The sequence below is a fragment of the Lissotriton helveticus genome, chromosome 11 (assembly GCF_964261635.1).
Source record: "Lissotriton helveticus chromosome 11, aLisHel1.1, whole genome shotgun sequence".
In the NCBI taxonomy this organism is placed as follows: Eukaryota; Metazoa; Chordata; class Amphibia; order Caudata; family Salamandridae; genus Lissotriton; species Lissotriton helveticus.
The window spans coordinates 989605434-989749612 of NC_136072.1; the positions used below are offsets into that span (position 1 = coordinate 989605434).

Below are 144179 nucleotides of genomic sequence, written 5' to 3' on the forward strand. Positions count from 1 at the left end.
GGTAAGACTGCAACGGACCGGACAAGTTGCTTGACGAGGTGATCGATTGTTCCGAGCCATCGGCGTGGGATGTGTCGCTTTGGATGGGTGGAACAGTCTCTGAGTCCACTGTCCGCTCAGGTGATCGATACCACGGGGTTTTTCGTGAGCTTGAGTCCGTTGATCCGAGTGATCGTACCGACATGTCTTTTGACTCAGAGAAGTCTCTCGCTGATTTCCTTCGGGACCCTTCTTTCAAGTGTGGTTTGACTGATAGACTTCTTGAGCTGGTAGACTGTGACAAACTGCTTTTAGAGTCAGAAGTGTCTTTGGGACATTTCTTGACATATGTCTCTCGACATGTCTCCCACGCTGTGTCCGTGGAGAGACTGTCTGACAACCAGGCGTTTATTTCTTTTGTTCGATCCCAGGGCCTTTTGTCGCTGCCCCTCTCGTATGATGTCATTTGTCTCTTCCCAGTTTCCTCATTTTCACTGGTATCATGAGTGTGCTTGCCTATCATTTTCTGGTGCCGGAGTGAATCACCCAGCTTCGTGAGGTCTCTTTCTTCTTCTCGCTTGTTGAGGGCCCTGGTGTCTGTGTCCTGGGAGTGTTGTTTTCTTCGGCTACATGGTTCTTCTGTTGACCCGCGCGTTGCTCGGGCGTGCTTGTGTAGCGGCTCCCAGAGTTGACATGACTGGTCCGGCGTTCTGTGGCTTGTCTTTCCTTCATACTTGTTGAGCAGGCTGACCTCGGTTCTATCCATGTGATCCATCCCACTTGACACCTTTTTAGAATAGTTTGTATCATTTGTTGAGTGGCTCCTTGAAGTTGAATAACTCCCTGAGGTTATGTCGGTGGGGATGTCATAATCCTGGATCATCTCAGTCTTTTGTCTTCGCTTTGTTGACTCAGAGTACTTCATGTCACTTTGTCTTTCCCGCTGTCTTGTCGCTGGTCTACCTTCATCCTCCCTCTTTCGGGTTTCAGTTGCCTCTTGGATTTGATGCTCTGACACGAGGGATGTCTCCTTATACTTATCTTCTTTTCTTGCATTGACATGCAATTCTCTTGACAGCTCTCTTGTTTCGGCTCGCTCTCCAGCTTTAGCCCTCCTGATGATTTCCTTTAACGGGAATTGCCTTCGAAGTATCTTGCGCTGTGCGTCTGGTTTTAAACAGCTCTCAATCGCCCGGAGACGGACCGCTTCCTCATTTGTGAATGTATTGAATTGACAGTACCGTACTAATTTTTGTAATCTCGTTATGAAGTCTGATAGTGATTCCCTTGGTTCCCGCCGTGCTGCGTTGAAAACGATGCGTTCATGATCGACATCTTCCTTTGTGGTGAAATGAGCACGTATCGTTCTTTTGAGTTTTCTATATGTTCCTGTATCCTTTGCTGAAAAGGTTCTGATCAGGCGTCGGCCTTCGTGACCCACCAATTGGAGCAGTAGTAGTAGACGTTTGCTATCTCTTCGCTCTCCGGTAACGTCAAGAAATGCATCCAGTGATTCCAGCCACCGGTTCCATTCTGGAGCCAGACTCTGGTTGCCGGTCTGCGTCACTGGGGGTGGCACTCCAATGCAGGGGCTCGATGTATGTGTTTCTTCTCTCACCGACATGATGGTGGAATGTGCTGGCATGACAATGTCGCAGGACTGTTCCCTTATTCTTCTTCTCGCGCTTCCACTTCGTTGATGAGAGAAGGCTTCTTTGATATTTGTCCACTCACGCTTCTGGAACGTTTGTTTTATTAATCTCTGTTGCTCTTGAATTGTTGGTCTTCACATGGTGCTGAACATGCACCTTGGTACTTGCCTTTGCCTATGTTTGTTGCATTCTCAGTGCATGCATTTTCAGTCTATGTCTTCAGTGCATCCTTTGCACTTACCAGTGTCTGCAGTGTTCATTTACAATCGGGTTTACATTAAGTGCAATCTTCGCGATCTTCACTTGTTTCTGGCACTGCCTTCTGCTCTCTTCAGCTTGTGCCACTGTTGTATTTTGCATTTGCTTAGGCTTGCTCGTCACCTTTCGCTTGCCGGTGCTTGTTCTTCCACTCACTTGCATTTGCCAATGCTCGTTTTCATGTCGCGCCTCTTGCGTTTATTTGGGTTTGTTCTCTCGTTTCCTTTCTGCCTTTACGCGTGTTTGTTTGCTGTGCAGTTGTCAATGGTTGTTTGGCTATTGTCACTACTTCAATCTTGCATGTACCAATACTTGTTTCTGCAATTGTCAGTGCCTGTTTTGCAGTTTCCAATGTTGCCTGACTTCAAAATGGCCGCCCATTCACTTCACAGGGATGTCCTTGACTTCTGCCTGACTTCAAGATGGCCGCCACCAGTCATCCACGAGGGTTGAGCTCCTCTTCAGCTTCAGTCCCACTCGGGCTCTTTCTACACTCACCGAGGGTCCCCTCTTCCAGCAGCAGGGATTTGGCAGCTCCACATCCACTTCTGGGCCATTTTCCACCCTTCAGGTAGGCCAGGGCAGGCTCTAGCGTCTTCCGCTCGCCGCGTGCCGTTTCTCACGCATCGGGGGTGAGACCCGATGTCGGCGAAATCGGCGCTTTTGTTCTGGCGCCTCCGCAGGCTTCACTTGCCTTTCACTGCGCTCCTCACTTGAACAAGGCTTCTCAGGAAGGCTGGGGTGGGCTCCCAGTGGGCTCCTCTGGGTCCCGCGCTCACTCGGCAATACCTTGCCAACTCCCACGCATCGGGGGTGAGTCGCGTTTTGGCGCGATCGACCTCACCTCTCCTCAGCGCTCCAGCGCTTCTTATTTTCCTCTCCTTCTGGGCTCTACACAGTGGCTTGACTGTGGAGCAGGGGCATGTGCTGCTGGCCTCTCAATCTAGGCGGCAGCCTCGCTTCCCACGGCAGCGTTTCTTCTCTTTCTCACGCTGCTCAGGACAGGGCACTCCTTCAGGGTCCTGTGGGTGGCAGATGCACCCATCCCACCCTCGTGGCCAGTTGTCGTGTCTTCAATGCAATGATGACAGACACGACAGATACTTTTAATGTACAGCTTTATTAGCTACCTCTTGGTCGGTCCCTGTCCCTACTCTGACTACCCTTATCCTGTCTATCCTCCTCCTCTTCCCCTCATCCCCAGCTAGCTCCACCCACTCAACTACTAGACTGCTGACCACATAACACCACCCATGGACCTCAAGCAAGCCACCCAATCACTGGTGTTATCTATACTGGACTATGGGAACGCAGTTCTCTCCGGTACAGCTCTCTCCCACTTAGCGCCACTCAAAACAACTTTCAATGCTGCTGCCAGAATGGTCACCAGAGTCAAAAAATATGACCACTTATCTCCCGCACTTATAGAACTAAAATGACTCCCAGTGGAAATGCGTGCCAGCTTTAGAACTGCCTTCCTTTCACACAAAGCCCTGCACACAGGGAAACCGGAATACCTGGCCTCCAAGCTAAAAAAAAAGGTGGCCAGTCAAGAAACCTCAGGAGATCCAACACCCTCTTACTCATTCCTTTTAAAACAAGCAAGCAAAAAACTGTGGCACGTTCCTTCGCAGGAAACGCACCCAAAATCTGGAACTCCATCCCGGTTGATATCAGGACTATTCCCTCCTTCATAAAATTCAAAAGACTCCTAAAAGACCTATACCTCAACCGTGAATTCCCGAACTGAAATCCGAAACACCCAAGCCTGCACTCTGCAGCCACCAGGCAATGCTCCACCACTCCCTACCTCATCCCGTCCCCTAACCCCCTCCTCGTCCTTCACCTCTCGGTGGAAGACTTAGCCCAAGACTTTTTCTACGCATCGAGACTACCTCAGAACCTCTCTTCCTCAATGCGCACCTCGGACGCACAGCACACTGGAACTTTTGAACACTTATGTTTACTTTAGTCTCTTTTATGTGATTTTTCTCCTATATGCTGTAAAGCGCTCCGATACCCTCGGGTCTGGCTAGCGCTATATAAAACCTCTTAAATACATTTGTTTTTAAAAAAATAAGTAAATTGGTCTATAGGAAATGTTACATAAGTCAATGAGGATTACAAGCTGTAAGAATCACCTCATCCACACTGTATATTTCAAGATTGTTTGTTCTAGAGAAGCACAACGTCAGGATTTAATATGTACCACAATGGTTGGTGTTGGCTTTACTAATAAGAATGTATTTCTACCCATACAAACCTTTTTTTAGCAAAATTGCAATAATGAAACAATGGGAGAAAATCATAACGTTTCTAACCTATACCATGCAGTTTGTATACAACTCTTTGATGACAGTTCATGGGTTGTTGTGCTATATTAGGATGGTGATTTATAAACTGAAAGTAACAAAGGGATCTCTGTGACAAAAGAAGTAACCCACTGAGCTATCCACATAAAATACAGTAGTGTGATTTGCATGTTACACGTTCTTTGCAGCGGGCATATAACCCTCTGCGCTACTTTATGATGAGTCAAAACTGCTTCTAGACAAAACTTTGATCTCTCCAGCAGGTTCATTAATCACCAGAGTTATCTTGACATTTTTATTGTTGCCTGAAAACTGCTGGACATACAAGGAACTCTGCATCAGGTGCTTTGAAATCCCTACGTTAAATTTAAACACAGCACCCCATGAAATAAGCGCCAGGTGCGGCTTCACTGGTCGAACCGCCCTAAAGTCAGCCCTGCCTCTGATACACACTGTGGACATGCCACGTGCTCTGTTCTCAAATGCTTGCCTAAAAGTGGCACAAGCATTCTCCACCCTTAGAGAGCAACTATCCGAGACACAGGAGTGTTTAGGAACTACAAAACCCACAGAGGGATATGTTTGAACCACTTCAGCACATTCAACAGTAGATTTCAAAATACACTTTTACCTATCATGAGTTAGGCTCACCTGCTCCACTTACAATGAGCCCCCTGGGAAACACAGGTGCAAAGGCATCTTGTTTTTTCAAGAACAATAATGAGGTTTTGGTCAGACAGACTAAGATAAATAATAAAATGCTGTCCATGTCAAAACACAATGGCCACTGCCACCCCAACACATCCCCTCATTATCCACCTTGGTAAGTACCATGTGCCTCTGTTAGGGAGGGCACAAGCACAATTAAAGGTAGATTGTACTTGTACCTGTATTGATATAGATAGTACTTACTACCACCAACGAGGCGTCACAACGCATTTTGGGGAGTAGCACGCTACTCCGGAACCCAAAAGGATTAATGGTCGATTAGTATAGGGAAATATGAGTTAATGTGGACGGTGGACATGTGAGTCTGTTAGGTGGATTAAATAGGATAATGAAGGGATAGAAGAGTGAAGAGTCTAGAGAGTGTTATTAGGGAGATCATAGTAGTAAGATGAGGTTTGGGATGAGTAAAACAGGAGGGATGGAGGATGGAAGAGTCTCTAAAATAGGATGAAGGAGATCATAGTAAAAAGAGGTTTGGGATGAGTCAAGGGAGAGATACATGAGGGAACAATTTAGAAAGGGTTGTTTGGGATATCATAGTAGTGAAATGAGGATTGGGGTGAGCTGAGGAGGGAAGAGTCTTGAAAGGGTTATTTTGGAGATGATATTAGTAGAGTGGGGTTCGGGATGAGTCAGAATGAAGGTAGAGGACATATTAAGAGAGGTACAGGGTGAGAAAGAGTATTGTATTGGGGAGAGTGAAAGTTTTTTCCCTTTCTTTGCATTGGAGCATGCCTAGTGTATAAGCAAAGGGGCAGCAGAGCACAAGCGCCAGTAACACGAGCATCAGTTAGAGGTGGACAGAGATCAGACACACACACAGCCACACTGCAGGACTGCATTATGCAGAAAAATAAAACACAACTGCAGCACCAGCACGACACACATCTATTAGCACAGACTGCTAGGAAGATGCTGCCGGCTGCAATAACTGCACCACAGTCTCAGATAAACAGCACAACATACAATGACTGGCAAACATAACAACATGGAGTAAGAGACACCTAACAAAAATATACAGCAGCAGGTGTTGCGTTGTACCTCCCTTTACTAACACAATAATATACATTTTAGTATTAAATCTGTTTATTAATAATATACATTTTAACTGAAATGTTGTAGTAAGTGGTAAATTTTTAAGTACAGTGAAGCTAAAGCAAGTCGCATGGCACGAAGACCAGTGACCTGTGACCTGTAGCCTACACATTTATGGCTTCAGGCAGTATGTAAACCACTGAACTATTGCATGAGAGCTAGAGTTGGAGGGTGGTAGATTGCACCCGCTACTCTACATTAGGTGCATCACCCCCTGCTGTGCACAGAGGATAGTTGTAGCCACTATTAAACACCACGTGATGCAAGGCTTGAAACCTGTAGAATCAAAGAACACTCAACACTCCAGGTGAGGATTCCAGGATGAGTCTTACGCGAACATTTGTAACTAGAGTCAGGTCACCTCTGACTAATCCCTCCCAAGTGTTTGCATCACGTTTTGAAACCCGTTGATAACCTCAATCGTGAAAGAAGCCAAAGGGAACAACAGTAAAAATGTGTTCAGACACAAGACTTAAAGACAATCACAGGTAAGCCCATTTATTTTGAAAAATATCTTTAAACAATCATAATCATCAAGGTGTGTGTTTTAGGACAAATCATAGTTTTTGCCAAAACAATCACAGAGTAATAAAAATACAGAACGATTTTTTTTCACATTGTGAACAAATACATTTCAAGTCTAAGTATGTAGGATGGATGTATGACATTACAACGCATGCTTTTACCACGCATGCCATTACATCGCAGTTTTTACAACGCATGCTGTTACAACGCATAGTGCTCAGGGGTGCGGGATAGTGAATAGTTTAATTTACTATTCCAACTCCAGTCCCCGTGGATAGTAGGGAAGGTGTTGGATAATAAATTAAATCCATTCCCTATCCTAGAGCGCCCCCCAGTGCAATGCGTTGTAATGACATATGTTGTAATAGTTGCGTCGTAAAGGCACTGAGTGGTAAAAGTTGCGTTGTAAAGGATGTTTCCCATGTAGGATATGAGGCTTGGCATGAATAATTTTTACACTGTTATTTTGCTGAATAAAGATTGATATAGCAGGCTGGGAGCAAACCGACGGATTAGGTTTCCTCTTAAAAGAATGTGCGTAAACAGGTAAGCCTATAATGTTTGGCCTCAAATCTGTCTTTATTGTAGGAGACATGTACACCCACATTATGAGGAAGTAAACAAATAATTAAACACCACAGATAACAGCAATCAAACAAATCAGAAACTCAAAACAAGGCACTTCTTTCGGGAGGTGGAGCAATGCCTGAAACGTTGTGCATCTAGGGCAATAGCAAGTGCCAAAGTAAAAGTAAACATTTGCCTCTGGTCCACAGACTCAGGGATGTGGTAGGGTCCTTTTACATTAAATCTCTGCTTTAGCTGTCTGTTGTCGAAGATCTGTTGTCTACAATAAATTAAACACAATGTTAGTTTCAGACCAGCCCCTCGCTTATCCCGCTTTCTCATTTGATGGCTTTTCTCCTGTTCTTGTGCATATTGCGCCTTGAAAGCATTACCTCTCTATATTGTTTCTGAATGAACCACTTGTCTTCTTTTACTACAGCTATGAGGACACTATTGTTTACGCTGAGTTCAACAGTTTTTTGGAGTTTATTTTAATACATTTTGGGCGGGCTGAGCAGCAGCATACCACTACCAGGCTGCTCACTTGTTCTTATTTCGGACCATCCCGCACACACTATTTCTTAATTTACCTTTCTAAAATGACCATACCTTTCTTAGAATGGTAACTTAAAAAATAATTGCAAAGATTGAGCCACCTTCTAATGACTGTCTTATACTTTGACTAAAGCTTGCATGCACATGCATGGACGGCCATTTTGGAATGTTCCTGGCAAACTAGTAGACCAAAGTAAGTGTCTGCAAATTAAAAGACCTATTTGATTTGTTAATGCTGGTTTTTATTTGGGCCATCTATACGTCTAAATCTAATTTTCATAAAAAACAAGTATAGATGTTTCGGATCGCACTAGTCTAAGTCAAGTTACTTTTATTATAAAACCATGTTTCCTTGGAAAGTTACAGGTGATTTTGCATTCCAGCCATTAACCATCGTCAAAAACACAGAAATTATGCTCAAAGAGCTACAAGGTATTTAACATGAAACAAATTTAGGAAGGAGCGTACTAATAACAAACACTTTTCATATAATAAATTCAAATCAGAATAACAATAATTCCAGAGCTTCTTCTGTATTTGAATATTCAATTTATTTCTTTTGATAAGCCACGAAAGATCACAATGTATTCAACAGCGACGCGTTTTGTCCCGAGCAGGGACGTCATCAGGGCTGTGAAAAAAGTACAAAACTGAAAAATCACTCAAATAGTCATAATCAAGTAAAGTACATAAGTAATCTAATACAAATTGAACTACCTAATGTGTCTACTACCGTTTAGCAGACTATGGGCCCCGATGTAGGTAGGCAAATACCGGTCGGAAACGGCCGAAAATACCGATTTTTGGCCGTTTCCGACTGGTATTTGGATATTGAGATGTAGTGGCATGTCAAATTACAGAATCGGTAATTTTACCGAATCTGTAATTTTTCCGATTCGGTAAAATACCGAATCGGTGAAATAACCGATTCTGTAATTTAACATGTAGGTAGCACTGTAATCAGTGCTACAAGGGTTTAAGAATTCCTTATTTACCACCAACTAGAAGTTGGTGGTAAATAATGAAAACCCTTCAAAAAGCCCTTTTTTTGCTTTAAAAATGTGCCATGTTGCAGACATACATGCCCTAAGGGCATGTATGTCAGCAACATGTGCACCCATGCACAATTGAGGGGGGCAACAGGGTGTCAAAGTGACACCCTGTCCCCCTTGCAAATTCAGTAAATTTACCGAATCGGTATTTACCGATTCGGTAATTGCCATTGATTCCTATGGGCCTCAAGGCCCATAGGAATCAATGGCAATTACCGAATCGGTAAATACCGATTCGGTAATTACCGAATCATTCCGATTCGGTAATTTCAAAAGGGAAATTACCTACATCCCATTTACCTACTTTTAAATACCGAATCGGTATGATTCGGTATTTAAGAGTAGGTAAATCGAGATTACCTACATCTGGCCCTAAGTACCTAATACATCATCCCTGATTAACAAATCTGCATGCCTACTAAATCACAACAGATTACCACTACCTATTGAACATTCTAAACACAGTGCAAGGTCTATAAAAATTCTACATTACATAGAGCTTCGTTTTTTTGTGGCAACAACATCACTTAACATGATATAATGGCTCACCTTGAACAACCTTTATTTCGTCCAACCTTTATATTGCGCAGAAAATCCTGTCCTGATAAGATTATTCAGAAGGCGACCCAAAATTCAGATTTGTGGAATCTAAAGTGACAATAAATAAATTCTCAATCAATCAATTGATCTTAACAAGAATATTTTCTGGTATCAGAAGCCCTAGGTTTGACTAGATTTAGGTAATGAACTTGTAGATTGTTTTCGGGACTATTATTTACATCCTGGGATGATGGGTACAATAGAGAAAGTTGTCTTTTAGCGGCCTTTACTCGGCATTCAGAAGCCGAGATTGGTCAAGTCGGAACTAATGGGATAGTTAGTTCCCGTGTATGAGCCTATTAGAAGGCAGTATGAATTAACAGGAAATTAATAGGGTAGAGTGGAACAGGGATGTGTACAACGGAAGGAATAGGACTGGTGGACCAGAGAGGAACCCCAGTTGTATATACAGGTACTTGATTGATATTCACGAAGTAGATTGAATGACTTCACGGATTGTTGAAATGGAGTAGAATTGGTAACTACGCAGGGGATGGTCTTATATTGGACAGCACAGTGCGGAATTGTAGAAGCGTAGGCGACTAAGAGAAATACGTAAGGCAAGAAGCAGAATAGAAGTTACAGATTGTTTTGGGGGCTATCATTTGTATTTCGGGAGCATAATGGGTGCATAACAGAAAGCTGGCTTTGAGCGGCCATTTACTCGGCACTCAGAAGCCGAGACTGGATAATTCGGAACCAATGAGGTAGTTAGTTTCCGCGTATTAGCCTATTAGAAGATAGTATGATTTAACAGGAAATGAATGGGGCATAGCGGAACAGGGATGTTTACAACGGAAGGAATAGGACTGGTGGACCAGAGAGGAACCCTAAAGACATATACAGGTGTTTGATATTCACGAAGTTGATTGAATGCGTTCACTGATTGGTGTAACGCAGTATAAAGGGTAACTACACAGGGGATGTTTTCACATTGAACGGTTCAGTGCGGAGATGTAGAAGCGGAGGCGAGTAAGAGAAATACGTAAGGTAAGAAGCGGAATAGAAGTATTTCGTTTGGAATACAGATTATACGAGTTGTTTTGGGGTAATAGATCGCTCTCTGTTGTTTTTTTATTTTAGCAAAAGAATAAAGATATGGAGACACTAAAGATATTTGAATATGAGGGGAACCAGAAAGGAGTCCGCACTATAAAATTGAACAAGGTGAGGAGCTTTACCAGTTGATTTGGACAGCTCTTGCAGGGCAATTTAGACATAGTTTCATGGTCTTTGGATAATTATGGATTGTGTTTATTTTTCTGTTTTTGTTCAGCGCTCCACTGAGGGATTATCAGGTTGTTTTCGATTGTGCATTGGCACGGTGATATTGGAGGATTACAAGGAATACTCACAGAGGGATATGTAGGTAAATATAGCTAACTGAGTTGTGAGATCCTTTTGGGAACTTAGAGGGATGATTTTGACATAGAGGGGTGACATGAGGAGACTATAATTAGGGGCCAGCATAATAGAAATTGTGCAATAAGTTTGCATTAAATATTGAGAATTTATTTATTGTCACTTTAGATTCCACAAATCTGAATTTTGGGTCGCCTTCTGAATAATCTTATCAGGACAGGATTTTCTGTGCAATACAAAGGTTGGACAAAATAAAAAGTTGTTCAAGGTGAGCCATTATATCATGTTAAGTGATGTTGTTGCCGCAAAAAAATGAAGCTCCATGTAATGTAGAATTTTTATAGACCTTGCGCGGTGTTTAGAATGTTCAATAGGTAGTGGTAATCTGTTGTGATTTAGTAGGCATGCAGATTTGTTAATCAGGGATGATGTATTAGATACATAGTCTGCTAAACGGCAGTAGACACGTTAGGTAGTTCAAATTGTATTAGATTACTTATGTACTTTACTTGATTATGACTATTTGAGTGATTTTTCAGTTTTGTACTTTTTTCACAGCCCTGATGACGTCCCTGCTCGGGACGAAACGCGTCGGCTGTTGAATACATTGTGATCTTTCGTGGCTTATCAAAAGAAACAAATTGAATATTCAAATACAGGAGAAGCTCTGGAATAATTGTTAATATGATTTGAATTTATTATATGAAAAGTGTGTGTTATTAGTACGCTCCTTCCTAAATTTGTTTCATTCATTATGCACGTGGAGGTAGGACAGTGCCTCTGAGGGTGGTAGAGCGTAACACTATTAATTTTTTGAATTGCTCTCTAGTGGCCCATTAGTTGACCCTTAATCGCCAAGTTCTGAGTTTTACAGTTTTTCCATAGGGTTGTGGTGCACGAGGACGAAGTTATGGATGACGACAGGGATAAGATAGCGGCAGAGGTTTTTCAGATGAACAAAACAAGCAGTACCGTAAGCAGCAATGTAAATAAAAAGATTAGTTTGTGTGATAAATTCCTAAAACTTGAAAGGTTACGCAAAGCCGAATTGTCTAAGTGATGGGAAGGCATAACCCTCAAAAACTATATGGATCAGAAGAGAATACCCAGAGGATTACGTATTCTTATATTCCCCACCTTTGACGATCTGGAGGAGGATCACCTCAAAGAATGGGAGGAAAACCTATATGCATCATCATTTAATATGATGAACTAGCAGCCTGTCCCGACCTTGTCCGGGAGCAATCAGGCTTCCCCGACCCCCGCCCCGTTCCCCGCCTGCCCCGACCCCCGCCTGCCCGAAGCCTTACCTCAGCCGCCTCTCCTCCCCCGCTATCCTCATTTCACCGCACATTGTGCAGCAGCCCGGCCCCCCGCCCGCCCCGACATTGTCAAGCAGCCCGGGCCCCTGCCCGCCCCGTCCCCCGCCTGCCCCGACCCCCACCTGCCCGGACCCTTACCTCAGCCGCCGCTCCTCCCCCGTGCTCCTCATTTCACTGCTCTGCCGCTCCTCGCCGCTTACCGCTCCTCCCGCCGGTCCTCACCGCCGTTCCGCCGTTCGTCATCGCTCCTCCCCGGCGCCATGTCCGCCGCTCCTCCTCGCGTTCCTGGACGCCGCTCCTCCCCGCGCTCCTGACGTCAGCACGCAGGTCGCGGCCAGCGCTACTTCGAAGGGACTACTTTTTTTTAATGTTAATTTTTTAAATAACGCATATTTTTATACTTTATATAGCCTATGTCCATCTGCACACCCTGACGATTACAATGATGTATCGGGTGTGTGGATTGGCGCTGTGGTTCCCGAGTTTACCCGCCTCAAAGGTGCAAGGTTCTTCCTTTATAATAGTACTATAGATATAGATAGATTTTGAAATTTTTAAACTTAATAGCACTGTCTGTGCATTAGTTGTACCTCCATTACTACGAGTTTAACACCCAAATATAGCAATAAGTTATAGAAAGGTGACCAGTCAATGTTTGCGAAGGTCTTTCCACCGCGCGGCAACATGTCGCTATGTTTTTTTCTAACTTTCAACTGAGCTAGAAACTTTTTTTGGTAAACTATGCAGAATATGAGGCAGATGATGGATGGATTATGTGGCAAATGCGGCAAATGTACAATTATGCGAAAAGCCCTGCAGCCCCACAGTCACATAACTCCAGTGGACCTTCCTATAAATTCATGAAAGGCAAAGGGGTGTAAGAAGGGGACTGCTCAGTGACCATGATTCCCAGAGAGCGAGGCCACCTTGAATCTCCACACTGCTTTGCAGATTGCAACTACCTGCACTGTAGCATGCTTCTGATAAATGTGCGCACACTACTGTGGGTGCCTGGGGATGAATGTTGTCTGTTTGTTTGAGAGAAAATGAGGTACTGGGTTTTTCAGAACCGGTACCGAACCGGTAACCCAGCGGTGTCAGGGTACACCCAAAGACCAAGTACTTTCCTGATTCAGACCACAGAAACTCAGAGTCTTCTAGGTGAAGTCAAAGATCGAATTTATTGGCTGCAACCAAGTAACAGGTCCTAGAAGTACAACAACACGGGATGTATATTCTCAGGAGACTGCTCCAATTTACAAAGTCAGGCTTATCTTTTTATACGAAATATTGTGCTTTGGGCAAACATTCTTCGAATTTTAGTATACTATTCAATGTTTCCACTACAAAGGAAAAGCAGAGTCATGATGACAAGCCCACATTGCAGTTCACCCAGCCCACAACAAATTACCCGGCAAGGCCCAACATTCTCATCAGATATCGGTGGACCCCCAATAAAAACGGGCACCTCCCCATCATAAAGCAAGTGAGAGAGAAAAGAGCAGGGACAGGTGTGAGCAAGATTCGGCAGGGTGTGTGTGCGATGAAAAGGGTTTATGGCATGTTGTGCCTTGATGCTATCTCGTTCGGCCACTGGGAGAGGAACTGACCAAACAGGTTTGGCCTGGGGCAATGGTTCCAACTTGCCCAGGTCACAGGAAAGTCAATTAAGGTGTACGTGTCCTTTGGAATCGAATTTGGCTTAATTCGCTTGCCTATGTTGAGGGCAACTCACAAAATGGCTGCCCTACACAAAATGGAAGCCGAGGGTTCAGGACGAAAATGACGATTTCGAGGTGAAATCGTCACTCGAATATGACGAAAATGCTTGTTCATAGTGTACTAGCCATTCTCGGTCTTTTGATATAAAAATCGTCATGCTGCGACAAAGTTTAATTCTCGAGTCCAGAATTATTTCACGAGTCCAGAATTTTCAGAACTACAAACCCTCCTTTTGCCCTTACATAGGCAATTTAACCTAATCTCATGCTAATCTGAGTCCAGGTCTATATTCCTAAAGTCATTGAGATGTTGCTGTAACATCATTCTATTACTTAGTTCGTCTCTTGATAGAGGCTTCCTTACACATGATGTAGCACAGAGGCCACATATTGCAGGAGCACACTGCACGCACAGACAGAACAGGAAAAGAATGGCTAAAACCATCCCAATGACCATCAGAATTTTCCATCCCCAGCCGGATATCAGTTCCCAGAACCACCCCATTAATGACCAATTTCCTTTATCCACATGAATAGATTCGAAAATCTTATGCAGTTTGGAGATGGCCTGGTACACTGTTGGAGCGTTATCTGGAATGAAAACACAGCAACTCGATTGGATCAATTTACATACCCCACCTCGGTCTGCAAGTATGACATCTAAAGCGACCCTGTTCTGAAGGGTCATAAGACGATCCGACTGGAGCTCAGCAGTCAAGTTACTAAGGGCACCAGCAGTTTCAATTACAGTGGACTCAACCGCCCTTGTCAATTGCCTTATGTTCCTGCTGTTAACCATGGGTCCCCAGAACGGCAGAAAACCCTTTGCGAAGTCCCCAAATTCTTGACCTGCAGTGTCTTCTTTACTCAAGACACCTCTAACTACCCTTGTCTTGTGGTAATCTGCCGCTGCTGTGTAGGTGGGAGGCAACAGGAACGAAACAAAACATGAGCCCGAAAAGTCAGGGGGCAACCATGTATAGGCTCTGTCATGGCAGATGAAATAGGTACCCTTAGCTGCTAAAAACGCAGGGGAAGTCTGAGACCCAAAAACATACGTTTCAGTACAGACACTCTTCCCTAACTGAGCTCTGGGATTCTTGCCAGTACCTTGCAGACATAGGTGACCCTGATGGGGTACAATCCAAATCGGGGACGATCTCTTAGCTTGCTGTTTCTCACTCAGAGTAGCTCCATATCCGGTCACGTTCCATCCTATATATGCAAGTGTCTCATCTTCGGGGGTAGTTTCATAAGAAATATCTTCCTTAATCATGTTGACTATACCCTTAACTAGAGCACTATTTTTAGGATTGTCTTTTACAGAACGTAGGGGGTGGACTTCACGAGCATATATGAACATTGTTCTGTATGCCCACACAGAACCATTATGGCTGAAAGGCAGGACCAGATAAGGGATACCTTTATCCGTTGTGTGAGGCATAAGACCACACACCCAACAGTTAGTCGTGTTCATTACAAGTTGGTGTTGATGCAAGAGCTGAACAAATCAATGAATGAATGAATGAATACTCATTTCTATAGCGCGTGGTTACCCGGAGGCATCCCAGCGCTGCAGTGAACCAATTCATCACCCGAGAGATTAAAGAAATAGGAAGGTTTTTAACATTTTTCTAAACCTAAGATGGTTCTCTTCCATCCGAATAGGGTCCGGCAGATTGTTCCAAAGTTTAGCTGCTTGGACAGAAAGACGTCTGCCGCCCATACGGGTTCTCCTTATTCTTGGGACTGCCAGAAAGTTCTTACTACTAGATCTCAGGGTCCTATTGGTTTGATAGGGGCAGAACAGAGGTTGAATTAGACCAGGACCTGTCTTGGTCAAGGCTTTGTGAACCATAGTCATCGCCTTAAATTCGATCCTTTGTTGTATTGGTAACCAATGGAGTTGTCGGAGTGCTGGTCTGGCGGACGTTCTACGTGGAATCTTTAGGAGCATCCGGGCAGCACAATTCTGTACCGTCTGAAGGACCCTGTGTCCCTACAGGTGCTCCCAAGTATACTGCATTAGCGTAGTGCAGGCGTGTTAGAATCAGGGCCTGGACTAAAATCCTCCTTGCCTCAAACGGAAGCAAATCCATGATTTTTCTGAAAGATCTCATCAAGGCAAAACAAGTCGCTGCGACCTTCTGCGCTTGTGCCAAAAAGTTGAGGGTCGGATCTAACCAGACCCCTAAACTTTTAATTTTCTTCTTGGGAGAAGGGGGGTGACCCAGGGAGGTAGGCCACCATCCGTCTACCGTGGATGGAGCATCATGCCCCAACATCATGATCTCCGTCTTTGTTCCGTTGAGTTTCAGGAAGGAGGCATCCATCCACTCACGAACCTTGCCAAGGCAAGAGGAAAGTTTATCATAGGATGACAACTGATCAGAAAGGGTGATAATGAGCTGTGTGTCGTCAGCATACGTCACTAGTTGCACCCCCCAGGGTAACACCACCTCAGCCAAAGGCCTCATGTAGATATTAAATAATGTAGGGCTGAGGGATGAACCCTGGGGGACGCCACAGCGAAGATGCGCAGGCGGGGAAGAGATGTCATCCTCAAACACAGAGAATGTGCGGTCAGAGAGGAAGGATTGCAGCCATTTCAGCGCGGTCCCAGTGACACCCACATCACCCATCCTTTGAATCAGAATAGGGTGATTAACGGTGTCAAAGGCCGCGTTGAGGTCTAATAATAATATGGCTGCACAACTACCTTCATCTACAATCCTTCTCGCTTCCTCAATGACTCCCACCAGAGCCGTTTCGGTTCCTTGTTTGCATCTGAAGCCAGTCTGGGTGGAATGCAATAAATTATGGCTTTCTAGATGGGTGGAAAGCAGAGAATTGACATACTTTTCAGTCAGTTTGCTAATTGTGGGCAGCAGAGAAATAGGGCGGTAGTTAGCCCACTCGTCCGGATTGAGGTTGGGTTTTTTCAGTAATGCTTTTACTCTTGCATGTTTCCAGTAGAGGGGGACTGCCCCAGCTGCGAGTGAAGTTATTAGTAATTAGTAAGGAGTTATTAATAAATTCTAATCTCCTAGCGGATTCATGTTCAGGAAGGGGTTGAAAAGAATGAGGGGAAACAGTAGACGGAGGAGGTATGGGCGATGTAGTGGGTGCAAATGTCACTTGAAAAGAGAATAAAACATATCCTAATAAAAATATCATCACACTGAATAACATAAAAATGCACAATATCAAAAAACTTTTCTTTGTCATCATTTTACATAATCTGTGTTTAAAGTTCATTTCCTTGGCAGGTCTCTCCATCTCGAAAAACTCCATCCTCTCTAAAGTGCTGCCCGCGATGGGAGGTTGTTTCTGCTAAGGAATGCTTCTGTCAGTCTAGGGCAACTCCCTTGGACCAACCAGAACTGTCGACCTAACGTCGTCAGCTGCATCCCAAAGACTTTGGGCAATCGCGGCCCTAGCAGCGGAACCCGGATGGCGGTTCGAAAAACAAAAATAAGCAAGTTTCTCAGATGGGAGAGCTGCACTTTCAAAAATAGTACTTGAAGGAAAAAAAAAGAATTTTATTTGTCCATAGGTCTCGGCCTCAAATTATAGCGCTTCTTTCCAGGTACTGTCTGATCCTGAAACAGGAGTTCGGGCTCTGTAGTGTCCAATCGAACTGATGATGATACAGCTGGTTGCAAAATGTTATCACTCTCTTGTTCAGTCAGTGTTCCTTTTACACGTGCATCACTTAACCACTTGGCTGCTAAGGCACATGATGCACTTCCATTGACTTTCCATTGAAATCAATGGAAAGTCCATGACGAGTTACCCTTGTCATTAGCACTGAAGGGGTTAAAGGCAGAAAACGTGGCACGGTTTCAGTCTCTGAGTCAGCGACACCCTTCTGGACCCACTGGTCATACGGCAGAGGCAGAGGGATCCGTTTGCAGTGGATCCCGTGGATCCAGTTTTTCTTCCCCTCCACTCGAACAGCTGATCTTGTGGAAAGAAGGACGAGGTGCGGTCCGGTCCACCTGGGCTGGTCGTTCTTGGTTCGCTGGAAATTTTTCACGAGAACCCAGGATCCAGGGTCGATGGGGTGACCCGGAGTTTCAGAGACCGGAGGCAGGGTGTCATGGACCTGTTGATGCAAAACACGCAATTTAGCCGTCAATTCGTACAGATAATCAAGCAAAACAGGGTGTTCGATTTCACTGAACTTTGTGGGCCTTGGCACTCCCCATATGTTGGCCGGGCGGCCAAAAACTATTTCATATGGACTAAGTCCCACTCGCGAATGCACAGTCATTCTGGTTGATAGGAGAGCATCAGGCCATTTAAGACCTGTGCTCGCTTGAATTTTGGCCAATTTTAACTTAAGCGTGCCATTGTAACATTCTACTAGTCCAGCTGATTGGGGGTGATTTGCAGCGTGGAACTTCTGCTGAATGCCTAGCCCTTCACATACTTTCTTCATCACAAGACCCACAAATTCACTCCCATTGTCACTCCAGACCATTCTAGGCATTCCAAATCTAGGGAAGAACTCTTTCACAAGGGCTTTCGCTGTGGATAAGGCAGTATTGTCCATTAGGGGATATGCTTCTACCCATCTTGAGAAGGCACCGTGGGAGGCGCAAAATGACCAGCTGGAGTTGGGGTTCCCCTACCAGGATTGTGTTTCAGACACACCATGCAATTCTTGACCACATTCTCTGCACACTTAGGAATTCCTGCATTTTGCCATACTGGAGCCAACAACTTGCAAATCCCTTTCACGCTGATGTGAGCCATTCCATGAGCCATTGTAACCACTGCAAGCACGTACGCATCGGGTAGCAACCATCTCTGATGCTCTGACAATTCAATCCAACAACCATTTGCATCCATTCTACCCGTACTTTCTCTCCACATGCTCAACTCTTTCTCTGTAGCCTCAGCTTGAATAGACTTCACACTCTCTATCGTGTCTTCACACATTCCAACATCACCAACCCATCTTGCAGGGCCTGCAACATACATTCGGCTCATCACATTCCTTGCAGTTTCTTTCGCGATTTCGTCAGCAAATGCATTTCCACGACCAACATCATCAGTCACCTTCTTGTGAGCACTACATTTCACAATCGCCACTTGCAGAGGCAAGGTCAGTGATTCTAGAAGCTCATTCACCAACTGACCATGCTGAATCTTAGCTCCATGCGAAGTCAGGAACCCACGTTCTTTCCACAATCGTCCAAAACTGTGAGCCACTCCAAACGCATACTGGCTGTCGGTGTAGATGGTCACTTTCATTCCTTTCGACAACACACATGCTCTTGTAAGTGCAATCAATTCTGCTGCTTGAGCTGAATTATGTGGGATACATGCAGCTTTAACAATTGTATGCAAAGTCGTGACAGCATTTGCTGCAGTCGTATCACCATTCGGGAGCTTGAAACATGAACCATCCACCCACAATGTACCATCACATTCAGCAAGAGGAGTGTCCCTAAGATCTATTCTCCCTTTCCTTTCTTCTTCTGTTCTAAGAAAACAATCATGCTGTTCTGAAGCGTCTAATTCCTCTACAATTGGCAACAACGTAGCTGGGTTTAGAGTGTTGCATCTTTTTATATGCACATGACTCGCTAACAATGTTAATTCGTAACCTGACAATCGAGCACTAGTTAAGTGCTGTGTCTTGGTTCTGTTTAACAACGTGTCTACTGCATGTGGGACCATCACGACTAGCATGTTATTCATTACTAGACCAGCAGACTGTCGAATAGAAACAGCTGCTGCCGCTGTTGCTCTTAAACAACTTGGCAATGCTTTAGCTACCGGATCCAAAGTCGACGAAAAATATGCACATGGATGCTGTTTCTCTCCAAACAACTGTGTCAGCACTGACAATGCACAACCTTCTTTCTCGTGAACATACAATGTAAAGGGCTTACTGTAGTTGGGGGTACCTAACACAGGAGCCGAACATAATGCTGTGCGCAATTCAGAAAAACTTTTCTGACACTCTTCAGACCAAGGAACGGGATTGGGTGTATCTTTACACGTTAATGCCACCAAAGGTTTGGCCAATAACGAAAAATTCGGTATCCACTGTCTGCAATATGATGTAATACCCAAGAAAGCACGCACTTCTCTCTGTGTTCTTGGCACACTCAATTTCGCTATTGCCTGAATTCTCTCTGGGGTCAGTTTCCTTCCCTCCTTCGATAAGAGATGACCTAAGTAGGTCACTTCTTGTCGACAATATTGCAATTTGGAAAGTGACACCTTGTGATGCAAATCACACAGATGACGCAACAATGACAACGTGGCTTTTTTACAGATTTCCTCAGTATCTGCAGCAATAAGCAAATCATCAACATACTGTACAAGAGTAGCACCTTCAGGTAAAACAATCGTATCAAGCTGTGTCTTTAAAGCTTGACTATATATTGATGGACTTTCACAGTAGCCCTGGGGAGCTCTTTTAAAGCGGAAGCTTCATCCTCCTAAACTGAAGCCAAAAATATCCCTGCTCTCCTCAGCAATCGGGATGCTGAAGAAAGCATTCTTCAAGTCAATCACCGAAAACCAGGTGGCAGAAGCTGGAATCATAGTCAATAGGGCAGTGATATCAGGAACAACCGGAAATTGTGGCACAACTATTTTATTCACCTCTCTAAGATCAATCACAAATCTGTAAACAGGTGGCTGGGAAGGGTCAGTTCGTTTCAAAACAGGCAGAACAGGGCTATTGCAAACGTTGCCTCTTGTCTCTTCAATCACATATTTTTCAATTGGATCGTAAACGATCGCTAGCAAAGCTTTTTCACCTTCACTAGAGATTTTGTATTGGGGAATTCGTGGCATTTTAACATTGGCTTTCAATGTTACAACATATGGTGGTATTTCCAATAGGCCCACATCATTAGGATCAGTAGCCCAAAGAATATCAGGAAGAAACGACAATTCTGTTGGAAGCTTGTCCCTTGAAAAATACATTGGGGAAACCACTTTCTTGCCTAAAGTAAGTTGTACTCCTGAAGGAGAACAGTACAAAGTCGCATACAATCTTTTTAACAGATCCAATCCTAACAAGTTTTCACCACAACCTGTTGTCAGAATAAGGGGTGCTTCTAATTCACAAGGACCAACAGAAAGAGACAAAGGGTCAGAAATCTGATTTCTAACCGGGGCGCCAGAAAAACCTACAGAAACATTCGTTTCGCCAGACAAAGGTGCGCCAGGGAGTTTGGAGTGCACAATAGAACTCAATAGAACTCTTTGTAGCACCAGTATCCAACAGAAAAGGTTCTGACACACCTGATGTAATCACCTCAACGTATGGTCCACTCTACTGGAACTGAAACAACTCCCTCTCTTTGTCTATGGCTGTCCTAGCAATCATTACCTTCCATATTCTCATCTTCTGCATAGAAATCATCAGCATAGTACTGAGCTGTCCTACCAGACGTGTTATTCTGCTGATCAAAACTATTCATAGAATTTTGAGGTGGAAGGGGACGTGCGTTCTGGGGGACGTTTCCACGTCCTCTACCTCTAGGCGCTTGCTGAACACCTCTACCTCTTGTGTTTGAAACGCCATTCGCGCGCTGTAACAGAATAGGGCAACTATACTTAAAATGACCCTCTTCCTTGCAATACGAACACTGGTTGGGACCTACAGGAACACGTGGCTGAGTATACTCTACGCCTTTGAAACTGTTGAGGTTCCTGATAATTACTCTGATAGTTATTCTGACCACCATTATTCTGGCCACCACCACCACGTGGCGGATATGCTTACTGTTACAGAACCTTCGTTTTTAACTCTTTAGTTTTCTTTTCTGCTCTATCTTTCTTGTCTTTGTCTCGATTTTCGTAGTACTGTGCAGTAGCCAATATCTGTGCTGAAGAGGAAACTGCCCAAGAACTCTCTAAATCCTTCAATTTCTTACACAACTCGGGAAGCAGATTGTGCACAAATTTATCGACGAACAGTCGCTGACCACCTTCTGTGCTCATATCTTGACCACTGTGGTCGACAAACGTTTCTTCAAACCTGGTGAAGAAATCTGAGACCTTTTCATCTTTCTTCTGCTTACATGCAGACAATTTGTCCCAATTCACACGCATCGCAGGCATTATCGTTTTCATGTAATTAATAATCCTACCAGGGAGGTCTGCTACTAAAGGCTCGGGTTTAGCACCACCAACTTGTCGGTCATCTGCAGCAGCAATATTAGCCCATGAGTCACCTAACTCCTAATCATGATCTGCATGACGAATCTTTCCCCATAAAGGCTGTGGAACAACATTCCCAAATAACATATCGATATCGGCTAAATTCATGATACATGACCCAGCGGTCTGTGACAACTCTTTGTAATACCCTGCAGGATTTTTACGGGGATCAGGCAATGTCTGTTTAAGGGCCAAAACGTCAGCTCGCTTCCAAGGAACATGTACCCACTCACGCTGAAAGTGTGCTGGAACGGCGTCAATATGAAGAGCGGCATCAGCCTGAATTGCTTCCTTCCATACCGGAGGAACTTCTCTCATTGGATATTGTCTTCCCTTCTTTTTACCAGAAGAATCAGACTCAAACAATGACTTAGAAACACCTTCAGTCCTAAGTGACAACGTCGCAACTGCTTTCCTTACATCTGAACCCACAATTGCGCCTTTTGAAAACTCAAACCGTACATGGCTCAACTCGGGCGGATTAGAATCCAAATCATTTTCCTCTAAATCTTCACACAGAAAAACACACATTTTCTCAAAAACGTATCTCTGCTTTGATGCTTCCCACTGATGGAAGACATCCATAACAGATTCTAGATCATATGTTGTCGGGTCAGTCACCCATCTATGTGCCAAATGATTTAACGTTTCTTTCTCCCTAGAATCAGGCTGTTGGCTACGCAACTGTTTATGCTCAGACAGGAGCCGGACTTGCCGCTCCAAAGAAAGGATATTAAATACTAGTAACAGTGCTAGCCACTCTCTGACGAACAGAAGGAGAAGTCGATGAAAAGACAAGAGGGAAAGCAGAGTTAGACAAGGCAGATGCAGAAGCAGTGTCAGGAGAAGTACCAGGAGTGGTAGTCGATATAGTAGTCAAAGTTGTAGGAGGTATAGGAAGAGCAGATGTAAAAGCCGGTGGCCCTTGAGGAGGCTGCACCGGAGGAGCAGGAGCCAGCTGAAGAATAGCTGGTGGGTGCTGTGGAGGCAATACAACCACGGGTTGCGCAACTAAAGGTTGCGGAGGTGCTGTAGCATTTTGCGCATAGGGGGGTGGCGAACTTAACAAATGTGCCATTAACGGATCTTTTTCAAGCTCTTTTGCTGCATCTTGCTGAAGAGGCGGCAAAACTGGATAGCATTTATCTATCACCATTTTACGTTGCCTGTGCAACTGCTCACTAATCTGTTCTTCTTCATTGTCTTTATACTGCATAGCAGCTTGCATTATCGAAATACCCCTTTCTCTCTTACTTTTCTTCGCTAATTTAATTTCCTTCTGTTTGGCCTCCTTACGCCATAGGCGGAAAGAGTCAAACATCGCCGGCCGGGCTTTCTTCTTAAAAAGTTTAACTTCAAGGTTATCTAGGATTTCGGTGTAAAAGCTACCATATTGGGGCCATTTTAAAACACCATCTTTTCTGGTGTATTTGATCCACACTTCATTATATGTGATGGGGCCTACTCCATGTTTCACATATAATTCATATGTTGGAGTTCCAATCGGAGGAACCGGACACGAGTCCTCCAATCGGGAATCCCTATTACTACAACCAAGACAAAACAAATTTCCAAGTCTGCTAAGACCAGGCATCTTCGCTCTCTAGTCTAGCTCCAAACTTCAAAGGATTATCGATTACGATGTTTCTCGTGAATACACGAGTCCTTCAGCTTTGGCACTTGCAAGTTCCAAATAAAGTGATCCCAAGGGGATACCCAAAACTAAAACCAACTAAGGACTGGGAGACGCTCCACTTATACTTAACTGAGATATCGATGACATCACCAGAAGACTCGTCTTAGCGTTTCGGTCTACCAAACTTCAAGGGTCCAAATCAGGGCGATAGCCAGGGCAGCAGTCCTTTGTAGCCGTCAGGAAGCGGGGAACCTCGCAGCAAAGACTTTCGGGCCACGTCGACATGCAGGGGTCGATGAAGTGGCGGCCTTCCTCCAGAATTTTCACACAAAGCTCCTCACGAACCTCTGGCTGGACCGGTACCGCTGGAATCGCCCCACGTGGGGCGCCAACTGAGGTACTGGGTTTTTCAGAACCGGTACCGAACCGGTAACCCAGCGGTGTCAGGGTACACCCAAAGACCTCGAGTACTTTCCTGATTCAGAGTCTTCTAGGTGAAGTCAAAGATCGAATTTATTGGCTGCAACCAAGTAACAGGTCCTAGAAGAACAACAACACGGGATGTATATTCTCAGGAGACTGCTCCAATTTACAAAGTCAGGCTTCTCTTTTTATACGAAATATTGTGCTTTAGGCAAACATTCTTCGAATTTTAGTATACTATTCAATGTTTCCACTACAAAGGAAAAGCAGAGTCATGATGACAAGCCCACATTACAGTTCGTCCAGCCCACAACAAATTACCCGGCAAGGCCCAACATTCTCATCAGATATCGGTGGACCCCCAATAAAAACGGGCACCTCCCCCATCATAAAGCAAGTGAGAGAAAAAGAGCAGGGACAGGTGTGAGCAAGATTCGGCAGGGTGTGTGTGCGATGAAAAGGGTTTATGGCATGTTGTGCCTTGATGCTATCTCGTTCGGCCACTGGGAGAGGAACTGACCAAACAGGTTCGGCCTGGGGCAATGGTTCCAACTTGCCCAGGTCACAGGAAAGTCAATTAAGGTGTACGTGTCCTTTGGAATCAAATTTGGCTTAATTCGCTTGCCTATGTTGAGGTCAACTCACAAAATGGCTGCCGTACACAAAATGGAAGCCTAGGGTTCAGGACGAAAATGACGATTTCGAGGTGAAATCGTCACTCGAATATGACGAAAATGCTTGTACATAGTGTACTAGCCATTCTCGGTCTTTTGATATAAAAATCGTCATGCTACGACAAAGTTTAATTCTCGAGTCCAGAATTATTTCACGAGTCCAGAATTTTCAGAACTACAAAAACAATTGCATGCTTCCAGTGATGCATCCCTTTTACGGGTAAAAAGCATTCTGCAGATTTATCATTAGCATCTAAATGCGAATGCTCCTAAATAATTCACTGCAAACACAACAATGATGGACAGAATGTGGATCAATGTCACACATTTACCCCAGTCCAAAGATCTGGGCCCAAATCCATCGTTTTTCCACTCCACACCACCCTGGGTTAGACAATGGCGATATGCAAATCAGCGCTGACCCTGTGCCCCATGGGAACAGTCCAGTCCGAACTACAAAAGCCATGTCCTTCCCAGAACGGAAACAAGTATCCGAGGACCGGCCCGGTTTCGAGGTAACACCTCTCTTCAGCCCGGCTAGCTTGATTCCAGTGGTGTGGACAGAATGTGGATCAATGTCACACATTCACCCCAGTCCAAAGATCTGGGCCCAAATCCATCGTTTTTCCACTCCACACCACCCTGGGTTAGACAATGGCGATATGCAAATCAGCACTGGGGTGAATGTGTGACATTGATCCACATTCTGTCCATCATTGTTGTGTTTGCAGTTACCGCTCTAAGTGTACTGGGGATGCTCATACGTGAGTCCCAGGCACTCCACACCACTGGAATCAAGCTAGCCGGGCTGAAGAGAGGTGTTACCTCGAAACCGGGCCGGTCCTCGGATGCTTGTTTCCGTTCTGGGAAGGACATGGCTTTTGTAGTTCGGACTGGACTGTTCCCATGGGGCACAGGGTCAGCGCTGATTTGCATATCGGCATTGTCTAACCCAGGGTGGTTTGGAGTGGAAAAACGATGGATTTGGGCCCAGATCTTTGGACTGGGGTGAATGTGTGACATTGATCCACATTCTGTCCATCATTGTTGTGTTTGCAGTTACCGCTCTAAGTGTACTGGTGACCCACTTGTGGGACACCCCCGCGCCGCACGGCCACCAGCTGCTGCGTGTGCCCCTTTGCTGTGCCCTCTGCCTCGCTGCCTGCCTCGCTGCCGGCTGACCCTGCTGTGGTTGCTCTGTCCTGTTTTTGCAATCATTTGTGCTTGTTTTTCTTCGTATTTTTTGCCCGTGTTATGCGTTTTTGACCCCATTTGTGCTTGTTTTTTGTAGTTTCTGCCCGTTCTCCTTCCTGTTTGCCGCCTTCCTCGCCGCCCCCCGCTTCCCGCCACCACCGCCGACCCCGCCCCTTTTCCTTCTGTTCCCTCCCCGCTCCCGCCTCCCAGCTGCTCCGCGCACTTCGCCTTAAATGGCGACCGTGCGAACGCGCAGCGGGCGCGCCGATTGTGCGCCGAAGGCGCGCCAAAGGTAAGCCCGTCTGCGCCCGTCCGCGACCGGATCGCGACCAGCGCCAGGACCCCTGGCCCCCACCGACGGAAGCCGACCCGACGAACCTACAACGCCGCCGATCTCATCGCACTCAACACCGGCCGCATCCCAGGATGTCATCGAGCCGCCCCGAAGCACACCCACGGACCCTTCAGCTGCCACGCCTGCAAGTTCACCTGCATCCGGACTCATCCTGCACCAGCACTCGCCAAGCCGAACATCAGCAGCAACCACCTCAAGTGCATCCTGCTCAACACCCGCTCCGTCCACAGACACGCCGTAGAACTCTGGAACCTCCTCGACACCACCGCCCCTGACGTTGCCTTCCTCACCGAGACCTGGATGAACGCCTCCTCAGCCCCAGACATCGCCATCGCCATCCCGGAGGGCTACAAGATCATCCGGAGGGACCGCACCGCCAACCTGACGGGAGGAGGCATTGCCATCATCCACAGAGACACCATCCGCATCACGACCAACACCGACGACACCCTAACCACCGCTGAACACCTGCACTTCCAGATCCACACCAACCCGAAGACCACCCTCAGAGGCACCCTGATCTACCGACCCCCGGGTCCACGCACACGATTCAGCGAGGACATCGCCGACTTCGTCAGCCCGCATGCCCTCCCCTCCGCCGACTACATCCTCCTGGGGGACCTGAACTTCCACCTGGAGAACAACAGCGACCGCAACACCATCAGCCTGCTCGACAACCTCGACAACCTCGGACTCAAGCAGCTGGTATCCACCCCCACCCACCTCGCCGGACACACACTCGACGCCGTCTTCTCATCCAGCAAAGACGTCACCTTCAGCCACGCAACAGGACTCCACTGGACGGACCACAGCTGCGTCCACTTCACCTTCAAAAGAACGACGATCCACCACCACCAGCAACAGGTTGCCCGAAGAAGCTGGAACAAGATCACAGCCGACCAGCTCACCGCTTCCCTGAGCCAGCACCCCCCCGCCAGCTCAGCGAACCCCAGCCAGGCCGCCGACAACCTCACGAAGTGGATCAACAACTGCGCGGACGAACTCGCTCCTCTGAGAACCCCACCCAACAGACCCTGCAGCAGAAAAACACCATGGTTCACCGACGAACTCAAGAGCTCCAAGAAGAACTGTCGAGCCCTCGAAAGTCTGGAGAAGGGAACCAACTACGGACAACATGACCACCCTCAAGCTCGCCACCCGGAAACACCACCAACTGATCCGCGCCACCAAGAAAAATACATACAAAGACCGGCTGGACAACAACGCACACAACTGCAAGGAACTCTTCAACATCGTGAAAGAGCTCTCCAACCCCAACGCCGGAAACAATGACATCACCCCGTCGCAAGACCTCTGCAACTCCCTCGCGTCCTACTTCCACAACAAGATCGCGGACATACACAACAGCTTCAGCAACCAACCAACGCAAGCCACAACCGCATCAACGCCACCCACCACCACCCTCCGCACCTGGACTCCGATCAGCACCGAAGACACCATCCGCACAATGAACTCCATCCACTCCGGATCTCCGACTGACCCCTGCCCTCACCACGTCTTCAACAAGGCCGACGCTGTCATCGCACCCCACCTGCGGGACATCAACACCTCCTTCGACACCGCCACCTTCCCTGAGAGCTGGAAGCACGCCGAACTCAGCGCTCTTCTCAAGAAACCCACAGCAGACCCCACCGACCTCAAGAACTACCGTCCCATCTCGCTCCTCCCGTTCCCGGCCAAAGTCATCGAGAAGACCGTCAACAAACAGCTGGCCGCCTTCCTCGAGACGAATGGATCCCTCGACCCCTCACAGTCTGGCTTCCGAGCGAACCACAGCACCGAGACCGCCCTCATCGCTGCCACCGATGACATACGAACTCTGATGGACAACGGAGAAACAGCGGCCCTCATCCTCCTGGACCTCTCCGCGGCTTTCGACACTGTCTGCCATCGCACCCTAGTACAGCGCCTCGGCAACATCGGAATCCAGGACAAGGCACTGGAATGGATTACTTCCTTCCTCGACGGAAGAACACAGAGAGTCCGCCTACCACCGTACAAGTCAGAGGCCACCAAAGTCATCTGCGGCGTCCCTCAAGGATCCTCACTGAGCCCCACCCTCTTCAACGTCTACATGAGCCCCCTCGCGGCCATCGCACGCCAACACAACCTCAACATAATCTCCTACGCCGACGACACCCAGCTGATCCTCTCCCTGACCAACGACCCCGCCACCGCCAGAGCCAACCTGCACGAAGGGATGAGAGATGTAGCCGAATGGATGACGACCAGCCGCTTGAAACTGAACTCGGACAAGACTGAGGTCCTCATCCTGGGCTCCTCGCCCTCCGCCTGGGACGACTCCTGGTGGCCCCCCGCCCTGGGCACCGCACCCAAACCGACGGACCACGCACGCAACCTGGGCTTCATCCTGGACTCCTCCCTCTCCATGACCAGACAAGTAAACGCCGTCTCCTCGTCTTGCTTCAACATCTTGCGCATGCTACGTAAGATCTTCCGGTGGATCCCCACCGAGACGAGGAAGACGGTCACCCAGGCCCTCGTCACCAGCCGACTGGACTACGGCAACGCCCTCTATGCCGGAACCACCGCCAAGCTCCAGAAGAGACTCCAGCGGATCCAGAACGCCTCGGCCAGACTCATCCTCGACATCCCCCGACGCAGCCACTTCTCCGGACACCTGAGAGATCTGCATTGGCTCCCGGTCAACAAGAGAATCACCTTCCGTCTCCTCACCCACGCGCACAAAGCCCTACACGACCAAGGCCCGAGCTACCTCAACAACCGGATCAACTTCTACACCCCCAAGCGCCTCCTCAGATCAACCAGCCACGCCCTCGCCGCCGTCCCCCGCATCCGAAGAGCGACAACAGGAGGAAGGTCCTTCTCCCAACTGGCCGCCAAGACCTGGAACTCACTCCCGACCGACCTGCGCCTGACCCAAGACCACCTCTCCTTCAGGAAGAAGCTGAAGACCTGGCTGTTCGAGCAGTAACGGCACCCCCCCCCACCCCAGCGCCTTGAGACCCTACGGGTGAGTAGTGCACTCTATAAATGACCTGATTGATTGATGCTCAGACGTGAGTCCCAGGCACTCCACACCACTGGAATCAAGCTAGCCGGGCTGAAGAGAGGTGTTACCTCGAAACCGGGCAGGTCCTCGGATGCTTGTTTCCGTTCTGGGAAGGACATGGCTTTTGTAGTTCGGACTGGACTGTTCCCATGGGGCACAGGGTCAGCGCTGATTTGCATATCGGCATTGTCTAACCCAGGGTGGTTTGGAGTGGAAAAACGATGGATTTGGGCCCAGATCTTTGGACTGGGGTGAATGTGTGACATTGATCCACATTCTGTCCATCATTGTTGTGTTTGCAGTTACCGCCCTAAATAATTCACAGCGGTATCCAGCTGGCAAGTCCTTGACCCTCCCTGTACATCCCAGCAGAGCCACAGAGGGATTATCTTTCTGCCACCTTTGCAGGGGGGCGGGAAACGTGCGCCTTAAAAGGCGCCTTAAAAGGCAGATGTGGGCAGAGAGCGAGGCACGGGAGACCTTCTTTTTTTTTTTTTTTTTTTTTTTTTTTTTTTAGCTTTTACTTTATGCAACTTCTAAATTTAGACCCGGGCTCCGGACCGTGTCATCATTCGCGCACAAATTCTTCTTTAATAATCCTAATGCACAGATTTCTCCAATCAAAGCTCGGCTGCTCTGATACCTGACGCGAACTTGCCTGCTAATGTAGCAAATCCAGAGAGATTGAGTCGGTCGCTGAGAGTAGCCCTGTCGATCTTGCTCGTCTCCCCTCTCTCCCTCTCTCCCGGTCTCTCTCTTTGTTTCACTGTTGTTTAAGAGGGAAGTCATATCAGGGATCATTAGCTGCGAGTATCCCAGCTGGGATCAGGGCTGAGAGCAATGGGTGGGGAAGGGGAGGCGGCATTTGGGGATGGAGCGCACCGGGTTAATGAAAGCATGAGGTGGCTTTTAGGCAGCAGCTGGTGGAAATTTGGACATGCTGGCAGGGGCACGTACGAGTGGTTAACCAGCGAGCCGGGCCTGCCGCTTCTGGAACCCCAACTGCAGGTCACTCACGTTCCTGGACGCCGCTCCTCCCCGCGCTCCTGACGTCAGCACGCAGGATGCGGCCAGCGCTACTTTCAAGGGACTACTTTTTTTTAAAATGTAAATTTTTTAAATAACGCATATTTTTATACTTTATATAGCCTATGTCCATCTGCACAACCTGACGATTACAATGATGTATCGGTGTGTGGATTGGCGCTGTGGTTCCCGAGTTTACCCGCCTCAAAGGTGCAAAGTTCTTCCTTTATAATAGTAGTATAGATATACTTATAAAAAACGCAGATAGGAAAGTTGAGTAGTTGAGACAACAGATTGCTGACCTTGAGAAAGAAATTAATGACACGAATCTACCAGATTTAACAGAGAAAAACAATGCAATATTGAAAGAGGTAATGACTCGTCATCAATTGCAAATTAAAGATAAAAAACGAAGTAAACTTAAACGTGATGAACGAGATTACGATCAGGGGAGACTATTTACTTTTGCCCGTGGTTACGATGAGTTAGCTAAATCAAAGCCACAACAATTGGGTGGGAAAGCACCAGCTGGAGAACTGAGCAGCACCACTAATTATAGCAGTTCTAGTATTTCTTCCATTGATGAAGCTACAGTATCGGCAACAGGGATTGCCCCCACAAAAAGCTCTTCTTTTTGCGAGGAGTTAAAGCAGATCAAGAAGGGGCGGAGAAAGGTCCCAGTAGAACTAGAAGGGGGAGGAAACACCACAAGTACAAGGATGGGCACAAGAAGCCAAGACAAGATCAGGAAATAGACCAGGGAATGGCTGTGAGGGGTGAATTAGAAGTGATCAATCTGTCCAACAAGGAATTAAATGTGCATGAATTGTCAGTTTTGAAGAAAGGACTGTCATATTGTCCGACAAATGAATGTAATTTTGTGGATCTTGAAATTGATTTGTTTAGGTTTGTTCGTAATTTGAAACTAAAAAGCTTTTTCTCAATGTTAGATGGTAATGTACAAAAGAAATTCCAGAATAAAAATTCAGATATGACAACGGCAGACTTGAAAACATTCATTTATCGGATGACGCGGATTTAGACATAGATGATGTGGCCAGTCTATGTAATATAGATACAGATTATACATGCACTAGTGGACTACAGTCCAAATCTAAATGTATCCTTCAGGGAAACCCGTTTGCAGCCATAGATATTTATTCACAGAAAACACTGGAAGAATTGTATAAATTAGAAGACATGGGTCGAAGGAAATTTCAACACACTATAAAAAAAACGTATCCCACTCAGAAAAAGTAGCCATACAAGATCTTAGGAAAGACACCTCTATAGTAATCCAGGAGGCAGACAAAGGGGGGAACATAGTTTTGTTAAACAAAACTCAATATATTGAGGAGATCAGAGGACAGTTGAGTGACCCCAACTGTTATGTTAAGATCAGTTCTAACCCTATGAAAGCAGTTTCACAACGTATTGCGGATAGACTGTATATTTGGAAGGAGGAAGGGTTGATAGACAACATGGAATACAAATATTTGAATGTAATCCATCCCACTTTTCCGTTTTTGTATACTTTGCCAAAAGTACACAAGAGCAAAACGAATCCCCCGGGAAGACCTATCATCTCCAGTATTGGGAGTGCAACGGAGCATCTATCAGAGTTCGTGGATGGTTTTTTGAAACCTTTAGTAATTAATTTGCCCTCCTATATACGCGACACTACTGATGTCCTTAATAAATTGCAGGACTTTCAATGGGAAGATGGAATGATACTGGTAACAATGGATGTAGTAGGGTTGTATACCTGTATCAACAATGACAAAGGACAGGAAGCACTAACTCATTTCTTGAATAGCCGAAGTACGAGTTTAAGACACCACTTCAAGATGCTAGTTGACATGAGTAACTTAATTCTCAACAACAATTATTTTTTATTTGAGGATACATGGTACCACCAGGTGAGAGGGACTGCGATGGGCTCCAGGTTTGCTCCTTCTTATGCCAACCTGTTCATGGGTTGGTATGAGAGGGAGCATGCCTGGTGCAGAAACGCCGCAGAGTGGTCAGATCTGGTCCTATTTTGGGCCAGGTTTATTGATGATATTCTACTAATTTGGAGAGGAACAATTTTAGAATTAGAAAGTTACTTAGACTTTCTGAATTCAAATGATTTTAATGTGAAATTAACTATGAATTATAGCTCTGAACAAATAGAGTTTCTAGATGTGACATTAGTAGTGGAGAATGACAGAGTTATTAGCAAGCTGTTTAGAAAGGTCACAACTACTAATTCCATATGGCTGACAGTTTTCACCCGGCTTCGGTAATTTCAGGAATTCCCTTCGGGGAAATGGTCCGTGTACGACGCAACTGCAGTCGGGACCAAGACTACAAGGAGGAATTAGAGAATTTGGAGAAGAGGCTAAGCAGGAGAGGTTATACCAATAAAAATCTTTCGAAGGCAATGAGAAGGGTGTCAAGTATTAGTAGAGAATCGACACTGGTTCAAAAAAAGAGAAAGGAAAATGATACAAAAAGTTGTTACAAAAGATATTTTTCTATCGAGGGAGACCGAATCAGGAAAGCATTGAATACAAATTGGAATTTATTGAAGGGGGTACCTGGGTTGGTTGGAGTTATAGGTGACAAACCCATGGTTACCTATAAGAAATGCCAAACAATCAAGGATAAATTATCCAGAAATTATATTGAAGCAGAAGGCCAGTGTACTGGAAATTGGTTGCCACCCCCGCCGAAAGGCTTTTTTGTATGTGGGTCATGCAATGTGTGTCCTCTGGGACTCAATAAAACTAAGAAGTTTGTATATAAGGACAATCAATGTTATGATATCAAGGAATTCATCAACTGCAACAGTATAGGGGTTGTTTACGCCATCATTTGTGATTGTACTAAGGTGTCTATAGGTAGCACGAAAAGACCATTAAAGATGAGGATCCAGGAGCACAGACGTGCAGTAATAAAAGGTGACATTAAGTCACCATTCTTTGTACCCATGGAAACAGAGCATAATACCCGAGAGTTTTCGTTTTCATGGAATTCAGAAGGTGTCTCAAAATGTAAGAGGCGGGGATTGGGATCTAAAAATTAGGCATACTGAGGCAAGGTGGATTAGCAAGTGTAGATCAGTGAGACGGGGACTTAATAAGGATTCGGAGCTACATTATTTTTTGAGTTAACCTCTCCAAGCATACTCAGAATCGGGTGGAGTTTCGCAATATGCAGCAAGAGATTAACGGGAAGTGTAGCGCTGTTCATATTGTGTGCAACTTTCAGGTTTTGATATTAATAAGAATACTTTCTGGTATCAGAAGTCTTAAATTTGAATATATTTAGGTAATGAAGTTGTAAATAGTTTTCGGGACTATTATTTACATTCCAGGAGTATGATGGGTACAATAAAGAAAGTTGTCTTTTAGCGGCCTTTACTCGGCATGCAGAAGCCGATATTGGTCAAGTCGGAACTAATGGGATAGTTAGTTCCCGTGTATGAGCCTATTAAAAGGCAGTATGAATTAACAGGAAATGAATAGGGTAGAGTGGAACAGGGATGTTTACAACGGAAGGAATGGGACTGGTGGACCAGAGAGGAACCCCAGTTGTATATACAGGTACTTGATATTCATGAAGTAGATTGACTTCACGGATTGTTGATATGGAGTAGAAATGGTAACAGATTAAACAAGAAAAATTCCTTTCTGTGCTATTAGACTTTGAAAGAGTGACCAAAGGGCCTACATAAGAATCATGATTAGCATTTTATACCATAATTGTGACACGAATATATAATTTTCCACAACACAAGTAATTACTGTTTGATTCTCAGTTTTTATTTTCTTTAAAAAACGTTTTCTTTTTCTGGGAAACTCTTATTTTTAAGATTAAGGTAGAAATGGTAACTACACAGGGGATGGTCTTATATTGGACAGCACAGTGCGGAATTGTAGAAGCGTAGGCGACTAAGAGAAATACGTAAGGCAAGAAGCAGAATAGAAGTTACAGATTGTTTTTGGGGCTATCATTTGTATTTCGGGAGCATGATGGGTGCATAACAGAAAGCTGGCTTTGAGCGGCCTTTTACTCGGCACTCAGAAGCCGAGATTGGATAATCGAGAACCAATGAGGTAGTTAGTTTCCGGGTATTAGCCTATTAGAAGATAGTATGATTTAACAGGAAATTAATGGGGCATAGCGGAACAGGGATGTTTACAACGGAAGGAATAGGACTGGCGGACCAGAGAGGAACCCTATAGACATATACAGGTGTTTGATATTCACGAAGTTGATTGAATGCATTCACTGATTGGTATAACGCAGTATAAAGGGTAACTACACAGGGGATGGTTTCACAACGGTTCAGTGCGGAGATGTAGAAGCGGATGCGACTTAGAGAAATACATAAGGTAAGAAGCGGAATAGAAGAATTTCGTTTGGAATACAGCTTATACGAGTTGCTTTGGGGTAATAGATCGCTCTCTGTTGGTTTTTTATTTTAGCAAAAGAATAAAGATATGGAGACACTAAAGATATTTGAATATGAGGGGAACCAGAAAGGAGTCCGCACCATAAAATTGAACAAGGTGAGGAGCTTTACCAGTTGATTTGGACAGCTCTTGCAGGGCAATTTAGACATAGTTTCGTGGTCTTTGGATAATTATGGATTGCGTTTATTTTTCTGTTTTTGTTCAGCGCTCCACTGAGGGATTATCAGGTTGTTTTTGATTTTGCATTGGCACGGTGATATTGGAGGATTACAAGGAATACTCACAGAGGGTTATATAGGTAAATATAGCTAACTGAGTTGTGAGATCCTTTTGGGAATTTAGACTGATGATTTTGACATAGAGGGGCGACATGAGGAGACTATAATTAGGGGCCAGCATAATAGAAATTGTGCAATAAGTTTGCATTAAATATTGAATTTATTTATTGTCACTTTAGATTCCACAAATCTGAATTTTGGGTTGCCTTCTGAATAATCTTATCAGGACAGGATTTTCTGTGCAATACAAAGGTTGGACGAAATAAAAGTTATTCAAGGTGAGCCATTAAATCATGTTGAGTGATGTTGTTGCCTCAAAAAAACTAAGCTCCATGTAATGTAGAATTTTTATAGACCTTGCACGGTGTTTAGAATGTTAAATATGTAGTGGTAATCTGTTGTGATTTAGTAGGATGCAGATTTGTTAATCAGGGATTATGTATTAGATACATAGTCTGCTAAACGGTAGTAGACACGTTAAGTAGTTCAATTTGTATTAGATTACTTATGCACTTTACTTGATTATGACTATTTGAGCGATTTTTCTGTTTTGTACTTTTTTCACAGCCCTGATGACTTCCCTGCTCGGGACAAAACGCGTCGCTGTTGAATACATTGTGATCTTTCGTGGCTTATCAAAAGAAATAAATTGAATATTCAAATACAGAAGACGCTCTGGAATAATTGTTATTGTGATTTGAATTTATTATATGAAAAGTGTGTTATTAGTACGCTCCTTCCTAAATTTGTTTCATTCATTATGCACATGGAGGTAGGGTGGTGCCTCTGAGGGTGGTAGAGCGTAACACTATTAACTTTTAAATTGCTCTCTAGTGGCCCATTAGTTGACCCTTAATCGCCAAGTTCTGAGTAGTAGGGTATTTAACCTATTTTCGAGAGGAGGAAAAAGTATGTGCGAAATGAAAGGGCCCTATGTGAGTAGTTCCGACAACTGGAGACAGCACATTTGTATGTATAAATCCACATACTTTTCTGGTTCAAAGCTGGCACATGCAGGTTATAAGGAGACATGGATAACATGATCTATCCTACCAGCGTTGGTTCCTTCGCTATAGCGGAGGAGCGTCAACCTACCCCCCCCCCCCCCTCCCCCCCCCCCCCCCCAAAACAAAACCATCAGGAAAGTGAAAAAAATTACACTCATGTTGTTTTATTTCTCCTTTCCTGTCAAGTCCTGGGGGCGGGTCCTGGGGGTTGATGGCACTGAGGGGAGTAGTAGTGCACTCCCTTCACTGCGCATGATGGTTTGGCTTGCCATCTCATCAGCTGCATTGCTCGGGATGGAGAGAGCTGGCACAGACTCCCAGTCTGCCCTGGAGTACCAATCGAGGGTGCCTTGGCCAATTCTGAAGCTTCTCTCATTTGAGAGCCTTATAAAACAATGGGGGAAACCGAAAATCCATCGGACCCGGGAAAGGTACAGTACAAAAATAATGGTTATAGTGGAAATTAGTTTTACAAAGAAATCAAAACATCACCGTAATAAGATTTATTCAGATTCATAATACGCTTGTATTCATATTCAGATGACAGCACAATTATCTGTACATTTCTAAAAAAGTGAGAGCAGCTTCAGGCTGGGCCGCAGGGCATTCTGGGAGCCTGTGCCTGTCTGAAGCAGTGGAGCAGAGGAGCCTGACGTGGGACGCGGCCGGCTGATGGTAAGTTTTTACATTTTTTTATTTTGCCCCCCCCCTTGTGACCCCCTATGACGCCTCTTCACCTTCTCCCGTCACTCGTCCCAAACATGGGCTGCTACTGTACCCTACCATCCTTTTTTTTATTAGGAACCAGGGGCGCAGCTTGCTCACTAAGATTGGGGTGGGGGTGAGTGGGGCGTTCAGATTTCCCAACTATCACTCTGGCATGAAATGTTAAAGTACATTACAGACAGGAAGGGCGCATGAGAGGGGCTCTAGGGGCAGTGGAAAGGGGGAAGAATACTGATGGGTGGGGTACTAAGTGAGAGAAAACATAATATTTGGTCAAATAACCAACACTTTTGAAGACTTTCAAAACAGAGAGGGAGAGAGTCTGTATGTTTTTGTCTGTGTGTACGTAAATATTCCTTGTGAAATTCGACAGACTCCTCACCTTACCCCACTGAAAGCATCTGTACCCAACTAATTACCAGACAATACATTTATCAGAGGGGGGTGTAACATCCCAAACCCCTCCCCCAGCTACGCCCCTGATGGGAACCTCTGCCAGAAGCAGTGATCTTCGCAACACATGAAAAAAAGTTTGTAATTAATTTGTCTTAACTCAATGTGCACTGGCTTTCAAATGTTTTTAAAGCTGCAGTGCATCTCCTTGTAACTCTTGCAAATTTCCATAAGTGGATTCATTGAAACCAGCTACCACCTATCACAGAATACATGGAAGTACATCTTTTTTTGTTAACAACACATGCCATTGCGGGTGGGGTGCGACTTATGGAAAGCGAGTATTTTAAATATGTACAAGCAATTTTTTTTTCAAAGGGGAAAAAAGCAAATTAAAGAAGAGTAACCTGCTGTATTTTCACTGGACCTCCTAAGGAAGGTGTTGGCTTGTTTATCTTTTTATACTTTTCCACAGGGCTCCTCTTGTGCCTATGTTCGTCTCACAATTTTGGAAATAACTGTAAGAAATACTGAGGCAAATCACTATTTGAAACAAGTCTCACACTCTTGCGTCGACCACAGCAGGTCCAAACTGTAGTAAAGCACGCTCGGATTGGCTTACTGAAGTAAGGGTGAGTTCAATGTGCTGTTATTTTGTATTGTGGACAGGGACCGCAGTCGTCCTTTTTTCAGAGAAAAAATTTCATGTGAACAAGGACTGTAGAATAAACAAATTTTTCTACAATTGCCACCTATGATTCAGCTAATTTGACCAGGTGTTTTAAAATTTTATTATTGGAATCAGAAGGGGCACACAGCAGTGAGAAGCATAGCAGAACCTTTCTGACGACAAGCCTTTTAAACTTTCAATTGTTATTCATTTGTGGAGTTTGCCATCAAAACATGTTTACTCCCAAAACCTAGAACCCGCTCTCCTCGAATCGTGAATCACTGAAGTGTGCAATAGTAAGTTTTTTGATTTCCTGATTACACTTTTCTTTGCACTGTTTCAAACTCACTTTTGGGCGGTTCTGTTAAGTTTAAAGATCAGTTTTCTTGACTGTCAATGATGCGGCTGGTCCCTCGAGAGTTAACAGTGCCGGTAGAGAGACAATTGGGTTTTATTTCTTTGGGTGAAAATTGCTCATGACACGTTCCTTGGTTTTGCATTAAAACAAGTAATAGCAAATATATTGTCGCTCAAACCCCACAACTTACAAAAGTGACTTTGTGCATAATTTTCACCCAGTTCTCGAAGGCAGGATACTTACAGCATAGGCACGAAGGGTTTGTTGATGAGGTTGATCAAATAGCCCAGGGGACAGATTGTGACATTTCGACCTGTGAAAAGTGGTCAGTATCAAGAGAGTCGCAGCATACAACATGTGGCGCCCCAGTCCGTGGTAATCAGCTGTAGTGCGGCGTTTGACACGAGCATCAACCGAATGCCAGGGCGGCCTCAGGGCCGGCTCTAGGCTCATGGTGGTCCTGTGCAGGGAGCGTAGGTTGGGGGCCCCGGAAGAGGGGGTCCGGGTGGGGCGGAGTACGTAGCAATCTTAAAATTAGTACCTTTATAATATTCTGGGCATAGTTTAACTTTGACGACTTTGTTAGAAGAGACCCTGCACATATACGATAATTGATTTCTCTCCCGCATTTTAAGCTGTTGCTGTATAATATTTGAAAGACACACCACCCTATATTATTGCGCCGGCCGCTATGAACACTGGAAGGCATTGGACATGATCTAATATGCACTAGCTACTTGTAGCAAGATATTGTGCCTTGAAAGCATTGGTATCTCCCACAAAGCCATCTAAGTGAAACATCTGTTGTATGTGCTGGCTAAATTCCACAGATAAACAGAGTAGAACACTCCTCTCAAGACTATCATCTTGTGTAATCATGCCATCCAACAAGAAAACATCTTTTGAGATAAAAACATTCTTAGTGTAGGTGGAAAAGCTCTGGAACACCTTGCGAAGTGAGATACAAATCATGAATGACCATCTGAAATTATTTCCAAAATAAGGATACAGAACTAGCCTTGCATCTTATCTCTGCAAACCCAAACAAATGTGAAGTCAAAACACACTGCTTAAAAACGATCCACGTAAAAAACAAGAATGAGGCCAGTTCCAGGAAAAGCTTCAGAAATTACCACCATTATGCACCACATTGGCCAACTCTAAGCGGTCTTGGAATAATACTTCTCTGAGAGGTCCTAGTGGGGGCTCCAGGGCGCCCGGCTGTCAGATGGAGTGGGAGTGCACGGAACACGGCGAGCACCGAGGCACTGGGGTGACACGCCGGTAATGTGTTTTCATCTCTTCATAGGGAAAGTCGCCACAGTCTGCCCGACATTTAACTTCGAGTTCATTGGTCAGCAGCCCTCTGTCCTGCAGTGCCTTTGAGAACTCACTTGGAAGATGTCCTTTATAGATTTTCTGCATATTAGGCACCTGGTGAAATGATTTTATTCGTCCGACCTATCGAAACATAAATATACACTAAACAGGAAGATGCCGATTGGCACTTCCTACATTGATGTTAGCCGCTTGTCCGTGGACATTTTAATGTTAGACAAACGTTCTTCCAGACCTGCACATGGGGCAATGGGGCTGCATTTTCACCTAGACACACTCTCTCTGTCGCACACGCCCTCCTACACAAACGCAAACACATCAAGAAAACATGGACATATCACAGACACCTATAGATATATAGCCACAAACGCGCACGGGACAAACAGGGGCACGCGCTCAAAGCAAACACGCAACACGCACAGATATAATTAAAAAACGCACTGAACATACACGAACGCACACACCAAGCAAGCACCCAGTTCACGCATACACACATACAACAATAAGCATGCAAAGGAAAGGAACACAAATGAGCTCTTGCACACACACACCCACATACAACATGCGGCCAGCCCCTGAAGCCCCTATTATTAATGATACGAGAGCAGGTGCCGAATACTTATACTGAGACAGCCTGTAACCTGAGCAAACCAACAACATCCCCTACCCAGATTGGACCAGCAGAAACAAGAATGCCAGGGCTTTCTGAGATCAGAAAAGCCACTGCAAAAACATCACCCTTCCAACCAAGCACTCTCTCGCGGTTTAGCGTGGTGCTCGAGAAGCAATTCGCCCTGGCTCCTCGCGAGAGATATGAAGCGCTATACAAAAACATTTTGTAACTGGACTACGTTACTGGTGTTAGACTATTGCAGAGTGATTGATTCCTATAATGTTACTGGCATGTGATGTTATTTTATTATTTTATTTCAGCTAACTGAGAGTAAGTGTATTTTTAGGAGATTGAATAGCCTTTATAAATGTATACTTTCTAATAGCGTTGTTTAAGGGTGTGCCGTATTGAAATAAACCTGTAATCGAACAACTATCATTATAAAAAAAAATAGCACCCCCTGGTTATACGTGTCTTATGGAGATAGAGCAGGGCTAAAACACAATCAGTAAAATAAAAATAGCGCGCCATCTTTTCATCCAGATGATGAACCAGCAGTACATCCTGCTCTCGCTCGACATCACAGCCCTCCGGCCTTCGGTCTCCTGCTCTCAAACAGCGACGCCTGTTTGAGGCCTTCGACGGTAACCTGCTGCAGTATAATATTTGACACACCACCCTATAGCGCCGCTATGAACACTGGAAGGCATAGGCATTGGACATGATCTATTATGCGGGTGGCCTTCCCTCGGCCTTCCATCAGACCCAGGGCAGGCATGCGCCGGGAAGGACAGTACTACTCCCACCCAGGGTCAGAGTGACACATTGTGTGACTACAGCAGAATCTACATTCAGATCTGCCTCTGCAACTGACGGCAGGTGCGTTCAGACTTTACCTTGTTTCTGAAGCAGGACAGCTCAGCTTAGTCCGACCACCACCACCAGAAATGCAGACTGACATAAGCCACCACACGCACACGGGAAGCAGTATGAGGAGGTTGAGTCTGCAGTGCGCAGATTACTCTATCCTTGGCTTCCGGCGTCTGCCAGCCGCAACCGCCGCCCTTGGTGACATTAATTGATTGAAACACCCCGGCGCCGCGCTGAATGCCAATCGGGAACGAGCAACACAGGTCGGTGCGGAGCCAGAGGCCAGGCAGTGAAAGAGGGGAGGGGAGGGGTGACTCAGGGCTTTGGAAGTTAGTAATAGTGGAAGCCGGGGAGGCTGCCAAATCCCTGCCAGGGGCCACCACGAATATGTATGTATCCGATTCCTCGTGGCGGCCCCTGGGGTTTGGCGGCCCTGTGCAGGTGCACACTTTGCACATGCCTAAAGCCGGCCCTGGCGGCCTCGACCATCTGATGAGTGCAGGGGTCTTTCAGGAAGCGCTGACCTGAGAACTTGAGGCAGCCAGGGGGCAGTCAGTCCTGGGGTTAGGGTGTGAACGGCTCCCTACCTCTGTAGGGCGGCTGATGCTAATAGGCTGGAGTAGTTGACCCACATTAGCACAGCCCTGCAAGTTGGTGAGCAGTCCTGCAGCTTTGGGGTGCATCCATCGTACTGTGGTACTGGTAGCCAGTGCTCGAGAATCCTACGGTACTGAGGGGTGACACTATGCCGACCGGTGACGTTAGATCAGACCTAGACATAATTATAGCAGACATGGAGCCTCACCTGCAGCTTGGAATAGTCCCTGCAGAAAACCACCTGCGGAACAGTGGGCACTTAGACAGAGGGAGACACTCTCTTTAACACAAGGCAAATGAGTGGGGGAAACGGCAATCGCCCCGTGTGAAGTACGATTTAAAGTTCCACGAAATACAGTGGGATCATAAGATAAGATGCATCCTTTCGAGACATAGGGTGTTGTATTTTTTTACCAAAACACCAATATTAGCGATTAGACGAGTCCATCCATCGGAGAACAGGTCATCGACAATCAGCACAAAAGGAGAAAGTTGATATGAGACAGGAAAAAGCCCTTGATTGAAGCTCTGTTCACAGCTTGGGGTTTCCTACCCCTAGCCCTGGAGAAAGTGTCGCTGATGTGACTAACCGGAGCCGGCCGGGGGAGGGGGCTCCTTGGCCGGCAGGGCCACGGCCTCTTCATTGGAGGGCGGGAGCAGCTCCTTCTCCGGCAGCTTGACGGTCAGAAACTGCACTTGCCTTTCTTGGGAGGGAGGAAAGGGGGGCAAGCAACACTGACACCCATATTTGTGTGTAAACGGCCGCTTCATTGAAACAGGTGCACATCACACTTTATTAAACTGGCAATTTTGCCTTACAAAACTAACACCTCTCTACACATCGAATTACCTCACCACCATTACATTTCCTCCCCCCACCCCTACGATCCCCGCATGATAAAAACCCGCCACCCTGCAACATCCAAACATAAATTGCAGTACATTAAATATTTCACCATCTTCCCACCTACCACTAACTGTTACCCTCCTAAGACCTACACACCTATTTGCCTTCCTGCAACCGTAACAAATGCCCTCTAATGTAACCCTTAACATTTCCCCGCCCCCGCTCACCAATTCCCCCAACTTCCGATAACTGCCAAACTCCAGCCAACCTTTGATTTCCTTACAGATGACAAGGCTAAAGTCTTGGAGACACGATTCAGATTTGGTGTACATACCTAAATACGAGCAACTAGGAGATAAAGATCATACAAGCAGGTGGGCAGAAAATGAAGGGATTTCCCCTAGATTTAATCTGAATTGGGATTCTTATGTGCCAGAATGCAAAAGCCAGCCCATAGAAAGTGAAACGCCGGTTGAGGAAAGGAAAATTACCAGAGCAGATGAAGTGTCTTGGGTTTCTGCCAATAGATACATGGAGCACATATCCAGCAGTGAGTGGAGAAATAGCCCTTCTTGCTGTACCAAGGATTCAGAGATTAAAGCGTGGGTAGAATTCTCAGACAATTCCCCAGAGCTAGCGGAGAGCTATGCAGACAGTGATGAAAAATGTTTTTTGCAAGAAGAGTGATACTTGTTTATCGTTTCAGACTGCCAGATTGCGGTGCCGGGGTGCAAGTGCTGCCTTCCTCCTCCCCTGCCCCTCGTGTGTGGCCCCCTCCCCTAACCCCCCCAACGCCTGTTGGAGCTGCCAAGCCGGACGGTGAAAGTTGATGTCCTGTAGCTGAGGGAAGCTGAAGTTCTGTGGCTGACTGGACCGGATGGGGTCCGCCTTTGCTGAATGGACCAGATGGGGTCCTTCTTTGCCAAGCAACCTGAACTGATGTGTTAGAGATGGAGATGACGCGACTAGCGAGAAGGCTGTGTGCCTTTCACACAGACAGACTGTTGATTTTCAGGTGTATAGTGAGCAGCAGAATGTGCTGCAATGGAAGCTGTTTTTTTGACTTTGACATGAGATGAAAATATAATACATGAGAGCTGTGTGTCATTCACACAGAAGAACTGTTGGTTTGAACATGGAAAGAGATGAATAACTGAGATGTTGTGCTGCAATTAGAGTAGATATTTTCTGGGCTACAGACTGAACTTTACAATCCATATTAGGTTGGCTGCTTTAAGCAGTAGTGTTTCCAGTTTAATCATTCAACGAGCATCCAAACATTTGCTAGAGTTCTTTTATGCATCTGAGTTATTCCCTTTATCATATATTTAGCAATGTTTTTCAGTTTTGTGTCTTTCTCTCCAGAAATGTAGTTTTAAATGGTTTTTCTTTCAATTGAGAAATGACATAATTGTGTCTTTCAGTTGGGACTTGCTTTGACATATGCTTTTGTGGTTTTACTGTTTTACTGATTTTTTTCAATCATAGTTGTGTTTTATTGTTGAGATATGCAGTTTTTCATTGATAGTTATGTCTTTAGTTAAGTGATTCAATGTTTGATATATGTGAATGGTGATTGTCGAAGGTCATGGGGTGGAATGTAGTGAAAGAGCCACTTTTGTAGTTTGGCACCTAATGATGACCTCCAACTATCACCATTTTAATTGATTTTAATGTGTTCCTTAATGTAGGATGGTCCTGCATTTGCCTGCTTCTCTTCTGTTCTGTAATCTTGCTGTCTTTCAGTGGGAGCTGTTATGGAGTGGAATAGTCTTGCCTTGAGCAGAGCTTGTGGGATGTGTATTTGAAGGTGTGTAGTTGTGCAGGAATGTGTATTGTGCCTTTGTGAGAATTATGAGTTCTTACTATTGGCTTTGACCATTCTGTTTTCTGACTTTACCTTGCTTTATGGCAGTGCTGACTATTGCCTTTGACATGCTCTCATGTCATTTTGCTTTTCAATTCTATCTTGCTTGGGGCCTTTCTGTCCTGCACAGAGCTGCAGAGCTGGAGAGGGAATGTTTTGCTTTCACTTGTTTTCTACACTCTTTGTGCTAGTAGAAACCAGTTCTTATCAGAGGAATGTGCGTGGTCCGTTTCGAAGCCATGAGCAAAGGCCTGATCAACCGATGCCGTGGCCTTGGGCAGACTGGTACGGACTCTCATGAGAACGAGGGGGCATGGCTTGCTAGAAGCTTCATTATGTTTGGATTTGTATTAAAAAGGGGGAGCCGCCACTGGTCTGGTGGAAGTTTGGGATTACGAGTGAGGACAGACGTGTCTATCTCGGATTAAACCCTGATTGCTGAGCTCTGATCCCCGGCTGTGTAAAGACTTCCCCGGCCAGAAGTGGACAGTGTATGCATCAGGTGATGTATTGAGTTTTGTGATTATTGCCATTGTGATGTGAGCCAGTGGCTGTGATCGTTTGAGGTGTTTTCTTTGCGGTGTGGGAGGTGCACATCCAGAGTGATCCTCTACTGTGTGTATATATCTTTCTGATCTCTTGCAGGATGTCCAGTGTATCTTATCTTATATTAGTTATTGCTTGTTTATTAATCAGTATTATAGTTTGCTCAGTTATTTATCGCTGCCTTTAGATTATACGTTGGCTACATATATTTGAATCCTATGAATTTGGTATCTGAGATAGCCTTTGTTTGGAGAGTATTATGTAATAAACCCCAAGCCTTATTCTAAAAGTGATAGAGTCTTTGCATGTTGTTAAATAAAACCCCATTTCAAAAGATGCTGTTTGTTTTCTGTTGAAGTCTTGCTGTGCCAGGGGTGGTAAGAAATGCTCAAAATTGTATTTTATTCAAAAGTGTAATGATATATTTGCCTCCCAGGTGGGTGTTTAGTGATTGGGTGTGGCTTATTGGTGAGAAGCCACATTCAAAACATCAGGTCAGAGACCTTCACCCGGAGTGGACTGATCGGGTGTCTGTGATCAAATGATAGCAGAGTTGAGGCCTTCGGAGAAGGGAGTGACATGAGTGGGAGAGCAGCGGCTGGGAAAGCAAGGCGCGTCGGGGGAATGATGCCGCTTTTCTGTAATTGGGCGGGACAATAGAAAACTGATCAGTGGTGGCGTGCCCAGTTTTACGCTCGACTACCTACGGAGAGTGGAGTAGGAAGTGGGTTAGACCAAGGGGGTTGGGGGGAAAAGTAGAGAGAGCTTTCTCTCGGGCAGAGAACGGGAGCTTACCTGCGAGACGATTTCGCTGAATGGTGCGCAATGGCTGGGTGTTCAGACGCTGGGGAAAAACGTCTGCACTATTAAATAACGTGTGGGGCGTGACATGATGCAGAGAATGAAAAGGGCGCAATGGCATCCACATTGGGTGAGGAGGAGTACGTGCATGAGTAAAGATAGAGAAACCGTATAATTGGTTGCAGCCGAGAATAATGCGAGGGGAGCTCGGTCATGCCTAAAGAATGGAGCACATTCCAAAAGTAGAGTGATGGAAGCATATGAAGCCATGTGGCTAACGTGGTGTGCATGCACTAGATGCAGAAAGTAATGTGAATAAGGAGGAAAGGCGGGCAGCCAGTTGGTTAGCAATCAACCTACGTGGACACATTGGAACAGAGGAAAAACTGCATGGAAGGAGAGTGTAGTAGAAGAAAAGCCATGGAGACAGAGTGAGTTAGAGTTCCATAACCTGTCAACATAAGGTCTGGAAACATACAAGTGGAAGCAGCGTGTTCTTGGGCTTTAAAATAGAGTTGTCCAGTCTTCCTTTCGATTCAGTCCGTTTATATGCTTCTAGTGCGCAGGATCCATTTAAGTTCTTCCTTATTTAAAAGTTGTCCAATGTCTGCGCATCTTGGTGGGGGTTTCACCAAACTGATTAGTGTCCATTTAATGTCATCTTTGCTGTGGCCAACAGTAGAAAAGTGTTCAATGAGAGGGGTATTTGGAGTTTTGCAGCAGATTCGGTTGCGGTGTTGGCAAATTCGGGTTCTCGCTTTTTGGGTGGTTTGTCCAATGTAGATTTTACGACATGGGCATTGGATCACATACATTACATGTATTGCAGTTAGAAAACAATTGTGACTTCACTTTAACATTATTCAAAGTGAATTCTTTACCTTCAATAGTAAAATCACATACACTGCAATTTCCACATTTTTCATGTTCTGTGAGGTGGTCTAGGTCCCAATGTTCATCTAGTGTGATAACGGATCTGGAGTTGGGAAGAGCTGCTCTGACAAGGTGATCTTTTATATTTCGACTTTTGCAGAATGCGAACAGTGGGTGTTCAATTTTCATGATTCCTGCGTTAAGGATGGTCCAGTGTTTAAGAATAGATTTCCGGATGGTATGCAAGACTAGTGAGAAGGTGGTAAATCATACCATGCGGTTTTGGTTGGACTTGGGTTTGGGGGATAGAAGAATCTCCCTGGGACAGTACCATTCTCTCTTGAGCATATTGTGTACAAGTCGCCGGGAATATCTGCAAGCAAGCAGCTTTGTGGACAGAAAAGAAGCTTCACGGAAATAATCTTCTTTGAGGAAGCAGTTGCGTATGATCCGCAAGATTCACGCAGTGCACGTGGGTGATTACTCTCCTACTGAAGAAGGGTGTTGCACTCAGTAGGTTTCCTGTATAAACTTGTGATTAATTCACCATTGGAGTCGTGAATGGTTAGATCGAGAAACGGGATGGAGGTTATGTTGCATGCAAGAGTGAAATTAAGACCTTGGCAGTTATTATTGAGCCAGTGTAGGAATTCTTTTAGGGTATCTTCATTCTCATGCCAGATCAGGAACATTTTGTCAATGTATCGTCTCCAGAGAGTTATTCCGGAATGAAGGGGATTATTCGGGGAGAGGATTTTGGTCATTTCTAGATGGTCCATGAAGAGTATAGCCAGGATGGGGGCAGAGGCTGCCCCCAATTATGTGCCTTTTACCTGTTGGTACTACTCGTCATCAAAGGCGAAGAAGTTTCTTGTAGGACATAGTTCAAGAAGTTGTAGAATAAAAAGGGTAGGGACAGCATGGGGACATGGTCTTGAGTTAAGTATATGGTCAATAACAGGTAGTGCCTTCACCTAACACTGGCCACGCCACTGCAGACCACTTTTCCATTGTCCCTCCCAATTACAGGTAAGAGCCAGCATTTCCCCGGCCCCCCTTCCTTTCCCAGCCGCTGCTCTCCCACTCATGTCACTCCCTTCTCCCGCAGGCCTCAACACTGCTATCATTTGATCAAGGACACCCGATCGGCCCACTCCGGGTGACGGTCACAGACGTGACCAGGAGTCTGACCATTGCTGCTTTTTAATTTCCCTGCCTTGCCCACGGCTTCAGACTCTACCAGTAGTCCTCCTTTGCCAGCACTGGACCGCATTACAAGAATGCTCGGAGGTAACCCTTCCCATTTTTTACCTCCACCGTCCCTTTAGCACCCCATCCAACACTGTTGCTGATACCTTGATTCCTTCCATAGGCCCTCGTGTCCCATTGTCACCCTTACCAGATATCCGGCTGGCCAAGGTCACTCCGCCACAGCACCTGTGGTAAGTCCTCTCGCATTAGGTCACTTTCTTTCCTCCTTCCACCTTTACCATTCCTTCCCCACTGACTGGCTCATTCAATCTAGGTTTCACCCAAATCCAGCCCATTGCTTTTCCGGCTATCACATATCTGTCTGACCAACACCTTCACCTACCTTGGCGATTTCACAGAGTTTGGTAAGCCCATTCAATTAGACCATCAACTCACCCAAACCCTCCCAGTCACCATGAGCACCCTCGATGTACGCACAATGTTGATAAGGAATGTCATTTTAATTACTCTACTCTCAATTTATTTTTCCCCTGTTTTTCTTCCCCACTCTTTTTATTGTTCCGCAAGCCTTTTGGTCCTCAGGCATGCATTAATTTTGTCCTGATGATGATCCCATTATCTTCGCAAAGGGATTGAAACGTCGTCCACTTGCTTGACACCGTGTACACAACTTAATTTGATATTAAAGTGTAACGGTTGTGTTTTCATTTTGCTTGTTTAATTGTTCACATTGCAAACAAGTCCTTATTACCCTGCCTGAATGTTTGTTTTCATTACTTTCTGTTTACTGTAATGTGTGGGATGCAGGACTGTGTCCCACTTTGTGTCTTCTCCAGATCCTTCTCCAGATGTTCATTAAATCTCACTGTCTGACTGGACAGCAGGAATATAGTACTTATTTGAGTCTATATTGATTGTTTATTTATAGGAGACCTCTGCCAAGGACCACTGTTCTTAAAAATTATCAATACCCAAGGTCCTTGTATACCACATTGGGTCCCCTTGTTTTGTTTAAATATATTGACTTGAATCATTGGCATGTCTGAGCTAACGGTGGGCCCAAATATGATGTTGTTTCTTGAGAAAGGGTTAATCGACACCATGTTTGCAGGGAAAGCTCTACACCTGTTCTCTTTATAGAGGACTCTGTGGGTCCCAAGGTACCTTACTCTCCTGGATCCTCTAATACGACCAGTGGTGTCCCACCAGTTCAGTTATAGGGAAAGAGACATCATTCTCCAGCTCATGAGATTGAAAGGGCCATAACAAACTGGGAACACTATCACTATTATCCCCAACTGGACATTTGAATTTCAAAGACTGAGAATTTCCTATGTTGGAATTAAAAGACATTACGTCAGATGGGCCTGCAGTATGCCCTCATGCATCCGGCTAAACTCAGAGTTGCAGTGGATGATTCCTTTTTTTTTTTTTTACAACCCCAAAGGATTCCTGGCAGTGGCCCTAGACCAGGGGCGTAATGGTGCTGCAGGAAGATTATGACATAAGAGATGGTTTGACACAGTGTCCCAGAAAACAGATGAATAGGAGGCTGAAAAGAAAACCCATGAAAGAGCAAGGAGTGTAGGAGAAAGCCCGAGTGGTCACGGAGATACTGGACCAAAATTGACAGCTATTGGACACTGGCATGTCAGAGCAAGTGGGAGCTTTAGGATCAGAGGAGGGATAGAGTGGAGACTCAGACCAGGATACAAACAAGAGACTCGCCTTGACCGCCAGGTCTGCAGAACTGCTAATGTAATGCTACTCACTGCCTTTGGTTAATGGTGCCAAAGACAAGCTTATGCTCAATGCACTATAGATTGCCTAGTGAAATTCACAGGGCTGTGTCTGCTGCCAGTTTAATTATATTGTTGGGGAAAGGCGAGGCATGGAATGCGGAAACATGTACTTTAAGCAGATTCAGAAAACCCCCTGTTGTTCCAGTGGAACTGGTTTTACAAAATGACAGTAAATGTGGAGCTATCTTGCTTGTGGTTCTTGTTTGACAAGATGCCTGTTTATACTTTGCCTGGAAAGCATGAGTTGAGAATGTTGATTTTTATTTCAATTCATGGTTGTCCTCTAACAACCATTTTTTACAAGATGACTTTCAAGTCCGCCAGCATGTTGATTTTTATTTCAATTCATGGTTGTCCTCTAACAACCATTATTTACAAGATGAATTTCTAGTCCGCCTGCAACCGGTGAAGATTTATTATGGGCATTAGACAAACGTAAACATCACTTACCGAAAACATACTGTCAAGGAATGTGCAAGGTATGGCCTCACCTGTAAAGAGACAGAAGTCAGACTTACCTGGAATGTAAGCCAACACACATTGCATTCATCAGGAAATACAGATGAATAGAGATAGAGAAACTTACTAGGAGGTGGAGAGGCCAAGTAATTGGTACAACATATTCAGCATTTGCCAGAGGGGTATTGATTTGGATATCGCCTCTCACCCCATTGGTAGTTCACACAAAATGGGTGGACCTGAAGAGCTGGTGGACTGCTCCCCCGACAGTGAGCCATTACTCTTCATGGTGGTGTAGGGCCCAGGCACGAATCAAACTGGGTTTCTAGACTCCTTCACTCATTTCCTGGTACCCAGTCCCCAGGCATTGGGGATTATAACTGCATTCTGGACATTGATTTAGACAGATCCCCCCCTTCACTTCTAGGAACTCAAACTGCTGGCGTGGCTACATGTGGTGGAAATCTTGGTGATGCATGGAGGAACATGCACCCTCTGAATAGGAAATGTTTCTAGTACTCAACAGTGCTTAAGCTACAGTTTAGGCTGGATTTATTTGTGTGTAATCGACAAATTAGTAGCAAGGTACTTGATAGGGAATAGTTAGGTTGCATGTTATCAGACATTTCAAATAAAGGGGAATTTAGGAAAAAGGGGGAGCCTCCACTCACAACAAGACAGTCACAAAAGACCCCAATTTCCCACAACCCTGAAAAAATATCTTCACAAATAAAGAAGACCTCAATAATAATACTTCACTGTATAGGAACTAGCAGTATAATAATCTGGTCAGGAATGACATGGTTTGTTCATGGCCCTCTTCAAAAATAGTGTTACACCTAAACAAATTAGCAGTCGCCTCACATAAGGTATCCCTATGAGCCATTAAGTAACATTCCTCCTAGCTCCTCCTTCTCATTAACCATGGAGCTCCTTGTTGCAGGGACGATATTCAAGAGTAATAACCGAGAAACCCATTACCGTCTGTCACTATCTTTGACAGCACCGAGGGTAGGGTACATCACCTACATGCCCCGGCAAAAACATACTGCAAGTAGTGTATAGGCAGGCTCTCAAAAACCTAGAGTGCTTACATACACTAAAAAAAAAACTAAACATGTGTACAGGGAACTGTACCACACATACGTTAAATAATCCAGAACCTGGAACATGGTTAAAACATAGACTCATATTCTGACCAGCAATTATGGAAGGTCAACATGTTTCATTGCCTTTTAATCTTAAGGTAAATTCAGCAGGGCCAGAAGGCCAGGCAGAAACTCATTTTTGCAGCATACTAAATGTCCACTAGGTGTGTTCATACCAGAGAACACCTGGTACTACAACTTTACAAAATGTAGGTTGATACTGCTGCCTGTAGTGCCAGCTGCTTCAATATGTAAATGGACCCAGATGATTATACTGGCTAGTCTGCGCACAGTGAAGTCTTCTGATTGGGGCTTTCATTTATTTGTGGAGAGTTTTTTTTAAGGGTGTTGTAAATTGTTTTTTTTTTGTTACTGTGCCCGTTATCAGACCACAAGCCCTCAAGATGGCTGTGGAATGTGGCTAGACATCCGCAAAAAACCAACATGAAAACTCAGTGTCCAGACACCCTGGGTCTTATTTATGAAGGCCTTGCGCCACCGGTGCGTCACTTTTTCCCATGTTAAAAGTGACGCACCGGTGGCGCAAGGCCTTCATAAATAAGGCCCCCTATTTCGAGACTTCCTGGAGAAAGATATTACAGACTACTTTACGGAAAACAATGGGACGGTTAGCAACATGACAGTGGAGTGGAACACATTTAAGTTTTGTATTGCAGGGACTTTGTATTAAGACTACTTAGGGGGCCAGGGAACGGGCTGACCAAAGACATTGTGAGGCTATAAAAATAAATCTGGAAAGAAGAGTTCCACCTGGCTCAAGGGTTGCAAAACGACAAGGGCATCGGGACCTGAGAAACAAACACAGGGACCTACCTAGTAGGCAGATTGAGGAAGTAGGCTACAGGAAATACGAGGCACAGCTACATGCCAGAGGTGATAGATCAAGGTGATTATGTTATGTTAATGCGACCCCTGAATCTCCAGGTAGGTCGCTCCTCCTCCACGCAGCTCCGACTGTGTGCCCCTGCTGCCGCCGCCGACTCACTGGTAAGTGTCCTTGGCTTCTGTGCCACTGCTCCCCCTCTCTGTGACCCCACAGAGCACAATTTGTGCTCTGTGTCACTCGTTTTTCCCCCCTTTGTGCCCCTTTTGCCTGTGTGCCCCGTTTTTGTGCTCTGTGCCACTCATTTCCCCCCTTTTGTGCCCCTTTTGCCTGTGTGCCCCGTTTTTGTGCTCTGTGCCACTTGTTCTTTTTCCCTCTCTGTGCCCTTTTGCCTTTTGTACCACCCTTCTTCCCCTCTTGTGTCCCATTTTGCTTCTGTTCCACTGCTGGGCCCCTTGTGGCCCCCCCCACTGCCCACTCGCTGCTCCCGCCTCCCAACTGATCCTCCCTCCCACCTCCCCATATATGCCAGACGCTGCGCACCTAAGGTGAGCCCGTCTGCGCCTGGACCACGCTCAGTGCCAGAACCCCTGGACCCCGTGTACGTCAACACCAGACTCCGCTACGACGCCAGCACCCTCCATGCACTCAACGCCGGCTGAAACCACACATGCTTCCAGGCTGCCCCGAAACGGACCCACGGATCCTTCTCCTGCCGCACCTGCAGCTTCACCTGCAACAGAGCCACCAAACCTCCAAGCACTGGACCCAACCACCTCCGCTGCTTACTCCTCAACACCCGCTACGCACGCAAACACGCTGTCGAGCTCTGGGATCTGCTCGACACCTCCGCCCCAGATGTGGCCTTCCTGACCGAGACCTGGTGCCCGACATCGCCATAGCCATCCCGGATGGCTACAAGATCACCCGCAGGGATCGTGCCAACGGAATCGGAGGAGGAATAGCCATCATCCACAAGTCTACCCTCAAGGTCGCCACCCACGAAGGCACCCTCAACACCGCCGAACACCTGTACTTCGAGGAACACTCGTCTACAGACCCCCCGACCCTGGGCTCAGTTCAGTGACTCCATCGCTGACCTCGCCAGCACCCATGCACTCGCCTCCACGGACTACATCCTCCTTGGGACCTGAACTACCACCTCGAGAACAACAACGACACCAACTCCGCCACCCTGATCGACAACCTCGCCAACCTCGGCCTCAGACACCTCGTCACTGCACCCACCCATGCCGCTGGCCACACGCTGGACCCCGTCTTCTCCACAAGCACCCACTTCGCCTTCAACCACACCACCGAACTCCACTGGACCGACCACCGCTGCATCCATTTCACCTTCATAAAACCAACCACGCACCACCGCACCCAACAGCTGCCTCGCCGCTGCTGGAGCAAAATCACCGAAGACCAGCTGATCACCACCCTCTCCCAGAATCCACACACCGACCCTACCAACCCAGATGCCGCAGCCCGCAACCTCAGACAGTGGATCGACGACTGTGCCAACACCCTCGCCCCGCTAAAGAAACCCTCCAACAACCACGCCAGCAAGAGAGCCAACTGGTACACCAATGAGTTCCACCTCCAAACGCGCATGCTGGAAACTGGCGAAGAAATGGCTCCACGAACACACACCGGACAGCCACGCAGCCCACAAGGATGCCACCCACAGACATCACCACCCACAGACATCACCACCTCATCAGACTAGCCAAGAGGTCCTCCTTCAAAGACCACCTGGATAACAACACACACAACAGCGAAGAGCTCTTCAGCATCGTAAAGGAACTCTCCAACCCCAGCGCCAACGCCAACTACATCCCACCCTCACAAGAACTGTACGACTCACTGGCCACCTTCTTCCATCGCAAGATCGCTGACATCCACGACCGCTTCAACACCACGACTGCCCCGACTACACCAGACTTCACCTCCACTGCGAACACCACCACCACCAACCGCCTGACCTCCTGATCCAACGACAACGAGACACGCAAGGTCATGAACTCCATCCACTCAGGATCTCCGTCAGACCCGTGCACACACCACGTATTCAACAAAGCAGACGCAGCCATCACACCCCAACTACGGACGGTCATCAACATCCCCTTTGAAAAAACGACATTCCCGGAAAGCTGGAAGCACGCCGAAATCAACGCCCTCCTCAAGAAGCCCAAGGCGGACCCCAAGGACCTCAAGAACTTCCGGTCCATCTCCCTGCTCCCGTTCCCGGCGAAGGTCATCGAGAAAATCGTCAACATAAAATTCGTCCGCCACCTTGAAGACAACAACATCTTGGACCCGTCCCAGTCCGGATTCAGACGAAACCACAGCACGAGACAGCCCTCATTGCCGCGACAGACGACATCAGGCACCAACTAGACAACGGCGAAACATCAGCCCTCATCCTCCTGGACCTGTCAGCCGCCTTCGACATGGTCTGCCATCGCAACCCTAAAGACATGCCTCCAAGAAGCCGGAATCCAAGAGAAGGCCCTTGACTGGACCACGTCCTTCCTCTCCGGCAGAACCCAGAGCAACCACCTCCCACCCTTCCGATCTGAAGCCACCGACATCATCTGCGGCATCCCCCAGGGCTCATCCCTCAGCCCGATGCTGTTCAATGTCTACATGGTCCCCTCACACAAGTGGCCCACCACCACGACCTCAACATCATCTCCTACGCCTACGACGACACCCAGCTCATGCTCTCCCTCACCAAGGACCCACACACCGCCAAAACCAACCTCCACGAGGGAATGAAGGCCGTCGCCGACTGGATGAGAAGTAGCCGTCTGAAACTGAACTCGGACAAGATGGAGGTCCTCATCCTCGGACCCACCCCCTCAGCCAGGGATGACTCCTGGTGGCCCACCACACTGGGAACAGCACCGATACCCACCGACCATAAACGCAACCTAGGATTCATCCTCGACTCCTCTCTCTCTCCATGTCCAAACAGGTCAACGCTGTCTCCTCCTCCTGCTACAACACCCTCCGCATGCTACGCAGGATCTACAAGTGGATCCCAACCAAAACAAGAAGAACGGTGACACAGGCCCTCGTCAGCAGCAGGCTGGACTAAGGCAACGCACTCTATGCAGGAATCCCAGCCAAACACCTACGACGTCTACAACGCATCCAAAACGCCTCTGCCCGACTGATCCTCAACTTCCCCCGCCGCAGCCACATCACCCCCCACCAGAGAGACCTACACTGGCTCCCTGTCAACAAGAGGATCACCTTCAGCTCCTCACCCACGCACACAAAGCACTCCACAACACCGGACCAACCTACCTGTACAGCAGACTCAGCTTCTACACTCCCACCCGCCAGCTCCGCTCGCCTCGCCCTTGCCGCTGTCCCCCGCGTAAAACGAACGACCACCGTGGCAGATCCTTCTCCTACCTCACCGCCAACACCTGGAACACCCTCCCTGCCTACCTACGGCAGACCCAAGACCTACTCGCCTTCTGAAGACTCCTCAAGACCTGGCTCTTCGAGCAGTAGCGGCATCCCCCTCCCCTCAGCACCTTGAGACACTCACGGGTGAGTAGCGCACTTTACAAGTACTCTGATTGATTGATTAAATATACTTCTATATCGCGCGTCTACCTATAGGTGTCTTGGTGCTTGCAGATCATGAGATACTAAGCTAGAGCATCACTGATTCCTAAACAGCCAAGCCTTCAGTACCTTTCTAAAAGGGTGGGTATTGACCTAAGATACAATGGGATGAAGTTCCACAGCTTAGCTGTGCTGTTAATGAAACTCCTTCCTCACCATTGATTACTTTCCTGGTTACTAAAACCATATGTCAACAGGAAACTGATTAGTGGCCCTATGAAAGATCACAATGTAGTAGTCAACTCACAGGCCAAAATAAATTCAGTCTTTTTGAAATATTATCAGAATTCCTACGGGGCTCTACAAGGGCAAGACAGAATACAGCTACAAATATATAGATATCTCTGTTCATGATACTCTTTAACGCCATAATCTAGAGGAACCTTTGACAACCGAACAGGTTATCGAGACATTGGTACAGATGGCGAGATATAAAACCACTGAGACTGGTGGATTATTGGCCTAATGCCGTACTCCTTACAGAACCACATTGGCTTTGAAGTTCATTAGTATACATGTAACACCGAAACAGTTGGACCCATTACAGACCTTGATCCATGAGGAACTTATGGTGGTCTTACCTAAATAGGGTAGAGGCCCTCTAAATCTGCAATCTTATCGCATCCTGCCATTCCTGAATATCACTATAAGGTCTTAGAAACATTACTCGTGAACAGGTTGCTGACTGTGATAAATTCCATGATACACCAAGACCAAGAGGATTTTGTACCAGGCAAGAACACTTTCCACAACTTGTAATGCCGCTCAGTTGGATATCCTGTTGAGTTGGATTGAAAATGCTAAAGTGTTGGACATTTGGCAAGAAGCACTGCTCTTCACTTAAAAAAAGGCCTTTACGGCCCTTAGGGGGCCCTTTCTCATTTTAGAGAAAGTTGGACCTGTCCTACATTTTTTAAAATAGTTACAATAGTTATACACCAAACAAGAGGCCTGGGTGTGGTCAAGACACGTGCTCTCACAACAGCTTCCTAAACGTAAGGGATGCCCACTGTCACTCATGATATTTGCCATTGTTATGAAGTCATTATTGAGCCAACGTTGTAGCAGAAGAGCAGACTGGGGTACTCTCATGGTGGATATCTTGCAATTCGTCTTGTTTCATGCAGATGATCCCTCTATCTACATGAGAGACAAATTGTGGACCTGCATAAGGTGATGGGTATCCTGGAAGATTTTGGTAGCCACTCAGTACAGTGAATGATATGGAGCAAGTCCTACTTGTTACCACACTAAATCATAATGCAACACGATCCCCTCCACATGACTGGAGTGGATATAGGCTTCTTAAGTATCTAGGACTGATCATGTATTACAAGGTGAGGACCTTGTTGAGGGAAACCTGGGCTAGGCGGTAGTGGCGACACACCGTCTTAGCAGGTTTTGGACGTCATTGTCCTCAATAGGTAGGCTAGCGATATTCAATATGTTGGATTTGCCCAGGTTCCGTTACTACTTTTCTGCACTGCCAGCATGAGTTCCAAGGGGGTTTTAAGGTCCTGCATAAACTCTTTTCTGACCTTATGTGGTCAACTGGGAGGAAGAGGGTGGTATTGTACAGACTTCAGAATCCAATCAATGCTGGAGGATTGGTGTCTCCCAGCTAAGAGCTGTACCATGCCACGGTGCAGCTGCAGTTAGTGATGAGATGGCTGGGCAGTGACCCAGCCCGTGAACGAAAACGAGACGAGATGTTTGACATTATCATAGGTGGTGAAATCCTGCACAGGTTCATGGCCCCAGTGATGAGCATGCCAAAACATAATAAGTTATGAGAGGTGGCTAGGCACTGCTGGCAGCAGTAGACTCAATCAAAGGGCCACACATGTGTTCCTCTGAGGTCTATTTCAAAGTCTCGGTCCCTGGCTGTTATATGCAGTAGAAGACCCTGGATAGTGGTCAGCACTGGGACGCTGGGTGCTCTTGCAATAAGTGAATAAACAATAAACCTGGTCTCGAATTTGTATCAAGCTGCTCTTTATTTAAAGCAGACTGTGTGCTTCGATCAATTTATTCTGAAGCACCTATGTTTTACTCATACAGTTTCATTCTTATTATTTTTCAGGAATTTCATATTTTTCAACATGTCAGAGTTTGAAACACCATAACACAATTTTCCCAAAAAATGTAATCATAAACAATAAATAACGAACGATCTGTGCATTAACAAATTAACAACAAGTTATTCAATTTGGAAAGGCTTTCCCATGAGACTTATCCCACAAACTCACTAAGGGCAATCCATTCAATTCAAGAATACTTTATTCGGTATAAAAACAATACCATACAAAGTGCATTATTATAAATAAAAAAAAGGCATTACTACTGGTAAAAGTTACATGATAAAATAGGGGTATATGTGAACAGTCTCAAAGTTATTTCATGTCTTAAAACTCCAGTTAAGAACGATTTGTAGAATAAAAACTGAATCCTGGGCCATTTTAGTGCAGCCAACCCTTCTATCACAAAAGATGATCAAGGACAGTTATTCGTCACCTCTAGTGTTCCTTAGTCTCACAGCCAATCTCAAGAAGTTAACCATACTAAACAATGTTAGAGGATCTACTGACAGTTTCAGAAACAGTAGTGCCACCTTTACCTGGTTGAATCTAGCTTGCCTTAAAAGCGGTCCTAAAAACAATGTCCTGGGGTACGCATAAAAGGGGCATATTAAAACAAAATGAAGAGTGTCCTGCGGAGACCACTGGTTGCAGTTGCACGGTCCTTTTATGTTAATATCTGGTATGTACCCTACTGGGACTGATAAAATGTGATGCAGGAGATTCAACCTGAATCTGGTCATTAAGAATCTGTTGTGTTTATTGTACATGTTGGACAGATAAAATTCCATTCTTGGGGTTGATTTGGTTAGCAAGTGGGATCTCACCGAGGATTTCCTCAGTTTTCTGTCCTCCCTTTCAGAAGCTATTTGCCTTGTGAATTCCATCTTTATGATACCCTTGTCTTTAGGTCTGAGTTTAGCAGCTTCATCAAAATACTTAGCATAGCCCAGCCCTTTCAGGGTATCCCTTACATATTCAAGCCAAGGTATCGTTAGTCTCCTATCCAGGGCAATAAAGTCTGTTATTATTTGACTGCTTAGTGTGGCCTCAGGTTCGTCCATATTTTAATCCAACAGGTTATGGGTTTGAGTCTTAGCCTATCGTTAATATTAGTGAGGCCTAACTCCTCGTGAATAATATGGGAAGGCGTGCTTTGTGGTACCTGCAGAACCCTTCTCAGGAATTTGTTTTCCTCATTTTGGAGCAACGAAATGTCTCTAAAACCCCATACCTCGCTTCCATACAGGTTCCTAGCACAGCATACTGAGGTGTACAAGTGCATAATTTCCTTTGGTGACCAGCGGCCTAGTCTTTTTGCAAAATTCATGATTGATCCCATGGAGCTAATTTGGGATCTGCATTTGTCGTTAATCAGTGTTTTAAAACTAAGGTGATTGTCAAATAAAATCCCTAGGTAAGTGAATGCCTGCACTTTTTCTAATTTGTGGGACCCAATTGAAAAGATAAAATTCTTGGACGGTCTTTTCCCTGTTTCCATAATATAAGTTTTAGTAAGATTGGGTGTTGGGGTCTATATCCTCCATGAAGCTGACAAGGCCGTCAATAAGGGACTGTAGTCCCCGAGCTGTGCGGGCTAGGAGTACCGCATCATCCGCGTACATTAGGACCGGTATGCCTCTCCTACCTATACGCGGACAGTCCACCCCTAAGGCTCCTAGCGCCTTGACCACCCCATTTATATATAATGTGAATAGAAAAGGCGCCAGGATACATCCCTGCCTCACACCTCTTGAACAAGAGAAGTGATTGGTTGTGTTCCCCTCTTCATTAAATCTGACCTGTGCAGTAGTGTTCTGGTGGAACACTCTCAAGATATTTATCAAGCCTGGGTTGACACCGAGATGCCCTAGACATTCCCACAGTTTCCTCCGATTAACCCGGTCAAAGGCTGCCGTCAGGTCCATGAAGGCCAAGTTCACCGTCCCCTTACTTGACACGGTGTACTTGGCCACCAGGTGGTATGGATTAAGGCATTGGCCCGTTGTCGATCGGCCATTTCTAAACCCGTACTGGGTGTCCGAAATAATGTCATGTTCCTCCACTCAATCTGTCAGCCGGTTAAGGATAAATCTTCCCAGGACTTTCACAGTCACGTCTATTAACGAGATCGGACGGTAACATTGTGGGTCACTCCTATTTCCCTTTTTAAAAATCGGAACTATAGTGGCCATGGACCATGACCTGGGCATCCCTGCTTCCACTGCTGTATTAAGAACTCTTGTGAGTATAGGGGCCCAGAGGTCTGCCTGGCTCTTAAAGACATCTGGCGGGATCAGGGCCTGGGGCCTTGTTACAGGTCAGCCCGTCTATTCCTGCTTTGATCTCTCCCAGGGAAAAGATGATCTGCGTGCTGGTTACGTTTTCTGTATCTGGGCTCATTGAGTCTTACGAGCCAGCATAATTGTACAGGCCTTTAAAATGCTCCTCCCACAGTTCCGGGAGAATGTGACAGGCCACCTTTGGTTTATTTGATTCCTGGAAGCAAGGATCGTATATTACTCTCCAGAATTCGTTCGTGTCCCTGCGCTCTGCGGCGTCTTTTAGTGTCTCCCATGCCTGATTCTGAAGCCTGGTCTTACGCTGTTTAATGGCTCTTTTATAGTGTGCCCTGCACTCCACCACTTTACTCTTATTTTTTGGGACAGTTTTAAGTGCTAGCTTCAGTTCTCTCTGAGCCAGGGTGCATTCATAGTCAAACCATCTAGGGAGCAGTGGGTCAGGTTTCATCTTTTTGCCCCTCAGTAACCAGTCGATCTGCTGCGCTGTGCTCTCAAATGCGCTGATCAGATCAGTCGCCTCCACTGCTGGGTCTAAGCATTTCCAAATCTGGCTTTCCAACTTGGCGAGTAGCGTTCTGTAAAACGCTTCCCCGTCTATGTTCTTCCATCTCAATCTCCTGCCTTGATCAGTGGCTTGAACTAAGCCACTAGATTTCCCTTGACCGGGCTCAGTCGGTGGGTTAATATCCCTAATGGATAATACCAGTGGATTATGGTCGCTGAAAACGCTGACCTCTATGCTGACATTCGTAACCCTTTGTTTAAGTGTGTTAGTTACCCATATATAGTCAATGATAGTATCCCTTCCCCTACCTTTAAAGGTTGGGATGACTGTGTGATTTTCCCCCATTTTGATCAGATCCATCGTGGGTGTGAGGGCATGTGAACCCAGGATCTTGCTTAATTCCCTGCCCTCTTTAGTGTGTTCTAAATGCCAACCCTTATTAGTTGGGCATGAATCCCATTCTCCCCTGTCCCATTTCAGGAATGGGCATGGGTGGCAGTTGAAATCGCCCACCAAAATCAACTGGGAGGATGCGTCCCCTGTCTCCTGTATACCAGCCAGCCTGTTATCTAGCTCCCCCAGTGTTAACGTGGTTTGTCCCACCACCATTGCGTTGTAGAAGTTAATACACATTAATTTTAGTCCCTTCTTGCAGTACCTAATTCCCTGCATGGATTCCGAGTCCCAGGCCAGGTCCCTTGCATGGTCAGGCCCACATAAATAATTAGGCCGCCTTTAGTGCGTCCCATGGTGGTTTTGCGTGCCGGGACAAAAAACATTTTATATCCTTTTAAGTGAGGGGCTGTGATGTTGATTTCCCAGGTTTCCTGAAGGCAGATGATATGAAATTTCCTAATAAAATCTAGCCATTCTTTATTTTGTATTTTAGTCCTGCAATGTTCCATGAGACCGCTCTAATCTCGCTGGTTGTAAGGTTATCCGTGCTATTCGCCATGGTGCCCTTCCCTAATATTAAAAGTGTCTCCGGCCGCCTTGCCAACAGTTCATTTCCCTCCCTCCACGCTTCCCCACACCCTTCCAGAAAGGTTGGGTTACTTGCCTCTGTTGTATATACCATTCCCTTTGCTTCAGTTCTGAGCGGGCTCTCCAGAATTATCACGTCTTCAGGTCCCTCCCCTTCCCCCAGTCAATATAATTTGTCCATTGTAAATGCATTAGCAAGTGGCGCATATCTTTTGGTTACTGGTTTAGGCCAGTCTTCCCATCCCGGGGTGTTCGTTCGCCGCCTATGACCGGCATTACCTGCCTCTCTGGCTGTGTCCCTTTAGAAAAAACTCAGGGGCAGCATTTTAATGCAGGACCCACCTTCTACCTCATAGGGGCTCCACTGCTTAAGGAGAGCAACTCCCTAACTAGCTCTGGGTGTCTAATATTTACAATTACACAATCTCCCGCAAACTTCTTCTTACTAGCTCCTATCCAAGCCACCCTCCGTGCCATGAGAATGTGCCTATGATGGAATGTGCTTACGTTCGTGTTTTTGACCATCCAGTGTGCTGCCTTGTTAATCAGGGTTCTTGTTGTTTCTTCTCTAGCCTAGCTACATGTTGGAACCCCTGTCAATACAATAGTGTAGAGACAGAATGCCGGCGGTAGATCCAGGGTCTGTAGACCCTGGGTACTACATGCAGGGTCAGATGAGATTGGATTTGGAATAGTGACAGTCTTTCTCTCCCCATTATGTGTGGTAGCTGTAAAGGGATTGGAAGTGTTACTTGGCCCGAGCTTTATTGGTTCCTAGTGTTTGCCCTTTGTCCCTCCTTGGCTACCTCGTTCCCACCTATAGGCTTGTCAACGTTCGAGTTCCCCATCCCTATTCCCTTATTGCTGTTAACTGGCTCCAGGCAAGGCAAGGACCATATCTTCTCATCCGCCGCCCTTACACTAGTCGCAGTGGGTTGTCCCCTTTCTTGATCTAGTATCCTACATATTTTCCCTTCTAATCTATTTATTTCTTTGAGCACTGGCCCTAGGTGAGCGACTAAACGTGATTCCAGCTTTAACTCTAACGCCGTAACAATTCCCTGGGACCAATCCACTCCACCACAATTTGGGCAACTTTGACATGCTGTATTTGCGGTCCCCCCCCCCATTTTTGTTAGTCTTGCCCCCCCCCCCTTTCCGTTTAGTTGTAATTTTGGGTCTTGTTGTGTGTGACCCTCCCTTAGATGAGTTACCAGTAGCCCTGAAGACGACTGGGGGGGGGGGGGTAACTATAGGGGCGGAGTTTGTAGTGAGTAGGAACTTTTTGGAGCGTGTCACCACTTCCCTAACTGACCCTATTGAGGAATCTGATTCACCCACATCCAATGTTACTAGGGCTGTCCCTTCCCCCAATCCACTCATCTCCAGTGACCCTGGGGGGATGGCCGCATGCCCATTTTTTTTCGCCCATAGGCATTTGTACTAGGTTTGACTCGCTTCCCGTCTGCTCATTTGATTTGGCTAACTCACCAACCCCTTGTTCCAGCGAGTTGGTGTGAACCTGTGCCTTAGTGCATTGAGTAGGTGTAGTGTGCACAGTGTTTGCTTGATCTAAGGGGGTGTCAAATCTGGGGAGGGCCCGCCGCTAATTTGCCCAAAGAAGATCGTTTCTGTGCAATCAGGGTGTCCAGGGACAATCGCTTTTCAGTCAACTGTATTTCATGTGTGAGAAGGGACTCTGCTCTCAATATAAAAGCGTCCAGGGTCCCCTTCACTCCTCCCCCCTCCCTGGTCTGTGTGGGCTTACAGTTCGCCATACTCGGGGCAAGAAAGAATCCTTTCTTTACTCCAATGACAAGAAGCAGTACCTTTAGTAAGCTCTCAACGGTAAATGAGCTGTCAATCAGGTGCACTTCCGGGGGCTGCTAGATGTCTGTCCCCCTTGGAACGTTTGACAACAATAGGCAAATCCCGTGGAAAGTCTTAAGGGGGTGGCCCGGCCCGGCCTCCTGTGGCCCCGGATGGCCACAGACGGCCCGCCCTTTGCCCGGGCTTAGCCTGCGCCGCCCGCGATGCGGAGGGAGCGCCGCTCCCTTGAGTGCCTCCGGGTGTGGAAGTGGGCGGAGGTGGGCGGGGTGATGCAACAGAGAGAGTTCTGGGGGGTGTAGTCTCCCCCCTCGGCGGCCGCGTGGTGTTTCTGTCAGCGGCGGTGGGGGAGACCAGCAGCCGATGGCCCACAGTGTTGGTGGCATGTCAATGCAGGTAGGAGGTCGCCAGTCATCAAGTGTTTGCCCCATAGAGATTAGAAACAGAAGCTCCCACTCCACCGAGGGAGCGCCGCTCCTTTGAGCGCCTCCGGGCGCGGAAGTGGGCGGAGGTGTGCGGGGTGATGCAACAGAGAGAGTTCTGGGGGCTGTAGTCTCCCCCCTCGGCGGCCGCGTGGTGTTTCTGTCAGCGGCGGCGGGGGAGACCAGCAGCCGATGGCCCACAGTATTGGCGGCGCGTCAATGCAGGTAGGAGGTTGCCAGTGATCAAGTGTTTGCCCCAAAGAGATTATAAACAGAAGCAGTGTTCATCCTCGTTGTGGACATACATATTTGAGTCATATGAGCACAGGCCCGATGAGAGAACAGTCCTAAAATATGAGAGGAAACTAATAGATAGGACTATAGTGTGAAACATTTCTGGTGTACTCATGCAATATGTCATGTATATTGACCACATGTATCAAATTGAGTAACTTGTTGTTGATTTTTTAATGCACAGATCGTTCGTTATTTATTGTTTATGATTACATTTATTTTTTGAATTGTGTTATGGTGTTTCAAACTCTGACATGTTGAAAAATATGAAATTCTTGAAAAATAATAAGAATTAAACTGTATGAGTAAAACATAGGTGCTTCGGAATAAATTGATCGAAGCACACAGTCGGCTCTAAATAAAGAGCAGCTTGATACAAATTCGAGACCAGGTTTATTGTTTATTTAATTATAGTGTCCTACCTGGTCCCGTATGGACAAGACCCCTCCTGTGCATAAATAAGTGAGGCACTGTAACCACTGCAGGAGTTCCAAGACGCATACGATCGGGGACTGAGGCCATTCCTCACGTACAACACCCAAGGGCATGCTCAGACAATTATGGGAATGAAACTGAGAAGAGCTGGTTGAATCGACCACATTGCTGCTCTTGGCAAAGGGAGCAGAGCAGTAACCTCCCTTTATGCTTCAATCTGACTGCAGTGCTCGAACCCCCAGTTGCCTGCGCAAAACAAATGGACACAAGATCTGGGACAGGACACAAAAGATAATTATAGTTATAGTTTGGACACAGGGTCTCCTGAAGCTCCAGATTGAAATATGCCCAATTTAATGACATCCATCAGACATACCTCACTTTCAGATACAAAGCACATATATTCAAGGGTGGTAGCTCTAGTTGTCCCTGCTGTCACCACAGTGAAGCATGTTCCTTTCACATGGCAATGTCCCATCATAATACAGTTTTGTGTGGATATATTGACAAACATGGCAGATACAACAGGGAAACAATTGAATTTAAAGCCCCCTAAGTGCCTTGGACAAAGAAGACATAATATGTAAATAAAAGTATGGACTTAGCACTGTTTTTGGTATTTCCTGGAAGTCTTCTAGGGCCCCGGACCTTGGTGTCTGGCTTCAGGACTTATGAAAATTAGCCATTTCTGAAGCAGTGTCCCTAAAGGCACTGATCATTAGGAATGGGGAGTGCAAATGGGCATTCCCTGAGACGTACTGATGAAGTGGTTTGCTTTGTGAAAATTCTGGTGCAAATTCAGGTGCATAAAGCACTATGTGATTAATCTTTAGTTTCAACTGAGGCTAACATAACATTTCAAAACATTTCAATAGCATGAAGCACATTGGATTCCACAAGGATGACCGAGAGTGGGTAAGTTTGAAAACACAAAGGTTTAGTGAAGGATTAGCAAAGGTACCAGTTCAAATTGATCAAATTAGTTGACAATCAATAATCAATACATGAAAGAAGTACTCAATGTATAGTGCAATCTAATTCAAAGCCATAATGCAAAGACAAACTATTAAAAAGTTGTTTCAAAGGAGTTTTTAGGTAAAATCAGTTATTTCATTAAGATAGCACCCTGCTGTACTGTCCCAGGCAAAGTTTTACTAATAAGTCAGGAAAAGTGGTTCTCACTAAGAGCCAGCAAAGAGGCTTCTTAGTTCTAGTCTATATCACATTAGCTTAAATCGCACAATTCCAACATTTGATGCATCTACATAAGGTTCCCATATAACAAACCAATCAGGTTAAAGCCCAGTGGAGTTGTGTCGCTCTCTATCACCTCAAAAGATAGTGCAAGAGTGACACAAGTCCAAAAGGAGATTTATGAAGCCACGTAAGGCCACTTTGTGTGCCCTGAGTGGATTTGAATGAATGAATGAATACTTTATTGTATGATTACCTAAAATCCTTTACAAATACAATGCATATTACTTTCATGATTAAAACAATAGGTTAGTAAAATGGCATCTAAAAAGAGTTTTTTGGTTTTTTTTAAACAGCGAGTGACTTATACATCAATTGATCAGTGCAATGCTTTTAGTGCTTCTAATGGATAAAGCATTGTGTAAGATGAAACAGTCATTGTAATATTTGTGATATGCGACCTCAGGCTTCATAAGTCGGTGCCCTGAATATTAGTACATCTTAACCATAAGGCTTAATGCAAGATCACTAATGGCCATTCCATATAGTGATGTTAATGCTCAGTGACAGAAGGCATGTAGTTAATATTATTATGCTGTTATTTTTTGTTCTTGCGTTTGGCATAAAGTCTTTCCTGCAGCGGCGAAGAATTTCCCTGCATGTGCAAGTTCCAATGGTATTGTCGTGGTATATATGAATGTTAAAGCCTCCTTGCATGTTCTTACTTTGTTTAGATTGAACATTGTTCTTAGGTATTGGCACCTTGGGCTTGCAGAGGCTGGACAGTAACAGATGATATGCTCTGCAGATTCTGTGTGATATTGACATAAGCGACATCCTCTGTTTCCAGCTAGTGTGGTTTGCCAATGTGCCCTGTGGACCTGTATTGGTGGAGTTAGAAGCCTGGTCTTCAGAACGTTTTGAAAAGCTTGTCTGCCAAGACCGGCTTTCAGGTATGGTTGGCATAGGTGCTTGGGCTTGCCTTGATCACATGATGATACAGTTTTACTATATCTTTTTTACATTCTATATCCATTGCTGTTAAGTTAAACTTAAGTCGGATTAGTGTGCGCCTTGTCGAGAGTGGCAACCTAAAGACCTTTCTGAAAGCCATAATGTGCAAATGCTCCAGTTTATCGGACAACAAGCCCGGGAAAGCCAGATGGCCATAGCTTATTGTTGGAACTAGCTTGGCTTGTATTTCTCTTCGGATATCCTCCGTTGAATGGCTCACAAGCTTCCGGTGTATTTTGCATAGGGCGTGTGTGACCTTGGCCGCTTTTGCCTCCAGTGTTTTGGCCTGAAGTGTTGTTCTACCAGTATCTGAGAATTCAACTCCCAGGTAGGTATACTTGTTTGCGGTAGCAATTCTTTTTATTTATTTATTTATTTATTTTTATTAGCATTTACATTGGTTACAAAACAATACAACCACAAAACTAGCTAGTTGCAGTTACAGTGATCATGTATCATGGTTCAGACATTGTAGTGTAGTTCCTATTATCCCAATAGGCTCTGCGCATTGGAATAATACCTTCAATAGTAAAGGCCTAGACCAGACGTTAACTAGGTCTACTACTGTCGATATTAGACTTAAAGTTTTGGGTTTGCCAGCTAGCTCAGAGTTCACTAGAAACTTTCTCGAATGTTCAGGAAGGAATTAACTTCCCTGATTAGACAAGAAGGGATTTAGTTTCTGACAACCATAGAACATGACAACTTTGCTCTCCCCTAATCAAGAGTGTATCTCGAGAGTCGTGTGAACAAAAGGCAATTTATTTTACTCAGTCAGTACGTGCATTCTTAGTCTCATCAGATTGTAGAGAAAAAGGAAGAGACGGGCGTGTTCAATAAAAAGGTGTTATTTATTGATCAGTCTCTTTTCTCATACAAGAGAAATTGATCGATATTATTGCAATACTTATAGCTAAGGAAAGTGCATACATTAAAAGCAGAAGTATAAAATAATACTGTAAAAACATTGATATGGTTTCTAAGCCATACGATGTTTTAAAATGAATAAAATATATTACATACACATATACATTTGACTAAACGTACTCAACTGGTGTTTCTAAATACGCCTACCCCGTGTACCTGACCTAAGCCTAATACGTGGGCGGGAATAGAAAGTTACAGTTCAAGTTAAGTTTGTTTTTGCCAAGTGAATAACTAAAGAATTCTCTGCGAGGGGTTATTCAGTTCTGTACCTGGAATCTAGGTTGAATGAGGGATGGTATCTCTCTCTCTGGTCTCGATATTCCAGGCTGCCTGCGAGGGCTACCCGGAAGCGCCGGTGCTGGATTTCTCGGCAGGAGAAAGCAGCGCGTCTCGTTCTCAGCGCGTCAGGAAGGCGGGGCTGCGCCAGCGGGGTCTGCTCTGCTCTGGGCTTCGGCAAGTATGGCTGCTCCGTCTCGTCACCACCGCGTGTGTTTGCATAGGGCAATATCGGTAATATTTATACCTTTAAGGTGCCGAGATTGACGTAAGGATGGACATAGATACGTCAATAAGGATGTCATACGACTTGCTCGTTAGCACATTCTTTTGCTGAAGTTCTCGGTGAAATCAAAACAATGGCCGCAGGGTTTTGCCCAGGTTGTCATAGGTTTGATTTGTTATGAGAACTCCGTATGCCTTATCAGGGGCTGGAGGAATATCGCTTGTCTAATTAGATTGCAAGCGTTATGACCTAATCAGATAACACGTTCCTGTGCCGTAGTGTGACTGCGTCAGATAACGGTATCTGCATCATGGGGGTTTTCTGCCTCATGGGCTGACTGCTAGTTAACTTGTTGGTTTGTTTAACCAGAATAGGGTCAGGAATAGGAGGATCGATTCAGAACCTATAGGAATACATCACACCCACTCCACGCTAACTATGGACATATTTACTAATCTATGCATAGTAAAACATACTATATAGTATAGTGTATACCTTACCACCCCAAAATACATAAATGCATCTTGAAATTTTTCAAATATACGGAAAAAATTGCAATCATATGTATTGTATGCACTCAAGCTGTAGGATAATGCCAAAGTAATCACGCATTTGTATACATTATTGCTATTTGGTATATGAGAATTTACACATGAAATGGCTCTTAATACAGAAAAAAAGTTCGAGACCATTCCATCACACAATAAAATATTTATGAACGTACCAGCGGGCAGCTAATGTCTATAAGCTATCTAAAATTTAGAAACCTTAGTTCTCTAAGAATAGTTCTTACTTTAAGCAGAAGATAGTGTCCCGAAAAATATGCAAAAATATTTTGGGGCTGCTGAAAAATTGCTGTCCGTGAACTGGAGGTAAAATTGTTCATGTGACTTTATTTTCAAAGTTGAAGGCCGAATTCAGGGAACGCCGTGTACGAGCTTGCTCAAAAGTCTCTATTTCTGCTCTGGTGAAAACATCATATCATTTAGGCTTTCGAAAAAACTGTCAACAGCTTCCTGGGAAAGTTCCACTAACTCGGAAAAAGGTGTAACCATGCATTCGTGCGCATGATTGTCTCCATTGACATTCTGATTCGCATTGCTGACAGAAGGTCGTACCTGTTCGATGCTGCTTTCATCTTGAACTTCACTACCCCATAATCGTAGTGGTGAAGCTTCCACGAATGCCGTCATCAGGATTGGTAGCCTTTGAGGGCAGCACAAAGCGTGAACCTTGATCGGGCTCAACAATGTTTCTGCATCCATTGGCGCATCCGATTGTAGCGTCAGACAGGTGTCTAACACGCATTCTTCTCCGCATAGCAGACACCTTAATACAGGTAAAACACCTCTTTGCCACATTGGTCGAAATGATAGAAACCAAGTCATGTTCAGGTCTCTAAGCCGGGAGAGTCCCAGGATTTTTGATATCCGGTCCCGGTATCCAATGGCTAGGATTGTTTCTTCCCTTGTCGCAAGAGTTTTGTCTGTGACATGGGTTGCCATAACGAAAAATAAGGACTAAGAATAGGATTCCTGCAATTAGTCCCAAGATCAGGGGAAGTCCGCCAAAAATCGAATGGACGAAATCTGGAAAAATACCCAGTATGGCTTTGAATGGTGTTAATGCCATCGAAAATACCGTCTTAAATACCTTTGAGACCCCATTGGTATCAGAAATATTTAAGATTTCATTCAGGATTTCTGCAAAATGTATGGGGGAATTAGTTGATAACAATGAATGTATCTCTGCAGTCGTCCTTGCGACTTGTAGATCATACGTTTCTTTTGATGACGTGAGCCTTGTAGGCGTCTGAAGAAGCACTGTTTTCATTCTGCTTAAAGTATCTATTCGAATAGAAGTAATTTTCAAATTGGGCCATGCCCTTGCCTCCCTGTCTGGAAAGGAGCTGGGGAACAATGAGCGTCCACAGCACTTGACCTTCGCAGTCGTAGTTACGAGATAAGGAGTCCCGGGCATAAGACTACAACATCTGCGATCTACAATTAGAATGTAACTCCCATTATAGAGTCTTTGAAAGAATGGTTCTATCTCTGTTGCAGGTGTGCCTTGCTGGTGACATGAAAGGTTGTATGAATTCCCTTCACAGGCTCCATGCAAACTAATTCCGTTACACAGAAGCGTGCCGCTTAGTGACATCGCACAATTATTGCCACTAAGAAACACTTTCTGTCCTTTATTACTGACACATGCATGTGAATAGGGCATGTTCCATGTTGTTTTAATGTACCCCTTTCCCAATTTCTCGTACATGCCAGCCTGTATATATTTTTGGCAGTATTGAAACCTGAAGGTTGAGATTGGAATATTTATTATCCCATGTATTATCCATTCACTGACAGGTCGTTCTGACATTGTCACTGGTAATCTTTCGAGTTTTTCAATGCTCAAGATTGTATAATCAGCACCCTTTTGTGCCATACTGATTTGTCTATCAGTAAGGTTAAAGATTTGGAATAGTGACGTTGTGTTGATTAAACGCCAAGGCACATAGCCTGAACGTAGATTTTGTAACGTCCAGCCAGCTGTACAATAGAACGCAATTGAGACTGACCGTGTTGTAATAACAGTAAGTCTTGCGATAATATGTCGATTGCTGAAGACACAATGCTGTCCAAAGAAAAAATTCTGGAGGACAGAGTCATTAACCCATTGTCCACTACAGAAAGTGATTTTTCCAAATTAATACGGTCAATTTCCCGTATTCTCTCTGCTGTTTCAATTTGAGTAACCTTCCAGGCCTCATTGTATGCTGCATATACAGAGGCTGCTATGAAACGTTTTTGACGCTGTTTGCGCGGTCCCATAATGAAATCACGCAAGTCAGCACCATCAGTAAGTAAAGTTAGGTGTTGCTTAATTTCTGTCAGTGTGGAAGTTTGTAGCCACTGAAGGCATAATTTGCCCACACTGTAGGTGGTTATTATCCCTGGGTGATGTCTTTGAGGATATCTAGGGTCTGGCCTGGTCATGTTGAACCCCTGTGTTTTGTTCAGGAATCTGTCTTGACAGTTATTAGTATCTTTAGGCCAGATCAACCACTGTTTCCAATCTGGATGTGTTCTGTTTTTGTTTAATACATAATTTACGTCTATCTCCTCATCTGTAGAGGTATTGCTGTACATTGTTGGCTTTGGAATAGACGGTTTATTTAAGTCTTTAATTTTGGCTAGGCCAAGACAGGTAGTTTGTTGAACAGTGTCATTTAAAAATATCATTTGTTCTGGGATCATGCAGGCTCTAAACAAAGATTCTATACCCTGCACTTGCCATTCTTTTGTACCCCAAACACTTTTCAATTCAACATTTTTGTCCCAATAATCAAAACCAAAAGTATTCATTTGTTCAAAGAATGAGTCCGAATATATCAATTTTGTGTTTGTTATCATGGTCTTTGTTCCTGTCTTATTTGACAATTTGAAATAAAATGTGTCAGCATTACTTGTGTTAAAACCTGAAAAGTATGAATATTTGTCATAGAAGGTTCTTGAGCTTCCTTTTGGAGGGGTTGCACAATGTTCCCATTGATTATAATTTAAAACATTTCTAGGTTGTGCAGATCTATGTAGAAAATGGTTACCATAGTGGTTATAACAGTACATACTATCATAATTTGTAGAACCCTGCAAATAATCATGTTTGGTAAATTTAGCAGACATTACTAAGTCAGACATCATATTATTAATGCTTTCGAAGTCCCAATCATCAGCAAATGAGCTTGGTTTTGCAGAGTCACTCAATGAGATCTTAATTTGGTGTGGATATTTCAGGATTTCGACCGGACCATAAATTTCATAGTCAGTGTTGTCCCAGGCTACCCCACCCGGTATCGGATTGGCTGTGAAGTTGACTGTAGAAAGTTCTTTTTTCTCGACGTGTGACGATGTGTGTGGTTTGAGGATCAAGTTGATTTTCTGACTTGCTGTGTCCATTTTAGCATATTTTCCCTCAATGAAGCGTCCCAAAGTAAGTACCATGATGAGCCAAAGTATGAGGATAAATGCACCAAAACCCACCCAAAATTCGATCCATGGAGAAATCAGATATGTTTCTTTCAGTTGTTTCAAAAGTTCTTTAGCTTTATCTTTAAAGGTTTTGATGATGTCTGTGTCTTTGATTCGCTGAAGCCTTCAGAGGAATCATCGAAGTTTATGAAGTAGCCGGATGCAGTTCTGTCAATTGTTCCAATTGGTTCAGGATCACTGTTTCTTGCATTTGCACTTGGTACTTCATTGTAGATTGGTGTGTCTCTGCTAAAAGTTTTTATTTGGGTTTTCAGAGGTCTAAGTTCTATTGCATTGTTGCATAGACCTTGTTGTTCTTCTGTAGGCGTTTCGAATGTGATGAGCCTCTTCGTTAGGACCTCTGTACTGGTAGCAAACCTTGGTGTTCGGCTACTTATTGGGAGTCCACTTGGCCTACTGTTTGTTATCGGCCACATGATTGTGGTTTTACCAGGTCGATTGATACAACTCGGTTCTCCTTTTTACCAGCAAGTGGCGGTAGTACAACTGATCTTGTCCCGTTGATAGACAAGACAGGAACTGCTTTTCTGTAAGAAGGCCCAAATTCCTTTTTTACAGCGATCTTTTCCCTGACTAGATCCCCGACTTTTGGAATCCAGACAGGTCTTGCTGGGACAGGTGGTGGTTCTTCAGTGGTTGTTGGCTGTTGTTTCAACTTTATGTTGCTCAGGTCTTTTCTTGTTTTGTTTAAGTCCTGCAAAATAGCCAAACGGTCTTTGAAATCAAAGCTTTTTTCTTTCACCACTGAAGTCTGACTATCAATGTCAGAGATCAACATCCTAGTTCCAAATAATAATTCGTACGCACTGAATCCCTTCAGAGAATTTCTTGGCAAGTTATTTAGACTACGTTTGGACACTTATTAGATGTTTGACCCACCCAGCTCCCGAACCTAATATCCTTTCCGTTATAGATTGCTTTATGCCTTGGTTTTTTCTTTACACCATCCCGTATCCCTCAGGAAGGAAGTGAGAAGATTCCCGCTGTGCTATGCTCATTTGGCCATGTTTCCCATCAGGCTGGAGGGCTAGAGTGAAAACAATGGTCAAACGTAGCATGCTCTTAGCGTATATGCCATTTAGACTCGCAAATCTTTGTATAACAGTCCAGACGTCAGCCGAGTGCTGGTGATCTACATTATAAGTGGAAACTAGCCTGTATATGTTAATCGCAAGCCTTCCTTTTTACTCTTGATTTTTTCTGGAGTAAAACGACGTGGTATTAAACTGTTTCTCTCCCCACTGCGATCTCTGTTGCAGTTTGGGCAGTTTTTTACAAACATGGTGTGACGCAGGCTCATGCCTGGCCACCAGTACCGTGATTGTAATTCTTCCAGAGAATCTTTTAGTTTGAGGTGTCTGAGACCCTCGCCCATATGTGCGTCTGCGATTAACAAGTTTCTCCTGTCCATGTTTGGAATCACTCTATCCCCCACTCCAGGGATTCGAGCAAAAGGGACGGAGTTTGCATCGATTATGTATGTATAATTGAGTGGATAGTTGATCGGTAGCGCTGAGCAGTCGCCTTTTGATGACGTTTTCACCGCCAGCACTGTTTCACCGTCAATGTATTTTAATGTACGCTTTTTTCGAACTACGGGAGCCGATTTAGTGGCTGCCGCTGTGGCTGTCTCAGCCAATGAATTCCCTGCAACGTGAACGCCATCACGCTGATGACTCAGTGAGTGTGTCACGTGAGTCTTTGGTAGCTCTTTTTGTAAAAGAGCTATTTGTTCCCAGAGCAGTTTCTGCTTTATTGGTGCATCTGTGTCATCTTTGTAACCGTTCTGAATCCATGTCTGCAAATCCTTATTATATGATTTGACGCAGTAATATGAATCTGACACTATAAGTGTCGGGAATTCGCGATCCGCATTATCTAGCGCCATTTTCAATGCCAGTATTTCAGTTTGTTGTTCTGAATTAGTTTCTACTGAGTGTCTTTTTGTTAATAGAGGTTTTAGTTTACCTCCGCGCCACACTTCTTTTGTAATCCCATATGTGGGGTTGTATGCCTGTTCTCCCCAAACGGGGGGTTGAGCATGTCCGTCTGTATAAATTACACAGGCGTAATGTCGTAAAGGCAGAATGTCGATTGGCAGAGGGTATGTTTTTTCATATTCTAAATTTTCCATTTCTTCTAGTTCTGGATCAAAGTAATAGTATACTTTGTCCGTTGTGATTGAATTCACCCATTGTATCCATTCCGGATTCAATGTTGTTGTTGGTAAATTATACGGTGTTGTTAGTGCCTCAAAGGCTGATTCTGCTGTTCTGACTGTGATATGTCTACCGTCAGCTTGATCTTTTTCTCTAGCTATTGCGGTTTGAACTGCATGAACAATTTTTTCTTTGTTGCTGAATTTCTGTTCAGCTTCTGTGTACAAGTGTGATTTGAATGCAATTGGTACCTTTTCTCCCTCATTAGAGGTCAGGTATGTGAATCCGCATCTCCCTGGGATGACTCGAATCACAAGATTGCGTGTGTTATCACGTGTTTCTAATTTTGTTTTAATTAGCATGTCTGTTTGTAAGGATCTCAAAATTTCTGTGTGTATTTGAGTCCAATTGGATCTTTTAAAATCTGGTTTTATCAGATCATAAAGGGGTTTGACCCTTTCTGCGTAATTTGCAATGTATGTTCTTCCGAAATTTAGGAAGCCTAGAATCGACTGTAGGTTTTTTAGTGTTCTAGGTGCTTGGATTACGGCACATTTCTCTAGGAAATTGTCAGACAGGCTTTTGCCTTCAGTTGATAATTCATATCCTAAGAACAGGACTGTCAGATGGGCAATTCTGGATTTTTTAAAGTTGAATTTGTAACCCTCTGCTGCGAACCCAAGTATTATGGTGTTCACTCTCTTCAAGTGAGTCTCCAAGTCATCATCTGTTAAGTAAATGTCGTCGACATAAGATAATGCTTCATCATCATATATTTGTAGTAATTCTGTTACTCTCGCTGAGAATACTCCCGGGCTGTTCTTGTACCCCTGGGCTAACCGACAGAATTGTTTTTGAGTGCCATTTATTGAGAACGCAGACAAATATCTGCTCTCTGGTGCTATGTTTTGACAAAAGAATCCATTAGAGATGTCTAATGTTGTTTTGTATTTTTTGCGCACTATGTTATTCATTAGTGCAGCACTATGCGAATTTTGCACTGCAAAAGTTTTGCAACATGTGTTAAGGTGTCGGTAATCCAAAACTAGACGATATGAATTGTCTGGTTTGGAGACCGGAAACAAAGGGTTGTTCATTTGTGAGGTGCAAGTTTCAATCACCCCCTGGTATTCTAGCTGATCTAGTATTTCTTTTACCTGTTGTTTTGCTTCTTGCTTAATTGGGTACTGCCTTTGTGCAGTAGGTTGTGATTTTAACTGGATTTTGTGAGGAGGAGAGTCCTCATCCCATCCCACGTGATTTTTATATAAAGCAGGAGCTAGAGCCACTGCCCACTTTCTAGCAAGTGTGTATTTTTTATGAATTGGGATATGATTTGAGAAGGCAGGCATAATTACTTCTTCGCCATGAGGGCAATCCCTGACAAACTCTGGTGGCCAGTCTTTTTCAGCTAGAAGGATATCATAGCCCTTGGAGAGATTATCCCAAAATAGTCCCCTTATTTTTCTAGTCTTATCCCCCTCTATACGTAATGTTATTTTGTATATTTTGTGAGGTTTGCTAACTCTGGTGTCTGCAGTTTCCACTTGAAGATATTCATTCGTGTCCACTGTCTCCAGATGATTCATAAGGACTTTGCGAGGTATGCTCACTTCTGCTGCGCTGTCTAGCATTGTCTGAGCCCATTCCCCGTTTTTCAGTTGTGTCCTCAGAATTCTCGGCATTGTTAACTATTTTAATGCTGGCTACCTTCTTCTTTGGAAATTGTAATTTCTTTTTTAGCTGAGCAGGTTCCTTGTCTTTGGACTTGGCGTGCTCTTCTCTTTGTTCTGATCGTCCTCTTCTTTCCGATTTCTGCGAGGAAGTCTGAAAAGATTGAGAGGGACGTGTATCAATGTCTTGATATCTATCAGGCTTTTTTATATTATCCCTATTTCTAAGGTTATATCTTTTCCCAGAGGGGTCACTCTGGGGTGACCTGTGTCTTTGGTTCGGAGATTTCTCTCTTCGCCTAGGAGACCTTCCTCTGGACTGGAATTTCTTTTCTTTGGGATTGGATTGTTTGTTTCCATCCCAGCTCTTTTTCTGTGATGTTGAATTATTATTAAAAAATATTTTTTCAGGACTTTCAATCAGTTGTGGTTTTACTGGTATTCCACCTAAACTATCTCTACCTAGTTCCTCATAGGATTTTTCTATGATTCTGGCAATTTCAGCTGGTTGGTCTGCTATATCTGTTTCCTTTAACCTCTGGCGGATCGCCACGTTTGCTGCTTCTCCCTTTATGTTGGCTAATAATATAGCCGAGACCTGCTTGAAGTCTTTTAGTAATTTCATACCAAGAGTTAAAGCGGGTTCTGGACCGTATTCGTCTTGAATTTGTTTTAGCACATCTGGTATTACCGAAATGGATGGAACACCGTGCGTTTTTGTGTAGATGGAAGCAAAGACTGTACCCCAAGTGTCACAGTCCTCAATGTGTGGTGCGATTCCCATTGGAAGACAGATAGTCAGAATCCTGTGCTTTTCTAGCGGGGTGGTGTCTGGAAACACCGCCTCTATTTGGGTGATTTTCTGCGCTAGCCAGAATGGTATTTGTTCCCGTTTAGCCGGTACTTTACCTAGGCAGGACTGGATGTTCTGTAGTGTAATTTTATTTGTGTTCCCCTGGTGAGGGGTCAGCTGTGGGAGTTTAATCGCTGGCTGAATTGTTGAAGTCCGCATCACATACTGGACTAATTGTCTATGTATTTTTATTAATTGTTTTAGCTGTGTTAACAGGTTAGCTGCAGACATCCCGTCGATGTCTGGATGTGGTGTGTATCCGGCTAGGACCGGCCACGTTGCTCCTGGTCTACCTAACGGACCGAGCCTGGTGATGTGATTATTATGTTTTAGGGCGCCATCAAATAAGAGCAGGTGCTCTTGAAATTTGAGTGGTACTTCCACCTCCTCGAAAGGAGTGTACGTTTCAGGAGGTTCCTCTATTTTGTAATAGTGGAAGTACTTTGTTACAGCATTTGCTGCTGGAAAATTTATCCATGAATAGTATACCTCTGTCTGCCGATATTAGTGTGCCTCAATTACGAATATGACTGTACCACCTCTAGGTGTCAGTCCATTTTCTATACGTTTTATGGTTATAGATTTTCTTTTAATGACCGGGATGAGTATTATATCCGGGTCAGCTTCCTGCATGGTAGCATCAGCTGCTGCGAGTTCAGTTGCTAATCTAACTGCCTCTCTTTCATCATCACTGTCTACCATTTTACCGACAGGATGGTTACTTTGTTTGTTTGCAGATCAGGTTTCTTATGGAAACAAAGATTAGATGCACAATATTTTGGAACAGTGTATCCTTCAACGTTGACTAAACCAAGTACCATACATAGGAGTTTCCTCCTGCGAGGTTTGGCGGATATTTACCTTTCACCCACTCCAGACGTCTTTGGAGTATTATGGGAGAAAGGGGTCTGAGTGAGAAAGCACGACTGAGTTACTTTAAATGTCTTACGTTAGTTTTATCGCCCTTTCCAAACGCGTTGGGCGCCATGTAGTGTAGTTCCTATTATCCCAATAGGCTCTGCGCATTGGAATAATACCTTCAATAGTAAAGGCCTAGACCAGAGGTTAACTAGGTCTACTACTGTCGATATTAGACTTAAAGTTTTGGGTTTGCCAGCTAGCTCAGAGTTCACTAGAAACGTTCTCGAATGTTCAGGAAGGAATTAACTTCCCTGATTAGACAAGAAGGGATTTAGTTTCTGACAACCATAGAACATGACAACTTTGCTCTCCCCTAATCAAGAGTGTATCTCGAGAGTCGTGTGAACAAAAGGCAATTTATTTTACTCAGTCAGTACGTGCATTCTTAGTCTCATCAGATTGTAGAGAAAAAGGAAGAGACGGGCGTGTTCAATAAAAAGGTGTTATTTATTGATCAGTCTCTTTTCTCATACAAGAGAAATGGATCGATATTATTGCAATACTTATAGCTAAGTAAAGTGCATACATTAAAAGCAGAAGTATAAAATAATACTGTAAAAACATTGATATGGTTTCTAAGCCATAAGATGTTTTAAAATGAATAAAATATATTACATACACATATACATTTGACTAAACGTACTCAACTGGTGTTTCTAAATACGCCTACCCCGTGTACCTGACCTAAGCCTAATACGTGGGCGGGAATAGAAAGTTACAGTTTAAGTTAAGTTTGTTTTTGCCAAGTGAATAACTAAAGAATTCTCTGCGAGGGGTTATTCAGTTCTGTACCTGGAATCTAGGTTGAATGAGGGATGGTATCTCTCTCTCTCTGGTCTCGATATTCCAGGCTGCCTGCGAGGGCTACCCGGAAGCGCCGGTGCTGGATTTCTCGGCAGGAGAAAGCAGCGCGTCTCGTTCTCAGCGCGTCAGGAAGGCGGGGCTGCGCCAGCGGGGTCTGCTCTGCTCTGGGCTTCGGCAAGTATGGCTGCTCCGTCTCGTCACCACCGCGTGTGTTTGCATAGGGCAATATCGGTAATATTTATACCTTTAAGGTGCCGAGATTGACGTAAGGATGGACATAGATACGTCAATAAGGATGTCATACGACTTGCTCGTTAGCACATTCTTTTGCTGAAGTTCTCGGTGAAATCAAAACAATGGGCGCAGGGTTTTGCCCAGGTTGTCATAGGTTTGATTTGTTATGAGAACTCCGTATGCCTTATCAGGGGCTGGAGGAATATCGCTTGTCTAATTAGATCGCAAGCGTTATGACCTAATCAGATAACACGTTCCTGTGCCGTAGTGTGACTGCGTCAGATAACGGTATCTGCATCATGGGGGTTTTCTGCCTCATGGGCTGACTGCTAGTTAACTTGTTGGTTTGTTTAACCAGAATAGGGTCAGGAATAGGGGGATCGATTCAGAACCTATAGGAATACATCACAACATATGCCATGATATAATACAAATATACTGTAGTTGGTCACGTGATGCTTGCAATAAGAAATGTACACATCATTAATGCTTGCGGAGGGTCGAGGGATCTCCGACATCAAACCAAAAATAGATCATACATAGGTATAAAAACCAGGATTATCAATTGGACACCACAACAGACATGCAATTCCTTATATATACAACCATTTGCCCCAGTTCGCTGAAGGATGTGAGATATAACCACACACCCCTCAATGTGCAACATCCAAATACCCGCCCGCTTATGGCACAGGCCTCTCAACCACAGCTTCCCCAGTGTCGGCAGCCTGTGTTTGTGATTTGACCCATTGTATAGAAGGTTCCCAAATGTCGCGGGGTCTGGAAGTAGGCGGCATTAGCGCCTTAACTTTTTCCAATTGCGTGTGGCCGTATGCTACATCGGCCAGCCCGCTTTTGATCGATGGTGCCCTCTTCCTGCCCCAATGTATCGCCACTCTTCTCTTAGCAAAAAGGAGTAGTAGCGCATGCAATTTACGTGATTTGGGTGGAGTATTTTCAACATATCCCAGTACACCTAGTTCAGGGGATGGGAAATCTGATCGTCCAACAATCTGGTTCATAGAGACAAAAACACTAGACCAATAGTCTGCACGCACCGGACAAGACCATGCTATGTGTAGGAAAGAGGCAGGGGAGAAGCCACATCTCCAGCAGCCATCCTCGTCTTTGAGTCCCATCCTGTGCAGACTGATAGGTGTCCTATAGAATCTGTGTAGGTATTTAAAATGTATCAAGCGCAGTCTATAGTTGGATGAGAGCTCTGTAAGTTGACCGCAACAAAATTCCCATTGGTCATCAGTCAGTGGCACAGGAAGGTCCTCATTCCAGTGTTGTAGGGATTTCGGCGTGATCACGGGCCCTGTGCTCTCTCTGCATCTGCCTGTATACGCTAGTGACTAGCCTACGGGGAGACGGGGATCTAACCAGATTCTCCAATGCAGGGAAGACCGGGGGGCTGACGGGAAATCATCACTAATGGCACAGCATGCCGTACGCAATTTATGATACAAAAACATTTCCGAAAAGGACACAGCCTGACCCTCCTCTGATGCTGGGAGGGGGGGATTGTGAGGGGGTCATGACTTCGTTATTAGGGAACAAATCAGCAAATGTGTAGAGGTGTAGCTTTTGTTACAGGGATTTACTAATTCCCCTTGTGATGCATGGCAGCAATGGGTTCTGCGACCGCGAAATGGAGGGAGCATACAATATGGGGATTTTCGCTCTTTTACGCAATTCCTCCCACACCCATCTCAGCGTGCCAGCGGAATATATATCCCCTCTGGGACGGCCCGCCTTTGCACAGATGGCCACCTTAAGCGGGACAGGCGTGACCATATCTTGTTCCACCGCCACATGAAGCTGAAAAGGGGTCGGATGGACCCAGAAGTGCAAAAATTGAGCTTGAGCGCAGAGCGCATAGAGGGGCATATCCGGGGCGCCCAATCCACATTGGTACAGAGGCAGCATCAATATATCCCGGGAGACCCTAGCTTGACCGCCCACCCATGCCAAGGTGACGAGATGAGATTTAAGAGTATTAAAAAAGTGCGATGTGAGTGGGAGCGGGATATTCGCGAACAGGTATAGGAACTTAGGCAAGATGAGCATCTTAGCTAGGGCTATCCTCCCAGTCAGTGACAGAGGCAGCCTGGCCTATATCTTAACCTTCTCTTCTAGCCACTCAGCAGCCCTCCCGAAGTTCAAATTCCAAATCTCCTGAACATCTCAGCTTATCCAGATACCCAGATACTTAACCGCTTCTGTTTCCCATTTCAGAGGATATTCGGAGGAAACCCGAGGTGTAGTGTCCGTCAAAGGAAAAATTACCGATTCTGACCAGTTGACAGAGACCCCAGCCGGTCCACCAAATCTAACAAATTTGCGCAACACCGGGTCCAGGTTGATCTCCGGGTCAACCAGATAGAGGGTCACATCATCTGCGTTTAGCGATATAAGAAGGATCCTAGAGCTAAACCCTATGCCCCGAGCCATGTGGTGTTGTCGTACGCGTGCCGCCAAAGGCTCCATTGCTATGGCAAACAATAGCTGGGATAGGGGGCAACCCTGTTGCGTGCCTCTTGAAATAGGGAAGGGCTCAGATATCAGACCGTTCACCCTTATCCTGGCGCTAGGCAGTGTATATAGCAGATGAATCCTGTTGATGAAGAGTGGGCTAAAGCCCATACGCCCCAATATAGCAAATAGATATGGCCACTCAAGGGTATCAAAAGCTTTGGTAGCATCCGGGGGCGTGGCTAAGCCGGCCAAGATGGCGGACAGGCTTCCCTAGAGCTCCGGTCGGCTGCCCGCCACACCGAAGATGACTACTGCCACCACACACATGCGACACCCCCCGCTGGCGTGAGGAGCCCCGCGACCACCCCGGGAGCCTCTGAGAGCGGCGGTGTGGCTGTGAAGCGCCCGAACTGACCTGAGTCGATCGCCGCCGGGTCCCACCTAAAATGGCGGCACCCAGGGGCTAACGCCGGAGGTCCCGAGCGACTGGCGCGGACCTCCCGTTAATGGGATCCGAAGCACTTCTTGCACCCCAGAAGACATCCTGCACGCCCGGAGGGCACTGCCGCCCAGGCACCAGAAACTGCGGTACCACGAGAGGAAGTCTCTCGGTAGGGACGCGATTCCCCGACCCGCCGGGGAGCCCCGGCGGACCCGTGAGGCACGCAAATCCGCCGCGACTAGACGACCTGTGTCCATACGTGTGCGGCCCCTGAAGACACCGCAAAGTGAGTACATGCGTGTGCCTTCGATGCCCCCGAGATCTGGTGCTGGGGACCGGAGCGGTGATGAGAAGATGTCCCCGCGGATTCCTCGCTCCAAAATGGCACCGCCCGAGTAGTCCTGCGGAGGAGCCGGGCGGTGAAGCCCCTGAGACCTGCCGGGGCCCCTGAGACCTGCACCCCGGGTCATCAACGACGCACTGCCATCGAGGGACCCGCCAGCTGCAGCAGTTGCCTTGGTGCGACGGCCTATGCGCTCCGCAGTCGGCGAGCCCCACATTCCATTGCCTGGACCGGGCCCCCCAGCGACCTGTTTGGAGCCCGCTGAGAGCCGCTGACCCGGCGCAACCGCCCCCCTGAGAAGTGGTGCGGTGGGAAGGGGCGAGTGACAGTGAGAGAACACACCAGAGGCCTCCCTAGCCCCCCGATCGCCCGGCAACGCGGCAGAAAGGTAGGGGGTGTGTGGCAAAGAGAGAACACGCCGAGGGCCTCCCTGACCCCCCAGCCAGCCTGGCAGCGCGGGGGGGGGGGGGGGGCACTCGCCCGGACCCTGTGCCCCACTGCCGGGGCCCCGCGCGAGTGCGCGACACAGAATTCCCGCAGCCCGGCGACGGCCGGCCCACCCACCCAATCGGGGAGGACTGCACGGAGAGAACCTCGGGAGCTTCAACCGGCCGACATCGCCACGAGAGGCAGTTCGTGACGTCTCTGGCAGACCACGTCGGACCGACAGGTCATCCAAGCCACCCATGGGACGACCACAGAGGACGGTGACCACGACACCGGCGCCGGCCCAGAGACGATCACCCTCCCCGGGTCCCTCACGCAACTCGAAGACCGGAGGGCCGCCGCAGGAGTCGGACATGTCCACAAAGCTTGACAAAGTTCTAGCGGCCATCGAACACTCCCGGATGTCCATGGAGACCAAATTCGGGGAATTGGCCTCGGACATTACCCTGTTACGTGATGACCATAGGAAATTGGCGGACAAGGTGAAGCAAGAGGGTCACACGCTACATGAACTGAAACCGCAGGTTCAGCTCAACCAAAAAGCCATCAAAGAACTGCAGGAGAAGGTCAACTTCCTGGAACGCAAGGCGGACGATTTGGAGGGGCGCTCCCGCCGGAGTAACATACGCCTGATCAACTTGCCGGAGGGAGTGGAGGGGGCAGACCCAATTCAATACATTGAGACATGGATAAAAACGTTCACCCGGGCCCAAGACCTCACGCCATTCTTCTCTGTGGAGAGAGCGCACAGGGTTCCGACCGGACGCCCTCAGGCTGGCTCCCCACCCAGACCATTCCTGCTAAAGCTTCTGCACTATCAAGACAGGGACACGATCCTGCGAGCGGCCAGGCAAGCGAAAGTCCTCAGAGTGGAAGACAAAAATGTGATGGTGTTCCCGGACTATTCTCAAGCAGTGCAGCGCCAACGCGCCACATTCCAGGCGGTGAAGCAAACCCTACGCCAACACGGGATACAATATGCCCTCCTTTTCCCGGCCCGCCTCAAAATCATCCATGAAGACTCTACACACTTCTTCACGGATATTACGGAGGCGAGACACTGGTTAGATCATCGCAATCAGCCCCTGTCAGACTGTGAGGATACACCATCGAGTTCCGCATCTAACAAACGGCGGCGGTTACGATCCAAGAAGGTCACTCTCAAACAGATGAATCGACCGCTGACTCCCAACACCAAACGCGTCCAGGACTTGGAACAAATCATAGCAGACCGACGGAGGGCCATCCAGGCGGCGGCGGAGGTCCGACAACCAGTCGCCGAACGGGAGGAGGATCGAGGCCCTCACATCTTCACATCCGAGGACGAAGGCCAGAGCGATGCCCGCACCTCCAGAGACGGCTCAGCTTTTCCGCCAACGGTGACTCCGCAGACGGCGGACACGCTCATCTGAAGGCTGCTGACACAAACTGTGGTAAGACCGAAATGGCAGAACATGCTCGTCGACGGGGGACGTCGGGAAGCCACACCTAAGGTAATGGTGGAAGCATATGCACATGCAGATACGCAGTGCGGCGGGCGGCCTAGACCTGGGCCCACGGCACCACCGCCACACCACCCCCTCACACCAAACAAACTAGAGACAGTACGAGATGTACAGTTTGGACTTATTGTGCCACGCAATAGGCCCCTTCAGTTGGGACTGTTTCCCGAATGTTGTTTCCATGTTACACCCCTTCCCATTTTACCTTGATACACTTACGGGAGAGGACACTTGGTCGCTATGGAAACATGTATGGAGGGAGATTATACGGGCGGGAGAGGCTCTGGTTACAGACGATTGGTGGTGGGAAGACCGACCAACACAACTGACAATCTCACATGACAAAATCCCCTAATACGGATGTTACCTTTATCACACTTAATGTCAGAGGACTGCACACGGCGAGCAAACGTTATGCGGTTTATGCTTATCTGAAGAGACAGCAGGCCCACATAGCTCTCTTACAAGAGACTCACTTGACGACGACGGAAGCTAGCAGATTACAGAAAAAGTGGAGGGGCATAGTCTGTGCCACAGGGTACTCTGCATTCGCCAGGGGCACACTGATTTGGGTCAGACCGGGAGTCCCCTTTAGAGAACAGGCCAGAGTGGTGGATAGGGAGGGACGCTATGTACTACTGGAAGGGCAACTGGATGGACAGTCTATCCTGATAGGTAGTATCTATGCCCCCAACGTGGAGCAGAACGTCTTTTGGACTCGCCTCGCGAACACGCTGGCACACCACACACACCCCCCTTGGCTACTGGGAGGGGATTACAACTGTGTCTTAGACACGGCCCTCGACCGATCCTGCCCCCCAACGCCGCGCTCACCACTTCACAAACAGACGGAGTTCTTCAATACATGGGTTCAACACTGGACATTGACTGACACATGGAGGGCACTAAACCCCACAACGAAACTGTACTTATTCCACTCCATCCCGCACGACCTTCGTGTGCGACTTGATAGGTTCCTATGCTCACCTGCCATACATGCCAAAGCTCGACACACAGACTACCTTGGCAGAGTACTTTCAGATCGGGACGCTCATACCTTGACCCTTAGATGGAAACCGCCCCACCCTTCAGTGCCGACATGGAAGCTCCCTCGGGAGTGCCTAACAGACCAGGTATTCACACATGACCACGGGGAACACTTGCAGGAACACTTCAGGCTCAACACGGGATCAGCATCCTCCAGCCTCATAGAGTGGGATGCGCACAAAGTGACAGCAAGGGGCCACTGTATACAGCAAGTGATAGGGGTACGAATGGTCCTAGAACGCGCATTACGTACTGCAGAACGCGCGCTGGCGACCCTGCTACAGGCGGACGACCGCGTCGAAGTGACCCAACTGCGGGTAGCAGAGGCCAAGACAAAATACTCTGAAACACTGAGGGACCTGCGCAAATATAACTTCAGAAAATACGCCACCAGGGTACACCGGGAGGGCAACAGGGGAGGCACACTCTTAGCCTGGTTAGTTAGACAGGATCCCGACATGAAACCCATCACGGAAATTACAGACCGGTCCGGTCGACTCCAGACCTCCCAGATCGCGATCATGCAAGTTTTTCACACATATTACTCGCACATATATCAGACTCCATGTCAGGGCGACCCCCTCGCGATGACCGACTTCTTCCTCACGTTACCCATCCCCCGGGTCTCACTACCGGTCCAGAAGGACCTAGACCGGAAAATAACACAAACCGAGATTAAAGCAGCGATAGGAGCGCTTGCCAGGAACAAGGCCCTAGGCATGGACGGCATCCCCCTCGAATATTACCATGCATTCTCAGTTCACCTCGCCCCACGATTGGCGACCGTGTTCGAAGACGCGCTCAAGATGGGAGCCATCCCACGTTCCCTCAGAGAATCGCTAATAGTCTCGTTCCTGAAACCACACAGAGACCCCCGGCTCCCGTCGTCTTACAGGCCGATCGCACTACTCAACTCAGACTGTAAAATCCTAGGTAAAATGTTAGCGATGAGATATGCCCAGGTCGTACCCCAACTGGTCCATCCCGACCAAAATGGGTTTGTGCCAAACCGCAACACGTCTCACAACCTCCGTAGACTAGTCCACATCCAAGACATGGCGCGTGCACAGTTCCCGAATGCAGCTTGCCTCATCTTAGACCTTGAGAAGGCGTTCGATACCCTCCTGTGGCCATACCTGTTCGAGGTCCTCGCGAAGAACGATTTTGGCCCACGCCTAACCGCTTACACCAGGCTCCTCTACTCGCAACTCACGTCCAGGGTCCGGATGGGTACTTACATTTCTCCTGCATTCAACGTGGAAAGAGGGACCAGACAAGGATGCCCGTTGTCACCCCTCTTGTTCGCTCTGGCGGTTGAACCCCTAGCGATACGCCTACGACGAGAGGGCAAGGACTGGGGTATTCCTCTAGCGCACACATGGCACTGTGTATCTCTGTACGCAGATGACCTCCTAATCTATGTTAGAGACGCCACAAGCGACCTGAATTGTATCTGGAAAACGCTGGAGGAGTTTGCGGACGTGTCGGGCCTCAAGGTCAACTGGGGGAAATCCTCCATATACCCACTGAGCCCCCATATGGCCCCCTTCGAAGCCCAGGTGGGCGCCCAATCACTCACGTGGAATGCTGAGGCCCCCGATATCTGGGAGTACGGCTGCATCACACCCCGGAGGACATATATGCAGGAAATCACCGCAGAACTCTAGCTGGCCTACGATCAGCGGTTAGCTTCTGGAAGACACTCCCACTGGCGCCTATAGGCCGAGTGGCCCTAGCAAAAATGATTATGGTCCCCTGACTGTTGTACAGCTTCATGAACCTCCCAGTGATCCCACCACGATCGTTCTTCGGAGAACTAAACACTCTCCTGACAGAACTGGTATGGAGAGGGGGCCGACGACGAGTGGCGCTGTCCACACTCTACCTACCTACCATGGAGGGGGGACTGGGTGCACCGGCCTTTGAAGCATACTTCCTAGCGGCCCAACTCCAGTGGCTGTCCTACTGGATGGCGGGACGTCACACAGGGGAAACCATCACAGCTAATGGTCCTCTGTCGCAGGCCGCGATCGTCCGACTTCTACTGCCGGGCACTAAACCCTTACGGACTCGACCCATGCAAGTGTCCATTGCCCGTGCTTGCATGATGCGCATCCACCGCATGTCCAAACCGCAGCCACCATATTCGCCCCTGCTGCCACTAGTGGGCTTCCCTCGCAGAAATTCATATTACTCCCCGGGTACACTTCGGGTCTGGACAGAGTTGTCAGTCACGGAGATCGAATCCTTTTTCGAAGACGGACAGTTAAAAACGTTTGTGCAGATGATGGACCAATATGACCCCCCCCCCCCGGACAGTTCTTGCTCCATAGGCAATTACTAGACAGCAGCCGCACACACTGGAACCCGGATGCCGGTGAGCCCACGACGCACCCAGTGATTCACGCGATCATGCACATGGGTGTAGGGAGACACCTGGTAACATGGCTCTACAGAGCGGTGCGCTCGTTACTCCTCCCATCTCTCCAATCTCTACGCCAGAAGTGGGAGACGGACTTTGGCAGAGTGGTCCACAATAGGGAATGGAGCTCAGCCTTGGAATTTCCTAAAAAAGTCTCCAGAAACACCAGGTTCCGCAATATACAATTCAACGTCCTCCATAGAGCCTATCTCACACCGGGCCGCCTCCAGCGGTTCTTTCCGGACACCCACTTCGAGTGTCCCCGCTGTCGAACCCCGGGAGCGGATTTCAGACATATGTTCTGCGATTGCCCCACCCTCCGCCGTTTCTGGGACACAGTCCACCGGACCCTAGAGGAGGTCACGGCCATTGCAACCATGAACACATGGGAGGCATGCGCGCTCGGAATTTTCCGTAGACGGAAAGCCGAGAAAACACAACACCGATTTTTTTCACTAGCCATCCTCCTGGCAAAGCGCGGAATCGCCATGCACTGGAGGGCCCCCACGGGACCACCGGAGGCGGCGTGGATTGGCGCGGTAAATAAATGGGGCAAGGCGGGGAAGGAGATACTCCGGGAAGAGGAGGTACGTGGACATCGCAAGCATCCCATATCCCTGGAGTGGACTCAGCTACTGTATAAATTCACACAGGCGACGCGCCCTCAAGAGTCACCTACCGCCTCGCAATCCCAAGCACGACCGACCGCACCAACCCCCACACCTCCATGACATTGCCACAAATACTACACGAACGTCATAAGTGGCCGCACCCAGCGACCCTCTAGCACCCGGACACATACCAACTACGCCTGCCACATACTTACGCCAGGCGACCCGGAAGCACTGACACTGTGCTCCGATAAGGAGACCCAGACCCCTCCCTCCCGCTATTCCCTAACTTTTTCCCCCCTCCCATGTTATTCAGTTCACCCCTCAGTTCCTGGGTAAGTTAGGAAGCTCAAATTAGACAGGGGACTATCCTTGCATATGGTTCACTGGTCAGACCCACAGATAATGATGCCACGATGCCACATGTCACCACGAACCATACCCACACAGTCGGTGCCTCCTGCGCCACCCTCATAGTGACCGACATATCACGAGTTCACCCCCTCACTGACACCGTTTGACAGACTTACATGAACGGGACGGCTCCCCCTGGGGTGGTGCACACGCTCTGGTGGGAGGCCACAACGTACACGCTACTGAGTGCACGGATAATGGCGGTCGACAGACAACATACCCCGAACTGAGAAGTGCCGCAAAGTGACTATTTCTAAAACTGTATTTCTATGGTCCCATTTTGCAATGCTCGTCTACCTTTTTGATTACTGTCATATTGTTTATGTAATGCAACCTAAAACCCAATAAACAAATTTAAACAACAAAAAAAAAGCTTTGGTAGCATCCAAGAACACCGCTGCAGCATGGACGGTCAGATGAAAATAGTGTAGAGTGGAAAAAACGGTCCATATGTTGTGAGATGTCGATCTGCCCAGGATAAACCCCGATTGATCAGGGAGTGCTATCAATGGGAGCAGTGGATGTAACAGGTTAGCTATCAATTTGGTCAGGATTTTGACATCTACATTCAATAGTGAATGGGGCCTGTAGGAGTCCATTTCCCCTTCTGGTTTACCGGGCTTCAATAGCGTGACAATCATGGCTTCTCTCATGGTTGTGGGCAACACTCCCTCCTCTAAGGCCTCCTTATATACCGCCAGAAGCTTGGGCGGCAGTTCTTCGACATAACTTTTATAAGAGGCCGTGGTCAGGCCATCTGGACCAGGGGCCTTGTCAAAGGGCAGGCTTTTTATGACTAGGGTGACATCTTCTGTGGTCACTGGGAGGTCCATATATTTCCTATGAGTATTGTTGAATCAGGCTAGAGCAATTGAATCCATGAAGGACTCCAGACCCTCCGAACATGTCTCCTGAGTGGCAGTGTACAGGTTGGAGTAAAACCTGGTGAAAGCATTCAAGATTTCCCCCTGGCCCCTAAGTGTGGTGTCCTGTGCGATATGAACTTCATGGATATATGTTGTAGACCTGGGTGACCTTATCATACTCGCCAGTGTGCGACCTGGCCGCTCCCCCTCTCCATATCTCCTGGCCTCTGCTTATTTACACAGGAATTTCACCTCTCATTGCGCCTCCTCAGCATAATCTAACAACTTAGATTTTAACAACCCAGAAGTTCCCAGATCCCCGGTAGCATAAAATGTTGTCTTCAGATCTTTTATGCCGGCCTCTAAAGATGGAAGCGTGCCTCTTATGGCTTTCAATACCCCCGCCTGATGGGCTATGCACTTGCCTCTACTTACAACATTAAACGCCTCCCAGAGTAAGGCCTCAGTATTCACCAACCCTGCGTTTAGCTCAAAGTAATCGGTTATATCCTTCCAGACCTCCTCCTTGAAATCTTCGTCTAGGAGGGCATGAGGCGGGAGGTGCCAAGAAAATGCACGTCTCGGCAGGTTCGGGATCAACAATTTCAAGAGACAGGGAGCATGGTCGGACAGGGAGCGCGGCATGTGCTCCACACTAGTAACCCAAGTAGCTACATCTCTAGACACCAACCAGAAGTCTAAGCGGGACCATGCACTGTGATGATCGGAAATGCAAGTACCCTCCCTCAATGATTGATGTCTGCTTCTCCATATGTCAACCAACTCACCATTAGCTATTATCGCCTTCAGGGCGGAGCCAGCCGCCGGGTGTAAAGTCCGGGCAGAACCTCGCCTGTCAAGCGCATCATCAAGAACAGCATTAAAATCACCCCGCCCCCCACAATATCGTACTGCAGCCAGTCGCCCTGACTTTCGTCCAGACAGCATTGAAGAGTTCAGGGGAATCCACGTTAAGGCAGTATATAGCAACAATAACTATGGATATACCACACAGGGAACCCTGTAGCAAAACATATCTGCCCACGGGGTCCCTGCAGACCAGCCCCTCCTTCCAGTCCAGCCCTCGTTTAAACAATACAGCCACCCCACATGCATAATTTCAGTATATAGCAGAATATATATGACCCCATCTCCCATGTCGAAGTCTCTGGGATGGCGTTAAATGCGTCTTCTGTAGGAGACAGATGTCAATGTTATGGCGCGCCAAGTAAGCTTGGACCAGCCTCGACTTCCTGCCATCATTGAGCCCCCCTACATTCCAAGTTAAACAATTTAAGGCATTATCAGACATATGTGTACCAGTTGTCTACAGTAACGATCACAGATAGCAGCAACGTGACCCACTCCCACCTAGAGTGACATCGGCTAAACACCAAAGACATTTGTACTGGCATCCAACAATAGAACAACCACCTCCCTGCCTCCCCCCACCCACTCCAACCCATAGATGACCCACCCCAGCAATAAAGAACTCCAAACAAAGAGTTAGCGAAATAGGGAACCTTCCCATGGGAGCGTAGCAATACCGGCGAGCTACCTTGTGTTTACAAGGTGGCCGGGAATTCTGCGGATGTCTCAACACGCCCAGGACGATAATTCTTTTGAAACCAGTTAAAATCAGCATGGCAAGGATCATGAGACCTTTGAACAGGACAGAAACAACAATACTCTGGACTTACAGCACAATAGTGCAACATATTTAATGCGCGCGAGAATACGATACCCAAGTTAGTCATTGTCACTTAAATGTCCTCCTGCCGCCTCCAGGGCTTCCTGACGCCCTTTGTCCTTCTTTCCTCCCACATGCTTGGCGAATTTCAGGGCAGATTTTGCATCCGATAAGAAGTGGGTAGTTCCATCTAAGGACACTTTGAGCTTGCCGGATACAGCAGGGAGTAAGGGATTTGTGCTTGTAGAAGAATCCGGTAGGAATTCCCGTCTTGCCGCCTGCACCGCTGGGGTGAAATCTGGGTAGAACGAGATCTTATTACCTTTATGCGTAATCTGTCCCTGTTCTCTGGCCTTCCTCTGTATTAGGTCTCTGTCTTGATAATTCAAAAGCTTTGCTATTATTGGCCTAAGCGGTGGTCCAACAGGGGGTCTCTGAACCAGCGATCTGTGCGCTCTTTCCACCACAAAGGCCGTCGAGAGGTGTGGATCAAATAGTTCATGCAACATAACTGCGACGCAGGTCTCCATTTTAGAAATGGCGGTCGTCTCCGGAATACCAGTTACGCGGAGGTTGTTGCGTTGTGACCTGGCCTCCAATTCGTCATGTTTTGGCTCTTATAACCCCCAGTAATTTGTCCATGTGTAGTAGCTGCTCCTTAGTTTCCACCTGGAACTCATGGAACTCAGTATGGCAGTTTTCCAGAACATCGAGGAGCGTCTCATGGGTGGACACCTGCGCCTTGACAGAGTCTAGTTGTGATGGCAGAGTTTCCAATTTTGTGTCGATGTTGCGGAGACTAGATCTCATCTCAAGCATGTGCGTCCTCAGAACCTCCCCATGATCTTCCGCTTGGGAGTCACGTTGGCCCTCAGTTTGTGATTCTTGTTCCGAATCCGTATGTCTGGTAGAGCGCTTATTTTCAAAGTTCAGTTTGGGCTGTTTAGGATCTTGTTTACCCATTGCAACAGAGGGTCCGGGCGCTCTGTTAAAGAAAAACAATCAGGACGGTCCCAATATCTCCCCGGGTGTTTAGCACTGATGTTTCCCTGATAGTTGAAAAGTCAGAATGGCTACTTCTAGCGACAGCGCCTCCTCTCACGGCCACTTCACCTAGCCCCGTTATACGTGCAGTCGGGGACCCAATTACTGTCCAATATTTTCTCACAGGGACACTGTCCGGCAACCTCTTAGGTGAGTAGTCAGGGCCCCACATCCCATCCAGCAACACAGGAGGCCGCTCCCCTCCGCTTGGGCCTCAGCAACGATATTGGCACACACGTGTCCTCCCCCCACAAGTCAGGACGCAAGGGTGTAGGACGGCTAACAACCAAATACGACTCACCCTGCGGATATCGCCACCTTAGCGCTCCTGCAGTCAGGCGGGTCCACCTCCACACCTCAAGATCGGATTGTCACTAGCAGAGTTAGCACTGATAGGCCGTGCCACCCTGTCCCCTGCAGTTTCCGACCAGCCCGTCTGCCAACAAGGAGCCACTTCAACAAATCCAAAGGGGTAAATATCACAAGTTTGGGGATCTCGCTCACACCATGGCCTCAAAGCATGCCAAACCTTGGCCCCACAAGTTCTCCAGTCAGGCGGCAATCATGGGCAATGGCCACAGACTCCACAAAATGGTGGTCACAGTCCCTCTCAGAAGCCTCCCACGAGCGCCAAAGGTCCCGGGAGCCAGGCACCAGCAATGCAGAGTATTATGCATTCCCTCCAGCTCCCTATCGCTCTGCACCCGATACCTACCGAGCAGTACCTGGCGGTGTTCCTTTATTCCGTCCGGAGGAGCACACTCAAGGAGCAGCCATTCCGCTTCTCAGCAAGCCAAGCCCCCCCGTTTGCGGTGGCAATTCTTAATGGACCGATGTGCCAGCCCAGTAAGGATTTTTTTGGTTTGTGACCAAAAACCAATACCTTAGTTTTAGTTGCATTGGTTTGAAGTTTGTTTTCCATGTTATTGAGATGTAGAGTCTCCAAAGCCCTTTTCATGCCTATTCTGGTTTGGTCCAGAATAACTAGGTCGTCCGTGTATTGCATGATAGGTATTCTAAGGTGACCCAATTTGGGTGGGAAGATGTTGATTTTTAAAAGTGCAACTCCCAAGTCCGCAGTATATAAGTTGAACCATGTTGGTGCAATCACACAACCCTGTTTTAGCCCTTTGTTTTGTGTAGATCTTGGCTATTGCATGTGCTTGTGTGAGCTTAGTGTGGACCCATGTGCCGGTGTGGAGAGACATAATGGTCACCAGAAGTTTACTCGGTATACCCACAATATGTTGCGATTGATGCCAACAAAAGCAGCACTATTGTCGACGAAGCAGGCGTATAGGGGTGAGGTTATGCCCTCTATGGCCTTAGTTGCCAGGTATGATAATGCAATGGCATTTTCTGTTGTTGATGAGTTCGGACAAAATCCTGTCTGGTAATGTGGTATTATTTGGTTGTCTGTTATCCATGCCTCTAGCTCTTTTAGAAGCACTTTTGCATATGCCTTCCCGTCAACGTCTAATAGAGCAATTAATCTGTAATCCTCCGGCTTTGAAGCGTTTCCTTCTTATAGATTGGTTGCAGGATGGAGCCTTTCCACAAGTCCGGTACTCCTGACGTTTTGTAGCAGTAATTGAATAGACAATGCATGTGGGGTGCCCAGAAGGCCCGATCTTCATTAAAAAGACTACCTGGTAGCCCATTAGGGGCGGGAGCCCCGTCCTTCCTTATGCCTTTTAATGTGATCAGAATTTCTTTTTCGTTGGACACGAGAACCTCATTCTCATGTCCTTCTAGGTGGTGATCTTTGGCCTCCACGGTTTTTGTCCTGGATTTATCCTGATCGACGTATAGTCTTGTTGCATGGGCTGCCCATTCTTTGGTGGGTACAGCATTGTGTATGTAGCTTCCACCATTGAGACTGTTGAAATAACTACAAAATTCCCTTCTCTTACTGGAAGCAAGTAATGCATAGATGCGTCTCCATTTGTAGTCTATGATCATTTGTTTCAACTGCTGGACAGTATTTTTATGCGATCTTCTGGATGTTTTCAAAAGTAATTCTGTCAGTGGACATTTTTTTCTCCTATGCTGAATTGCTGCAGCCAGGGGACTGGAATCCCCATACGCAGGGCCTGTTTCCCAGCTAGTTACTAGTTGCAACAACTTCCTGATTCCCCCTCCACATGGAATTGTAGATAGTTTGCTGTGGCCTTCCATTCCAACCCTGAAAACAGATTTCAATAAGCTAAGCAGACTCAAATCACTATTGTTTCAACAAGAAGTCGCTTTCACATCAGCTCATGAGACCTTCGAATTGCAGGTGGCGAGAACGTCCAGTGAAATACAATCATTGTTAAACACAAATCTACTTGTGGGCTCTGGCCTCATGACCTCTTTTAAAACATTTTTGAGTAATCCCTGCCTTTATACATTCAGTTTTTTCCAGCATGTTCAATTGGTTCCGACTGCTGCATCGTTGTCCTCTTACTTCTCTTCCGATATAGCTGCTCAATCTGTGGTTCTACCCCGACCAGAACAGCTGCGTCAGCTTTTTGGATTGATGTTATTAGAAGCTCTGGATGTTGATTTCTGTTTGACCTTCCAATATGCGTACTTCTCCTGTGTGCTAATAGTGTTTTTCTGCACCCGGTGCCCCTTACAGTGGGCCCTGGATATCTGCCTGGCTATGCCGTCACACGCTGCCCTGGATTATGATCTGTTGATGTGTCCTTTGATGTCACATAGCTAGGACTGTTCCTTGCGGCTCTTGGATCTCAGTTTCATTGTAGTCAACACAGGTTCTCCTTGGCTGGTCCTATCAACCACTGGATTTGAGGAACAGGTCTGTTCATTTGACTTGCTCAATTGGATGGCTGCGCTTTTCACTTTGGAAAGTTCAGGTGGCTAATCCCATTTCTGGTTTGGTCCAGAATAACAAGGTCGTCCGTGTATTGCATGATAGGTATTCTAAGGTGACCCAATTTGGGTGGGAAGATGTTGATTTTTAAAAGTGCAACTCCCAAGTCCGCAGTTCAGGCTGGACTGTTCCCATGAGGCAGAGGGTCAGACTGATTTGCATATAGCCATGTCTGAACTGGGGTGGCAGAGTGGGCTAAAGAACGGTGATGGATTAAACCCAGACCTTTTGACTGGGTGTGAGTATTTGATTGGTTCAAATGCTCCGTCCATCACCACCCCCTTTTGTACCGCTTTGGCTGCCATAAGTGTGGCAGGGTATGCTCAGACATGAGTCCCTTGCTCACTTTGCCACTGGATTCAAGCAAACCGGGCTGAAGACGGCTGGAATGCCAGAAACCGGTCCTCGGAAGCTTGTTTCCGGTCCAGGGAAGGCATGGCTTGGCAGTTCGGGCTGGACTGTTCCCATGAGGCACAGGGTCAGACTGATTTGCATATAGCCATGTCTGAACTGGGGTGGCAGAGTCGGCTAAAGAACAGTGATGGATCAAACCCAGATCTTTTGACTGGGTGTGAGTGTTTGATTGGTTCAGATGCTCCGTCCATCACCACCCCCTTTTGTACCCCTAATCCCATTGGAAGCAGATACTAAAAGAGCGCTCAACCGGATCAATAACCTGCATCTGACCATAGTGGGGCGATGCAATGTCATTAAGATGACTTGTTTCACTAAGCTACTCTACTTTTTAAGGGGCATCCCGCTAGAGTTTAACAAGACTATGTTTTTGAAATTCGAACAACTCTTTTCACAATTTATTTGGGCATACTCTCAGCCTAGGCGAGCTTTTAAGACAACCTCTCTTCCCAGGGAGAGAGGTGGATGGGCACTCCCTAATATAAGATTATATTATTGGGCTTCCGTCCTACAGTATAGCTTGGAATTGCTACACGAACACTCTTATACTCCAACCACTAGGCTCCCTTCCAACTATTGCTCGGGGAGGAGGCTCGTGGATACCTTTGGCGGCAAGTGACCTTTGGCTATTACAAACGGGTCAGATTTAAGACCCTGAGGAGTATATTTAAAGTATTTACTAATGTTCGCAAGATGGGCTGGGCCGACTGAGTTAGTACTCTCCCAAGATTATGAATCCTACCTTGCCAGAAATTTTTGGGAGATCTTATCTTCAGGATTGGTATAAAGCGGGAATTTCAAAATTAGGAGACTTAATCACTATCAACAGAAACAAGTCATTTACTGTCCTTAAAACTCAATATAACCTACGGGGCCAAGACGCTTTTAAGTATATTGCTATAAGAGATTTCTTGGACCGAATGGCTGGTGGTTCTGCTGGGTTTGTATATATATAATAGAAGGGGGTTCCCCAACGGGATTTTAGGATGTGGGCAGGAAAAGAGGGGATTAGAACATATCAAACAGAACAAAATAACCCTGCCACAAGGATATCAGAGGTCCCTTACAGGATCCATGCAATTAAAGGTGGGGTGAATATGAAAATCAGAGCCAAAGACTTCACCGGTACTATTTGTAGTACATGATATTTTTATTTATTAACAGTTTTTCTTCTCATACATATAAGGACATTTCAAGCTAATATATGATGAACTTTAAAACAGAAAAAGGGGGAAAAGGCATATCCCACCAGGGGTAATAAGGAAATAGATAAGACACACAAGGATGTTCCTCACACTCCCGTACACACAGGGGAATTTCATATGTACATCATCACTCAGATATTCATTCATTTCCTCATTCATTCATACATGCTCTCATATAAGTACCACTGCGCCTGCAACAGTTGATGGAATGTGGTTGCAAGAGCTGGAGATGGAATATGGAGGCAGAGCTGGTGGAAAAAAGATTGACAAGAACTGAAGAGCTGCCATCCATAGAGAGTGCGCCGACGCGCGTTTCGGTGTTGGCCAAGATAGGCCGCACCTTCTTCAGGGCGGAGGTGCACAATCAGGGAGGGGAACACAAAAGTTGTGAATAAAAAACAGTTTTCAGTGAACAATTCAATTCAATTACAGGTTTAAAACAATGCATGTGTCTAACCGTATCTTCTTTTTAAATTATCTTCTTTATTATTATAGGTTAGTCAAGGCTCTGATATCAAAAGGTTACTCCCTAATTAGGACGCTTCCCTTAATAGAGAAGTAGAAGGTCATACCCAATGGACCTCGGTGAAAGTGGACACATCCACATTCATTCAATTCTAAATTCACTCACTCATATAACCCAATCCATTCATACTTTTTAGGGTGGCACTACGGATTATATCTAGGCTAAGGGCGATGGGATGCTACACAATAGTTAAGGTAGCTTCAAGGTCGCTTGTAAAGGAGCTCTGGATTTAACACAACACATTCTAGCATGAATAGTATACAGAGTGTATAGATAAAAGGGCCAAGATCTACTCACGGAAAATGTGAAAAAATCAGGGATACACGGGTATGCTTCAGAGGTATCCAACACAGGAATTCTCTCTTCGGGGAGTCTGGACAAACCTGTGAGAGAGCACAGTCAGTTAGGATCGAGCTTCTATTTGTACACCTGGGGGCAGTAGTAGATACTCTAGGGAGCGGTTACCTGGGAGTGGGTAAATCCCAAATCCCTCTCGATATTCAGAGTTTCAACAGAATCTGGGTCGTATGCAGCCTAGAGAAAGAATGAAGAGATAATAAGTATATCACCCCAGGGGGTTCTCACAGTTTTAGGGAAGGTGGATGAGGTACTATATATATATATATAACATATATAAAATACCTTAAGGTAAGGCGGGGCTCATCCTCAAGGTAATTCTGTGGCTTAGAGTTGATCGCTAGTTGCTGCGTGGACGTATTGAACTGTAGAGGCGCTAACGGATAAACTGGGCCTCCCGGAGTTGAGACCGTGTGGCAGGTTCTAAAGGGTACAAAGACACCCATTCCGTTATACACATGATCTAAAAAAATATATATAGAGATAGGTTGACTGGGGAGATGTTCAATTCATGTCAGCCTAGGACTCCTAAGGTCAGGAGTGACGTTCAAGTTAGTCCTATATCTGCCGATAGATTAGATACATGCTATGCTGGCAGCATAATGGGTCCTTATTCAGTGGAAGGATGTAACAACATGCTAAATATGCAAAATAAACAGTTAAGCGATACCAGTGGGGATCAGGAAAGGTTTTATATATATAGAGCAATCACCTGATATAACGATGCCGGATAATCTGGTAAACACCTAAAAAGGATGGATGAGGAAAAAATATATAAGTATAGTACATAATCTACACCTTGAGGGCAATCACTGCATACTGTACTGTTACCCTCACTGTCCTCACCTTCGCAAAAATATTTTTTAGGATCCTAAGTATGTCGGGGGGCCCGGGTTTTGCCCGTGGTGTGGGCTCAATCAGCGGTGCGTTGAGTCTGGGGGGGGTTACATATTCCTAGATATTGATAGGTTCTGCTGGGTTTGCACATATAGACCTCATTGACAAACTAAAAGCCCCTGTTCTACACCGGATAGGATTTATCTACTCTGCATTGAATAGTCAAATGCCTGATGATCTTCCCAAAATAGCTGGCAAATGGCATTCGAAACATGAGGTCCCACATAACATCTTCCATGGCACCTTGAGATCCGCCCAAAACGATCTGCTCTCGGCTAAATTACATGCGCAATTGTTTAAAACTGCTTTTTTTCTGTACATTACACCTAGGAGAGTTGCTAAAAGGGGAACTGGCAAAGGGACTTTGTGTCCTAGATGTTCGAAATTCAGTGTAGACTCCCTACACATGTTTGCTACTTGCCCAAGCCTACTCCACTCCTTGTCAAAATACAGTGGAACAGTTATTTTCACAGCCATGACAGTTTTACATATCTGTATAGCCTCCGTCTGGACAGGCTTAAATCCCCCACTGTACTCCCAATGGTTGGCCCAATTGGTTATGACATGTCACCTCGAGAAGGCTATCTATGCTAAAAAAAGGTATCCTGGGAAAAAGGAAGGGTTTAATCATATGGGATCCTTTAACTACAAGGCTCAACCCGACACAGCAGTAGGGCCTCTGAAAGCCATGCTCCCTCCCCTTTTCTTTCTTAATACTCTCTCTCTTTTGTTAACTTCCCATTAATGTTGCTAGTAATGCAGGTATTAGCTGTTAGTCTAGAGGTGTTGTTCACTGATTGTTTATTGCTCATTATGATTGTCAAGAAATTCTCTACTCCTATTTGATGTACTTAATCTTTTGAACTAGGATTAGAAAACAGTGGCAATTGGCTCTCTCCATTCCATCCTAACTTCTCGTTTTATGATTGGGATGGTGGGGTGGGGGTGGGATGGGGGGGGGGGTTGATGTTATCTCATTTCTGTATTTTAAAGTTGGTGTGTACATTCATATTTGCCAAAAAGAAAGAAAAGGGAAAAAAAGGAAAGTTGTGGTGGCTTACTAGAGTTGATGGCGTCCCACTTGGCATACTACATATTGGGTCCTGATGATATGGTGTAATTGGATATATTTTTGTATACAACACATTCTTTCCTTCCTATTCATTCAGTTATCTTTTGCCTGGGATGCTCGTCTATGAACGCTTTGGTTTGCTTACCCTAGACTTCTGTTGCTATTTCGTGCTACCGTCCTGACCAAGGGGAGGGTGTCACGTGGTCCATGTGGTCATTGTAGTTTTCCCTATGTTAGCATGAGCCCGATGCAGACTACCTTTTGCTTTGAGCATGTTACTACACTAACTTGTTTTGTGCAACACTGTAACTTTCACACAGAACATGCTGCTGTTTTTGCGTTCTGATTTCTTCCTGGGATTTAGTTTGAACATCATAGACAAGGTCGAACAACAATGCCCCTTGTTATTCTGTTCTGGTCAAGCCCTAGCAGAGGGGTCTTCAATCTGTGGGGCGTGACCCCTAGGGGGGCCGTGGAGTTATAAAAAGGGGGTTGTGCACTTCTGCCTGGAACTGGAATCTAAAACAGTCCTTTATTTTTACACCCGCCCTTTCCCCACTGCTGGCTTTGGGATCCCTCTGCTCTGCCCTCACTGTTAGCTGTTGCCATTCTCCGACCTCTGTTTGTCTGGCTGGTTTGAGGAAAGTCCACATAGTCAGTGTTTGAGAGAGCTGGGAGAGCGGGAAGGTAGTCACACTTCCACCTGCGCCAATGCAAGGAACAATCTTTTAAAACTAAAATGGGTTTCTTTAAAGACAAAACTAGCCATTCTTAACAAAACCCAAGGACCAGATCCAAGAGGTAAATGCACTGATGATGTGCAAATGGAAATCCTAGTGTTGCTCACACTTCTCTGTGTGCTTTCTTCCCCTGTTATCAATTACCCCAATCAGCTCAGTTCTTCCCGACTACTGCGCACACGCCTTAAAACCCCACTATGCACTGGCCTTGTGGAATCTACCAAGCCAGTTACATTTGGTAAATAGCATGAGTTTTACTTACTGATATCTGTTATTCTAGTTTTATTGCAAAGTTGTCCTACAGTCTTTTAAATTTGAAACTTCCATCTGTGCTTTAAAGTTCTCTAGTGAGGCAGTCACATTCCCACATGCACCACCGGAAGGAACAATCTTTACAAAAAAAAAGTTTTTTTTAAAGACAAAACTAGCCATTCTTAACAAACCCCAATCATGTGTTGTTATTTTCATTGAGTATTCAACACATGAAATAAGGAGAATCCAACCAGAGGCGTCACATGTCGTGTGCACTCGGAGCCAAGCTTTCAGGGGGCTAGGGGTGTGCCTTTTACTTTCTCCTTGAGGCAGGGACAGTGCGGCTGTGGAGCAGGCTGCAGGTGCTCTTTCCCCTTTAGAAATGTATTGTAATGAAGGATGATGCGTAGTCAGGATCTTGTAGATACACAAGTATATTTATTCTTAGTTACAGGTAGATGATAAGTTCATTAAATGCCTTAGTGATTGCCCTAGTTATTGCCCCACCAGGAGCAGCCTCCTGGCTGCTCACCCATCCAGATCCAACTGACACTCCACTCATTCTAACTCACATCAACATTCTGCATGACCTCATCACAAGTTGAGCATGTAGGCAAATAACCTTTGAAAGGAGAGTGCAGCAGGTTAAAGGAAGATTACAACACATCTCCCTCATTATAATATGATAGAATAAACAGAAAGTGTGAAACTATTATACACACGTTAAAACACACTGTCATCAGCAGCTGACAAGAGGGTAGAGTGCTTGGTGGGGGCCGGGGGGGAGTGGGGGGCTTGGAGGGGGCATAACACTGAAGGGATGAAGGGGAAGCGCCTGGACACACAAGGCACTATCTGTGTGTATTAGGAAGGAGAGACAGGGCAATCATACTTTCACTGACAGAGATGTGGGATGGGAGAAGGGGGTATGCGAGGCCTATTGGAAGGCAAGGAGAGAGGTGTGGAGCCAGTGGTGAGAGGCGGGATGCGGGTGTGAGAGGGGACTGGAAAGAAGGGATGGATGATGTGAGGGAAGTGAGAAGAGGCAAGGTGAGAGACGTGGAAGAGTGGGAGGGGTGAGAAGTGAGGATGTGAGAGTTGAGATGAGATAAGGGTGAGATTAGGGTGAGAGGAGACTGGATGAGAGGAGACAGCCGAGAGAGGTGAGGAAGGCGTAAAAAGGGGTGAAAGATAATGGCCTGCAAAGGGGAAAGAGGGATCCGGGGTTGAGAGAGGGACGAAGGATAGAAGAGAGGGGGCGAGAGGAAAGAGGTGTGGGTGAATTACTTAACCCTGCACAAGACCGCCCAGGTTTTAAGGGACCCCGCTGATCTCTGCCGGGGCCAGGTGAGCTTCTAATGTGGCAACAATGCGGAGTGAAAGGCCCTTCACAAAGGATGACTAGACATTTTTATGTTGTTTATTGCCGTATTTTGGTTATAAACTGGTACTGATGAGGTGAAATATTTACCCAGTGTTAACATGTGTAAAAAATGTCAATGGCACATCACATACCATTATTTAGAATTTTTTACCACACAACTTAATCAGCCCTGCCACATAATTTGGTCCTCCCTGCCTCATGGTAATTCCAGTAGCCCTGCCTTTAGAGCAGGCTGGCAGTGCCCAAAGAGACGGTCAGTCAGGTCAGTGTGTGGGTTTTTTTGTTTTGCGTCTTGCTTGCCCATTTTATGGTCTGGTGGACTGTTTTTACTATTGATTTCTGTGCTATGGCCACAAATATTGTCTGCAGCAAGCACAAATGCATACCCTTTCCCATACCTTGCAAAATACCTATACAGCTTGGCCTTTAGTCAGTGTGTGGGCTTTTTATTGGCTGCTTGCTGGCCTGTTTTATCGTCTTGGGGACTGTTTCTACTGTTGATATCTGTGTAGTTAGCATGTGACCAGTCACCCACAAACCTTTGACTTGCTAAACACTTTTTAATATTTCCCCACCATAAAAATTATTTGCCGTGCGAACTGGGGGTGTCTATGATGAGGAGTACCAAGTTCTAGAGATGTTTGTCAGAAGGGGTCCTTACATCTGAAAATTGTGACAGGGGGGTCTCGGCATCCAAATGTTTGAACACTGTAGCCCTAGCACCTAGACAAAACATGCAAATGCAGGGGTTGTTTGGGAACATGTACTTTGGTTATATAGGTATACACGGGTGGGTAATACATACACTTGGAGAGGGATCTTTCCAGAGAAGGGGGCGTGACAGCACTTGTGATGTACATCTTACATCTATAGACTGAATGAATGAATGAATGAAATTTGGATTTATAGAGCGCGACTAAACCCATAGGCATCAAGGCGCTGAAAGATGGTACAACTGGTAGACTGAGTTACGGGTGTCTGCTGCCTGCTAGCTCCCAGAGATTTTCTGATATATAATTATTTTGCTTCTGTAGAAGGGGGGGAGTTAGGCTACACTGTTGCATATAATGATTGCACCATTCATGATTTATGGACTACTTGCTATGCTAACTGTTTTTGTGTTAGGTATTTTTCTACTTGTTGTGGCATGTACACTGCATACTAGAGCACAATGGTTAAAATAAACATTTTTAACTTTTCTCGTGTTTCTGTCAGATCTTATTGTGGAATAGTACAAGAGTGAGAGCAAAAGGGTATGTCCTGCAACCGCGATTTCTGAGAGGGTCGGGAGTGTTGTGTTCTGGGGTGTCTAATCACTTGTTCCTCGGTGAGTGAGTAGGATGACAAGTGAGACACTATAGCTAGTCGGTCCCCGGGCTCATGGCTACTCAGGTGACAGGATGACTCAGTCTCTACCACTAAGGTTCCATGATCCCAAGCATAGTTCTGTGATTCCGAAGAATCCCTGCAACACTCGGTTCATAAGCACCAGCTTTTCTACATTGTATTGCCTGCAATGCCAGCCTCAGCTTCGATGTTGCTTTGAACTTTGGTTAGACAATGACTTATCGCTCCAAAAGCAGATTACTGAAGTTGTGAAACACAACATATGTCAACACTCGCTTTTGACAAAAACAAAAGAAGCGATCCACTCCTTCCGGACGCACAGCGTTCTGTGTGAAAAAACTTTCACCATGTATTCCACAATTTATCTATGCTTCATATCTTTATTCCGTTGATTCCAAACAGTTTATCCACATTATTAACTTTTCTTCACTTTTAACTCCTGCCACATGTGAGGCGGTATCTGTATACTGAAACTTCATCTGAATCAGATATGCCCATCCAGGCCTTTTTCCGAAACATGTTGTATACAAAAATCATCAATGATAGTGGATGCCATAGACCCAATGCATTTCAGGCTGTAGGTAGCCTTTCTTCAGGGGTTCACTAAAAACAGTAAAATATTCACTTTAGTATGATTTGCACGTTAATGCAATTACAAATTGGCATCTCATGCCTGTATTTCAAAACTCAACAATTCCATATTCTATTATTACTTGAAACTAACGTTTTCCCTCTAAGCGCGCTGTTTGCGCAAAATTCGTGCACTGATACACCTCCCGCAACAATGTTAATCCTCCCTTTATACCAGTTTTCATAACCCTTCCCTTTACCATCTTTCAATTCAATATTGGCTGTTAATCCCATGTCTTCCCTATGATGGAGTACTCCGTACCTTAATCAAAGCTGCCTCATTTACTCCTCATTGGCGTCTCTGCTTCTCACACGCGCCATTAACAAATCCTTTTCTCGCTACTACTCCTGTCCCATAAGTACACGTCTGACTCCTCCCATCTCTTCCCGCCAATTTCCTGACCGATTTACCTAAGTGACGTACTTGCCTACAATTCCCATCAACCACTTTACAAGAAACTCATTCGACCCCTCTCTTCCCTGCTTCGTAGTGCTACAGTCTACTATGCCCCGCCCACCCTTGTTGTTGTCTCTACGTTAGTTTCACTAATTGTTTATGACATTCTCCCTGCGAAGCTTTGAAACATACAGTACTAGTGATGCATTTTAAAGCACTTATTTAGCGCGAATCCATTGCCACTTTCAATGACATTGTGAACATCTCCGTTTAAAAAAATTATTCAATGTTCTTGTCGTCGCACATGTGGCTCTCTCCAGTTTCGTCTCTGTTTTTCTTTATAAACGTAATCCACGGGTGCTCCATGGCTGTAAGGCAGTCAATACAATGTTCCCAATAGGGGGTTGCCGTGTGCACACCTGTAATAAAACAGGTGTGCACACGGCAACCCCCTATTGTGAACACTCGCTTTTGGGCTGCTTTGAATAAAGTTATCATTCTGGTGGACTTCAGAAATCCCTTTTACTTGCACCCACAATTCATAATGTATGGTCAGAGGTTAACAGAATTACAGTATATAGATACATGTACATATGACAACCATAAAAGGAAAGACTATGATCTGTTATGAAGATCGAAAGGTGCTGGGGTTGGGCCATGTATTGGTGTGCAGTCAGAAATATTGTCGTTCAGAAATATTGACAGCAAGAATATCGTGGTCGAGAATATCGACTTAAGGTAAGAAATATCGATTTTGAACATATTGAAGTGTTTAATATTGTTTGCAAAAATATAGTTGTTAAAAATATCGATTCTTTAATTAATGTTATGTATTTTAGTGTATGTTTTAAATGTATGTGATGTATGTTTTTTTGTATAAGAATTGTTTGTATGTTTAATATATGTGTTAAATGTTTAGTAGTTAGCCCAGATGTACCGTGAGAAGATCAGACAGCAAGCCAACGCTGCCTTGGCAAAGTATGGTACAGATCTTTGGATCGATGCAGTGGTCAGCTCCTCCCTGCACTCCCCGAAGACCAAAACTACAGATTTTTTCACGGAACTCTGCCAGCCTTCAGCCACATGGGACACATCATCATGCACAGATCTGGGGCCAGTGCTCACCTCAGGGGAGTCTGAGAAGTTGGTTAAAGCTGTAGAGAACAGTGATCCCTCACGTAAGTGTTGTTGTTGATTGTCCTTCCACCTCATTCTGAGTGAAGCCTCCACTGACTCTCTCGGCATATGTGAGCCTCCTATTGAGGAATATACAGAATAGGTCACTGGGCCCCACCCTGAATCTTGGCGCTTGGAGCAAAGCGCTCATAGTGGTGATGCACGAGGTGGGGTGTGGGAACTTCGCACTACCCTCTCTTTCTGAAAACATTAGACGCGGGAAGGGGTTTTGTCCGATATCTAGCCCCAAGACAGCCCTCACCCATCTCTGGTCCTCTTACCCTCTGTTGTGCCTGCCTGACTACCCTTCCCACTGAGGACACCTCCAATTGTCCCTGAGGTAAGACCTATACCCACGCTTATCAGGACTATGTAGAGCTTGCTGGCTGCACCACCCCTGCTGAATAGTCGTCCCTCTAATGAAACCCTACAAATGTCAAGGTCCTTTGTGAACTGCCCATAGCCTTAGCTCTTCTGGGCTCTCTATGTGTGCTGTTTGGACTGGATGGACCTATGACAACGCCCCCTGGGCGGATACCAAAACTGTTTGTACATACCGTGGAGCCCGAGCAACCTTGGCCGATGCCCGGTGGAGCTGTCCTATGCAGCTATAGAGGAGTCTGGCCCCTTGGCCGTCACCTACCCAGCCGGTCATCTGACATTGTTTTCCTAGTTTCCCCCGTTTGTGTCTCCTTCCCTCCCCCTCCTCCCTCCTCTGTGATTCTTTTGATTCTAACTGATGTAACTATGTATCCTGTACCTTGCTGATTAAACTGATGTAGGTACCTACAGTGGAGCCCGAGCAACCTTGGCCGATGCCCGGTGGAGCTGTCCTATGCAGCTATAGAGGAGTCTGGCCCCTTGGCCGTCACGTACCCAGCCGGTCATCTGACATTGTCTTCCTCGTCTCCCTGGTTTGTGTCTCCTTTCCTCCCCATCCTCCCTCCTCTGTGATTCTTTTGATTCTAACTGATGTAACTATGTATCCGGTAACTTGCTGATTAAACTGATGTAGATACCTACCGCGGATCCCGAGCAACCTTGGCCGATGCCCGGTGGAGCTGTCCTATGCAGCTATAGGGGAGTCTGGCCCCTTGGCCGTCACCTACCCAGCCGGTCATCTGACATTGTTTTCCTAGTCTGTCCGTTCTGGTCTCCTTTGCTCCCTCTCCCGCTGTGTTTCTTTGATTCAAACTGATGTAACTATGTAACCAATAACTCGCTGATTCAAATGAGATAAATATGTATCCTGTAACTCGCTGATCCTCATATAAAGCGCTCCGATACCTCCGGGTCTAGCCAGCGCTATATAAAACTTTGCAAATAAATAAAATAAATAAATAAATATTAAATTAATTGATTCTTTTTTATTTATTAATATTTGTTTTTTCTTTACTCTCACCGTTTTTCTTTATAACTTCAACACATTTGAGAGAGTGCTCAATTCTCTTTGCAATTACAATTACATCCTCCAAAGTTGGCTCATCCTTTTGCCGCAATTCCTCTCTGACTTGTTCAATGCTGCAACCTAACATGAACTGATCATGTATCCTTTCATCTAAAGTTGCGGCAAATTTACAGGAAGAGGCCAATTTTCTGAGGGACGTAACGTAATTTTCAACACTCTCATCTTCCAATTGTGCCCTCCGTCCAAAGTGATACCTCTCAAGGATGATACTCACCTTGGGTAGGTAATGTTTATCAAATTTGGCAATACAAATTTCATATTCATTGAGGCTACTATCAAGGTCAGGAAGATGATCAAAAACTTCTTGACCCTCTGATCCCAAACAATGTAAAAGCAGGGCTGTTTTTCTTTTTGCGCTTAATGAAGATCCACACACACGTGCGTATCTTTCAAAAACCTTACACCATTTTTGCCACTTAATAGGAGGGTCTCCTGGTGAGGACAAAAAAATGGAGGTGCAGTAACATTTTGCATGTTGCAGGTTTACAATGAATTAAAATAATGTAAATATTAAATAAAGCAGCAAGCACACTACTAAAAAAAACTGAAAAAAACTGTCTTAACAAAGTTAGGAAGACATCAGAAAACACAATATTCAAGAAAAGGTTGAATACACTCCCTAAAGTATGTTAAAAAAAACCAATATTCCTATATATTGCAGTTCTTTTCAAAGTAGTGTGTGTGACGCTGTACTGAATCATTGATGACGATAAAGTGATAAAGTGTGTGTGTTACTGTGATGACACACTTTAATATTATGGCTGTGTTCAAAAAATGAGTGTGTGTATCACTGAGAAGATACACAAATGTGACATTGCTGAATTGCTGTTGTTCAAGTTTCAAAGTCGTATGTAACCGATTTGCACTCGCTGACTCATAAAATTATTTCTCTGTTCATGCAATGTTGTTTTTTCGTTTTTTCTAGTTGCTCTGCAATGTATCCACGGAAAGTAAGAGTTCACGGAGGCCTGTTCTCGAAGATCCGATGCTTTAAAGAAGTTGCTAGGCAACGCCAAGACGGCCGCCACGTCGACATCAATAGCGCAATAACGTTAAACGCCTCCCATGATGTACCTGTTCAGTGATGCTTCGGGAGTCGAATGAAGAAGTGAAATCCAGCGCTCCAGAAAATGCCGCTCAAATGGCTCGAAACAGAAAACTCGAGGAAGGCAGCGCTCGAGCATAGACAAACGATGTCGCATCCAAAGTTTCAATAAAAATATTTTAAACTGTGCCAATAAAGCTCCTTACGTGACACCATTTAAAATTAAAAATGCGAGTGCTATGAATCCAGGTATTTCCTTTGGTAAAGGTTTCAAATTCTTTACCTTGAAGTTGTAGATTACATCCAAATAATAAGTAAAGAAAATAGGAACAGTACCTTTGATTTTGCAGAGATCATAAGATTGTAGTAAGTCCAATCTCACTTCAAAAAAATATAGGTAATGTTGAGATCCTTCCATCAAATTGATGCCATCCTGCGTCGCTAAATGTAAGAATGAAGGTGGGAAGCAGCCTTGGTAAATCAATAAAGATGTTTATCTTCAAATGGATCCCATCCACATCAGACCTCTGGTCAGGGGAAACAGCCCCCCAGTCCAGTCGGGACCATTGTTGTGAGAAAGCCATCTGCTCAGTGACAGCGTCAGTAACCTCAGCTGGAGCTGCTGTGAAGTTGGCAGTCATTGCACGATGCAATTGATCTCATTGAGGACGTTGCCCATGTTTGTGACCCCAATATTGAAGGAGGGAGCCACTAAAGGTGGTTGGAGCTGTCACCTCGGTGCAGCTGAGGCTGTGGGCCATCACTAGTGTCTGTAAACTACATATGTGCCATGAGGGGAACATCGAGACTGCCAGGGACGTAGCATGGTCAATACGATTGGGGCGTTGTGCGTTTCAGTTTTGCCAACAATCAGGCTGGCATTTAACGTTAACATACATTATATGAAAAGCAGAGTGCATGAGAGGGGCCTAAGGGGCAGTGAAAAGGGACAGAAATGCAGAGTAGAAGAAGTAATAAGAGAGAAACCACAATAGTTTGAAAAACTAACCAACATTTTTGAGGGATTCCAAAACTGAGAGGGACAAAGTATGTTTGCGTTTTGGCTGTGTGTTTGTAAAAATTCCTTTGAATTCCGACACACATCTCAGCATACCCGAATAAAAGTACCTGCACCCAAATATTAATAGAAAATACATTAATTAGGGAGGTGTAACACCCCAAATTCCCCCCTGAAGCTATGCCCATGGAGACTGTTGGGGCCGTAGCCCAGATGGTCCTACCAAATAAGGACTGCTGCCTTCAAGACTGACTGTGCATTGTCATCTTACCTGGGAGGACCGTATAGAAGAATCTGCTGGGGTTGGAGGCCATCCATCGCCATCTGTGACTTCCTTGTAAGTGCTGCCCCACCGACTATGGGAGAATGCAGTGCATGCTGCTCGATGTAGGAGTGTGAAGGAGAAGAGCCCCAGCTACCATACACCTTGTGGAGACTTGTACTAGTTCAGCCGTTTATTGCCCAAGAGCTGAGTTTTTAAGGCTAAAGCCAGGCTTTGATTCACATGCTACCGTGGGCTGCACCTGGTGGTGCCTGCCTAGTTTCTCCCAGGGATGCAGTGCTCAGAGTGGAGGGAAAGGGAGGAAAAATGGCACGGCCCTACTGAGCGCTAAGGCATTAGCCTTAAAAGTGATTTTCTGTGTTTCTTTAGTGTGTTGTGAATATAATAAATACTGCTTTTATACTACAACTGTTACTGTTGGGGGCTCTGTGGGTATTTTGAGGTGTGAGCCCTCTCATACCTTACACCTACCTCCCCCTAGAGAGCCCTGGACTGCTCGACCTAAGCTACCAGTGAAAGTCAATTGCTAAAAGGGTAGTACTTGGCCAGTCCCTGGGGCATCAGAAGTAAGAGGCCACAACTCCCACGGTTAGGCCCAGTAGCTAGCTCATGCTTCCCCATGCCTCTCTGAAAGTGGTACTGACAAACGTGTTTTTTGAGGATGAGGATGGTGTCTAGACTGAAACCATGCGACTTTGCATTGATTGAAAGGTAGGGTTTGAAGTTGTGAAGGTTCATATTGAGCCAGGTTTGTACTAGTTCTTGGTTGTTGTTGTTGGTAAACAACAGGAGTTCTGATTGTGTCAAGGCTGGGAGGTGCTTCAGGTAGGTGCTGGTCAACCATGTCTGACTAAGGGGCAGGCAATGTTTGAGGCTTTGAATTCTGGAGCAATGAAAACTTTCTGATAGAGTTGCGTATCATCTACATATTGGTGAATAGTGATGCTGTTATCTGAAAGTAAACCCTCAAGGGGCTCCATGTAGAGGGCGAAGATGACATTAGGGAATCCTGGGGTATGCCAGAGACAATAGTAATCTTTTGGAACCTGGACGTGCCAATATGAAGAAACATGTATGGATTGGAAAGATAGAAGGAGAGCGATTGAAGGGTATTGACAGTGAATTCTGTTAGAGACTCCATGGTGTGGATGAGGGTTGAATGGTCAACTATGCTGATAGCAGCTAAGAGGTCCAGTGATATCAGAAGGCAGGGGTCATCTTAATATCTGGTCAGGAGGACATTGTCTACGATGTGTAAGTAGTCGACTCTGTGCTGCGGCATGATCTAAACCCAGATTGGTAATCAGGTAGGGGGTGGTTAGCATTAATGTGATCTAGGGTATAAATGTAGACTGTTTTTTTCAATGGTCTAGCCGATGAAGGGTAGATGAGCAATGAGCTGGGAATGGGCCAGGTAATCAGAGTCTAATGAAGGTTTCTTTGAGGGTGGAAGAACCAGGTCTCTTTTGAGAGTTTCTGGGGAGATGCCTTGAATAAGGGAGGCATTGACTGGCTAGTATACATGAGACAGGTTCCCTGGAGAGAGTTTTGATGAAGGACTAGGGTAAGAAATTATCTTTATACAAAATAGCTTTAAGGGAGTAGAGAATGTCGGCAAAGTCTGTGTAGGGTTTGAAGGATGACCATGGTGGGATTCAAAAAGAAGGGTAGGCCCAAGTGGAGAAGAAGACTTGGTGTTGTTGATGCGCTGTCAGATCATCTTTCTTTTTTCTATGAAAAGGTTGCTGGCACTTCACTTGTCTGTAGTGTGCAGTGGCAGCTACTTAATACAGTTGTGTGGGCTCCACCTCTTCCATATGCTTTGCCTTTTTTCTTTAATTAAATATAATCTATCACTCTGACCTTCACTATGTGTGAAGGTCAGGCAGAGTTGGACACTATTTGACAGGCAAACTCCTTATTAGGCATGCACCATGTTGCTGGTTTTGCAGGGCTTGCTTGCTTGCAGACCTGGCCTTCATGAGCTCTTAGGACTGTAGGGCCACTACCCGCCGCTATATATGTTAGTACATCTATAAAGGACTTAAATATCTATTCAGGTGTCCTGGCGCTACCAGAGCAGGAGAGTTTAGGCAAAGGGGAAAAAGGAGTTAACTAACCCCTTATAAGCCAGTGGCAGCTGCTTGCAATATAAAGTGGTGGGGCAGCCCGGGGGTGGAATAATAATTGATAAAGAAGACTTACCTGCACCTGACGCTCATGGCCACCCCACTGCTCCTCTGCCACACACACAGCACCCAATCCAGACCCTGCTCTCATGATATAATCAAGCATGAGAGAAGTTCCGGGATTGGCTTGAGTGGGCTGGTTTGATGCTCGCTCAGGCACAGGTAGCCTGTGCCTAATATCCACCTGGCAGTGCAACACAGCTGGGTTGGAGAAATATAAGTGCGCATGTCGGTTTGGCCATCCTAAGGCGGTCGGCCAAACTTACATGTGCACTTACAGTGCCCACCACTCCTGGCCCGTCTCACCGTAGACTGGCATCGGCTCAGTCAGGCAATGAAAAATAAAATGATGATAAAATTGTTTTATCATCATTTTATTTTTCGTCTGCTGGCTCTGAGCAGTTGGGTGATGCTCCTCTGGCATTACGGAGTAACCGACGGACTGAATGTAGCAACAGAGGGACCTTACGAAGAGTTGTAATAGTTCATTTCACAGTTTGGCTGCTATTAACCAAAATGATTTGTCACCAAAACTGGCCCACTTTTTTCCAGGGATAGTAAGTAGAAAAGCCTCTTTATAACAAAGAGTGTGCGCTGAAATATAGTTAACAAATGTATTTAAATATTTACCGTATTTATACAGCGCAAACACTCATCCCCAGAGGAATATCACGGTAATGAATTTCTAGGTCTTTGATTAACTGAGACACTAGGGTCCTTCTGGGAAGGCTCAGTTGATGCATTAGAATTAGTCTGAGAAATGCCAGGTTTTTCGTTTTTTTTCTAAATCTGACATGATTGATCATGAGGCAGAGATCTAAAGGCAGTTACGTCCAGTGGGCTGCTGCCAAATGGGAAAATGAGTGACCACCAGTTGTAACTTCTTTAACGCATTTGGTTTTGGCTAGTGCTAATTTCATTGATCTTAGGTTTTGCAACGATTATAAAATTCCACCTTTGATCATAGAATTGCTGGGCCAGAATCATAAAGTGCTTGGTGGGCATAGCAGAGGAGTTTGAATTTGGCTCTTTTTCGCATTGACAGCAAGTGAAGGGCTTTTAGGCAGGCCAATTCTGAGCTATATCTGTCTTTGTTACAGATATGTTTGGTGATCGCATGTTTGTATCACTTGAAGTCATGTGAAGAGATAATTTGCTATTCCCACATAAAATACACTACCATAGTCCACCCTACTAGTGATTAGAGCTTGGACTACAATTCTTTGCCAGTCAACATGGATTCGATACCAAAGGGGATGATGGACAGAGCATTGGAGCAAATCAAAGACTCATCCCCAGTCAACTGATCTGGGTTTAATCCATCATCATTCTTTAGCTCACTCCACCACCCCAGTTCAGACATGGCCAAATGCAAATCAATCTGACCCTGTGCCTCATGGGAACAGTCCAACCCGAACTGCCAAGCCAATTCTTCCCTTGACCGGAAACAAGCATCCTGGGACCGGTCTGGCTAATCAGCCATCATCAGCCAGGCTAGCTTGAATCCAGTGGCAAAGTGAGCAAGGGACCCACATCTGGGTATACCCTGCCAACTTAGGGCAAACAAAGCGATACCAAAGGGGATGATGGACAGAGCGTTGGAGCAAATCAAACACTCACCCCCAGCAAAAAAGCTTTCTTAATAGTTTGAGTAGGCCCAAACATTTGCCAAAAGTGGCATTGACTTGCTTCTGCATGGATAGTGAGTCGTCGATTAGAACGCAAGGTTTTTTTCCACTTTCCTAGGCTTAGGTGCCTAGTCCAAAGAAGCAGGCCACCATGGGGAAACCCAGATCTGATAGGCATCACCGAAGAGTAAGTTCTCTATTTTATCAGCATTCAACTTTAAACATTGCACCATCATCCAGCTTGCTACCACAGAGAGACCTCTGGTAAGGTTTTTCCTGGTTTCCTGATGTCTTCCCCCTATTGAAATGACCCGCTGGGTGTCATTGTCATATGAGCAGATCTCAAAACTCAATTTTCTGACAGTTTTCGTGAGGGACGTGACATATACATTACAATGTGTTGGATCAGGGAGGAGCCCTGAGGGACCTCACATTTAGATGTGTGGGGGAGTGATATGAAGGTATTTAACTGGACACATTGATATATTTTGCTTAAATAAGAGCTGAACCATTGTAGGGCTTTGGAGTGTACTCTTTTCTTATGAGTTTTTTTTATCATTAGACTATGTGAGATTGTATTAAATGCTGCGGAGAGATCAAGTAGGATCAGGACGAATGCCTTGCCCTGATCAACTTCTAATCTGATATTGTCCAGTACACAGAGGAGGGTAGATTATGGGCTGTTTTTTCTCTGGCATTAGAAAAATGATGGATATAACAGGTTATTGCTCTCCAGAAAGGCAGTTGGCTTGGTATTGACTAATCTTTCCAAGACTTTGAACATTTAGGGAGCAGTGGTGTGGGTCGATAATTAGATAAGATCGAATCTCAGATATTTAAACCAGAGGGAGTATTAGTGCTTGTTTCCAAGTATCCGGGTACTCTTCATTTGACAAGGAGAGATTGAAGATTTGGGTGAGGTATGAACTTAATATGGGTGCTAAATGAGAAAAAAAGGAGTAGGTACAGGGGTCAAGTGGAGAACCTGACTTGACCTCTGCCATCAGATTCTTGGACTGTTCCAAGGAGAGCCTTGCAAAATTCCCCAAGTGAGCACTTGTATTGGAGAGGGGGCCTTGTTCACAAGGGAGCTCATCTGAGGAATGTTGTGGGTCAAATGTTGAGTAAATGTTGTTGATTTTATCAGTGAAGAATTTGCCTAATTCTTCACACTGAATAGCTGAGGAAGTAATGGTCTGTGATAGACTGATAGGCTGAGAAAGCTCTTTTACTATTTTTAATATTTCTCTGGAAGAACTGTTATTTTTGTTTAGTCTTTTAACAAAATTATCTTTCTTTGCTCTCTTAAGTGCTCTGTGATAGTTATTAAGTTCTCGTATGCTTGTCAGTCCCCTATACATTTTGAATGACTCCAGATTTGTTTCAACGATTTACATTTAATTTTTTCCGTTCTTAATTCCAAAGAGTACCATGTTTCGGAAGTCGAACCTCTAGATGAATGAATGAATGAATGAAGACAGTCTTATATTGCGCAGACTTAGCCCATGGGCATCAAGGCGCCTAACAAAAAAGAAAACATGATATGTGAGCCGAGAGCCAGCTTACAGATACGCTTCTGCAAAAAGCCAGGTTTTTAATGCCTTCCCGAAAGGTCCGATAGAGGGTTGTGCTTTTAATTCCGAGGGGAGGGTATTTCACAATTTAGGGGCCAGAACGGAGAAAGCCCTTCCTCCCCACCTGACTCTACGAACCCGAGGAACAGTCACGAGATTCTTGCTAGAGGAGCGTAGGTTTCTGCTGGGAGTGTATGGAACCAGCAGAGATCATATGCCTTCAGAGCTTTCTCCAAGTAGTGCCCCGTAGACAAGGCACAGGATCTTAAAAGAGATCCTGGCCTGAATCGGGAGCCAGTGCAGACTCTTCCTGGCTAGAGTGGCAGACGAACGGCTGGGGATATCAAGGATAAACCTAGCTGCCACGTTTTGAACAGTCTGCAAGCGTTGTACCATGCCTATGTTAATGCCCGAGTAGAGTACATTGCGGTAATCTAACCGGGATGTAACTAAGGCCACCACAGTTTGTTTACGGGCTTTCAGGGAGAGATAGTGCATAATTTTCCTCAAGGTTCTAATAACGCCCCAGCAGGTGGAGACCGTTCTGTTTACCTGCTGATCCATAGCAAGAGAGGTGTCAATCATCACGCCCAGATTCCGTGCGGATTTCGTGGGCCGTGAGCACACTCCAAGGGATGGGGCCACCAGTCGTTTGACCAGGCGTCCCAGTCTCCACCGAAGATCAAGACTTCGGTTTTCTCACCATTCAGCTTCAGTGAGTTAAGTATCATCCACTGTGAAACTGCCTCCATGCAGTTCCTGAAGCTGAGAACGGGAGAGAGAGACCAAAATTTGGGTGTCATCGGCATATGACACCACCTCCATCCCAAAAGATCTTACTAACCTGGCGAGTGAGGCCACATATATGTTAAAAAGAGTGGGGCTTAAAGCCGACCCCTGTGGTACCCCACAATGCACAGGTTTAGCGGGGGACAGGAACTCTCCCAGCTTGACCCTCTGCTCCCTCTGATTGAGGAAGGAGGTCAGCAGGCTCAGCGCTGGGCCCTCTACCCCAATCTCCCTAAGACGAGCTGTTAAAATGGGGGGGAGACAGGGTATCGAAAGCTGCTGTCAGGTCTAGCAGGACCAGTAAAGTAGTCTGTCCCCGATCGGCCTTTGAGCGTATATTATCAACGACCACAGTGAGGGCTGACTCAGTGCTATGGTGCTTCCGGAAACCATGCTGCGACGGATCCAGAAGGCAAGAGGAATCGAGAAAGGCAGTTAGATGTTGATTAAGATGTGTCTCAAGCATCTTCGCTGGGGCCGGCAACAGTGATATTGGGCGAATGTTCTTTAGTATCTCCGGGTCTAGTGTCGGCTTTTTCAGCAAAGGCTTGACCACTGCCTTTTTCCAAGAAGCTGGGAAGATGCCTTCAGTTATAGCATGGTTCATCACTTCAAGGTGGTAAGGCAGCAAAACTTCCCTACAGTCCTTCAGGATCCTAAGGGGGCAAGGGTCCAAAAGAGATCCGGATTTAATTCTATTCAGGAGCTGGTCTAGTTGCTGGGAGGTAAGAAGAGGGAAATTGGACAAACTATTATGGGAGTCCTTAGCCGACAAACCATGAGAGATGGAATCGGGAGAGGGGGGGAGCCCAATAGGTCCCTTTGTGATTCCAGAGAGGTATAAATATCAGCTATTTTTGAGTGAAAGAACAGCGAGATCTTATCGCACAATTCTTGAGACCCTATTACAGGGTCAGGTGTTTGCAAAGTACAGAGGGAATCAACGATCTTGAACAATTCCCTTGAGGAAGTGAGGGAGGCCGTTAAGTTGGAAAAATTGGCCTGCTTTTCCTCAATTATCTTCCTTTTGTACTCTCTTAACAAGATTCTGTGCTTTTCCCTTTCTCTGGGATCCCAACTTGTTCGCCAGAGCCTCTCCTGCTTCCTACAATCCTGTCTTAAAAGCCTGAGTGTCTCTGAGAACCATGGGGCCGAGGGTCGCTTTCTAGCAGAGTAGCTGTAAGACGCAGGGGCCAGCATATCCACCGCTCTTGCGATGGCGTTAGAGAGATCCAGCGCAGCATCATGGACCTCCCCTAAGGGGGCAATCCTGATGCTGGCCATAAGAGGGGCCAGGGTACCATTGGAGATTCTCCTATAGTTCCGCTTGGGTTCCCTTCTCCTAGGGTGACATGACAGTGTGGAGGAAAAGGGGGATTTTAATTCCAAAGGGACAGCCATGTGGTCTGACCACACAAGAGGAATGGGGGGCCCGTTGTTAGTCTGGGATCGTTGAAAAAAAAAAACATCCAGTGTTAGACCAAGCTTGATGGGTAGGGCTATCCACCAGTTGCAGGAGACCATATGCGGCTAAGGAGTCCACCAGGGAGCGAGTGTCACTGGAGCCTGCATCTTCGAAATGGAAGTTCAGATGACCCATGACCGTCATATTAGACCTACCAAAATAGGGCTCTAAGATATTGAGTAGGTTGTGACTAAAACCAGATCTAGGGCCCGGAGGCCTGTAAATCAGGAGGCCAGAAAAGGAAACCGAGGGGGAGGAGATTAAGGAAAAGAAAATGGCCAGAAAGGGATCTGAGGGGAGGAAAGGGTTTTAGTGCAGCAGGTGGCAGAGATCTTATAGAGAATACCCAGTCCTCCTCCCCCACGCCCAACTCTATCAGGTATCGATAGAGTTGGAGATGGCGGAGTTGAAGTTATCTTGATAAGTACTCTGGGCCAAACGCCTGTGGGAGAAAGTGATTTGAAAAAGAGTCAGCATTTATTTTGCTACAAGGTCTTTTTGGGGTGTGGGACGTGCCCAAGAGTATTTTTTGACCTAGTGATAGTGTGAGAGAAAAGTTGCTTATATAGTGATTCGACCAAAGTAATTGTTTGATGTCATGGATTTTTATAGTTTCAATATTTGAAAATAGCAGGTCTAATATGTGGCCTGCTACATGGGTAAGGCCAGTAACCCATTGTTCAAGTTGGAGGATTCACATATTACTCTCCAACCATTTGCAAAGAGGGCTTGTCGTGTTTTCAAAATGTATATTAAAGACCCTGATCACTAGCTGCTTGTAGTGTTTTTAACTAAGTGGGGACAACCAGAAAAAGAAGATGGCGGCCTGTTAGGGGTTGTAGCCGGGGGGTCTATAAAGAACCAAAACTGTGAGCAGACATCACTCTTTATAGGACAGTTGGAAGGCTAAGATTACACGTTCTGCTGTTGAGGAAATATGTTCAATAGGTCATAAATATTTATCTTAAAAATATGGGAAGACAGATAAAAGGGGTGCTTTACTACTTGAAGGTCTGAGAAGCTTAGATTTTATAATTGCTAACGGGAGGTTAGAAAATGATATCCCAGCAAATTATACTCATAAAGCCCCAACTAGGAGATCTATTATAGAGTATCTAATTGTTTCCTCTGATTTCTTTTGTAATCTCATAAGTGTGGAAGTTTTGGTAACTGATCATAGCGACCATATGTTGATCTGCTTCAAATTCAATTATACCTGTGCTAAGGTAGGTCCCTGGAATTTTAAATGCAGCGCAGTAGGGTTTAATGGAAGAAATGGTAGAATTCTCTGGAATACTCAAGCAACAGCTAAAGTAAAAGCGAATTTAACAGCTCTGATAAAAGATCAGCAGCATTTAGTAATGACCGAGCATGATTCTCCTAAATTTGCTGTTTTGGAAGCTTTTTCACGTAATGTAGGTTCTTTGGCTACATTAAGTAAATCATCGCATGTTCGAAATAAACTGGGATCTCATTTTAATCCAATGCTCACCTTATATAAGGTAATTAATAAATTAGTGATGGCTCAGTTCCTCTATTGAATGAAGTAATTTAATAAACCTATTAAAGAGGAAAAGGTGGAGAAAAAATCGCTAACTGCTGTGGCACAAGAGTGAAATCTCTCCCCATTCCTATTAAAGAAGAGGATTGAAAATCCCATCTGGTAGAACTCTAGGCAGCAAATTCTAATTCTTCCAGCTTCGTCCCCGCCGCCCCTGACCCCTTGGCAACTCCTATATTCAACTATGTTCACTCATTGAATGACGTAGTTGGATTTATAAAGAAAATGATATCTTCAGGTGCAATGGGTCCAGATGAAATCCCTATGAGGGTAATTAAAAAGGAGCCACTCTTGTGGGCCACGTACCTAGTCCCACTGTTTAATTTGTGTTACTCTCAGGGGAAGACACTGCCATCGTGGTCTGGAAAATTTGTAATCCCGCTGCACAAAAAGGGTCCTAGAACTCATCTGGGTAATTACCGGTAAATAGCTTTCTTAGATGAAGTGGGAAAAATATTTGCACGCAGTATTCTCGTTCACCTCACGGAATGGGTCATGGAGAATAAGGTCCTCCCTATAGAACAAGCAGGTTTTAGAAAAAATCATTCCACCCTGGATAACATTACCATGTTGAAATTAATTGAGGAGAAATACACGTTATCTCGTAGGTCAAACGTTTATATGGCCTTCATAGATTTTTCAACGGCCTTTGATAAGGTAGACCGGCTGTTACTTTGGAGGAAATTACATAATATGGGATTGCCTGCTCCCCTGCTGTCCTTAATTGTTGCATTACATTCTCAAACTTGGTGTCAGGTATTAATGGGAGGAAACCAAGGTTTAACATCTGTAATTCCCCAAGAAAATGGTTTGAAACAAGGTTATTAGCCCTGCTATATTTTCCTTATCTTTAGCAGATTTACTCAACAGTTTTTCCCAGCGAGAGGGAGATGTTCCAAAGATAGGCAGCCGTCCTTTCGCATGTCTCCTTTATGCAGACAATATAGTAGTGATGGATCTTACTCCTATTGGGCTAAATAAAAAGTTGATATCATTACAGAATTACATGATGGCTCATTTCTTTGAAGATCAATGTCTAGAAGTAAAATTTTAATCATGAAAGGTAACAGAAGTAGAAAATCAAGTAATTTCAAATGGCATATTGGTCTTGAAAAGCTGGAGGTGGTTGATTCATATTTATATATAGGGAAAATAATAGCGAGCAATACGAAGAATAAACTCCATTTCGAACACAGTTCCTGAAAGCTATGGCCCACGCTAATGGTCTGCGCATTTTTTATAGTGCAAAGGGTAGAAGGCATTTTTTACATCTGCTGACGGTTTTTAAAGCGAAAATTCCATCAACTTTGCTCTATGCTATTGCATCAATCCCTGTAAAGGACTGGAGTTTTTTTAGATGGGATTGAAGGCCAGATTTTATGTAAATTGTGCAATTTTAATACGCTAGTTCCAATAGCTGCTATTAGATTGGAATTTGGACTGATAAGCACATATATCCAAGGCGTTTCCAGAGTTTTAGGTTGGGGATACCAGTTAAAAAACAGTGAACCTTACTAAGAGGTTTGAAGTGTCAAGAAATCTTTGGTGGTATGGGGGAAATATACCTTATATCTTGATTTCTCTCTGCCACTAAAGTGCTTCTGTGTACTGGAAGAATCAGTGATTACCCTCCCGCTATTAGAATTTAAATCCTTTATAAAACACTTAAGTGGTAAGATCAGTTTTAATAGAGATATTGAGTTCTGTAATACTAAAGAGAGATTAAAGATAATAGCCAGGACAACTTCCCCTAGAATTTCCCCGAAATATTTAACCTGGAACTTACATCATGGAACAAGATGCTGGTTCTCCTTATTTCGCATAAATATACTACTTCTAAACGATTTAACAGCACACTGGTCCCAGAACACGAAAAATGGGAAAAATTGTAATTTCTGTGAACTGAGCATTCAGAACCTGGATCATGTTTTGTTTGTTTGCCCAGCACTGGTCTTAATTCATCCTAGTTGGCTTAGGCCGATGTTTTTTACAAAGTAGTGTTCAGGATGTAGCTACAGCCTGCGACTTTCTCTTTAGCCCAAAAAATGAAGCAGTTTGTGCAAAATTAATCAACTTTTTTAAGGTATTTATGTACATATTTTCATTGTATATCTATTTAAATGGCTGTTACCTCTGAGCCGTTACCCTATTATGTCCACTTTTCGAATGTATCTTGTATTGTTTTGGCTACTATTTTAAATGTTTTTGCATAAGTGGGATAGGTTTAGTTTTAGCTCATTATTTTGTTGCAAATTTAAAAAATTCAATTCTACATAGAAGCTGGATTTTATTCTGCACATAATGCTGCTGTAATACAATTGATTTTTTGCAAGTTAACTCTTTGCTGAAGCTGGATTTTTAAATTGTAATTGTATTTTTGCAAATGATCCAGCTGCTTTCTAAATGTTCTTTGCACAATTCAGGATATGCTTTGTTACCTTAATTTGTTGGCTGCTAATTCCAAACTTTATTTCTTGAAATTGCTATATGTTGAAAGTTTTTACTCGGAGCGGACTGTGATTAGTGCGTTGTGTCACATGTTTTTATTATATTTTATGTAATAATTGGTATGTATCCTTTTAAGTGGACCTCATTGGAGTGCCAAAACTTTAATAAATATTGAATTGAATTGGTGGTGCCGCCTCCTGGATGACTTATTCTGTCACATTTCAAAATGTTATGGCCCATGGACGTTGAGACTTGGGTGGGGTATATTTATTGATCCAGGTTTCTGTAATTAAAACTACATTTGGGTTGGAGTAGGTGAATAAGGCCCAAATCTCAATGCATTGTTTGGGTATGGTTCTACCCAAACACTCAAATAATAAGGACCCTTGTGGAATACAGCTTTGAAAACATTACAATGGGATTATAACACAATTCTTTTCTCTACCTTAAGCCTGTGATTAATGTTGAGAGAAGCAGAAGCAGAAGAGAAACATGGAAGACCTGGGGCCAGTTGGACCCTTTTAACTTTTTCATCTGGTCAATGGCCTGGCCCAGAAAGAGAGCCAGACATTATCCACCAAACTAAGGAGATAAAAACAGGAAAGGGAAAGCTCCAACTCTAGGTTAATACCCAGGTTTTTTTATGGCTAGGGCTGTGTTAGGGTGACTGGACCAAGATAGTGGCCAAAGATCACGTGTAGAAAGGATGGACAAGCAGGCATGATTTGGCCAGAGCCCTTCCATTTTCTCCATTTTTTTTTTTTATATTTCTTTTTATTGAAAATATACGAACAGCTAGGTAAAGAATATAGTACACAAAGTGTCAATTCAAAAGGGGAAGGAAAAGTCATTACAAATGATATCAACAATCTATATATGAAAGGGGGGAAGGAAGGAGGCCAAAGAAAAATCAATACATATGTAAAGAAACAGTCAGAATGCGTGTTCAGGGGGAAGGTGGGACATCAGTGTTATTTGCAATAGGCGGTGCACAAATATCTCCACAGTAGGTATTCCAGGGTCCCCATATTCTACACCACTTCCGGGCCCGCCCCCGGGACAAATACACTGTTTTTTCTCGGAACATGCACCAATCCATATTTTCCTTCCATAATGCAACAGTAGGTGGCTTTTGGGATCCCCACAATTGAGCAATATCGGCAATCATGGCCCCCAGGGTCGCCCATTGTGTCTGGGCTGCATTATAATCCGTGGGTTCCCAGACATTCAACAGACATCGCCTAGCCTCTGGTAAAAGGGCAACTCCCGTAACGTCCTTCAGCACATCATGTATCCCCCTCCAGTAGGCGGCAACCTCACGACATTCCCAGATAATATGAAGAAATGTCCCTACCTGGCCGCATCCCCGCCTGCACAAACCCTCTACAGAAAGGCCAATATGTACCAATCGGGGGCCCGTGACATATACCCTGTGAAGAATCTTAAGTTGAACCAGTCTGAGTCGAGCCGGTATCGCAACCTCCTTGGGAGAGGAGATCGCAGATTGCCAGTCCTCGTCATTCAGTTCAAGGCCGTCACGGGTCCACAAGTCACAAAGATGCAAAAAGAGATCTGACCTATCATTTATTAGTTTTTTATAGACTAGGGAAATAGTACTATCGGGCACATGACCGTCTAACAATCTGTCTTCGAGCGGGGACGACTCCGGAATTACCTCTCCGACTGGAAAAACCGACCTCAAAGCATGTCGAACTTGTGCATAACGGAAGTACTCTGAATCAGCTAATTCATACTTCTTCTTGAGCAGATCAAACGATTTAATCTGGCCCTTCACCCAGTGGTCTCCCACCTTACTGATACCGATGAGATCCCACTTTTCAAATCCCTTGGTCTTCCACAGTTTACCCAGTTTATCAGAGCCAAAGAGCGGGGTCGCCCGAGTCAAGCGGTCTTTCCACCCCATCGAACTAGTTGCATCCGCCACAGACGCACTGCCGTCTTGGTAGGTCCCGACAAGTCCCTGATCACCGATCTAGTATATAGTGCCCTGTAGTAGTTACCCCCAGGCAACAGCAATCTATCCATTGCAAAGGTGGGGTTCAATTCGGGACCATACGTAGCATGATTGATGGCTCCCAATTGAGACGCCCAATAGTAACGTTTTATATCAGGGAGAGCGATCCCCCCGTCATACCATGGGAGCGTCAATTTAGCAAGTGCAATACGAGATCTACCATCCCAAATCAGCTTCCTTTGAAGACCCTCGACTGCACGTAAATAGCTGGCGGGAACGACATCAAGAGTGTTTTGGAGTGCATAGAGAAAACGAGGCAGAGACATCATTTTAAAAAGAGCCGCACGACCCAACGGTGAAAGCGGAAGCTTACGCCAACCTGCAACATCTTGTTTCAATCTAGACAAGGGAGGGAGAAGGTTATGCTCATACCGAGTCGTGGGGTCCAATGAAATGTAGATACCGAGGTATTTAAACCCCGTGTGTGCTATCTGGATGGGACAATTATTTGGGACAAGAGGGACATCGCCCGAAAGGACATAAAGATAGGATTTAGTCCAATTAATGATTAGACCTGAGTTTCTGCCGAATTAATTCAAAACATCGCACAAAACTATCAGGGATTTCCGGGGCGAAGTCAAATACAATAAGATATCTGCATAAAGCGAGATGCGATCTTCAAACTCCAGGGCCCACCGAATACCCTTCATCGAGGGATCCCACCGGATCCACGCGGCGAGGGGTTCAAAAGCTAGAGCGAATAAGAGCGGTGACAAAGGACAACCCTGACGAGTACCCCTCCCAAGACTAAACTGAGCCGAGGCACGGCCATTCACAACAATTTGCGAGAGGGGGTTCTCGTAGAGCAGTCGCACCCAGCCGATAAAACCGGGTCCAAACCCAAACTTAGCCAACGCAGCCCATAAATACAGCCATTCCACAATATCGAAAGCCATCGTGGCATCCAAGGACGGCAAGATGGCCGGCTCACGCAGCGTCAAAGCTCTCGCGAGAACACCGTGCAGTCGCCTAAGTTTCAGGGCAGTATTTCTATGCGGGATAAAACCGGATTGATCCGGATGTATCAAGTCGCTAATTACCGTAATCAGTCGATTCGCCAATACTTTTGCAAGGATCTTAGGTTCTGCGCTTAAAAGGGATATAGGTTGATACGACGCACACTTATCTCTCGGCTTCCCTTCCTTATGAATCACTACAATAGTCGCTAAACGCTGATCACGGGGGAAGGAGGCACATTCCCGAGACTCCAAAAACATATCCCGGAGATAGGGGGCCATCTTGTCAGGGCGCAACTTGTAAAGTTCGATAGGCAGGCCATTGGGACCCATTGCCTTTCCCGAACGCAAGGAGCGAATCGCAAGCGTCACTTCATCGGGTGTTATAGCGGCGTCCATTTGGTCTCTATCAATGTCAGAGAGACGCGGTAAAGCAATATCTCGCAATAATAGATGTGAGTCCTCCACCGGTCTGTCAGACACCGAGGAGTACACCGATTTGAAGTGATCTGCAAAACACTGAACTATCTCCTTAGGGTCAGAGATCTGAACACCAGCATCTGTCTCAATCACAGGCCCCACCCGATTAGCACGATCTTTCTTATCCAGCCACGCAATCAATTTACCAGCTTTGTCGCCCACGTCATACAGACGTCCCTGCTGCTCCCTACTCATGGCCTTAGCAGCGTCGGTAACCAATGTCCTATACTCAAGTTGTTTGAGTCGCAAAACATGGGTCTTAGCACAGGTGATCCCCTGCTCCAGGTCAAGCTCCATGTCAGCGATCTCTGTTTCAAGCCTAACCACCTCCTCATCTCTCCGTTTCTTAGCACCCGCTATCAACGACAGGGCCTGACCCCTAAGGACGGTCTTGAAAGCCTCCCAAAGTGATACCCCTGATGAAACGGAACCCTAATTTTCCAAAAAATACAGTTCAAGAGATTTAACCAGGGCAGCGCGAGCTGTAGGGTTTCGGAAATACCAAGGATTAATCGGGGTAACCCTTCCCTCGGACCCGGAGTCTAAATCCATCCGCAGCCATATTGGAGAATGATCTGAAATTCCCCGAGCCAAATGCTTGACCTCAGTGACAGAAGGAGCCTGCGCCACCAGTACCAAAACATAGTCGATCCTGGAGAGGCTACCATGGGCGCCCAAATGAAACGTATACTGCAATTGAGTAGGATGTAACAACCTCCAACAATCTACCAGACTCAAGGTGTCAAGGAATCCATGGAGCCAGTTCTGTGATCCCTTTAGATCTCTGGGCGGGTGTCGATCGACCATCCCGGAAACTATTACGTTATAATCACCACCCAGAATCAGTGACCCCTCAGGGAGAGCCAGGACGATCCGCCCCAGGTCCGCGAAAGTAGTTGATTGCAGGCCAGGGGGGACATAAACCGAGACCATCTTCCCGTAAGAGTGACATAGCGCCCTCTATCATCAAGAACAACGGAGTCTATCTCCAGTGGGAGAGAATTTTTAATGAGGATTCCAACCTCTCTAGAGCCGGAGGAAAACCCAGCATGTTGAAGTACCGGGTTATTTAGCACCCAGCGGTGCCAGGGGACACACCCAAAGACTCTGGATTCTCCTGTCTCAAACTACAGAAACGCAGAGACTTCTTGGTGACGTCAAAGATCAAATTTATTGGCTGCAACCAGTAACAGAGTTCCTAGAAGTACAACACGGTGTATGTTCTCAGGAGACTGCTCAACTTTACAAAGCTAGTCATCCCTTTTTATACCAAATATTATGCTTCAGGCAAACATTCCTTATTTACGGTTTGACCACTCACATATTTTCACAACAAAGAAAAAGCAGAATCATGATGACAAGCCCATTTTTCAGTTTGTCCAGCCCATAATCAATTATTGGTCAAACCCACCATTCTTCATCAGGTAAATGGCACGGGCCCCTAATAAAAACGGGTACCTACTCATCGTAAAACAGGTCATAAAGAAAGGAGCAGAGACAGGTGTGAGTAAGATTAGACATAGTTGTGTGCAATAAAGGGTTTATGGTATGCTGTGCCTTGATCCCTAATCTTGATCGGCCACTGGGAAAGGAACTGGCCGAGCAGGTTTGGCTTCGGGCAACGGAGTCAGCTTGCCCAGGTCACACAGAAGTCAGCTAAAGGTGTACGTGTCCCAAGGACTCGGTCGCCCTTAGTCATCGGCCTATGTGAGGGCAACCACAAAATTGCTGCTGTACACAAAATGAAACCCGAGGGTGTGGAATGGAATCCCTGATTTCATGATGATCTCGTCACTCGAATATGACGAAAACACTCGTATATCTTACACTTGCCATTTTCGGTCCACTGATACCAAAATCGTCATGATACGATGACTTTTATGAGACGGGTTCAGAATCTCAGAACCTCAGAGCCTCCTTTTGCCCTTACATAGGCAATAACCTAAATCCATGTCAGTCTGAGTCCAGGTCTATACTCATTAGGTCATCGAGATGTTGCTGTAGCATCATCCTATTACTTAGCACGTCTCTTGATACAGGTTTCCTTACACACGATGTATCACAGAGGCCACATATAGTAGGAGCACACTGTACGCACAGACAGAACAGGAAAAGAATGGCTAAGATCATTCCAATGACCATCAGAATCTTCCATCCTCACGCGGATAACAGTTCCCAGAACCATCCCATCAACGACCAATCTCCTTTATCCACATGTATAGATTCGGAGATTTTATGCAGTTTGGAAATGGCCTGGTACATTGTCGGAGCATTGTCTGGAATGAAAACACAGCAACTTCATTGGATCACTTTACATACCCCACCTCGGTCTGCAAGTATGACATCTAACACAACTCTGTTCTGGAGAGTCATAAGTCGATCCGACTGGAGCTCAGCAGTCAAGTTACTAAGGGCACCGGCAGTTTCAACTACGGTGCACTCAACCACCCTCGTCAATTGCCGTATGTTCCTGCTGTTAACCATAGGTCCCCAAAACGGCAGAAAACCCTTCAAGAAATCTCCCAATTCTTGTCCTGCGGTATCTTCCTCACTGAAGACACCTCTAACTACCCTTGTTTTGTGGTAATCTGCCACAGCTGTGTAGGTGGGAGGCAATAGGAACGAGACAAAACATGTGCCAGAGAAATCAGGGGGCAACCATGTGTATGCTCTATCATAACAGATGAAATAGGTACCCTTAGCTGCTAGGAACGATGGGGAAGTCTGGGACGCAAAAACATACGTCTCAGTGCAGATACTCTTCCCTAACTGAGCTCTGGGATTCTTGCCATTACCTTGCAGACATAGATGACCCTGATGGGGTACAATCCAAATTGGAGAGGATCTTTTTGCTCGCTGGTTCTCACTCAGACTCGCTCCATATCCAGTCACGTTCCATCCAATATACGCTGTTGTCTCATCATTCGGGATAGCCTCATAGGAAGCAGCTCCCTTTATCATGTCGACTATTCCCTTGACCAGAGCACTATTCTTTAGATTGTCCTTCACAGAACGTAGGGGGTGGACTTCACGGGCATAGATGAACATCGTTCTGTATGCCCACACAGAACCGTTATAGCTGAATGGCAGGACTAGGTAAGGAATACCTTTATCAGTAGCATGAGGCATAAGACCACACACCCAACAGTTAGTTGTGTTCACTACTAATTGGTGTTGGTGCAGAAGCTGAACGAAGGAGTTATTGATAAACTCTAATCTTCTAACGGACTCATGTTCAGGTAGAGGGTAAAAAGAATGCGAGGAAACAGTAGAAGGAGGTATGGGCTGTGTAGTGGGTGCAAACGTCACTCGAAAAGAGAATAAAACATATCCTATTAAAAACATCATTACGCTAAGCAACATGAAAATGCATAATATCAGAAAACGTTTTCTAGTCATCATTGTACACATTTTGGCTCTAAAATTCATCTTTTTGGCAGGTCTCTCCATCCCGAAAAACTCCATCCTCTAACCTTGCTGCTCGCAGAGGTAGGGTGTTCCGTGCTAAGGAATGCGCCTGTTAGTCCAGGGAACTCCCAAGGACCAACCAGAACCGTCGACCTTGTGTCTTCGGCTTGCACTCCAAAGACTTGACGCCGCGACCCTACAGCTGAACCCGGATGGTGGTTCGAAAAACAAAAATCAAAATAGTTTCTCAGATGAGAGAGCTGCACTTTCAAAAATAGCAAAGAAAAAGAATTTTTATTTATTTGTCCATAGTTCTCGGCCTCAAATTATAACGGCTTTTCCCTGGTAATGTCTCATCACGAAACAACAGGTCAGGCTCAGTAGTGTCCAATCGAACTGAAAATGGCACGGCTTCTTGCAGAAGATCGTCGCTTTCACGCTCAGAATTTGTCCCCATTAAACGTGCATCGCTGAAAGGCAGAAAACTAGGCACAGTCTCAGTTTCAGAATCTGCAATACCCTCCTGGACCCACCAGTCGTACGGCAGAGGCAAAGGGACCCTCTTACAGTGTACGCCGTTGATCCAGTTCTTTTTTCCTTGCACTCGTACTGCAGATCGCGTTGATAACAGGACTAAGTAGGGGCCAATCCAACGGTGCTGATCGTTCTTCGTTCGCTGGAAGTTCTTGATCAACACCCATGAGCCAGGATCGATGACATGTCCTGGATCTTCAGAAGCCTGAGGCAAAGTATTGTGAACCTGTTGGTGTAAAACACGCAATTTAGCCGTCAAATCATATAAGTAATCAAGCAGTACAGGGTGTTCAATCTCACTGAATTTCGTCGGCCTCGGCACTCCCCATATGTTGGCCGGCCTGCCAAACACGATTTCATACGGACTAAGTCCTACTCGGGAATGTACAGTCATTCTAGTTGACAAAAGTGCTAATAGCAAAGCATCAGGCCATTTAAGACCAGAGCTCGTTTGTATCTTGGCCAGTTTCACTTTAAGAGTGCCATTGTAGCACTCCACTAGTCCGGCTGATTGGGGGTGGTTTGCAGCATGGAACTTTTGGCGTATTCCTAGCCCTTCACATACTCTCTTCATCACTTGACCCACAAATTCACTCCCATTGTCACTCCAGACCATTCTCGGCAAACCAAATCTAGGGAAAAACTCTTTGACAAGGGCTTTAGCTGTGGATAATGCAGTATTATCTTTCAGGGGATATGCTTCTACCCATCTCGAAAAGGCACAAACAACAACGAGTACGTATTTCAAGTTGTTGCACCTCTCCATGTGGATGAAATCTAGCTGCAAAACCTCGAACGGATACGTTGGAGGCGCAAAATGACCAGCTGGAGTTGGAGTTCCCTTACCAGGATTGTATTTCAGACAAACCATACAATTCTTGACCACATTCTCTGCACACCTAGGAATTCCAGCATTTTGCCATACTGGAGCCAACAACTTACAGATCCCTTTCGTACTAATATGAGCAATTCCATGTGCCATTGTTACCACTGCAAGCACGTACGCATCGGGTAACAACCATCGCTGATGCTCTGACAACTCAACCCAACAACCATTTGCGTCTAATTTACCCGTACTCTCTTTCCACGCACTTAACTCTTCCTCTGTAGCGTCAGCTTGAATAGACTTCACACTCTCTATCGTATCTTCACACATTCCAACGTCACCAATCCATCTTGCAGGGCCCGCAACATACATTCGACTCATCACATCTCTTGCCGTTTCTTTCGCAACTTCATCAGCAAACGCATTACCGAGACCAACGTAGTCAGTAACCTTCTTATGTGCACTGCATTTCACAATCACAACTTGCAACGGCAAAGTAAGTGACTCAAGAAGCTCATTTACCAACTGACCATGCTGAATCTTAGTTCCATGAGACGTGAGGAACCCACGTTCCTTCCACAATCGTCCAAAGCTATGAGCCACACCAAACGCATACTGGCTGTCAGTATATATGGTCACTTTCATTCCTTTAGATAATACACACGCTCTCGTAAGTGCAATAAACTCTGCCGCTTGAGCTGAATTATGTGGGATACGTGCAGCTTCAACAATCGTATGCAAAGTCGTAACAGCATATGGCGCAGTCGTATCACCATTCGGAAGCTTGAAGCATGAACCATCCACCCATAAGGTACCATCACACTTCACAAGAGGAGTGTCCCTAAGATCTACTCTCCCTTTCGTTTCTTCTTCTGTCCTGAAAAAGCAATCATGCTGTTCAGAAACAGCTGTCTCTGCTACAATCGGCAACAACGTAGCTGGATTCAACATGTTGCATCTCTTTATGTGCACATGACTCGCTAAAAGTGTCAACTCATAACCTGACAATCGAGCACTAGTTAAGTGCTGTGTCTTGGCCCTGTTTAGCAAAGTGTCCACTGCATGTGGAACCATTACAATCAACGTATTATTCATCACCAAACCAGCAGACTGCCGAATGGAAATAGCTGCTGCCGCCGTGGCTCTCAAACAACTCGGCAACGCTCTAGCTACCGGATCCAAAGTCGACGAGAAATACGCGCATGGACGCTGCTTGTCTCCAAAAGATTGTGTCAACACTGACAACGCACATCCTTCTCTCTCATGGACATACAGTCTAAAGGGCTTACTGTAGTCGGGGGTACCCAACACGGGAGCCGAACACAATGCATCGCGCAATTCCGAAAAACTTTTCTGACAATCATCGGACCACGGGAGGGGATTTGGTGTATCTTTACAAGTTAATGCCACCAAAGGTTTGGCCAGCAGAGAAAAATTCGATATCCATTGTCTGCAATATGACGTGATACCCAAGAAAGCACGCACTTCTCTCTGTGTAATTGGCACACTCAATTTTGCAATTGCCTGAATTCTTTCTGGGGTCAGTCTTCTTCCCTCCTTCGATAAGAGATGACCTAAGTAGGTCACTTCTTGTCAACAATACTGTAATTTTGAAAGAGACACTTTGTGATGCAAATCAGACAAATGACGCAACAATTATTTCTGAAGTGGTACGTGATAACACAATCACGACCCTACCTGGCGCACAGCTTTGGTTTGGTAGTATTTCCTCCTTTTCTATAGTTATCCAATTTTTCCAATTATTCCAACATTTCACAGTTTGTTTTCAATTGTTGAATTTATTTTCAAAAAAGCCAACTTTCAAGAAAAACGATCTTGTGCATTCAGATTCATTTCATTTTACTTTATAGCTTTTATGGTTCATATTTTGTATTCAACTTCATACAAGTATATATCTGTAAGGATGATCGTTATGTCCTTCAAATACATCCTTCACTTAATTCATTGGCCCGATGCATTTCGGGACCCTCGTCCCTTCCTCAGGGGCCTCTGTAAACAAATTATTACATAAACATTAATGCTTTCTCACAGTATTTTAGCTATTAAGTTTTTAACCTCTAAACATCAGCCACTTTTACTTGAGCTCACCTGGCTCATACGTGTACATTCTGTTACTAAATCATGGTGTTTCCAGTTCATATTTCCAAATAAACAGCAGTATCAATATGCTATTAATGACATTCTCAATGGTCTATACAAATCCAATCATTCATATCTGGGTGTTTGGTAGCGTCATTGAATAATCACCAATACTGTAACATTCTCATCCTGCTAATATTGACATTTTCAATAGTCTATCCACATCCAATCATCAATATCTGGATATAAGTAGCGTCATCAAATAATCACCAATTCTGTAACATTCTCTTCCTGCTGTAAGTATTTAAATCTGCATGGTGCCTGTGGAACATTTTGGCTAGACATAGAGAGTAGTAGTGTATTTTAAATGACTCACCGATTTGGTGAAACTTGGGCATGTGGGGAATCTATTTTATGCCTTTAACAAACTTCATATGAATTAAAAACCTGCATGAAACATGAAAGGGGTTTGTATCAGTAGTCTGTGACAATAATCAAATTTGTATAAAAAATTGGCGCAGCTTCGCCATGAGGTTACCTGCTCTTCGTGAGTGGAGCTTCACCATTTCTGCAAAGAAACGTGATATTCATATAAATATGCGAAAAAGCGGGCGAGTGATAGAGTACACTCTGAATTTAATCTATAGGAGCGTATAGTTCGAAGTAAGCTTACCGTGGACAATTCTTTAGCTTTCTTGTATCTTCCAGCGCAGTCTATTGATCTGTGCTCACTGCCGGCGATCGAGTGGTTGTACCGGGTTCACGCTAATATTAGCCTCAGCTGTGTTCTTACTAAAACTGAAAGACGGACTGGAGACTCTAAGTGTCCGCCATCTTGTAGTGTCGAAATTCGAATCTAGATACACTGGGTGTTGCCTTTACGAGTGGAGTTACACCGTTTCAGAAAGGAAACGTGATATTCATACAAATATCGGAGAACGGGCGAGTGATAGAGTTCACTCGAAATTTAAACTATCAGAGCGTGTAATTCGAACTAAGCTTACCGGGAACGATGCTTAAGCTTTCTTGTGACTTCCGACGAAGTCTGTTAATCTATGCTAAATACCGGCGATCAAGTGATTGTACTGGATTCGCGCTGATGTTTACCTCAGCTATATTGTTACAAAAACTAGAAGACGGACTGGAGACTCTAAGTGAGAGTGTCCGCCATCTTGTAGTGTCGGAATTAGATTCTGAATACACGAGGTGTTGCCTTATATGTAGAAACTGGCATATAAGCTAAAGCTAAATTGCTGAACATGTGACCTACATATGGAAATGTAAACGGGGCTCAGAAAAAATATATGTATTATGTAGAAAATTTTACCTGATTATGTGGTGTATTGGTATTAATGTTAAGAGTGCATTACCACCTGTCATCACGCTACAGAACACACAATGTATCGCAAAAAATGTTCTCATTGAATTATTCACAAAAAGCATGCAAGGTCTAATTTGTCATTTAGCCCTAACGGTTCCATCGTTTGGAATTTCTTAATTAACATTACTTCTCTTTGAGATAACAATTTCCTGCTGTCCATTCCTTCTCGTGTTTCAATTTTTTCCACAGCCATGAATCGTACTTGAGATATATTATGATTATGGCTTATCCAATGAGCTGCCAAGTTCGATTTGGTGTTCTTATTTCGAATCATACTCTTATGCTCGCCAATTCTAATTTTCAGTTTTCTTTCGGTTTTCCCAATGTACATGAGTCCACATGGACATTTAATGCAGTACAGTACAAAACTAGAGTTACAGTCCGCTGTGAATTTTAGACTTATTTTCTCCCCTGTTCTTGGATGGGTCACAAAGTTTTGTTGTATCACGTTGTTGCAATGTACACAATTATTGCATTTGCGCATTCCTTTGTAGTTCGTATCACATAGTTTCGTCGTTGCTTTCAGAAATTCTTGCAAATTACGACTTCTTGTATATGCAAAGATTGGTTTAGATTGAAATAAATTTTTGAGATCCTCATCATTTTGTAGTAGTTCCCACCTTTTTATGATTATCTTTCTGATGTTAATCGCTCGGGTGGAGAATTTAGACACAAATACATTGCGATTAGTGCTGTTTATTTTGCTTTTTCCGATCAGTAGACTTTCTCGCTTTATTGAATTTATTCGAGTTGCAGCCTGTTCTATACAGGAGTTTGGATAACCCCGTTCCTTGAATTTTTTCCTCAGTCTTTGTAGGTCCTCTTCATGGGCCGTTGGAGTAGAACAGATTCTTTTGCTTCTCAGCATTTGTGAAAAAGGAAGGTTGTCAATTAATCTGGGAGAATGAAAACTTTGGTACAGTAAAGTATTATTTCTGTCTGTCGGTTTTATGTACGTTTGGGTTGCTAGTTCCATGCTTTTTTTGGTTATTTTGACGTCCAGGAATGTAATTTCTGTGGAACTGATGGAGTGTGTAAATTTGATCCTTGGGTTTCTTTCGTTAAGTGCTGCTATGTTTTGTTCTAAGGCTGTTTGAGAATTATTCCAAATCAAAAATATATCGTCAATGAATCTCTTGTAAAGAATGAGATGTTTTGACCATTGAACTTGAGATAAAATGTATGATTCCTCAAACTGTGCCATGAAGATGTTAGCAAACGTTGGTGCTCCCCCAAATCCCATACTTGTTCGGCTTATTTGTAGGAAGAAGTCATCCTGAAATCGAAAGTAACTATGTTGCAGGCAAAAGGCTAAAAGTTCTAGTATGAAAACCTTATTAGCTCCCTAATCATCCATTTGTAACAATGCCCATTCGGTGGCTTCAATTCCTTCTTTCAAGGGGATTGACGTGTACAAGGCGGTCACATCAATTGTACACATTAACCATTGTTGGCTATCTGTTAGATCCAGTTGATTTAATTGGTTCAGAAAGTCAGTGGTGTCTTTGACATTCGGTTGCCAGTTTAAAACAAATTTTTGAAGAAAGAAATCTATGTAAGTTCCAAGTGGTTCAAAAAGAGACTCTATTCCTGACACGATTGGTCTGAAGGGGGGATTATACAAATTCTTGTGCACTTTTGGGAGCATGTACATATGGGGTCTTTTTGGGTTTTGCTTGGTTAGGAAATGTGCTGTTTTCCCCGATATCCAATCCATCTCTTTAGCATGTTCCAAAATTTTGTCTAAAGTTGCACTGACTTCTATGGTTGGGTCTTTATCCAAAAGCAAATATGTGGTTTCATCGGTTAGATGTTCTTTGACCTTTTTATTGTAGTATTCAGTATCCATTACTATAAGTGCTCCACCTTTATCAGCTCTTTGGAATGTAAGCTCTCCCATTTTTGACAAATTTTGTAGTATGCTTTTTTCTTTTTTAGAGAAGTTAGAGCCTTTGGTAGGATGAAAATTGAGTTTATGGATATCTAAAAGGACCAGTTTTTCAAACAGATCTATGGTTTTGTGAGATACCGGTGCTACATATGTGCTTTTAGATTTGAATTCCACATATTCTTTGACTTCTGGTTGTTCTTTCTCTGTGATGACATTGGTGAAAAAGTGCCTTAGTCGAATGTTTCTCATGAATTTGTATAGTGAGATTTCTGTTTCCGCTAGATTAGTATGGTATGTAGGGACGAATGATGTTCCTTTATTTAGAACTTGCATCTGTTCTTTTGTCAATTGAGTCGATGAGATGTTAATGACTATGTTTTCCCGCTCCGGAGATTTGGTTTGGTGATTTCTTTTGTTTTGGCTTCTCCTGGTTTTGGTTGGTTTCCACTTGGTTTGACTATGGGATCGGGTGGTTTCGCTGGTTGTTGGCCTTGTTCTAAAAAAGTTTCAGGAGTAGATGTCTGGGATGTGGTTGCTGTGGTGGTCGCATCACTGGATGTGCCTTCTGTTACTTTTCTTTGGATTGGTAGTCTTGAAGTTGCGATATCGCCATCTGAAACTACGCTTTCGTCTGAGGAGGTAAACTGTTTTTTGAATGTTGGACGACGTTGAGCATACATTTCTGCCCATGTGTACACCTCGTTTAGACGATAATCGATCGTGTCCCGTTTAAATTTTCTCCGTTTTCTTTCCTGCAAATCTTTTTCATAGCTTTCCAATTTTTTGTTGATTATTTCGAGCTCATTTGTCCATTCAGTTGTTTCCATTCGTTTAGATAGGTCTCTTTGGAGATTAAAAATTTCTTCCTCTAGGTCTTTTATTGTTTTTGATAATTCTTCGACAATAAGTAAGATAAGGTCTAGGGAGCATTTATTGAGGACCGCATACCATCTCTCCATGAAATTTTTGTTGTGTATATGTACATCAGAACAAGCTACAGAGATTTATGCTTTAATAAAAGCCACAAAAACCTTTGAGTCTCACCAAGGCTCCACCATCCAACAATTAAAACACCTTGAATTCACTATGCGCCGTGAACTAAATCAGAGGCTACATGCGACCACGCTCATTCAATACCATAAACATCAACGGATCCCCAGAGGCCTCAGACTTGCCATTAAACCACTATTATTTCGATTACAACACAACAAAAATTTCATGGAGAGATGGTATGCGGTCCTCAATAAATGCTCCCTAGACCTTATCTTACTTATTGTCGAAGAATTATCAAAAACAATAAAAGACCTAGAGGAAGAAATTTTTAATCTCCAAAGAGACCTATCTAAACGAATGGAAACAACTGAATGGACAAATGAGCTCGAAATAATCAACAAAAAATTGGAAAGCTATGAAAAAGATTTGCAGGAAAGAAAACTGAGAAAATTTAAACGGGACACGATCGATTATCGTCTAAACGAGGTGTACACATGGGCAGAAATGTATGCTCAACGTCGTCCAACATTCAAAAAACAGTTTACCTCCTCAGACGAAAGCGTAGTTTCAGATGGCGATATCGCAACTTCAAGACTACCAATCCAAAGAAAAGTAACAGAAGGCACATCCAGTGATGCGACCACCACAGCAACCACATCCCAGACATCTACTCCTGAAACTTTTTTAGAACAAGGCCAACAACCAGCGAAACCACCCGATCCCATAGTCAAACCAAGTGGAAACCAACCAAAACCAGGAGAAGCCAAAACAAAAGAAATCACCAAACCAAATCTCCGGAGCGGGAAAACATAGTCATTAACATCTCATCGACTCAATTGACAAAAGAACAGATGCAAGTTCTAAATAAAGGAACATCATTCGTCCCTACATACCATACTAATCTAGCGGAAACAGAAATCTCACTATACAAATTCATGAGAAACATTCGACTAAGGCACTTTTTCACCAATGTCATCAAAGAGAAAGAACAACCAGAAGTCAAAGAATATGTGGAATTCAAATCTAAAAGCACATATGTAGCACCGGTATCTCACAAAACCATAGATCTGTTTGAAAAACTGGTCCTTTTAGATATCCATAAACTCAATTTTCATCCTACCAAAGGCTCTAACTTCTCTAAAAAAGAAAAAAGCATACTACAAAATTTGTCAAAAATGGGAGAGCTTACATTCCAAAGAGCTGATAAAGGTGGAGCACTTATAGTAATGGATACTGAATACTACAATAAAAAGGTCAAAGAACATCTAACCGATGAAACCACATATTTGCTTTTGGATAAAGACCCAACCATAGAAGTCAGTGCAACTTTAGAAAAAAAATTGGAACATGCTAAAGAGATGGATTGGATATCGGGGAAAACAGCACATTTCCTAACCAAGCAAAACCCAAAAAGACCCCATATGTACATGCTCCCAAAAGTGCACAAGAATTTGTATAATCCCCCCTTCAGACCAATCGTGTCAGGAATAGAGTCTCTTTTTGAACCACTTGGAACTTACATAGATTTCTTTCTTCAAAAATTTGTTTTAAACTGGCAAACGAATGTCAAAGACACCACTGACTTTCTGAACCAATTAAATCAACTGGATCTAACAGATAGCCAACAATGGTTAATGTGTACAATTGATGTGACCGCCTTGTACACGTCAATCCCCCTGAAAGAAGGAATTGAAGCCACCGAATGGGCATTGTTACAAATGGATGATTTGGGAGCTAATAAGGTTTTCATACTAGAACTTTTAGCCTTTTGCCTGCAACATAGTTACTTTCGATTTCAGGATGACTTCTTCCTACAAATAAGCGGAACAAGTATGGGATTTGGGGGAGCACCAACGTTTGCTAACATCTTCATGGCACAGTTTGAGGAATCATACATTTTATCTCAAGTTCAATGGTCAAAACATCTCATTCTTTACAAGAGATTCATTGACGATATATTTTTGATTTGGAATAATTCTCAAACAGCCTTAGAACAAAACATAGCAGCACTTAACGAAAGAAACCCAAGGATCAAATTTACACACTCCATCAGTTCCACAGAAATTACATTCCTGGACGTCAAAATAACCAAAAAAAGCATGGAACTAGCAACCCAAACGTACATAAAACCGACAGACAGAAATAATACTTTACTGTACCAAAGTTTTCATTCTCCCAGATTAATTGACAACCTTCCTTTTTCACAAATGCTGAGAAGCAAAAGAATCTGTTCTACTCCAACAGCCCATGAAGAGGACCTACAAAGACTGAGGAAAAAATTCAAGGAACGGGGTTATCCAAACTCCTGTATAGAACAGGCTGCAACTCGAATAAATTCAATAAAGCGAGAAAGTCTACTGATCGGAAAAAGCAAAATAAACAGCACTAATCGCAATGTATTTGTGTCTAAATTCTCCACCCGAGCGATTAACATCAGAAAGATAATCATAAAAAGGTGGGAACTACTACAAAATGATGAGGATCTCAAAAATTTATTTCAATCTAAACCAATCTTTGCATATACAAGAAGTCGTAATTTGCAAGAATTTCTGAAAGCAACGACGAAACTATGTGATACGAACTACAAAGGAATGCGCAAATGCAATAATTGTGTACATTGCAACAACGTGATACAACAAAACTTTGTGACCCATCCAAGAACAGGGGAGAAAATAAGTCTAAAATTCACAGCGGACTGTAACTCTAGTTTTGTACTGTACTGCATTAAATGTCCATGTGGACTCATGTACATTGGGAAAACCGAAAGAAAACTGAAAATTAGAATTGGCGAGCATAAGAGTATGATTCGAAATAAGAACACCAAATCGAACTTGGCAGCTCATTGGATAAGCCATAATCATAATATATCTCAAGTACGATTCATGGCTGTGGAAAAAATTGAAACACGAGAAGGAATGGACAGCAGGAAATTGTTATCTCAAAGAGAAGTAATGTTAATTAAGAAATTCCAAACGATGGAACCGTTAGGGCTAAATGACAAATTAGACCTTGCATGCTTTTTGTGAATAATTCAATGAGAAATTTTTTTGCGATACATTGTGTTCTGTAGCGTGATGACAGGTGGTAATGCACTCTTAACATTAATACCAATACACCACATAATAAGGTAAAATTTTCTACATAATACATATATTTTTTCTGAGCCCCGTTTACATTTCCATATGTAGGTCACATGTTCAGCAATTTAGCTTTAGCTTATATGCCAGTTTCTACATATAAGGCAACACCTCGTGTATTCAGAATCTAATTCCGACACTACAAGATGGCGGACACTCTCACTTAGAGTCTCCAGTCCGTCTTCTAGTTTTTGTAACAATATAGCTGAGGTAAACATCAGCGCGAATCCAGTACAATCACTTGATCGCCGGTATTTAGCATAGATTAACAGACTTCGTCGGAAGTCACAAGAAAGCTTAAGCATCGTTCCCGGTAAGCTTAGTTCGAATTACACGCTCTGATAGTTTAAATTTCGAGTGAACTCTATCACTCGCCCGTTCTCCGATATTTGTATGAATATCACGTTTCCTTTCTGAAACGGTGTAACTCCACTCGTAAAGGCAACACCCAGTGTATCTAGATTCGAATTTCGACACTACAAGATGGCGGACACTTAGAGTCTCCAGTCCGTCTTTCAGTTTTAGTAAGAACACAGCTGAGGCTAATATTAGCGTGAACCCGGTACAACCACTCGATCGCCGGCAGTGAGCACAGATCAATAGACTGCGCTGGAAGATACAAGAAAGCTAAAGAATTGTCCACGGTAAGCTTACTTCGAACTATACGCTCCTATAGATTAAATTCAGAGTGTACTCTATCACTCGCCCGCTTTTTCGCATATTTATATGAATATCACGTTTCTTTGCAGAAATGGTGAAGCTCCACTCACGAAGAGCAGGTAACCTCATGGCGAAGCTGCGCCAATTTTTTATACAAATTTGATTATTGTCACAGACTACTGATACAAACCCCTTTCATGTTTCATGCAGGTTTTTAATTCATATGAAGTTTGTTAAAGGCATAAAATAGATTCCCCACATGCCCAAGTTTCACCAAATCGGTGAGTCATTTAAAATACACTACTACTCTCTATGTCTAGCCAAAATGTTCCACAGGCACCATGCAGATTTAAATACTTACAGCAGGAAGAGAATGTTACAGAATTGGTGATTATTTGATGACGCTACTTATATCCAGATATTGATGATTGGATGTGGATAGACTATTGAAAATGTCAATATTAGCAGGATGAGAATGTTACAGTATTGGTGATTATTCAATGACGCTACCAAACACCCAGATATGAATGATTGGATTTGTATAGACCATTGAGAATGTCATTAATAGCATATTGATACTGCTGTTTATTTGGAAATATGAACTGGAAACACCATGATTTAGTAACAGAATGTACACGTATGAGCCAGGTGAGCTCAAGTAAAAGTGGCTGATGTTTAGAGGTTAAAAACTTAATAGCTAAAATACTGTGAGAAAGCATTAATGTTTATGTAATAATTTGTTTACAGAGGCCCCTGAGGAAGGGACGAGGGTCCCGAAATGCATCGGGCCAATGAATTAAGTGAAGGATGTATTTGAAGGACATAACGATCATCCTTACAGATATATACTTGTATGAAGTTGAATACAAAATATGAACCATAAAAGCTATAAAGTAAAATGAAATGAATCTGAATGCACAAGATCGTTTTTCTTGAAAGTTGGCTTTTTTGAAAATAAATTCAACAATTGAAAACAAACTGTGAAATGTTGGAATAATTGGAAAAATTGGATAACTATAGAAAAGGAGGAAATACTACCAAACCAAAGCTGTGCGCCAGGTAGGGTCGTGATTGTGTTATCACGTACCACTTCAGAAATAATTGTTCAACTAAGGGAAAGGCAGCCCTTAATTACCGAGCAGCACGCTAAAGAAGGACTCACAAACTATAAAGACTATACAGAGAAGGTTGAATCAAATTTGAATCAAAGGAGTGCCTACGCCCTATCCCAAATTGAAAATGACGCAACAATGCCAAGGTGGCTTCTTTACAAATTTCCTCAGTATCTGCAGCGACTAACAAATCGTCGACGTACTGAATAAGGGCGGCGCCATTGGGTAAAACAATCGTATCAAACTGTGTTTTCAAAGCCTGACTATAGATTGACGTACTCTCACAATAGCCTTGAGGAGCGCGCTTGAACCGGAAGCTTCAACCTCCTAAACAGAATCCAAAAATATCCCTACTCACCTCGGCAACCGGGATGCTGAAGAAAGCATTCTTCAAATCAATCACCGAGAACCAAGTGGCTGAAGCTGGAATCATGGTCAGTAAGGCAGTGATATCAGGAACAACTGGAAACTGTGGCACAACTATTTTATTTACCTCTCTAAGATCAATCACAAACCTGTAAACAGGTGGCTGAGAAGAGTCAGTATGCTTCAGAACAGGCAGAACAGGACTATTGCAAACATTACCTCTTGTTTCTTCAATTACATCTTTTTCAATCAGGTCATGAATGATCGCTAGCAACGCCCTTTCACCTTCACTAGAGATCTTGTATTGGGGAATGCGTGGCATTTTAACATTTGCTTTCAACGTCACAACATATGGCGGTATTTCCAAAAGGCCCACATCATTAGGACCAGTAGCCCAAAGAATATCAGGAAGAGACGACAATTCTGTCGGAAGTTTATCCTTTGACAAATACATCGAGGAGACCACTTTCTTACCCAGTGTAAGTTGTACTTCCGAGGGAGAACAATACAACGTCGCATACAATCTTTTCAACAGATCCAATCCTAACAAGTTCTCACCACAACCTGTCGTCAGAATAAGGGGTGCTTCGAATTCACAAAGTCCAACAGAAAGAGACATAGGACTAGAAATCGGGTTCCTAACCGGGGCGCCAGAAAAACCTACTGAAACATTCGTCTCGCCAGACAAAGGTGCGCCAGGGAGTTTAGAGTGCATAATAGAACTCTTCGTAGCACCAGTATCCAACAGAAAAGGTTCTGACACACCTGATGTAATCACCTCAACATAAGGTCCACTCTGATCTACTGGAACTGAAACAACTCCCTCTCTTTGTCTATGGCTGTCCTAGCAATCATTACCCTCCATATTCTCACCTTCGACATAGTAGTCATCAGCATAGTACTGAGTCGTCCTACCAGACGTGTTATTCTGCTGATCAAAACTATTCATTGAATTTTGTGGAGGAAAGGAACGTGGTTCTGGGGGAACCCTCCACGTCCTCTACCTCTAGGTGCTTGTGGAACACCTTGACCTCTTGCGCTAGAAACACCATTCATACGCTGTAACAAAACAGGGCAGCTACTTTTAAAATGACCCTCTTCTTTGCAATATGCACATTGATTAGGGCCTACAGGAAAACGTGGTTGAGAAGACTCGAACCTTTGCGAGTTTCTCTGAAACTGCTGAGGTTGCTGATAGTCACGCTGACCACCACGAGGCGGATACGCCTGCTGTAAAAGAACCTTCACCTTCAATTCTTTAGTTTTCTTGTCTGCTCTATCCTTCTCATCCTTATCTCTATTTTCGTAGTACTGTGCAGTAGCCAATATCTGTGCTGATGAGGAAACGGCCCAAGAACTCTCTGAATCTTTCAATTTCTTACACAACTCAGGAAGTAAATTGTGCACAAACTTGTCAACGAACAACCGTTGACCACCTTCAGTACTCATGGCTTGACCACTGTGGTCGATAAACGTTTCTTAAAACCTAGTGAAGAAATCGGACACAGTTTCAGCTTTCTTCTGCTTACACGCAGACAATTTATCCCAATTTACACACATCGCAGGCATTAAAGTCTTCATGTAAGTAACGATCTTACCAGGGAGTTCTGCTACTAAAGGCTCAGGTTTAGCACCGCCTACTTGTCGGCCATCTGCAGCAGCAATATTAACCCAGGTATCACCTAACTCCTGTGCATGATCCGTGTGACGAATCAAACCCCATAAAGGCTGTGGAACCACATTTCCAAACAACATGTCTATATCAGCTAAATTCATAACACATGAGTCTGCAGTCTGCGATAATTCCTTATAATACCCTGCAGGATTTTTACGGGGGTCAGGTAAGGTCTGTTTAAGAGCCAAGACTTCAGCTCGTTTCCATGGAACATGTAACCAAACACGCTGAAAATGTGGCAGAACCGCTGGATTAGCGTTTGGGTTCCCTTCTTTCTAAACTGGGGGAACTTCTCTCATGGGATACTGTCTCACTTTCCTCCTAACAGAGGGATCAGGCTCAAACAACGACCGGGAAATAGCCTCACTCCTAAATGACAACAATGTTGCAACTGCTCTCTCAACATCGGAACCCACAATCGTGCCTTTCGCAAACTCGAACCGTACACGGCACAACTCAGGCGGATTGGATTCCAAATCATTATCCTCCAATTCTTCACAAAGAAAAGCACACATTTTGTCAAAAACATATCTCTGCTTCGGTGCTTCCCATTGACGGAAGACATCCATAACAGACTCTAGCTCATATCTTGTGGGGTCAGTAACCCATTTATGCGCCAAATGATCCAATATTTCCCGCTCTCTAGAATCAGGCAGTTGACTACGCAACTGTTTACGCGCTGAAACAGGGGTCATACTTGATGACCCAAAGAAAGGAGATAGAAGACTAGCAACAGTATCAGTCAATCTCTGTCGAACAGAAGGAGAAGTCGACAAAAAAGCAGGAGGAAAAACAGAATGAGACAAAGCAGACGCAGAGGCAGTATCAGAAGGAATATCGGAAAAGGTAGTCAATACAGGAGGCAAAGTCGTAGGAAGTAAAGGCGGAGCAGGTAGCAAAGTCGGCGGCCCCTGAGGAGGCTGCGCCATAGCAGTGGGAGCCAACTGAAGAGGAGCTGGCGGTTGTGGAAGAACCTGAGGCAAAACAACCGGATGTTGCACAACTAAAGGTTGCGGAGGTGCTGTAGCACTCTGCATATAAGGGGGTGGCGAACTTTACAAATGTGACATTAAAGGATCTTTCTCAAGTTCCTTTGCTGCATCTTGCTGGAGAGGCAGCAAAACTGGATAGCATTTATCAATCGCCATTTTACGTTGCCTGTGCAACTGCTCGCTCGCTTGTTCTTCTTCGTTATCTTTATACTGCATAGCAGCTTGCATTATCGAGATACCTTTTTCTCTTTTATTCCTCTTTGCTAATTTAATTTCTTTCTGTTTGGCTTCCTTTCGCCATAGGCGGAAAGAGTCAAACATCGCCGGCCGGGCTTTCTTCTTAAAAAGTCTAACCTCTAGATTATCTAAGATTTCCGGGTCAAAACTACCATATTGGGGCCATTTTAGGACACCGTCCTTCCTAGTGTATCGGATCCACACTTCATTATATGTGATGGGACCCACGCCATGCTTCACATAGAGCTCATAGGTTGGAGTTCCAATTGGAGGAACCGGACACGAGTCCTCCAATCGGGAATCCCTATTTCGACCACAACAAAACAAATTTCCAAGTCTGCTAAGACCAGGCATCTTCGCTCTCTAGTCTAGCTTCAAACTTCAAGGGAATATCAAAACGATAGTCTCGTGAATACACGAGTCCCTCGGCTTTGGTACTTGCAAGTTCCAAATCAAAGATCCCAAGGGGATACACAAAACTAAGAACTGGGAGATGCTCCACTCATACTTAACTGAGGTAT

At 45.2% G+C, this 144179-nt stretch overlaps 1 long non-coding RNA gene across 3 annotated transcripts; it reads left to right on the plus strand.

Annotated features, from left to right (window-relative positions):
* Positions 1–10094: 10094 nt before the first annotated feature.
* LOC144792371 (uncharacterized) lies at positions 10095–107915 on the plus strand. Of its 3 annotated transcripts, none has more exons than XR_013602547.1 (8): positions 10095–10314; positions 10408–10491; positions 10601–10693; positions 10855–10954; positions 34764–34847; positions 34957–35049; positions 35209–35307; positions 107801–107915. It is a non-coding gene; the product is annotated as an uncharacterized LOC144792371 (long non-coding RNA). The 3 variants fall into 3 exon arrangements; XR_013602546.1 differs by lacking the exon at positions 107801–107915 and adding an exon at positions 43155–45198; XR_013602545.1 differs by lacking the exon at positions 107801–107915 and adding an exon at positions 35597–35698.
* The last annotated feature ends 36264 nt before the right edge of the window (positions 107916–144179 follow it).